This window comes from Pseudophryne corroboree, chromosome 6 (assembly GCF_028390025.1).
Source record: "Pseudophryne corroboree isolate aPseCor3 chromosome 6, aPseCor3.hap2, whole genome shotgun sequence".
NCBI lineage: Eukaryota > Metazoa > Chordata > Amphibia > Anura > Myobatrachidae > Pseudophryne > Pseudophryne corroboree.
Genome location: NC_086449.1, coordinates 814,545,129 through 814,665,717, shown reverse-complemented (window position 1 = coordinate 814,665,717; position 120,589 = coordinate 814,545,129). Strand labels below are relative to the sequence as shown.

At 47.1% G+C, this 120,589-nt stretch overlaps 1 protein-coding gene across 1 annotated transcript; it reads left to right on the top strand.

The window, feature by feature from the left end:
* Window positions 1-15,184: 15,184 nt before the first annotated feature.
* On the top strand, window positions 15,185-68,511 carry LOC134934702 (aldo-keto reductase family 1 member D1-like; the record flags this gene model as incomplete). The annotated part of the gene is made up of 6 exons (XM_063930073.1): window positions 15,185-15,268; window positions 24,350-24,472; window positions 32,195-32,304; window positions 62,931-63,096; window positions 66,314-66,396; window positions 67,143-68,511. Coding segments are annotated over 6 exons (609 nt in total), but the record flags the coding sequence as incomplete, so codon positions are not given.
* Between the last annotated feature and the right edge of the window lie 52,078 nt (window positions 68,512-120,589).

The window sequence follows — 120,589 nt, the reverse complement described above, 5'->3', positions numbered from 1 at the left end:
CCTATTCAATTTCCTTATAGGAATTTCTTTTTAGAAAGGCAGGGAGCCTTTCTCTAGTAAATATAGGTTATACCAAGAGGTGAGACGTACCACATCCCTAAGATAATCTCTTTCGTCCACAGACAGTGTGCACACATAAGGTAGCCATATATCAAAAAATGACTGTGAACGAGATTCTAAATCTAAAGAACAGTCTATCCACTCCATCCTATAAACATATGATAACCTGGGTAGCATAAGAGAAAGAGCAATGGGGGTAGAATGTATCCATTGGGACAAAATAGTTTTTTTGGTTACCGCCGCTACCTTTGCGAGCAAAAGCATTGTGCCTTTAGTATGGTGTGGCGATATGGATTGAGAGTAATGGTTCCAGAATGCCCAAGGCATCGTTACCGTAAATGGAATGTGAAGAACATTGTTAATTTAACTTTGGACAGCGGTCCAAAAGGTTTGAATCATGGGACCATAGACAGTGAAGAATGTCAGCGTCGGGTAAGCGGCATTTAAAGCAATTGGAGTCTGTCGCTACTCCAGTTAATAACCTTAATTTTGGGGTGTAGTAGGCTCGGTGAAGAATTTTGAATTGCATCTCAGTAAACGAGGACGAGAGCAATTGTTTATTTAATTTGGCCGAGGCCGTAACAATAGTTTGCAAGGAGAGGTCAGGGGAGAAGTCACGCCACCTAGCCATACCAGTCGATAAAGTAGTAAGGTCTATGTTTTTTCTAACCTGTTCATATAGTAAAGAGGTGGGAAATTGGGTACCTAACCGAGTTTTTATGAGAATGTCAAATAATCGGGGAAGGTTCGAGTGGGACAATTCAGATAATAATCGATTTACAAAGCTACGTGCCTGAAAATACGCAAACATGGGAATCTGGACACCAGGAAACAGCTCTCTGAGTCTCTCCAGGGTGTGGGTAGCGGAGAGAGTATCATCTATCAAATGACATGCCAATCGGAGTCCATGGAGACGCCAAACCTCAAAAGTCGCGGGAGGGTCACCCTGTTGAAAACTAGTATTATGCAAAAACGGTGAAAATATCGTGCTAGTAAAGGACAGTCCTAATCGCCTGCGAACTATGCGCCAAGCCATACATGGAGAGCCTAGCAATGGGTTGCACTTAATCTCCATAGGGAGTGAAAGTGTGTGTGTGTGTGGGGGGGGGGTGCAAAATGGAGGTCAAGGAGCCCTGGACAAGAAAGCCTCGTTCTATGTCCAAATTAACAAAGGCAGAGGCCTCCCCTATCCAATCCAGAGCATATCTCAAATTGGACCCAGCGCATAATCCTGCACATTTGGTAGGTTGATCCCACCCAAGGACACTGGCTGCTGTAGTCTAAAAAGGGAAATGCGAGGGCGTTTACCCGCCCAAATAAATTTAGATAGGGCTCTATTGATAATTGTAATATCTGTTTTATTCAGTAAGAACGGCAGCATCTGGATTGGATATAGAAATCTAGGAAAAGAAACCATTTTAAACAAATGACATCTTCCAATATAGGACAACGTCAGGTGCCTCCATTTTTCAAAATCAGCCAGCATTTCAGTGACATAATGGGTGTAATTAACCTTGTATAAAGCCGCAGGATCACTTGGAAAACGAAGTCCTAAATATAAAAGATAATCTTGGGCCCAGCGAAAGGGGAAGGAATCACCCAATCCAGTTTTAGCCACGGCATGTAACGCCAAAGCCTCTGTCTTCGAAAAATTAATAGTAAAACCAGAAATCAATTGAATATCTGCCAAAATACGCTGTAAGGAAGGAAGGGCCTGTCGTGGATTACTAAAGTATAAAAGTAGGTCGTCAGCAAAGGCAGACACTTTAATTTCTGAGGTGCCCAATGTAAAACCCTGCCACATACTCTCCCTGCAAAACACACGTGTCAATGGGTCAAGTGCCAAATTAAACAGTAATGGCGAAAGTGGACAGCCTTGGCGTGTGCCCCTATAAAGCGTGAAAGGTGACGAGTTCAGGCCATTAATAGTCAAATATGCCATCGGATTGGAATATAGCATGTTAAAGATACCAATAAAGGTCGGGCCAAATTGTTGAGCATGGAGTATACGTGAAATATGTGACCATGAAACCCTATCAAAAGCCTTGTCAGCGTCACAACTAACAATAATGGCTTCTTTATTGCGCAATTGGTGACAACGGTGCAGTGCTGCCACCAACATACGGACATTGTGGACCGAAGTTCTGCCTTTAACAAAGCCATTTTGAGCAGGCTGCAATATCCTAGGGAGAAAACTCTGCATACGCTGCGCCAATAATTTAGTAAAGAGTTTTAGATCCTGATTTAAAAGAGAAATAGGTCTATAGGATTGAACCTGCGCGGGATCCTTGCCTGGTTTTGGAAAAACTACGATCCTTGCCTCAGTAAAATGTAATGGGGGTTGTTCTCCAGAAAGCAATGAATTAAATAAAGTAACCATGTGGGGCAATATACAATCTAAGAGGAGTTGATAATATTCTGCCCCGAAGCCATCCGGGCCTGGGGATTTACCTTTGGCCAATGATTTAATTAAAAAGGATAATTCTACATTGGTTACAGGCGCAGTCAGGAAATCTCTTTCCTCCTCCGTAAGTGCAGGCAATCCTGCCCTAGTGAGGAATTGATCTCCTTCGCATGGAGAGTCAGGTGGAGAGGCATATAACAGCCGGTAATAATCTCTAAAATGATTAGATATCTCTGACAGATCAGTAACCGTAGATCCATGTGGAGGGTCTATTTGCAAAATACGGGAGGGGGCGTCATGTGAACGCACTAAATTGGCAAGCAGTCTCCCTGATTTATTGCACCCATAATAATATTTACTCCGTTGGATATCATGGGTAAATTGAGCCCGTTCCGAGTTGTTCGCTCGCTGCAAATTTTAGCAGAATTGCTAATAGGCTAAAATCCGGCAGGTCTGCGCATGCGTATGCATCTCAGGGCGCACGCGCTAAGCAAATTTACACAAAACTATGCTATTTTACTCACAGGCGAACAAAGCTTTTCAATCGCTCTGCTGATTGACAGAAAGTGGGAGTTTCTGGGCGGAAACTGTCCGTTTTCAGGGAGTGTGCTAAAAAACGCAGGTGTGCCAGGTAAAAACGCAGGAGTGTCTGGAGAAACGGAGGAGTGGCTGTCGGACGCTGGGCGTGTTTGTGATGTCAAACTAGGAGCTAAACGGACTGAGGTGATCGCAATCTAGGAGTAGGTCTGGAGCTACTCAGAAACTGCAAGGAAATTGCTTTCGTTAGCAATTCTGCTAATATTAGCAGAATTGCTAATATTTCGTTAGCAATTGCTAATTTTTCGTTAGCAATTCTGCTATGCTAAGATACACTCCCAGAGGGCGGCGGCTTTGTGTTTGCATTTCTGCTAAAATGAGGGCCACAATGTATCATAAGAGTGTTTGGCATCTATGTAACTCTGGCGAGAACTTGCTGAGTCTGACTGTAACATGGCATCGTAAGCCGCCGTCAATAACTTACTGTGGTCCTCAATAATTTTGGAAAGTCTCCTCCGTTTCCTGGCCACATATTCCTTCACCTGACCTCTAACCACAGGTTTCGCTGCGGCCCAAAACAACTGAATATTATCCAAGTGACCCGCATTATCTTGTTCATAATTACAAAAGGCAGTTAACAGATGGTTACGAAACTCCGTGGATTTGGCCAGGTAGGCCGGGAACCTCCAATTGTAGGAAGTACGCAGGAGATCTTTAATAGACAGGGTCACCCAAACCGGAGCATGGTCGGAAAGAGCAATGGGGCCTATACCGGTATCCACCACTCTATGGTAAAGAGTATTGGAAAGTAACCAAAAATCAATGCGGGAGGAAGTGTGGTGTGGGTGAGAACAACAAGTATATTCCGGCGAGACTGGATGTTGGCATCTCCATGGATCACACAACTGCAAGGAATCTCTTAAAAAAGACAATGAAGAGACCTCTCCCCCCACCCCCCAACCAGAGGAATGATCCAGTCCCCCGGAAAGAACACAGTTGGAATCACCGCCTATCAGCAATTCTCCCTCCGCCCAGTCTTGTAATTTGGAGTATATAGTAGTAAAAAACGGTTTTGTCGCGCCCGTCAAGCGCCGCCAGAGTCTAGAAGCGACAACTTAATAAAAAGAAAATGACCATCTGGATATGTCCATGTATCAGTGATTGTGTATGGCAGGTGTTTCCTAAATAGTATTAAGACCCCCCTACGTTTTGCGTTAAATGAAGCAGCCTTGAATTCTCCCACCCAGGGTCCCCTGAGAGTATTAGGATATTTAACATCCCAGTGGGTCTCTTGCAAAAATGCGATATCCGGCTTAAGGCGTTTTAAATGTGATAATACTTTTCGTCTCTTAATGGGGGAATTTAAGCCCTCCACATTCCAAGTTACAAACTTCAAGGAGGATTGAGTCCTAATGGAGCTGTCTGTGTGAGTAGACATATTATCCAATACCTACTCTAGGGCACAAATTAATCATAAGTGTAGAAAATAGATGTGTCCTGCCCGTCCCAGCAAGTGGGCGGGAACAATAGTGTGAGTACCTAGAGTGTCGTGCCAAACCTGCGTAGAAACACCACATATCTGAACCAATAAACCGAATAATCCATATCTTAAACAACGTATAACTTTTTTGAACCCAGGAGGGCAATCTATCCGATTGCCAATGTCCAAAACAGGAACAGTAAGAACAGAGGGGAGGGGACGGGGGGAGAGAACACAGCATGAAATAACATATCATTGGTAATCCAACCATAGCAAAAGTAAAATAGTATATTAATATGGGGCCACTGAGACAGTGGAGACAGTATGATGAAACTATAAGAATAAACATGAAGAAGGTGTAATTACAACTCCTAGTTAACCACTGCGTATCAAACATGAAGACGTGAATAGCGAAGGTCAGGAGACCAGCAATAAAACCTGAAAACCTGAACATGAAAAAGGCAATGGGATGTTAAAGTGAGCTATACTACTCATCGTCAGTCCTCGTCCGATCTATGTGCCGCGGATCTGGTGGAGAAGGAGTCCACAAAGTTCTTTGCCGCCTGCGGTGAGTCAAAGAAATGGGGTTTGCCATTATGAAACACACAGAGTTTTGCAGGGTATAACAATGAGAAACGGCATCCCAAATCAAATAATTTCTTGCAGGTCACGGCATATTCACGTCGCTTCATAGCCACCAAATACGAAAAGTCCTGGAATAGTAAGAGTCTTGTACCTTGGTAACGGAGATCAGCATGCTTTCGATAAGCCTCCAGCAGCCTCACTTTATCCGCATAATTTAAGATTCGTAGTAATACAGGAGGAGGGTGATCCCTGGTAGCCGGTCTGTCAGGGCCCACCCAATGTACCCTTTCCACCAGTAAAGATGAGCCGGTTGGAACGCAGCCCAACTCTTGTGGCAGCCATTCAGAAACTAAAGACATCAGATCCGAATACTTGACGGATTCAGGAAGCCCAATAATACAGATATTATTTCTACGATTCCTGTTATCCATGGCGGACAAGCTAGAAGATATGGAAAACACTGATTTCTCATGACTAGAAATAGTGGCTTTAGCCGTAGTGAGCTCATCCTCTAAATCGTATATATGATGCTCCGCTTCAGAAAGACGTTGATCGTGTTTCGTGAGCTGTGTGAGTGCAGCGTCAATAGAATCCTTAAGCGGTGCCAATTTTTGGTCTAGAAGTGATGACAGTAGGACAGTTAATTCTTGAGAGGTGAGAGAACCGGTGACGGCAGTAGGAAGAGCAGTAGAGACTTGTTCTCCAGCAATGTCGCCTCGTCCGGTCCCAGGAGAGACGGGCACCACAACCACAACACCACAACCCTTGCCCGTCTGGCCCCCCTTCGTGCTCCTGGCCTGCCTGGCCATGTATTTATCCTTGATCAGCACCGCTGTGGAAGCCAATGGAGTATAAGAAACAATGCAGTGGAAAGTGTCTCTCCCAGACCTGAGACCTCAGACAGCCTGGCCTGCCAACAGCTGCCAGAGGTGAGGGGAATATGCAGGAGCCCCTATCCACCTACTCCCCTGTCCAGCAATCTCCCCAGTAGTATTTATGGCTGGATCTGTAGCTGTGGGGATATCCTGTGTAATAAGATGTGCTGGGAAGGGCGTCTTGTGAGGTGACTCAGCCGAGAGCCCCTTTATTTGCCAGGTGTGAGCAGCTTATGGGGGCCCCTCCGGGTCCCGGAGCGTTACTGTGCGCCGCCTCGCGCCGTCCGGCGCGCGTGATGACAAGCCCGGCGCCGACCTCCGAAATCCAGGCCGCGGCTTCCACCGGCTAGGTAGGCCGCGTCTCGCGGGAGCCGATGGCTGCGTCCTCCGGCCCCGCGCGACCACCACCGGGCTTCTCGGACCTGGCTGGCCTGAGTGGAATGTGGGCAGGGTGCCGAGGGCCGCTGTGTCTCTGCTCCCAGGGTGTTAAAGGGAGCCGAGGTCCGGAGCACAGCCAAGTAGCTTCATTTTAACGGGAAGTAGCATCATGTTAGGGGAAATTATTCTCATGTTAGGGGATATTTGCATCATGTTAGGGGGAAGTAGCATCATGTTAGGGGAATGTATCATCATGTTTGGGGAAAGTAGCATCATGTTTGGGGGAAGTAGCCTCATGTTAGGGGAAAGTAGCCTCATGTTAGGGGGAAGTAGCCTCATGTTAGGGGGAAGTAGCCTCATGTTAGGGGGAAGTAGCATCATGCTAGGGGGAAGTAGCCTCATGTTAGGGGGACGTAGCATCATGTTAGGGGGAAGTAGCCTCATGTTAGGGGAAAGTAGCCTCATGTTAGGGGAAAGTAGCCTCATGTTAGGGGAAAGTAGCTGTTACGTTCTTGGTACTCTGAACAAAGAGGTATTGCGTAGAAAGTCCAGAGCACAAGAACGTGACGCTGAAATGATGGCAAGATGTAATAATAGCCCCTAGCAGCCTACCTCCGTTGTTTTACCCGCGTGGTCAGTTTACGCCTGCGAGACTATGGTTTCTTGGGCCCACGGCAGCCGCGTTTGAAGGGCGGATTATGTCTGCCCAACTCCGATGCCCCCAGGTCTTAATTGGAGACAAGGCGTAAACCGAGATGGGATGATAACAAGGGGACCTCTAACTAAACCAAACAGAGAGCTAGGGGCTACAAAGAGACCTAAAACTAAAACGTATATGCGGCACAGCCGCCAGGATAAACAACAACAAAGGAAATGCTGTCCACACGCTGACACAATACTGTTGTGTACCGGCGGTGACAGCATATGCAGAACCCTCTGCAAAACACCAGTAACAAGTATAACTAAAGAATACAGCGGCCTAGGCCGACGGACGTGGCAAAGCCGCTACTCACGAAACCGGTACAAATACTGGCAAACGGACAGGAACCCCCAATGTAGCAGACACAGGCTCTCAGAACCGGAGGACAGGCAGAATCCCAAACGACAGACCGGTGGACACCAAGAAGCCAGATACTCGATCAGGCACAGACAAAGCCACAGGACTTCTGGACAGGAACGCTTCAAGGCAGGACACGGGATCAGACACGGGATCAAGGCTGGAAGCTGCTAGACAGAAGCTCAGAAACTGGACAGGAACTATCACCGGCGTCTGTGTAATGCACTGAGCCAGAATATAACAGGGAGCCCTAATTAATTATGTTGTGCAGCTGCCCTGTTGCACGACTCCAAACTGACAAGATGCAATTAACAGACAGGTGAGGCCAAACACATGGAAACAGGCTGCAATTACACAGACTCACCACCGGCAGCAAACAAGAGTCTTCTAAACCAGAGCAAAGGGAAATCCTGGCCTGCAAGAGAACTATAACATAAAATACATAAACGGAAAACAGGAATGAACCACTACCTGTGGTTCATAACAGTACCCTCTCCTTAAGGGTGGACTCCGGACACCCCATGACACCCACGGGGAACAGAAACCGAAGTATAACCTAAAATACATAACCAAAATGCAAAACTGCCGTGGCTCATAACAGTACCCCCCCCCCCCCCCCCCCCCCCAAATTCAGGTTTTCCAAAACAAGGTATACATTAATAAACCTGACACTGGAACAAACAGACAAAGACAACAAACAGAAACGAGTTTTGCAGGGTATAACAATGAGAAACGGCATCCCAAATCAAATAATTTCTTGCAGGTCACGGCATATTCACGTCGCTTCATAGCCACCAAATACGAAAAGTCCTGGAATAGTAAGAGTCTTGTACCTTGGTAACGGAGATCAGCATGCTTTCGATAAGCCTCCAGCAGCCTCACTTTATCCGCATAATTTAAGATTCGTAGTAATACAGGAGGAGGGTGATCCCTGGTAGCCGGTCTGTCAGGGCCCACCCAATGTACCCTTTCCACCAGTAAAGATGAGCCGGTTGGAACGCAGCCCAACTCTTGTGGCAGCCATTCAGAAACTAAAGACATCAGATCCGAATACTTGACGGATTCAGGAAGCCCAATAATACGGATATTATTTCTACGATTCCCCCCCCCCCTCCCCCCCCCCTTGACGGTGGCCACTGGACACAAGACAAGGGGGGGGGGAAGAAAAAAAAACCTTCTTTTTTATATATATATATACACACAACAAGGCAAGAGTCAGCAATATTTCTTTTTCTTCTTCTTCAACTTTTTCCCCTGTGCCTGCTTGAAGACACCAGGAAAGGAAGCCATCTCTGGCTCAAAAAATTCTTCAAAATGTATAGGTCAAGCAGTCAGATGATTCTTCCCTTTCCTACTAGAAATCTCATCAGTTTCAGAATCTGAGAACAGACCATAGATTGGTTCCATTCCCCTAGGTACTGAAACGTTAGGAGAATTCCTGTGGGGAGAAGACAGGAAAGCACATCCAGCAGCAATGGTAATAGGCTGTGATTTTTGTGCTGACTGGCTGGAGTGCTTCACTGTGACCAAGTCATTACAGACCTTCCTCGAGGCTGTGACTTTCTGAACCCCACCCGGGGCAGTGGCCCTCGGAACCCCACCCGGGGCAGTGGCCCTCGGAACCCCACCTGGGGCAGTGGCCCTCGGAACCCCACCCGGGGCAGTGGCCCTCGGAACCCCACTCGGGGCAGTGGCCCTCTGAACCCCACCCGGGGCAGTGGCCCTCGGAAACCCCGCTGGGGCAGTGGCCTTCGGGAACCCCGCTGGGGCAGTGGCCTTCGGGAACCCCGCTGGGGCAGTGGTCTTCGGGAACCCCGCTGGGGGCAGCACCTCGGATTCTTTTACTGGGACCGGGTCGTCAGCCTCCCTCTCTGGGACCGGGCCGTCAGCCTCCCTCTCTGGGACCGGGCCATCAGCCTCCCTCTCTGGGACCGGGCCGTCAGCCTCCCTCTCAGAGTCTATAATTATCGAAACTTCTTCCGGGATAATGACCTCCGGGACTTTTGCTGAAGCTATAACCTTCAGAACCTCCACTAAAGCTATTCCTCTTGAATCCTTTCCTGGGAAAGCTACCCCCTAGACCCTTCTCTGGGGCTGTGTCTCTCGAGACCCCACTTGGGAATATTACTTCAAAGATCCCTTCTGGGGTTTTGCTTCTAGAGTTCCCTTCTAGAACTATGGTTTTAGACACCTTTTCTGGGGTTGCGCTTTTCAAGTCCCTACCTGGGGTAACAGCTTCTGAGACCCCTTCTGGTATTAACACCTGAGCTATTATATCCGATGTCCCTCTATAACCCAGAGCATTGGGTACCGCTCCAGGACTCTGGGCATCGGGTACCGCTCCAGGACTCCGGGCATCGGGCACCGCTCCAGGACCCCGGGCATCGGGCACCGCTCCCGGGGTTTGCAACTCTGATTCAACAGGAAAATCAAGAGAGGAGAGAAACATTCTCCTTTGGTTCCGGAATCTATAATGGGGCTCCCTAGCCCAAGGACCCCAATTATAGGACAGAGTGCTTTTTAGTGTGGGTTGTGTGATAAGTACCTCTGCCACAGTAGAGACAGGAGTAGGTCTTGAATCCTGACTCAACTTGGCCAGAGGGCAGGACTTGTCGCCACACTTTGGCTTGCGCAACTCACAGGTCTGCAGATAGTGGCCTAAACCCCCACAATATAGGCATAAATTTAAGTTTCTGCGACACAGACGCTCCTCTTCTGAGAGCCTGGGCCGCAGAAAACTTTTAAACCCTTTCTCTCCAATTAAACCTGAGGATTCTCTTGTCACCATATTGTGAACAAGAGTCTCTTTTGAGATAGATGAACTCTCAACGACTTCTGGCAAGATAAGCAAAATTTTGGTCAGAAGGTTTTGCAGTTGCTTTAAGGATTGCTGCAAAACTTCCAGCCTCTCAGGTTTCAAAGCACTGAAAGCAGAGTTCAGAGCTGAGAGAGACGCCTGCAGGGCTTGCATAGTAGGCATAGGAGGATTTCAAATTAGACAAGACAAGACTAGACTAGACAAGATTCTAGACAAGATTCTAGATGCTGGACTAGGTTCTAAATACTGGACTGGGTTCTGCACACTGAATTCTAGACAGGACAGGATTCTAAACACCGGACAGGATTCTGCACACTGAATTCTAGACAGGACTGGATTCTAGACACCGGACTGGATTCTGCACACTGAATTCTAGACAGGACTGGATTCTAAACACCGGACTGGATTCTGCACACTGAATTCTAGACAGGACTGGATTCTAGACAGGACACTGGACTGGGCCAAAAAAGAAAAAAAACTACTATTTAGCTTTGTTTCTTTTTTGTTGTATGGCCGGTGATAATGTTACGTTCTTGGTGCTCTGAACAAAGAGGTATTGCGTAGAAAGTCCAGAGCTCAAGAACGTGACGCTGAAATAATGGCAAGATGTAATAATAGCCCCTAGCAGCCTACCTCCGTTGTTTCACCCACATGGTCAGTTTACGCCTGCGAGACTATGGTTTCTTGGACCCAAGGCAGCCGCGGATTATGTCTGCCCAACTCCGATGCCCCCAGGTCTTAATGGGAGACAAGGCGTAAACCGAGACGGGATGATAACAAGGGGACCTCTAACTAAACCAAACAGAGAGCTAGGGGCTACAAAGAGACCTAAAACGTATACGCGGCACAGCCGCCAGGATAAACAACAACAAAGGAAATGCTGTCCACACGCCGACACAATACTGTTGTGTACCGGCGGTGACAGCATATGCAGAACCCTGTGCAAAACACCAGTATCAAGTATAACTAAAGAATACAGCGGCCTAGGCCGACGGACGCGGCAAAGCCGCTACTCACGAAACCGGTACAAATACTGGCAAACGGACAGGAACCCCCAATGTAGCAGACACAGGCTCTCAGAACCGGAGGACAGGCAGAATCCCAAACGACAGGCCGGTGGACACCAAGAAGCCAGATACTCGATCAGGCACAGACAAAGCCACAGGACTTCTGGACAGGAACGCTTCAAGGCAGGACACAGGATCAGACACGGGATCAGACACGGGATCAAGGCTGGAAGCTGCTAGACAGAAGCTCAGAAACTGGACAGGAACTATCACCGGCGTCTGTGTAATGCACTGAGCCAGAATATAACAGGGAGCCCTAATTAATTATGTTGTGCAGCTGCCCTGTTGCACGACTCCAAACTGACAAGATGCAATTAACAGACAGGTGAGGCCAAACACATGGAAACAGGCTGCAATTACACAGACTCACCACCGGCAGCAAACAAGAGTCTTCTAAACCAGAGCAAAGGGAAATCCTGGCCTGCAAGAGAACTATAACATAAAATACATAAACGGAAAACAGGAATGAACCACTACCTGTGGTTCAGAACAGTAGCATCATGTTAGGGGAAAGTAGCATCATGTTTGGGGGAAGTAGCATCATGTTAGGGGAAAGTAACCTCATGTTAGGGGGAAGTAGCATCATGTTAGGGGAAATTAGCCTCATGTTAGGGGAAGTAGCATCATGTTAGGTGAAAGTAGCATCATGTTAGGGGAAATTAGCCTCACGTTAGGGGAAATTAGCCTCATGTTAGGGGAATGTAGCATCATGTTAGGGGAAGTAGCCTCATGTTAGGGGAAATTAGCCTCATGTTAGGGGAAAGTAGCATCATGTTAGGGTAAAGTAGCTCTATTTTAGGGGAAAGTAGCCTCATGTTAGGGGAAGTAGCATCATGTTAGGGGAAAGTAGCTCTATTTTAAGGGAAAGTAGCATCATGTTAGGGGAAAGTAGCCTCATGTTAGGGGGAAGTAGCTCTATTTTAGGGGAAAGTAGCATCATGTTAGGGGAAAGTAGCTCTATTTTAGGGGAAAGTAGCATCATGTTAGGGGAAAGTAGCCTCATGTTAGGGGGAAGTAGCATCATGTTAGGGGAAATTAGCCTCATGTTACGGGAAATTAGCCTCATGTCAGGGGAAGGTAGCATCATGTTAGGGGAAGTAGCCTCATGTTAGGGGAAATTAGCCTCATGTTAGGGGAAAGTAGCTCTATTTTAGGGGAAAGTAGCCTCATGTTAGTGGAAGTAGCATCATGTTACGGGAAAGTAGCTCTATTTTAGGGGAAAGTAGCATCATGTTAGGGGAAAGTAGCCTCATGTTAGGGGGAATTAGCTCTATTTTAGGGGAAAGTAGCATCATGTTAGGGGAAAGTAGGTCTATTTTAGGGGAAAGTAGCATCATGTTAGGGGAAAGTAGCCTCATGTTAGGGGGAAGTAGCATCATGTTAGGGGAAATTAGCCTCATGTTAGGGGAAAGTAGCATCATGTTAGGGGAAAGTAGCTCTATTTTAGGGGAAGTAGCATCATGTTAGGGGAAGTAGCCTCATGTTAGAGGAAAGTAGCATCATGTTAGAGGAAAGTAGCCTTATGTTATGGGGAAGTAGCATCATGTTAGGGGAAATTAGCCTCATGTTAGGGGAAAGTAGCATCATGTTAGGGGAAAGTAGCCTCATGTTAGGGGGAAGTAGCATCATGTTAGGGGAAATTAGCCTCATGTTAGGGGAAAGTAGCATCATGTTAGAGGAAAGTAGCCTCATGTTAGGGGGAAGTAGCATCATGTTAGGGGAAATTAGCCTCATGTTAGGGTAAAGTAGCATCATGTTAGGGGAAAGTAGCCTCATGTTAGGGGGAAGTAGCATCATGTTAGGGGAAATTAGCCTCATGTTAGGGGAAAGTAGCATCATGTTAGGCGAATGTATCATCATGTTTGGGGGAAGTAGCATCATGTTAGGGGAATGTAGCAGCATGTTAGGGCAGAGCCGGCCCTAGCCAATTTGATGCCCTAGGCAAAATTTTGTCTGGTGCCCCCTAGCTCCGCCGCTAGTTCTGCATCTGTACCTGCAACGCTCAGGTAGTGGGGCCCAACGGGGGGTTACCCTGTGGGCCAGTTCAACTCTGCACAATTCCACACAGTAATGACCATAATACATATAATTCCACACAGTAAAGGAACCTTACACATATGCCCCACATTAGTAATGCCCATAATACACATAATGCCACACAGTAATGCACCTTACACATATGCCCCACATTAGTAATGCCCATAATACACATATACTACCACAGATACTGCCACACTTGCTGGTTATACAAAAAGACCAGTATCAAACATGTAGAAACTGTCCATTCTCTTCACTATTCAGTGTGTTTGCTGGTGTCTGTTACTGCATGCCCTTTACTTTATACTGTGGGAGCTAAATGCTCTGCCCTCCAGTCTGATGTGTCCGAAAGTCATGCTGCACTGATGTTTCATATAGAAAAGCACAACGCAACTTACTGACCACGTTACAGTGCTGGGTGGCAGGGGAATTTTACGGCATGGACTGACTAGGAAATAAAGTGTGGGGAGAACATTGCCCATGTTATGTCCCTGCAGACACCTGGGAATTGCACAGGTATAAGGGACACAGGATAGCAGGGTCCCCCTCCCCCATGTGCACAAGCAGTATAGGTGATGTCAGGTTTCTGTGAAGCAGTCTTCCAAAATACACATGTGTTATAGAAGCCATCCAGTAATAACCTTATATAGTCAGTGAAAATGTCACAGGTTCAGGAATTGCATTTACTTGGCTTCTGCTGTCTGTCTGAGGTCTCACAAGTCAGGAGCATTCAAGCATGTCAGAGGAAGTTTAAGGCACAGTGTGCATTTTTTTTTACAAATGTAAACAGCAGTGTATACAAGTACTGATTGAATACATTTGGAAAGTAACAGTTAGTTTGCGGACTGTCCCTCCCAGCATGAGATACTGCAGGGACATGCTTGGATGCCCCTAGACATGCTTGGATGCCCTAGGCAAATGCCTAGCCTGCCTATAGCTAAGGCCGGCTCTGTGTTAGGGGAAAGTAGCATCATGTTAGGGGAAGTAGCCTCATGTTAGGGGAAATTAGCCTCATGTTAGGGGAAAGTAGCATTATGTTAGGGGAAAGTAGCTTTATTTTAGGAGAAAGTAGCCTCATGTTAGGGGAAGTAGCATCATGTTAGGGGAAAGTAGCTCTATTTTAGGGGAAAGTAGCATCATGTTAGGGGAAAGTAGCCATATGTTAGGGGGAAGTAGCATCATGTTAGGGGAAATTAGTCTCATGTTAGGGGAAAGTAGCATCATGTTAGGGGAAAGTAGCATCATCTTAGGGGAAAGTAGCCTCATGTTGGAGGAAAGTAGCCTCATGTTAGGGGAAAGTAGCATCATGTTAGAGGAAAGTAGCATCATGTTAGGGGAAAGTAGCATCATGTTAGGGGGAAGTAGCATCAGAATCAGTTCTCATCGGCGGGTCCCATCTTGCAGTCTAGCAGCAGCGGTGGCAGCACCATCACTTGTTGCAGCACAGGCTGAGCGGTACCAGGCGGGAGCTGTCCTGCCCCATCCCCTATTACCGGGTTTAGCAGGGCTCCTAGGACAGAGCCGATTAACTCTACAGCAACAGGTGCACTGCAGAGCTCAGTTAAAAGAGCAGCGGTCACAATTGGATCCTGCTGAATACCACACAAATGCTGCTGTACATGCAGGTGCCCCTTCAGGGCTTGGTGCCCGGAGGCAGGTGTCTCCATTGCCTCTGGGAGTTATGCACCTGATAACAGTATGAATCTTTAGGGCTGATTCTGAAGTGGGAGCAAAAACAACAAGCAAAGCATAATTGTATCTGGAACAATCCGTGTTGCAATACAAGGGGTGCAGATTAATTTGTTATGCTATTATGTTTGTCACCTTGCACGCCAGTCATTCCAGGCTATAATTGCAACGTCACTACAGTCTGACTTTGTTCTCTCTTGCAGCCGGGGGATGAATTCAACCCGAAAGATGAAAACGGGAAGGGCCTTTATCACAAGACGGATCTCTGCGCTACTTGGGAGGTGAGAGAATGAGGAAAGCTATGTGGACAGTGATGTTAGTAATGCAGTATCGGTGAGTGAATGGTTTAGTACCGCCGTACAGTTTGTCTGGCGGCTGATTTCTGTTGTTAAGTAGAACCCAATTTGGGATATACAGTTGCAAGAAAAAGTATGTGAACCCTTTGGAATTTCCTGGATTTGTGCATAAATTGGTCATAAAATGTGTTCTGATCTTAATCTAAGTCACAACAATAGACAAATACAGTCTGCTGAAACTAATACCACACAAACAACTATATGTTCTCATGTTTTTTTCTCTTACATCCTAGAGGATGCTGGTGTCCACTTCAGTACCATGGGGTATAGACGGGTACACCAGGAGCCATTGGCACTTTAAGAGTTTGAGAGTGTGGGCTGGCTCCTCCCTCTATGCCCCTCCTACCAGACTCAGTTTAGAAAATGTGCCCGGAGGAGCCGGTCACAGCTAGGGGAGCTCCATAGGAGTTTCTCTGTTTTTATTTTATTTAATAGAGTTTAGGCACAGGGAGGCTGCTGGCAACAACCTCCCTGCTTCATTGTACTAAGGGGGGGAGTAGTGTCCGCGCTGCGGGGTCTGAGCCACTATCTCCGCTGACAGGACACTGAGCTCCTGAGGGGAATTAACATTCCCCGCCACAGGGGATCGCTCACCCCAGCAGCATGCCGCCACCCTCTTATAGAGCCAGAAGGCTTCAGTGGCGAGTGAGTCACCAGTCTTGGCAAACGGGGAGCCGATGTGAAGATGGCGGCAACATGGTAGGCAGCGCGGTACTAACTGCGCTCCGGGGCTCAGCGGTACATTGTGCGGCACTGTGAGGGGTGCCCTGAGTCAGTGCCTACACCCTACACTGGTCAGAAACCTGTCAGGGACCCCGGATCACTGCCAGCAGATATTCCTCAGGCCAGTATAAACAACCATTGAGTGGGAAGCAGCGCCATGGAAGGGGGTAGAGCTTCTCAGAGCAGACCCAGCAGCGTTCAGCGCCATTTTTCCTGCCTGCAGAGACGCTGACAGGGAGAGCTGTTCCTCTTCATTACCTCCAGCTATCTTTTACGGTGCCAGGGGGTTGTAGAAGGGTGAGGGAGGCGGTGTATATACTGTGTAACCTATTAAGGTGCACAGTAAGCGCTGGATAGTGGTTTTCCTCTATCTAAAGCGCTGTGTGTGGGTTGGCTTCGATCTCTGTGGCTCTCTTGGCATTCTTGGGGGGAAACTCTGTCTGCTTTTTCCGTGTGTGTGTGTGTGTGTGTGTGTGTGTGTGTGTGTGTGTGTGTGTGTGTGTGTGTGTGTGTGTGTGGAGTGTTTGTTGTCCCCAACTGGCTGGCTATGTCTAGGGACTCTGTGTCATATGCTGCAGAGGATATGTCCTCTCAGGATGATCCCATTCCATGTAATCAGGATTGTACTGTTTTAGCACAGATTCCTGCTAAGGAACCTGAGTGGTTAGCCTCTCTTAAGGGTATTATCTCTCAGATTTCTACTAGGGTAGCACAAACTGAGATAGCAACTCAGGTTTTACAAAACTCTATGGCTGTATGGTCCGGTTCTGTTCCTCCAGGGCCCCCTAGCATACACTCTCAAAAACGTGCTATTTCCCAGATTATGCAAGGTGACACGGATACCGATTTTGACACGCCGGATGGTGAAGGGGATGTGCTGAGGGGAGCGGCATCTCTTGCAAAAGGGGTGCAGTTGATGATTGAAGCCATTAGAGATGTGTTGAATATTACTGACGCAACACCTGAGCAGGTTGAGGAGGCTTACTTCACAGATAAGTAAGCCTCGCTAACCTTCCCTGCGTCTAAAGAATTAAACGCTATATTTGAAAAATCCTGGGAAAACCTGGAGAAAAAATTCCAGATCCCCAGAAAGGTTCTGGTTGCCTTTCCCTTCCCTGAGGAGGATAGAAAGAAATGGGAAAACCCACCCATAGTTGACACATCTGTTTCCAGACTGTCTAAGAAGGTGGTTTTACCTGTCCCGGAATCTACAGCGTTAAAGGAACTGGCTGATCGCAAAATTGACACTGCGCTCAAATCCATATACACGGCTTCAGGGGCGATATTGCGACCTACTATTGCCTGTGCATGGATCTCTACAGCTATAGTAAAGTGTTCAGGCACATTACTTGGGGAATTGGATTCAATGGATAAAAGTGACGTTGAATTGTTTTTACGCAATATACAGGATTCTGCAGGATTTATGGTGGAATCCATGAAAGACCTGAGTTCGATGGCTGCAGGGATATCTTCCATGTCCGTCTCGGCTCGCAGAGGACTCTGGCTACGCCAATGGTCTGCCGACGCGGAATCCAGGAGAGGTGTGGAGAACCTACCCTACACAGGTCAGGCTCTATTTGGGGAAGCGTTGGATGCGAGGATTTCCACAGCAACTGCGGGGAAGTCAACTTTTCTTCCCTCAGCTACACCTGCTACGCAGAAACCTTTTTCTTCATTCCCATCACAGTCCTTTCGGACAGCCAAGCCTTCTAACACCTTCTTTAGAAGAGGTCGTGCAAAATCCAAAAAACCTGCTACTGCAGGTTCCCAAGACCAGAAGCCTGCTTCTCGTACATCAAAATCCATAGAATGACGGTGGACCGCACGGCCTGGAGGAAGGGCCGGTGGGGGCGAGGCTCAGACGGTTCAGCCTCGTGTGGGTGTCGTCCGGCCTGGACCCCTGGGTGCAGGATATTGTGTCACAGGGGTACAGGCTGGAGTTTCAAGAACTCCCACCTCACCGATTCTTCAAATCAGGCTTACCAGCTTTGCTGGCAGACAGGGCTATCCTATAGGACGCCATCCAAAAATTGGAGATGTCAGAGGTCATTTTCCCAGTTCCACCTCAGATGCAAAACAAGGGTTACTATTCGAAACTTTTTGTGGTTCCGAAACTGAATGGCTCGGTCAGGCCAATTTTGAATTTGAAAATGTTGAACCCCTTTCTGAGGGAGTTCAAATTCAAAATGGAGTCTTTGAGAGCGGTGATCGCAGGTCTGGAGGAGGGGGAGTTCCTGGTATCCCTGGATATCAAGGATGCGTAACTCCACATTCCAATTTGGCCGCCGCATCAGGGTTATCTCCGACTCCCACTGTTAGACTGTCACTATCAGTTCCAGGTACTGCCATTAGACCTCTCCACGGCACAGAGGGTGTTCACCAAAGTGATGGCAGAGATGATGGTTCTCCTCCGCAGACATAATTCCATACCTGGACGATCTGCCGATAAAGGCAGTGTCCAGGGAGAAGTTGTTGCAGTACATTACACTCACGACTCGACTGCTCAGGGATCATGGTTGGATCCTGAACCTTCCAAAGTCACACTTGGTACCAACAAGGAGATGGTCTTTCCTGGGAATGATCCTCGACACGAAAGTGCAGAGGGTGTTTCTACCGGTGGAGAAAGCGTTGGTGATACAATCAATGATCCGGGATGTCTTGAAGCCTGCCCTGGTATCGGTTCATCAGTGCATTCGCCTTCTGGGGAAGATGGTTGCCTCCTACGAGGCTCTTCCATACGGACGATTCCATGCTCGATCCTTCCAACTGGATCTCCTAGACCAGTGGTCTCCAACCTTAATTGGGTTGTGAGCTACTTTCGGAAAATAAAACCTCTGAAGGAGCTACCCCCTTCTCCCAATGTGTGTGCGTTCCTGCGAAAGTGGGTGTGGCCTCACAACTACAAGTAATGCCCCCCCCCACGTAGTGCCAGATGCACAAATAATGCCCCTCAGCAGGGCCAGATATTTAAACAATGCCTCACAGCAGTGCCAGATACACAAATAATGCCCCCAGCAGTGCCAGATACACAAATAATGCCCCCCAGCAGTGCCAGATACAATGTCCCCACCAGTGCCAGATACAATTCCCCCCGCAGTGCCATTTAAAATGCCCTCTGCAGCACCAGATAAAATGCCCCCCACCCCCACCCCCGCAGTGTCCGATACAGTGCCTCCAAACAGTGCTAACTCTTGCTGGCTTCTTCTACTGCCGCCGGTGCTGCTCCTCCAGTATGAGGGACGGAAGGCGAGGAAAGCGCTTCGTGCCTCTCCTGTGAAGTCCGGAGAGCGGCTACGGTGAGGGTGACAGAGTCTCCGGCGGCGGCGGGCATTTAAAATATGGTACCGGTAAGTGAGCCAATCAAAACTCGCGATCCGGCAGCCAATCAGGTGCCGCCACTGCCGGTCCACGAGCTCTGATTGGCTGACGGCCAGCATATTAAAAATGAAGGGAGGAGTGCGAGTGACTGCCTAAGCCCGTGTGCTCTGTGAGCTACCGAAAATACTACGGCGAGCTACCGTTAGCTCGCGAGCTACGGGTTAGAGATCACTGTCCTAGACAAATGCCCGGGATCTCATCTGCACATGCACCAGAAGATACGTCTCTCACCGAAGGCAAGGATATTGCTCCTCTGGTGGCTGCAAATGCCTCACCTTCTGGAGGGCCGCAGGTTCGGATTTCAGAACTGGATCCTTCTAACCACGGATGCAAGTCTCAGAGGTTGGGGAGCGGTCACCCAGGGGGAAACCTTCCAAGGAAGATGGTCAAACCTGGAAGCCATTCTTCCAATAAACATTCTGGAACTGAGAGTCGTGTACAACGGTCTTCTCCAAGCGGCACATCTTCTATAAGATCGGGCCATTCAAGTACAGTTGGACAATGTAACGGCGGTGTCCTACATAAACCGACAGGGAGGAACAAAAAGCAGAGCTGCAATGTCAGAGGTGACAAGAATCCTCCTCTGGGCGGAATGGCACGCGTTGGCACTGTCAGCGATCTTCCTTCCAGGAGTGGACAACTGGGAAGCGGACTTCCTCAGCAGACACGATCTCCATCCAGGAGAATGGGGCCTCCATCCGGAAGTATTCACAGAAGTGACCAGTTGTTGGGGCATGCCTCACGCAGACATGATGGCCTCGCGTCTCAACAAGAAACTTCGGAGGTACTGTTCCAGGTCGAGAGACCCACAAGCAGTGGCGGTGGATGCCCTGGTAACTCCGTGGGTATTCAAGTCAGTGCATGTGTTCCCTCCACTTCCACTCATTCCAAGAATTCTAAAACTCATAAAGAGGACAAGGGTTCAGACAATTCTCATTGCTCCGGACTGGCCAAGGCGAGCTTGGTACGCGGATCTTCCGGACTTACTGCTGGAGGATCCGAGGCCCCTTCCTCTTCGCGAGGATCTTTTGCAACAGGGGCCGTTCGCTTATCAAGACTTACCGCGGCTACGTTTGACGGCATGGCGGTTGAACGCCAGATCTTAGCCTGAAAGGGTATTCCGAGCAATGTTATTCCTACTCTGTTACAGGCTAGGAAAGGGGTGACGTCTAAGCATTACCATCGCATTTGGGAAAAATATGTGTCTTGGTGTGAATCCAAGAAATTTCCCACAGTGCAGATTTCAACTTGGACGGTTTCTCCTCTTCCTGCAAGCAGGTGTGGATATGGGCCTGTGTTTGGGATACATGACGGTTAAAATTTCGGCTTTATCCATTTTCTTCCAGAAACAATTGGCTTGCCTCCCTGAGGTTCAGACCCTTTTGAAAGGGGTTCTGCACATCCAGCCTCCCTTTGTGGCATCAACGACACCTTGGGATCTTAACGTGGTGTTGCATTTCCTGCAATCGGATTGGTTTGAGCCTTTACAGGAAGCTGAGGTCAAGTTTCTCACATAGAAGGCTGTCACTTTGTTGGCCTTAGCCTCTGCTCGACGTGTGTCATAATTGGGGGCTTTGTCTTGTAAAAACCCTACTTAATCTTCCATGAAGATAGAGCTGAGCTCAGGACGCATTAGCAGTTCCTTCCAAAGGTTGTGTCGGCTTTCCATATCAACCAACCTATTGTGGTGCCAGTGGCTACTGACTCCTCAGTTCCATCAAAGTCCTTGGATGTTGTGAGGGCTTTGAAGATCTATGTGAAGAGGACGGCTCGTCACATAAAATCGGACTCTCTGTTTGTCCTGTATGACCCCAAGAAAATGGGGTGTCCTGCTTCTAAGCAGACAATTTTTCGCTGGATCAGTTTCACTATCCAGCATGCATATTCTACGGCAGGATTGCTGTGTCCGAAATCAGTTAAGGTCCACTCTACTCGTAAGATAGGTTCTTCCTGGGCAGATGCCCGGGGTGTCTCGGCTTTGCAGCTTTGCCGAGCGGCTACTTGGTCTGGGTCGAACACGTTTGCTAAGTTTTCCAAGTTCGATACTTTGGCCTCTGCGGACCTACAGTTTGGTCAAGCAGTTCTGCAGGAGCCTCCGCGCTCTCCCTCCCGATCTGGGAACTTTGGTACATCCCCATGGTACTGAAGTGGACCCCAGCATCCTCTAGGACGTAAGAGAAAATAGGATTTTAACTACTTACCGGTAAATCTTTTTCTCGTAGTCCGTAGAGGATGCTGGGCGCCCACCCAGCACTTCGTTTTCCTGCAGGGGTTATCTGGTTCAGTACAACTTTGTTCTTAGTTAAGTACTGTATTTGTTACTTGGTAAGTAATGTTTCAGCGGTTGCTGAGTTTCAGGCTAGTTAGCTTGGTTTGCCTTGTATGTGTGAGCTGGTGTGAATCTCACCACTATCTGTGTATCATCCATCTCTCGAAGATGTCCGTCTCCTCGGGCACAGTTTCTAGACTGAGTCTAGTAGGGGGGGCATAGAGGGAGGAGCCAGCCCACACTCTCAAACTCTTAAAGTGCCAATGGCTCCTGGTGGACCCGTCTATACCCCATGGTACTGAAGTGGACCCCAGCATCCTCTACGGACTATGAGAAAAGGATTTACCGGTAGGTAGTTAAAATCCTATTATTGAACACACCATGTGAACATTCACAGTGCAGGGTGGACAAAGTATGTGAACCCCTAGGCTAATTACTTCTCCAAGAGCTAATTTGAGTCAGGAGTCAGCCAACCTGGAGTCCAATCAATGAGACGAGATTGGAGGTGTTGGTTAAAGCTGCCCCGCCCTATAAAAACACACACCAGTTTTGAGTTTGCAATTCTCAAGGAGCATTGCCTGATGTGAACCATGCCTCGCAGAAAAGAGCTCTCAGAAGACCTATGATTAAGAATTGTTGACTTGCATAAAGCTGGAAAGGGTTACAAAAGTATCCCTAAAAGCCATGATTTTCATCAGTCCATGGGAAGACAAATTGTCTATAAATGGAGAAAGTTCAGCACTGTTGCTACTCTCCCTAGGAGTGGGCATCCTGTAAAGATGACTGCAAGAGCACAGCGCAGAATGCTCAATGAGGCGAAGAAGAATCCTAGAGTGTCAGCTAAAGACTTACAGAAATCTCTGGCACATGCTAACATCTCTGTTGACGAATCTACCATACGTAAAACACTGAACAAGAGTGGAGTTCATGGGAGGATACCACTGAGGAAGCCACTGCTGTCCAAAAAAAAACATTGCTGCACGTTTGAAGTTTGCAAAAGAGCACCTGAATGCTCCACAGCACTACTGGCAAATTATTCTGTGGACAGATGAAACCAAAGTTGAGTTGTTTGGAAGCAACACACAACACTATGGGGGTAATTCCAAGTTGATCGCAGCAGAATTTTTTATAGCAATTGGGCAAAACCATGTGCACTGTAGGGGAGGCAGATATAACATGTGCAGAGAGAGTTAGGTTTGGGTGGGTTATATTGTTTCTGTGCAGGGTAAATACTGGCTGCTTTATTTTTACACTGCAATTTAGATTGCAGATTGAACACACCCCATCCAAATCTAACTCTCTCTGCACATGTTATATCTGCCTCCCCTGCAGTGCACATGGTTTTGCCCAATTGCTAACAAAAATCCTGCTGCGATCAACTTGGAATTACCCCCTTAGTGTGGAGAATAAAAGGGACAGCACACCAACATCAAAACCTCATCCCAACTGTGAAGTATGGTGGAGGGGGCATCATGGTTTGGGGCTGCTTTGCTGCCTCAGGGCCTGGAGATTGCTATCATCGACGTAAAAATGAATTCCCAAGTTTATCAAGACATTTTGCAGGAGAACTTAAGGCCATCTGTCCACCAGTTGAAGCTCAACAGAAGATGGGTGATGCAACAGGACAACGACCCAAAGCACAGAAGTAGATCAACAACAGAATGGCTTCAACTGAAGAAAATACGCCTTCTGGAGTGGCCCAGTCAGAGTCCTGACCTCAACCCGATTGAGATGCTGTGGCATGACCTCAAGAGAGCGATTCATACCAGACTACCCAAGAATATTGCTGAACTGAAACAGTTTTGTAAAGAGAAATGGTCCAAAATTTCCCCTGACCGTTGTGCAGGTCTGATATGCAACTATAGGAAACGTTTGGTTGATGTTATTGCTGCCAAAGGAGGATCAACCAGTTGTGGAATCCAAGGGTTCACAGACTTTGTCCACCCTGCACTGTGAATGTTTACATGGTGTGTTCAATAAAAACATGAGAACATATAATTGTTTGTGTGGTATTAGTTTCGGGTGTAGTATGGTATGCCGGCGGTCGGGCTCCCGGCGACCAGCATACCGGCGCCGGGAGCCCGGCCACCAGCATACCGACAGTGTGGCGAGCGCAAATTAGCCCCTTGCGGGCTCGCTGCGCTCGCCACGCTATTTTATTCTCCCTCCAGGGGGGGCGTGGTATACTGTGCGCCGGGATCCCGACAGCCGGCATACTGAAGACCACCCTTAGTTTCAGCAGACTGTGTTTGTCTATTGTTGTGACTTAGATGAAGATCAGAACACATTTTATGACCAATTTATGCACAAATCCAGGAAATTCCAAAGGGTTCACATACTTTTCTTGCAACTTAACCTAGTTTTGCTGCTGGAATATCATTTGATTGGTCAGTCTGATACTCGGCTAAGGCCCGTCCGAAAGTGTGATGACGGCTTTGGAGGTTTTTTCCGCCCTCTGGAATGGCAGGCGTGCCGCAGTCTGTACATTGTAATTAGTCCTGCTTTCACATGACCGGTTTGCTATTGACAGGCCTATGAATAACCATTAGTACATAGACCATGATGTAATGAGTAGCGCAGGGCGGAAACGTTTTGGCCGGTAAGGGTTGGTAAAGACGTGTCTTTCTGAACTGTAGGCTTTGGAGGAATGTAAGGACGCCGGCCTGGTGAAATCTTTGGGGGTCTCCAATTTCAACCGCCGGCAGCTGGAACTGATTCTGAACAAGCCTGGACTGAAACACAAGCCCACCAGCAACCAGGTGAGACCATGGTGAAATCACTATGGGGACCTATATAGTCATTATACCTTACTATGGACACGTTACACAGACAGAAACACTCGTTAAGTAACGGCCTATTCAGTAGTGTTCTTTGTATTCAGCAAACCCGAAAATTTTCTCAGCGTGCTGGAACTGACTCCATCTTCGTATGGCGTTACTTTCCGATGACTCATTTGTACCTATTAGAAGGGGTTTTGGGGTACAAAGAGGGATCCAAACGGATCCCTCCTCCTCCAGCGGCCCTCTCTGAGCGCATGTGTGAACTCGGCACGCACACCTATGCTGCCTATCAGTGTGAGCGATAAGAATCGCGGTACGGCTGCTTTTCGCAGCACATGTGCCGGAACCGGAGCAATACTGAATTACCTGACTAAAATATTCAGCCCTGCAGCATGTGGCAGATAATATACTTAATTAGCAGGGGACTATTATAATAAATATGATCCTATTGTGAGCTAAGGAAAAAAAGGCGTGCCTTGGACAGATCACTGCAAAGGGGGGAAATTCATCTATTTATCTACCTGATGCTGGTTGTAATATGATGTATTTGGCGTGAAAGCGGCTACCTGAAGCCGTGACATCCACTCAACCTCACATAGGAGGCATGGAAAGGTCCAGTAAGAAAATTGGTTGTAATCATTCACAGATTAAGGGGGCAATGTATCAAATGACGGAGAAAGTTAAAATGAAGAGAGATAAGGTACCAAGCAATCAGCTCCTAACTGTCATTTTGGTTTGAGAAAAGACAGAAGCTGATTGGTTGGTACTTTCTCTCTCCACTTTATCTCTCTCCAGGCTTTGATACATTTCCCCCTAAAGCAGCAATTCCACATTGATGTATATTTTTATTTGTTAATTACCAAGTTCAATACCTTTTTCTCTTACGTCCTAGAGGATGCTGGGGACTCCGTAAGGACCATGGGGTATAGACGGGCTCCGCAGGAGACATGGGCACTATAAAGAACTTTTAGTATGGGTGTGCACTGGCTCCTCCCTCTATGCCCCTCCTCCAGACCTCAGTTAGTTCCTGTGCCCAGAGGAGACTGGGTGCATTACAGGGAGCTCTCCTGAGCTTTCTGTTTAAAATAATTTTGTTAGGTTTTTTATTTTCAGGGAGCACTGCTGGCAACAGGCTCCCTGCATCGTGGGACTGAGGAGAGAGAAGCAGACCTACTTAAATGATAGGCCCTGCTTCTTAGGCTACTGGACACCATTAGCTCCAGAGGGAGTCGGTACACAGGTCTCACCCTGGGGTTCGTCCCGGAGCCGCGCCGCCGTCCTCCTCGCAGAGCCGGAAGATAGAAGCCGGGTGAGTATGAGAAGAAAAGAAGACTTCAAGGCGGCAGAAGACTTCAGATCTTCCATTGCTCCCACACAACACACACATGGCACAGATTGGTGCAGGGGGGGGGGGGGGCGCCCTAGGCGGTATCCGTTCACATGGTCGACCATGTTATGGTCGACAGTCATTAGGTCGACCACTATTGGTCGACATAGACATGGTCAACATGGACACATGGTCGACACATGGAAATGGTCGACACATGAAAAGGTCGACATGAGTTTTTTAACTTTTTTCTACCAAGAAAAGTTAAAAAACTCATGTCGACCTTTTCATGTGTCGACCATGTGTCCATGTTGACCATGTCAATGTCGACCAATAGTGGTTGACCTAATGACTGTCGACCATCACATGGTCGACCATTCATACCGGAACCGCCCTGGGCAGCAATAAACCTCATTACTGGCAAAATGATATATATTAGGCTGCGGAGGCAGCAAATAGATGATCCCCCGCCATTTTTTATTAATTGAAGCGAAGCCAGCCGCTGGAGGAGGCGGAGCTTGATACCTCAGCACTAACCAGCGCCATTTTCTCCACAGAAGCTGCAGAGAACGCTGGCTCCCCGGACTCTCCCCTGCTGAACGGGCTCAGAGGGCTGAAAAAAGAGGAGGGGGGCACATTACAGGCGCAGTGAGTGGGAAAATCAGTGTAATTTCATATAAAAGCGCTATCTGGGTTTATTCCAGTGTCAGGTTGGCGCTGGGTGTGTGCTGGCATACTCTCTCTCTGTCTCTCCAAAGGGCCTGGTTGGGGGATTGTCCCCTTATAGTTATATCCCTGTGTGTGGGGTGTCGGTACGTGCGTGTCGGCATGTCTGAAGCGGAAGGCTTATCCAAGGAGGAGGTGGAGCAGATGAGTGGTGTGTCCCCGTCGGTGGTGACGACTCAGGAATGGATGGATATGTGGCATATGTTAAATGCAAGTGTAGCATCATTACATTAGATACTGGACAAAGCAGAGTCCAGGGTGTCGACAGGGGGTCAATCCACGGATTGGACCGACTCACAGGACCCGTCGGGGTCTCAGAAAACGTCCCTTGTCACGAATAGTAGACACAGATACCGACACGGACTCTGATTCCAGTGTCGACTATGATGAAGCGAGATTGCACCCTAGGGTGACAAAAAGTATTCAGTGCATGATTATTGCAATAAAAGATGTTTTGCATATCACTGATGAACCCTCAGTGCCCGACACGAGGGTGCACATGTATAAGGAAAAGAAACAGGTAGTAAACTTTCCTCCATCTCATGAACTTAACGAGTTATGTGAAAAAGCTTGGGAAACTCCAGATAAGAAACTGCAGATTCCCAAAAAGGATTCTTATGGCGTACCCTTTCCCTACACAGGACAGGGTACGTTGGGAATCCTCTCCCACAGTGGACAAGGCTTTAACACGCCTGTCCAAGAAGGTGGCGCTGCCGTCCCCTGACACAGCGGCCCTCAAGGATCCTGCGGACCGCAGGCAGGAGACTACGTAAAAATCTATTTATACACATACTGGTACTTTACTTAGACCGGCAATTGCATCGGCATGGGTATGTAGCGCAGTTGCAGCTTGGACAGACACCCTGTCAGCTGACCTTGATACCCTTGATAGGGATACCATTTTGTTAACATTAGCCCATATTAAGGACGCGGTCTTATATATGAGAGACGCTCAAAGAGACATTGGATTACTGGGTTCAAGAGCCAATGCCATGGCTGTTTCTGCGAGACGATCCTTATGGATCCGCCAATGGACGGGTGATGCGGACTCAAAAAAGCATATGGAGGTCTTACCTTACAAGGGTGATGTGTTGTTTGGGGATGGTCTCGCGGACCTGGTTTCCACAGCTACCGCGGGTAAATCTACCTTTTTGCCCTTTGTTCCCCAACAGCAAAAGGAACCTCCACAGTATCAGATGCAGTCCTTTCGGTCGCATAAGTCCAGAAGAGGTCGGGGCTCCTCTTTCCTCGCCAGAGGTAAGGGTAGAGGTAAGAGAACACCTGCTTCGGCTAGTTCCCAGGAGCAGAAGTCCTCCCCGGCTTCCGCTAAGTCCACCACATGACGCTGGGGCTCCCCTACGGGAGTCCGCACCGGTGGGGGCACGCCTTCGACTCTTCAGCCAAATCTGGGTTCAGTCAGACGTGGACCCTTGGGCGAGGGAAATTGTTTCCCAGGGCTACAAGCTGGAATTCGAGGAGGTGCCCCCGCGCCGGTTTTTCAAGTCTGCCTTACCAGCTTCTTCCTCAGAGAGGGAGGTAGTATTAGCTGCAATTCAAACGCTGTGTCAACCTCAAGTGATTGGCAGGGTTCCCCTGCACCACCAGGTAAAAGGATATTATTTGACTCTGTTTGTGGTCCCGAAGCCGGATGGTTCGGTCAGACCCATTTTAAATCTAAAATCCCTAAACCTGTACTTGAAACGGTTCAAATTCAAGATGGAATCGCTCCGAGCTGTAATATCCAGCCTGAAAGGGGGGGATTTTATGGTGTCGCTAGACATAAAGGATGCTTACCTTCATGTCCCCATATATTCCACTCATCAGCAGTACCTGAGATTCGCTGTATAGGATTGTCATTACCAGTTTCAGACGTTGCTGTTTGGGCTTTCCACGGCCCCGAGGATTTTCACCAAGGTAATGGCGGAAATGATGGTGATCCTGCGAAGGCAGGGTGTCACAATTATCCCATACTTGGACGATCTCCTGATAAAGGCAAGATCAAGAGATCAATTGCTGAAGAACGTGTTGCTCTCCCTGAGGGTGCTCCAACAGCACGGTTGGATTCTCAATCTGCCAAAGTCGCATTTGGTTCCAACGACTCGACTATCGTTCCTAGGCATGATACTGGACACGGAACGAAAGAAGGTTTTTCTCCCGTCGGACAAAGCCCAGGACCTCCAGAACATGGTCAGAGACCTACTAAAGCCAAAAAGTGTGTCAGTTCATCAATGCACTCGAGTTCTGGGAAAAATGGTGGCCTCATACGAGGCCATTCCTTTCGGCAGATTTCATGCAAGGACATTTCAGTGGGACCTTCTGGACCAGTGGTCCGGGTCCCATCTACAGATACATCAGAAAATAACACTGTCCCCCAGGGCCAGGGTGTCTCTGCTATGGTGGCTGCAAAGTGCTCACCTTCTAGAGGGTCGCAGGTTCGGCATTCAAGACTGGGTTCTGGTAACCACGGACGCGAGCCTCCGAGGATGGGGACCGGTCACCCAAGGAAGAAATTTTCAGGGACTATGGTCATACCAGGAGTCCTGTCTGCAAATCAACGTGCTGGAATTAAGGGCCATATACAACGGCCTTCGACAAGCGGAGAGTCTTCTTCGCAACCTACCGGTTCTGATTCAATCAGACAATGTCACAGCCGTGGCACATGTGAACCGCCAAGGCGGGACAAGGAGCAGAGTCGCGATGGCGAAAGCCACCAGGATTCTTCGCTGGGCGGAAAATCACGTAAGCGCTCTGTCAGCTGTCTTCATTCCGGGAGTAGGCAACTGGGAAGCGGACTTCCTCAGCAGACACGATCTCCATCCAGGAGAGTGGGGACTTCATCAAGAAGTCTTTGCAGAGATAACGGGTCTCTGGGGAATTCCTCAAATAGACATGATGGCGTCACGCCTCAACAAAAGCTTTGGAGGTACTGTGCCAGGTCTCGGGACCCTCAGGCAGTAGCAGTAGACGCCCTGGTGACACCATGGGTGTTTCAGTCGGTCTATGTGTTTCCTCCTCTTCCTGTCATCGCAAAGATTTTGAGGATAATAAGACAGAAAAGAGTACAGTCAATACTCATTGTTCCAGACTGGCCTCGAAGGGCCTGGTACTCAGATCTTCAGGAAATGCTCACAGAAGATCCTTGGCCCCTTCCTCTCAGGGAGGACCTGTTGCAGCAGGGGCCCTGCGTATTCCAAGACTTACCGCGGTTGCGTTTGACGGCATGGCGGTTGAACGCCGAATCCTAGCTGAGAAAGGTATTCCGGAGGAGGTCATACCTACTCTGATAAAGGCTAGGAAGGAGGTGACGGCGAAACATTATCACCGTATCTGGCGGAAATATGTCTCTTGGTGTGAAACCAAGAATGCTCCTACGGAAGATTTCCATCTGGGACGTTTTCTCCACTTCCTACAGACAGGAGTGGATATGGGCCTAAAGTTAGGCTCTGTTAAGGTACAGATTTTGGCCCTATCTATATTCTTTCAGAAGGAATTGGCTTCTTTACCAGAAGTCCAGACTTTTGTAAAAGGAGTGCTGCACATCCAGCCTCCTTTTGTGCCACCAGTGGCACCCTGGGACCTTAACGTGGTGTTACGGTTCCTTAAATCTCACTGGTTTGAGCCCCTTCAAACGGTTGAATTAAAATTTGTCACCTGGAAGGTGGTCATGTTATTGGCCTTGGCATCTGCAAGGCGTGTGTCAGAATTGGCGGCCTTGTCTCACAAGAGCCCCTATTTGATTTTTCATGTGGATAGAGCGGAATTGAGGACTCGTCCTCAATTTCTACCTAAGGTGGTGTCTTCATTTCATATGAACCAACCTATCGTGGTGCCTGTGGCTACGAGTGACTTGGAGGACTCCAAGTCCTTGGATGTAGTCAGGGCCTTAAAAATGTATGTAGCCAGAACGGCTAGGGTTAGGAAAACAGAGGCTCTGTTTGTCCTGTATGCAGCCAACAAGATTGGCGCGCCTGCTTCAAAGCAGACTATTGCTCGCTGGATCTGTAACACGATTCAGCAGGCTTATTATATGGCTGGATTGCCGTTACCAAATTCGGTGAAAGCCCATTCCAATAGGAAGGTGGGCTCTTCTTGGGCGGCTGCCCGAGGCGTCTCGGCATTACAGCTTTGCCGAGCAGCTACTTGGTCAGGTTCAAACACTTTTGCAAAATTCTACACGTTTGATACCCTGGCTGACGAGGACCTAGCATTTGCTCAGTCGGTGCTGCAGAATCATCCGCACTCTCCCGCCCGATCTGGAGCTTTGGTATAAACCCCATGGTCCTTACGGAGTCCCCAGCATCCTCTAGGACGTAAGAGAAAATAAGATTTGAAACCTACCGGTAAATCTTTTTCTCCTAGTCCGTAGAGGATGCTGGGCGCCCGTCCCAGTGCGGACTGGATCTGCAAGACTTGTATATAGTTATTGCTTACATAAGGGTTATGTTACAGTTGGAATCGGTCTTTGACTGATACTGTTATTTGTTCATACTGTTAACTGGTTATGTGTATTCCAGGTTATATGGTATGATTGGTGTGGGCTGGTATGAATCTTGCCCTTAGATTAACAAAATCCTTTTCTCGTATTGTCCATCTCCTCTGGGCACAGTTCTCTAACTGAGGTCTGGAGGAGGGGCATAGAGGGAGGAGCCAGTGCACACCCATACTAAAAGTTCTTTATAGTGCACATGTCTCCTGCGGAGCCCGTCTATACCCCATGGTCCTTACGGAGTCCCCAGCATCCTCTACGGACTAGGAGAAAAAGATTTACCAGTAGGTTTAAAATCTTATTTTAACCCCATCATAATACCTTGTTTTTTCAGCATTTTCTGAAAATAATGTTAGCCTTTCAGCTCTGAAGCAGTGGCCTTAATGTACTAAGCCTTAAAAAGTGATAAAGTGGAGACGGATAACGAGTGATAAAGTACCGGACAATCAGCTACTAACTGTCATCTTTGAAAATAGCTTGTGACACAGCAGTTAGGAGCTGATTGGCTGGTCATTTATCACTCTTTATCCATCTCCACTTTATCTCTTGTTAAAGCTTAATACATTTTGGCCGCTGAGTGTGTCTTCTGCAGTGCAGGGTAATATGTGCGAAGGGGCTAAATTTCATTTCCATCATTTGAAAGAGGGGTCTCCACTCCTTATGTTAAATGTAATTATTTACACAGTCGTCAAACACATTCATATTAAAGCCCAGATTTATCAAGCTTTGGATAGAGATAAATAGCACGGTGATAAAGTACCGACTAATCAGCTCCTAATTGTCATTTTTCAAACACAGCCTGTAACATGACACTTAGGAGCTGATTGACTGGTACTTTATCACCGTGCAATTTCTCTCTTTTCAAGGCTTGATAAATCTGGGCCTTAATTTGATACAGAAATCTACAGTTCATTAAATTACTGTATAAGCTGTAAATCTCAGTACTGCTGTTGCTTATTCAGTACTGTACTCAACTTCACTTTTCAGCCATCTTGTGTGCATGAGACTACAGCCAATCATTGCACTAGGAGCCAGTGACATCACTTTGGGCCTCACGACAAGTGAATTTAAATGACAAATATTGGTTTACCCCCCTTACAATAGCTGCAGGAACTGGTCTACTGTAGACTGTACTTCACTTACAATACCTTTGTCGGCGCAGGTGGAATGCCATCCCTATTTCACCCAGCCTAAGTTACTGGAGTTCTGCCGGAAACACGAAATTGTCATCGTGGGCTACAGTCCGATCGGGACCTGTCGCGATGAATCATGGTGAGTAATTATTACCATCCGCTTTCATTCAGATATAGACATGTTACAGACGTCATAGGAGTTTATCAAAAGCATTAACGTGTTACTTATTTGCAAATGTTTTTTTAGTGAATCATTTTAATTGCATTGATGAAGGCTTCACGCAACTGTTTTTCGGTACTTGACAATATATATTTGTAGGACACGGTCGGGGTGAGCTGAAGATAGCGGGGAGGGTGGTGCGACGAAAGTTTTCCCCTTTTGTTGGCAGCTCAGGTCGATGTAAAAATTGTATTTCTTTTGCAGGTCGGAATCATTTAAATGAGAGAGTGGTGGGGGGAGGGGTATCTGCTGTGTAGAAAGGGGGCACAGTCTTTACCTTCCCTCCAAAATGGCTTTATTTGATCAGCACCACTAAGGCGCCTGAGATCGCATTTCGTTCTATACTTCTCTTGAGACGCATTTCGCTCGTTTGGCTGACTTGTACATGAAAGCCTATTACTAGTTCCAAACGTCCCCTCACTCTCACATTTCATTTAAGACCTTATTAAGCTACCTGAGCAGTATTTAAGGAGCAAACCGTAAGAGTTGAAAGTGGTGAATAGGTCCTGGAGATTGGACTTTGAAATTGCATTTCTCGTTTTCCACAGTGTGTGCATCCACAAAGCCACAAAGCTGGGCGCCGATTCAAAGGCCGATGAGTGGGCATACAGCATGACATGGGCTGGGTTTATAAGTAGGAGTGTGATTCTGCATTTCTTGTGATTCTTAAATGAGCGTGTCTGTCATTCTATCCCGGTTATTACAGTAGGTGTGTAACACCCTGCTAAAACCCCTGCGTGGGTAATGTACTGTATAAGTGATCCAATTATTAACTGTGTTTTGTACAGGGAAAGACAGGGAGGGTAAAAAGTTCATATATTTATACATGGGCCCTCACAGAGGGTATTAAAGTATTTCTTATAGTGGCTCTCATAGAGAGAAAGTCTGTTAGTAAGTGTTCCCCTCACTGAGGAGAGTTGGAATGTCCCACGTAGCAGGGGAACAGAGACTGTGGGTACAGTGAGAAAAAGGGACGAATCCATGTCCTTGAAGAGGGGTGTGTCAATGTGAGACTGGGGTGCACGAGCCAGTTCGTGTAGTTAACGGCTGGCGGGACAGATCCGGGCAACTGTGGAAAGTGTATAAAGAGAAGCCTCAAAGGACTTCTTGAGGCTGTTGACGGGGACGCAGTGACGGAGAAAGAAGCTGCGCATGGCGGATTAACCCGAGAGCGAAGTACGTCACACCTGACCGGGCAGCCGGTCCTGAGGAGAGAGACTGACCGAGTTCTCCGGTGGCCCCGGTGAGTGGACGGCAGGACTGGAGTGTGGACCCCGGCGGTGAGCGACGGCAGGAGAGGTCGAGGCGGTTTGGACTGACGCTCGAGGCGGCCGTGGCCGGTGACTTCCGTGAGACCTCCGCAGCATCATTCCGATTCGGAGGCAGCGCCAACCCACAGGACACTACCAGAGGAGGCGGCCGGGAGCGGTGAGTGGCAGTGGGAGGCGGGCCTGAAAGCTTCCATCAGCGGACGGCACGGCTTAAGCCAAGCCCACCTCAGGGAAGAGATAGCGGCCAGAGGACCGGAACGCCTTGTAAGGTATCTCTTATTCAGCATTGCAGGACACTGTTACTCTTCACAAGTTACTATGGGGAGACAGGAATTTGAGATTAGTTTCAAGCACTACTGTTGACGGCTCCGTGAGGCTAATATCTGAGGTAGAAACAGGGGGATATAACTTGACGTCATAATTGGAAGTGACTTTCATCTCACTGGTACCACAGCGTCCCCATCTTATGTGCACTTTCATCTCACTGGTACCACAGCGTCCCCATCTTATGTGCACCAACGAGGTAGTAAGAGTACTCAGACTAGATTATCGGGTGTTAGGGGAACCCCTTCCCTTAAGGTACCATTAACAGAGTATATATGTATTGTTCCAGTTATTGCTATTTGTTGAAAATGTGTTAAGAGCGATATGAAATGTCGTCATAATAACCTTTCGTCTTAGGTTGTTCTACTGACTGTCGTTGAAGAGAGAGGACGAGTTCGAGTTGTTCCAGTGAAATAAAACTCTTTTATTGCAGTTACAATACAAATTTCGTGAATTGTATTTGAAAAAGTTTATTTAATTAGATATGTGATTCACGGTGCGTGCACTCCTGCTGACTGAGGAATAGGTCATTCACAGGCCAAGCCGTGCAGAAGGGAGAAGCCGAGACTTGAGAACAAGAGAAGATCAGGTTTAATCCTAGAGATCCATTACCTATCTGAGCATAAAATACACTGTTACAGGTGTCCTTTGCAAATGGCAGTGCACAGCCCCATCTAGTGGTTGTGAGCGGGCATGGCATTTCACTTGTCAAATTACTAGTGATGAGCGGGTTCGGTTCCTCTGAATCCGAACCCGTCCGAACTTCAGTTTTTTCTTCACGGGTCCGAGCGACTCGGATCTTCCCGCCTTGCTCGGTTAACCCGAGCGCGCCCGAACGTCATCATCCCGCTGTCGGATTCTCGCGAGACTCGGATTCTATATAAGGAGCCGCGCGTCGCCGCCATTTTCACACGTGCATTGAGAGTCATAGGGAGAGGACGTGGCTGGCGTCCTCTCCGTTTAGAGAAGAGAGAGACACAGTAGAGACGAGAGAGACACAGTATTTTGGGGAGCATTATTACTATTAGGAGGAGTACTACTATACTACTATACTACTTGCTGAAGTGATATAGATTAGATAGTGTGACTGTGTATTGTATTAATTATCTGACTTGTGGGGGAGACACTGACAGTGGGGAGCAGTTAGAGTCTGAGAGCAGGACTCAGGAGTACATATAACGTACAGTGCACACTTTTGCTGCCAGAGTCAGTGCCACACTGCCATTGTTGTGACCACACTGACCACCAGTATAATAATATATTTTGTGATTGTCTGCTTAGGACTCGGAGTACTAGTTGCAAGTTGCAACGTGACCTGACCACCAGTTTAATAATCAATCACCACCAGTTTAATATATATATATATATATATATGAGTCCAAATCACGGCACTCCTCGTTCCCAAAATTGCTTGTAAACTCACAGGTAAATGGCCGGTGCCCTCCCTGGTTACAGCCACGGCTGTGTCCAAATGTAAAAGCAGAATCTGGGCGGCACTCACGGCGCAGAAAGAACAGACAAACGAGTCTGAAGGTTTGCGGTCAACGTTTCAATGTCTTTTATAACATTTTCGTCACGACGAATTTATCATCCAGTCTAGACTCTATATTAGCAGCAGACACAGTACGTTAGTCCACGGCTGTAGCTACCTCTGTGTCGGCACTCGGCAGTCCATCCATAATTGTATACCACCTACCCGTGGTTTTTTTTTTTCCTTCTTCTTTGTACATACTACTATAGTATAGTAGCTTACTGTAGCAGTCTGCGGTGCTGCTGAGCTGACAGTGTCCAGCAGGTCCGTCATCAGTCATCATTACCTAATAAATATATTATCTACCTGTCCGGCTGCAGTACTAGTGATATTATATATACATACATATATATATTGATTTCATCTCATTATCAATCATCCAGTCTATATTAGCAGCAGACACAGTACGTTAGTCCACGGCTGTAGCTACCTCTGTGTCGGCACTCGGCAGTCCATCCATAATTGTATACCACCTACCCGTGGTTTTTTTTTCTTCTTTCTTCTTTGTACATACTACTATAGTATAGTAGCTTACTGTAGCAGTCTGCGGTGCTGCTGAGCTGACAGTGTCCAGCAGGTCCGTCATCAGTCATCATTACCTAATAAATATATTATCTACCTGTCCGGCTGCAGTACTAGTGATATTATATATACATACATATATATATTGATTTCATCTCATTATCAATCATCCAGTCTATATTAGCAGCAGACACAGTACGTTAGTCCACGGCTGTAGCTACCTCTGTGTCGGCACTCGGCAGTCCATCCATAATTGTATACCACCTACCCGTGGTTTTTTTTTTTCTTTCTTCTTTGTACATACTACTATAGTATAGTAGCTTACTGTAGCAGTCTGCGGTGCTGCTGAGCTGACAGTGTCCAGCAGGTCCGTCATCAGTCATCATTACCTAATAAATATATTATCTACCTGTCCGGCTGCAGTACTAGTGATATTATATATACATACATATATATATTGATTTCATCTCATTATCAATCATCCAGTCTATATTAGCAGCAGACACAGTACGTTAGTCCACGGCTGTAGCTACCTCTGTGTCGGCACTCGGCAGTCCATCCATAATTGTATACCACCTACCCGTGGTTTTTTTTTTTCTTTCTTCTTTGTACATACTACTATAGTATAGTAGCTTACTGTAGCAGTCTGCGGTGCTGCTGAGCTGACAGTGTCCAGCAGGTCCGTCATCAGTCATCATTACCTAATAAATATATTATCTACCTGTCCGGCTGCAGTACTAGTGATATTATATATACATACATATATATATTGATTTCATCTCATTATCAATCATCCAGTCTATATTAGCAGCAGACACAGTACATTAGTCCACGGCTGTAGCTACCTCTGTGTCGGCACTCGGCAGTCCATCCATAATTGTATACCACCTACCCGTGGTTTTTTTTTCTTCTTTCTTCTTTGTACATACTACTATAGTATAGTAGCTTACTGTAGCAGTCTGCGGTGCTGCTGAGCTGACAGTGTCCAGCAGGTCCGTCATCAGTCATCATTACCTAATAAATATATTATCTACCTGTCCGGCTGCAGTACTAGTGATATTATATATACATACATATATATATTGATTTCATCTCATTATCATCCAGTCTATATTAGCAGCAGACACAGTACGGTAGTCCACGGCTGTAGCTACCTCTGTGTCGGCACTCGGCAGTCCATCCATAATTGTATACCACCTACCCGTGTTTTTTTTTTTTTTTCTTCTTTGTACATACTACTATAGTATAGTAGCTTACTGTAGCAGTCTGCGGTGCTGCTGAGTTGACAGTGTCCAGCAGGTCCGTCATCAGTCATCATTACCTAATAAATATATTATCTACCTGTCCGGCTGCAGTACTAGTGATATTATATATACATACATATATATATTGATTTCATCTCATTATCATCCAGTCTATATTAGCAGCAGACACAGTACGGTAGTCCACGGCTGTAGCTACCTCTGTGTCGGCACTCGGCAGTCCATCCATAATTGTATACCACCTACCCGTGGTTTTTTTTTTCTTTCTTCTTTGTACATACTACTATAGTATAGTAGCTTACTGTAGCAGTCTGCGGTGCTGCTGAGCTGACAGTGTCCAGCAGGTCCGTCATCAGTCATCATTACCTAATAAATATATTATCTACCTGTCCGGCTGCAGTACTAGTGATATTATATATACATACATATATATATTGATTTCATCTCATTATCATCCAGTCTATATTAGCAGCAGACACAGTACGGTAGTCCACGGCTGTAGCTACCTCTGTGTCGGCACTCGGCAGTCCATCCATAAGTATACTAGTATCCATCCATCTCCATTGTTTACCTGAGGTGCCTTTTAGTTGTGCCTATTAAAATATGGAGAACAAAAATGTTGAGGTTCCAAAATTAGGGAAAGATCAAGATCCACTTCCACCTCGTGCTGAAGCTGCTGCCACTAGTCATGGCCGAGACGATGAAATGCCAGCAACGTCGTCTGCCAAGGCCGATGCCCAATGTCATAGTACAGAGCATGTCAAATCCAAAACACCAAATATCAGTAAAAAAAGGACTCCAAAACCTAAAATAAAATTGTCGGAGGAGAAGCGTAAACTTGCCAATATGCCATTTACCACACGGAGTGGCAAGGAACGGCTGAGGCCCTGGCCTATGTTCATGGCTAGTGGTTCAGCTTCACATGAGGATGGAAGCACTCAGCCTCTCGCTAGAAAACTGAAAAGACTCAAGCTGGCAAAAGCACCGCAAAGAACTGTGCGTTCTTCGAAATCCCAAATCCACAAGGAGAGTCCAATTGTGTCGGTTGCAATGCCTGACCTTCCCAACACTGGACGTGAAGAGCATGCGCCTTCCACCATTTGCACGCCCCCTGCAAGTGCTGGAAGGAGCACCCGCAGTCCAGTTCCTGATAGTCAGATTGAAGATGTCAGTGTTGAAGTACACCAGGATGAGGAGGATATGGGTGTTGCTGGCGCTGGGGAGGAAATTGACCAGGAGGATTCTGATGGTGAGGTGGTTTGTTTAAGTCAGGCACCCGGGGAGACACCTGTTGTCCGTGGGAGGAATATGGCCGTTGACATGCCTGGTGAAAATACCAAAAAAATCAGCTCTTCAGTGTGGAGGTATTTCAACAGAAATGCGGACAACAGGTGTCAAGCCGTGTGTTGCCTTTGTCAAGCTGTAATAAGTAGGGGTAAGGACGTTAACCACCTCGGAACATCCTCCCTTATACGTCACCTGCAGCGCATTCATAATAAGTCAGTGACAAGTTCAAAAACTTTGGGTGACAGCGGAAGCAGTCCACTGACCAGTAAATCCCTTGCTCTTGTAACCAAGCTCACGCAAACCACCCCACCAACTCCCTCAGTGTCAATTTCCTCCTTCCCCAGGAATGCCAATAGTCCTGCAGGCCATGTCACTGGCAATTCTGACGAGTCCTCTCCTGCCTGGGATTCCTCCGATGCATCCTTGCGTGTAACGCCTACTGCTGCTGGCGCTGCTGTTGTTGCTGCTGGGAGTCGATGGTCATCCCAGAGGGGAAGTCGGAAGACCACTTGTACTACTTCCAGTAAGCAATTGACTGTCCAACAGTCCTTTGCGAGGAAGATGAAATATCACAGCAGTCATCCTGCTGCAAAGCGGATAACTGAGGCCTTGACAACTATGTTGGTGTTAGACGTGCGTCCGGTATCCGCCGTTAGTTCACAGGGAACTAGACAATTTCTTGAGGTAGTGTGCCCCCGTTACCAAATACCATCTAGGTTCCACTTCTCTAGGCAGGCGATACCGAAAATGTACACAGACCTCAGAAAAAGACTCACCAGTGTCCTAAAAAATGCAGCTGTACCCAATGTCCACTTAACCACGGACATGTGGACAAGTGGAGCAGGGCAGGGTCAGGACTATATGACTGTGACAGCCCACTGGGTAGATGTATGGACTCCCGCCGCAAGAACAGCAGCGGCGGCACCAGTAGCAGCATCTCGCAAACGCCAACTCTTTCCTAGGCAGGCTACGCTTTGTATCACCGCTTTCCAGAATACGCACACAGCTGAAAACCTCTTACGGCAACTGAGGAAGATCATCGCGGAATGGCTTACCCCAATTGGACTCTCCTGTGGATTTGTGGCATCGGACAACGCCAGCAATATTGTGTGTGCATTAAATATGGGCAAATTCCAGCACGTCCCATGTTTTGCACATACCTTGAATTTGGTGGTGCAGAATTTTTAAAAAAACGACAGGGGCGTGCAAGAGATGCTGTCGGTGGCCAGAAGAATTGCGGGACACTTTCGGCGTACAGGCACCACGTACAGAAGACTGGAGCACCACCAAAAACTACTGAACCTGCCCTGCCATCATCTGAAGCAAGAAGTGGTAACGAGGTGGAATTCAACCCTCTATATGCTTCAGAGGTTGGAGGAGCAGCAAAAGGCCATTCAAGCCTATACAATTGAGCACGATATAGGAGGTGGAATGCACCTGTCTCAAGTGCAGTGGAGAATGATTTCAACGTTGTGCAAGGTTCTGATGCCCTTTGAACTTGCCACACGTGAAGTCAGTTCAGACACTGCCAGCCTGAGTCAGGTCATTCCCCTCATCAGGCTTTTGCAGAAGAAGCTGGAGACATTGAAGGAGGAGCTAACACGGAGCGATTCCGCTAGGCATGTGGGACTTGTGGATGGAGCCCTTAATTCGCTTAACAAGGATTCACGGGTGGTCAATCTGTTGAAATCAGAGCACTACATTTTGGCCACCGTGCTCGATCCTAGATTTAAAGCCTACCTTGGATCTCTCTTTCCGGCAGACACAAGTCTGCTGGGGTTGAAAGACCTGCTGGTGAGAAAATTGTCAAGTCAAGCGGAACGCGACCTGTCAACATCTCCTCCTTCACATTCTCCCGCAACTGGGGGTGCGAGGAAAAGGCTCAGAATTCCGAGCCCACCCGCTGGCGGTGATGCAGGGCAGTCTGGAGCGACTGCTGATGCTGACATCTGGTCCGGACTGAAGGACCTGACAACGATTACTGACATGTCGTCTACTGTCACTGCATATGATTCTCTCACCATTGAAAGAATGGTGGAGGATTATATGAGTGACCGCATCCAAGTAGGCACGTCACACAGTCCATACTTATCCTGGCAGGAAAAAGAGGCAATTTGGAGGCCCTTGCACAAACTGGCTTTATTCTACCTAAGTTGCCCTCCCACAAGTGTGTACTCCGAAAGAGTGTTTAGTGCCGCCGCTCACCTTGTCAGCAATCGGCGTACGAGGTTACATCCAGAAAATGTGGAGAAGATGATGTTCATTAAAATGAATTATAATCAATTCCTCCGTGGAGACATTGACCAGCAGCAATTGCCTCCACAAAGTACACAGGGAGCTGAGATGGTGGATTCCAGTGGGGACGAATTGATAATCTGTGAGGAGGGGGATGTACACGGTGATATATCGGAGGATGATGATGAGGTGGACATCTTGCCTCTGTAGAGCCAGTTTGTGCAAGGAGAGATTAATTGCTTCTTTTTTGGTGGGGGTCCAAACCAACCCGTCATTTCAGTCACAGTCGTGTGGCAGACCCTGTCACTGAAATGATGGGTTGGTTAAAGTGTGCATGTCCTGTTTATACAACATAAGGGTGGGTGGGAGGGCCCAAGGACAATTCCATCTTGCACCTCTTTTTTCTTTAATTTTTCTTTGCGTCATGTGCTGTTTGTGGAATGTTTTTTGGAAGGGCCATCCTGCGTGACACTGCAGTGCCACTCCTAGATGGGCCCGGTGTTTGTGTCGGCCACTAGGGTCGCTTATCTTACTCACACAGCTACCTCATTGCGCCTCTTTTTTTCTTTGCGTCATGTGCTGTTTGGGGAGGGTTTTTTGGAAGGGACATCCTGCGTGACACTGCAGTGCCACTCCTAGATGGGCCCGGTGTTTGTGTCGGCCACTAGGGTCGCTTATCTTACTCACACAGCTACCTCATTGCGCCTCTTTTTTTCTTTGCGTCATGTGCTGTTTGGGGAGGGTTTTTTGGAAGGGACATCCTGCGTGACACTGCAGTGCCACTCCTAGATGGGCCCGGCGTTTGTGTCGGCCACTAGGGTTGCTTATCTTACTCACACAGCTACCTCATTGCGCCTCTTTTTTTCTTTGCGTCATGTGCTGTTTGGGGAGGGTTTTTTGGAAGGGACATCCTGCGTGACACTGCAGTGCCACTCCTAGATGGGCCCGGTGTTTGTGTCGGCCACTAGGGTCTCTTATCTTACTCACACAGCTACCTCATTGCGCCTCTTTTTTTCTTTGCGTCATGTGCTGTTTGGGGAGGGTTTTTTGGAAGGGACATCCTGCGTGACACTGCAGTGCCACTCCTAGATGGGCCCGGTGTTTGTGTCGGCCACTAGGGTCGCTTATCTTACTCACACAGCTACCTCATTGCGCCTCTTTTTTTCTTTGCGTCATGTGCTGTTTGGGGAGGGTTTTTTGGAAGGGACATCCTGCGTGACACTGCAGTGCCACTCCTAGATGGGCCCGGTGTTTGTGTCGGCCACTAGGGTCGCTTATCTTACTCACACAGCTACCTCATTGCGCCTCTTTTTTTCTTTGCGTCATATGCTGTTTGGGGAGGGTTTTTTGGAAGGGACATCCTGCGTGACACTGCAGTGCCACTCCTAGATGGGCCCGGTGTTTGTGTCGGCCACTAGGGTCGCTTATCTTACTCACACAGCTACCTCATTGCGCTTCTTTTTTTCTTTGCGTCATGTGCTGTTTGGGGAGGGTTTTTTGGAAGGGACATCCTGCGTGACACTGCAGTGCCACTCCTAGATGGGCCCGGTGTTTGTGTCGGCCACTAGGGTCGCTTATCTTACTCACACAGCTACCTCATTGCGCCTCTTTTTTTCTTTGCGTCATGTGCTGTTTGGGGAGGGTTTTTTGGAAGGGACATCCTGCGTGACACTGCAGTGCCACTCCTAGATGGGCCCGGTGTTTGTGTCGGCCACTAGGGTCGCTTATCTTACTCACACAGCTACCTCATTGCGCCTCTTTTTTTCTTTGCGTCATGTGCTGTTTGGGGAGGGTTTTTTGGAAGGGACATCCTGCGTGACACTGCAGTGCCACTCCTAGATGGGCCCGGTGTTTGTGTCGGCCACTAGGGTCGCTTATCTTACTCACACAGCTACCTCATTGCGCCTCTTTTTTTCTTTGCGTCATGTGCTGTTTGGGGAGGGTTTTTTGGAAGGGACATCCTGCGTGACACTGCAGTGCCACTCCTAGATGGGCCCGGTGTTTGTGTCGGCCACTAGGGTCGCTTAGCTTAGTCATCCAGCGACCTAGGTGCAAATTTTAGGACTAAAAATAATATTGTGAGGTGTGAGGTATTCAGAATAGACTGAAAATGAGTGTAAATTATGGTTTTTGAGGTTAATAATACTTTGGGATCAAAATGACCCCCAAATTCTATGATTTAAGCTGTTTTTTAGGGTTTTTTGAAAAAAACAACCGAATCCAAAACACACCCGAATCCGACAAAAAAAATTCGGTGAGGTTTTGCCAAAACGCGGTCGAACCCAAAACACGGCCGCGGAACCGAACCCAAAACCAAAACACAAAACCCGAAAAATTTCCGGTGCACATCACTACAAATTACATGAAAGCTAATTTTTTCATTACGTTCCAAAGATGCATCACCTGGCAATCCGGATTGGATTTATTTTCTAAGTGAATCCCATACTTTTGTTTTTTCTGCAATTCATTTTCACCAACTAATAATAAAATGATTGTGAAATTGTTAACTTTTTCCTAGAGATGAGCGGGTTCAGATTTAACGCCAGAATTAATGCCAGTTCGGTTTTATCTGGATTTTTCTTATTGGCTATCCAAAACACATGACATACATGAGCCAATAAGATGCAGTTTTGAGATCTGAGTAAAACCGAACCCGCTCATCTCTACTTTTTTCATTGCGGTAGAAAAATAAGTATGCAAAACGTGTTTGTAGCTCATTTACTTGCCATTTGGCATGTATAAGGTGAATCAATAAGGTGCACGCCCACGGGCGTTCAGTCTGAGCGCTGTTCCCTTCAACAGCTCAAAATGAATTATTTTTTTTAAATAAAAGGGTGTTTTTGACCCTGTGGCCGGAGACCCTGGCGGCCACATGGTTAATGGTGGCCACGGCACGTAAGGGGTTAGCCCTTAAGTGCCCAGCGCCATTTTAAGGACATCTGGTGCTAGGCACCATAATTGAAATGTACTTACGACGCTGGGCTCGACAGTTTAAAAACATGTTTAATAATGTGTTTTAACATGTCATATGTAGTGCTCTGTGCACAGTTGTAGGATTGCATGTTTACATGTATTTATATTTAAGATGTGCTCACATGTATTTTAAAGGGAAAAATGCACTTTCCCCTGTCTTCTGGGAATAGGAAATGGCATGCTAATTGCCCTCTCCTATCAGACGTGTGAATGACAAAACCTTTTGATGTTGGACAGTGCACAGCAGGTAATGGCTGGGAGTGAGTTCCTTAGAGAAAGATGATAATCACGGGGAATTTCTTTATCCCATATGTAAAGTGGCATGGATATCCTTTTAAATTTTAATTTATTTATATTTTGTAAGTTATCCTGATTGGATGGAAATGACTCAGGAGAAAACTACCCACTGAGATGCATTGTGGTATAACTGTATAAAAAGAGGAGGCCTGTGAGCTTCAGAGTGTATTCTACCATTTTCATTCTGCTGTAACATCTTTCTGTATTGCTGAGTCTTTTTGAAGGCTGTATTTGACAAATAAACATCATCCGCCTCAAGACGACCGCTTCATCTTGCGACCTGCAGGGCTAGGTGAAACCTGGCTCCGTTTTCCGGTTGTCCGTTTTTCGCTTGACTAGGCAGAGGCCTAGTCAAGCGACTAGTGGGGATTCGACAGCACGACACAGGTGTGGTAATCAGGCGTGTCAACGCATACAGAGCAGAACTGTGGTTCCAAACACCATGGCAGGTTAGGAGTTTGGTGGTGGCAGCGTAGAACCCGCCCACTGCACAGTGGGTGGAGTCAGTAACAGGCAGTTACTGACGGTAAGCGAGAATCCCCCATGTGGCAAGGTCCCGTGTGACCTTAAACTCCATTCTGTGACTGGGGGCGGGACGCAAAAGCAGTGCGGGCTCTCGTACGGGTCAGTCCAGTCACAGAAATTGGTGGCATAGCGGTGGGTTAATCCCAGTCAGTTTTTCGGTCACCAAATCGGAGAAGCCGAGTTACTCAGGATAGGAGTAACTGCAGCGCAGGAGAGCGCACAAGATGGCGGACTTCAGCAGAATGTCCAAGGATGATTTGGCAATCGTGTGTCGGCAGAAGGGTGTGGATATCCCTTTCAACGCGTCCGGAAGCATCATGAAGGTGGTGCTCATGAGCTCGGAGGAGTCAAGTCGGGCGGATGTAAAGAGCGCTGGGGCATCAGCATCGGAGAGGACAGCCCAATAGTGGACCTTCGTATGGACCCAGTAAGACCCACAAGCCCCGCCCCCTCTTGCAGCAGCCATGTTTCCCAGCAATCCCTAGCAGGGCCAGAATCCCAACGTTCCAGGGGTGGGCGGCACGGATAGCCTAGCGGATCGGCTAGCGGAATTGGGGGAAAGGGCAACAGAGCAAGAGCGCTTGATCATCATCCAGATGTGGCATGATGAGCGAGCACCACAGGCCGTGGTACCCTGAGAGCCATTGTACGCTGTTGCATACAGATTTGGACGCATTCAGTTTGCCAAGTTTGCAGGCAGTGATGGGGACATTGATGGACATTTACAAGTTTTTGAAAGGACTTGCAAACTACATGATTTGACCGAGTCGGAGTGGGTGAGACACCTTGTGCCCACTCTGCATGGAGAGGCCTTGGAGGCCTATCGAGGAGTGGCCACTGAGGACTGTGGAAATTACGACGAAGTCGCAAAGGCCCTCCTCCAGTGATTCTTCATCACTCCAGAGTTGTACATGAAGAAATTCCAGGACTTGCCCAAGAATCCTAGTAGCACCCACGAGCAGTTTGCCACCCAGCTGCGGCACTACGTGGTGAAGTGGGTGAAGGATTCTGAAGCCACTACATGGGACGCACTGATTGACCTGATCTGCAGTTCTACCGCAGGTGCACCCCAGAAGTGAAGGAGTGGGTGCTAGACCGGGAGCCACCCAGGTTAAAGATGGCTGCCCAGTTAACCGACAAGTATGTCGCAATTCGGCCACAGGGGCAGAAGCGCCCAACCAGCAGCCATCCCCAAAAGACTGTACCACCAGGGGGACACCCTCTTCAGCTCATCGCCCCCCAAATCAAGCATCTCCCATAACCTGGTGCTTTTGGCCAGCAACCGCCCTGTAGTGCCCCTGCCAGTAATCAGAGGCCACCGGAACCACGCCTGGACAAAAAGTGTTATGGCTGTGGGAAAATCGGACATTTGAGGATGAACTGTCCTGCATCCCAAGCACCCCAGACTTCTGCCCCAAATCCGAGTGCTGGAGCCCGGATTGCTTGCTTAACCCGTGGAGATGAGCCTTCAGAGACTGTACCCCCTCCAGTCAGTCCGATGGAGTGTGGCGAGAAACAGGTGCACTCTGCAGAGAGAGTCACCTGCATGGCCAAACGGCTCCTACACAATATGTGGAGGCATCTGCAGCCTGTCCACGGGGGACCCCTGCAGGGGAAGGCCTAAGAGACTGTGGGGCCTCAATCACTGTGGTGAGCCCCCACCTTATTGATCGTGCTGCAGTATTGCAGGGTCGCACTGCCAAGGTCACCCTGGCAGATGGAATGGAGAAAGAGGTTCCCATTGCAAGAGTCTACCTGTACTGGGGAGCTGGACCAGAGTTGCAAGAAGTTGCCATCATGGATGGTCCCCCAACTTATGTGGTCCTAGGAAATTATCTTGGTGATGGGATCGTCACAACTTTTTCTGGCGCCATTTCCCGGAGTCAAGTTCCACAACCACCGTTGACATCAGCTACTCCAGCACAACCCAGCCCAGAGGAAAAGACTACAGCTGCTAGACAAGTGCCAGCACAGCCAACCACAGCCTAAATCAGCCCAGTGGAAAAGATTACAGTGGCTAGATTGGTACATCAACCCCGCATGCCTTTTGCCTCTGGTATGCCTACGTCCCCTAGCAACGCAGAGGTTGTTGGTTCCAGCTCGTTTGATCCTGTGGGGGTGCCCAATGATGCTCCTGACCCAAGTGGTTTACCAACTCTGGCGTTGATTATGAGAAACAGCACAGACCTTTCCATGACTGACCCCTACCAGACTGACCCTAGTAGTCCCCACCTAGATCCCCCTGTAGAGTGCCCCAATTTAGGAGAGATTGAGGGCCGCAGGCAGGAGTTTAGGGAGGCTCAACTCTTTTCCCCATCCCTGAAAGGCATGAGGCGCCATTCTGGCAGCGGCCTTGACAGGGTTGGGGCAGGAAGTGTGGCCTGGTGGGATCGCTTAAGGTACAGGGTAGACAGGTAAGTGGGAGGGGATAGACCAGATAGGGAATGTGTCCAACTGGTCCCCCCAGGGAATTTTCCTGTGCAACCGTCGTCGGTTGCCAGCGAAACCCCTTTGGACAGTAGCGCGGAGATAGACCGTACCCTGAAGTGCCTGTCACAGAGCTTACCCTGGTCTGGAATGTTGGATGACGCCCAGACTAGCTGTAAGGCTGGTGCCATGCGTTGTCAACTGGGGCACTCCAGAGTTTGTGTTGTCTCTGGGTCTCTGCCCATAGGAGAACCCTTACAGCAAGTTGCTGTGGACATAGCAGGTCCCCTGCCTGTGCACAGTAGATCGGGGAAGACACGCAGCCTCCCTGTAGTGGATGCCACACAGGATCCAGAGGCTGGTGCTCTGGCCACCATCACTGTGGTACAGGTAGCGGACATGGAGGTAAGAGCAGACCTAGGAGACAGGGTAGGTCTCCCGAGTCATAGGTCGACAGAGGAGGATTGGGGGGCATGTCTGACAGTAAGGACAGACAGTTGCCAGATAGGACTGGCAGAGGTGCAGTGCCTGGGGCACCGTGTGAGAGGAGACAGGGGTAGGCCCAAACCAGAGGAGGTAGAGGCGACCAGAGGATGGGGGGCCTACATCACCCAGACAGATATTGACCCTAGAACCTGTAAGGCCATACGGACATGTTGTCACTGACTGTAGTTCTGTAGTGAACCCCCTTACAGAGATGGCTAGAAAGGGAATTCCCAAGTCAGTGGACTTTGCACCCGCTTGTGAGTTGGCATTCCAGTCATTGAAGGAGGCCCTCGAGCCCGCTCCCATGCTGACCTGGACGTTGCGGTACAAACCACTGCGCCACTGCACGGACTGGGAGCAGTACTGAGCCAGGAGGAGCCATATGGGCCGGAGCACCCTGTGGCTTGTTTGAGCAGAGTACTGCTATGGTGGGAGGTGGGGTATGTCACAATTAGGACACCTTGGGTGGTACTTGTGTATACCTTAGACCAGTTTTTACAGTATTTGTGTAACTGGCCCCCCACAGTGGTGACTTACCACCCACCTGTTAGGTGACTGCAACCTCCATTGGGGAAATCTGACAGACTTTTGTGGTGGAGCCTGGAACTTGGACTTCATGTGGACTACGTGAACATTGTTTACCCACGAAGAAAGGCCCACTGCACTATGGATGAACTGTCTAGGCCGGAGCCTACATTCCCCAGGTAGCATCGCTTTCCACTCAAGAGACTGCGGGACCAGGAGCCAAATCGCTGGGACATGACTCGCTGGTTTTCCCGCTTGAATTGGGGGGGAGGAGTGTGGCCGGAGACCCTGGCGGCCACATGGTTAATGGCGGCAATGGCACGTAAGGGGTTAGCCCTTAAGTGCCCAGCGCCATTTTAAGGACAACTGGTGCTAGGCACCGTATTTAAAATGTACTTACGGCGCTGGGCGCGGACTGTTTAAAAATATGTTTAATAATGTGTTTTAATATGTCATATGTAGTGCTCTGTGCACAGTTGTAGGATTGCATGTTTACATGTATTTATATTTAAGATGTGCTCACATGTATTTTAAAGGGAAAAATGCACTTTCCCCTATCTTCTGGGAATAGGAAATGGCATGCTAATTGCCCTCTCCTAGCAGACGTGTAAATGACAAAACCTTTTGATGTTGGACAGTGCACAGCAGGTAATGGCTGGGAGTGAGTTCCTTAGAGAAAGATGTTAATCACGGGGAATTTCCTTATCCCATATGTAAAGTGGTATGGATTGGTATGGGTTTGGAAATCTGTATTTATTTTAGAGATGTGCACCGGAAATTTTTTGGGTTTTGTGTTTTGGTTTTGTGTTCGGTTCCGCGGCCGTGTTTTGGGTTCGAACGCGTTTTGGCAAAACCTCACCGAATTTTTTTTGTCGGATTCGGGTGTGTTTTGGATTCGGGTGTTTTTTTCAAAAAACCCTAAAAAACAGCTTAAATCATTGAATTTGGGGGTCATTTTGATCCCATAGTATTATTAACCTCAATAACCATAATTTACACTCATTTTCAGTCTATTCTGAACACCTCACAATATTATTTTTAGTCCTAAAATTTGCACCGAGGTCGCTGGATGACTAAGCTCAGCGACCCAAGTGGCCGACACAAACACCTGGCCCATCTAGGAGTGGCACTGCAGTGTCACGCAGGATGGCCCTTCCAAAAAGCACTCCCCAAACAGCACATGACGCAAAGAAAAAAAGAGGCGCAATGAGGTAGCTGTGTGACTAAGCTCAGCGACCCAAGTGGCCGACACAAACACCTGGCCCATCTAGGAGTGGCACTGCAGTGTCACGCAGGATGGCCCTTCCAAAAAACACTCCCAAAACAGCACATGACGCAAAGAAAAAAAGAGGCGCAATGAGGTAGCTGTGTGACTAAGCTAAGCGACCCAAGTGGCCGACACAAACACCTGGCCCATCTAGGAGTGGCACTGCAGTGTCACGCAGGATGGCCCTTCCAAAAAACACTCCCCAAACAGCACATGACGCAAAGAAAAAAAGAGGCGCAATGAGGTAGCTGTGTGACTAAGCTCAGCGACCCAAGTGGCCGACACAAACACCTGGCCCATCTAGGAGTGGCACTGCAGTGTCACGCAGGATGGCCCTTCCAAAAAACACTCCCCAAACAGCACATGACTCAAAGAAAAAAAGAGGCGCAATGAGGTAGCTGTGTGACTAAGCTCAGCGACCCAAGTGGCCGACACAAACACCTGGCCCATCTAGGAGTGGCACTGCAGTGTCACGCAGGATGGCCCTTCCAAAAAATACTCCCCAAACAGCACATGATGCAAAGAAAAATTAAAGAAAAAAGAGGTGCAAGATGGAATTGTCCTTGGGCCCTCCCACCCACCCTTATGTTGTATAAACAGGACATGCACACTTTAACCAACCCATCATTTCAGTGACAGGGTCTGCCACACGACTGTGACTGAAATGACGGGTTGGTTTGGACCCCCACCAAAAAAGAAGCAATTAATCTCTCCTTGCACAAACTGGCTCTACAGAGGCAAGATGTCCACCTCATCATCATCCTCCGATTCATCACCGTGTACATCCCCCTCCTCACAGATTATCAATTCGTCCCCACTGAAATCCACCATCACAGCTCCCTGTGTACTTTCTGGAGGCAATTGCTGCTGGTGAATGTCTCCACGGAGGAATTGATTATAATTCATTTTAATGAACATCATCTTCTCCACGTTTTCTGGAAGTAACCTCGTACGCCGATTGCTGACAAGGTGAGCGGTGGCACTAAACACTCTTTCGGAGTACACACTTGTGGGAGGGCAACTTAGGTAGAATAAAGCCAGTTTGTGCAAGGGCCTCCAAATTGCCTCTTTTTCCTGCCAGTATACGTACGGACTGTCTGATGTGCCTACTTGGATGCGGTCACTCATATAATCCTCCACCATTCTTTCAATGGTGAGAGAATCATATGCAGTGACAGTAGACGACATGTCAGTAATCGTTGGCAGGTCCTTCAGTCCGGACCAGATGTCAGCATCAGCATTCGCTCCAGACTGCCCTGCATCACCGCCAGCGGGTGGGCTCGGAATTCGTAGCCTTTTCCTCGCACCCCCAGTTGCGGGAGAATGTGAAGGAGGAGATGTTGACAGGTCGCGTTCCGCTTGACTTGACAATTTTCTCACCAGCATTTCTTTGAACCCCTGCAGACTTGTGTCTGCCGGAAAGAGAGATCCAACGTAGGTTTTAAATCTAGGATCGAGCACGGTGGCCAAAATGTAGTGCTCTGATTTCAACAGATTGACCACCCGTGAATCCTGGTTAAGCGAATGAAGGGCTCCATCCACAAGTCCCACATGCCTAGCGGAATCGCTCTGTCTTAGCTCCTCCTTCAATGTCTCCAGCTTTTTCTGCAAAAGCCTGATGAGGGGAATGACCTGACTCAGGCTGGCAGTGTCTGAACTGACTTCACGTGTGGCAAGTTCAAAAGGTTGCAGAACCTTGCACAACGTTGAAATCATTCTCCACTGCGCTTGAGACAGGTGCATTCCACCTCCTATATCGTGGTCAGATGTATAGGCTTGAATGGCCTTTTGCTGCTCCTCCATCCTCTGAAGCATATAGAGGGTTGAATTCCACCTCGTTATCACTTCTTGCTTCAGATGATGGCAGGGCAGGTTCAGGCGTTTTTGGTGTTGCTCCAGTCTTCTGTACGTGGTGCCTGTACGCCGAAAGTGTCCCGCAATTCTTCTGGCCACCGACAGCATCTCTTGCACGCCCCTGTCATTTTTTAAATAATTCTGCACCACCAAATTCAAGGTATGTGCAAAACATGGGACGTGCTGGAATTTGCCCAGATATAATGCACGCACAATATTGCTGGCATTGTCCGATGCCACAAATCCACAGGAGAGTCCAATTGGGGTAAGCCATTCTGCGATGATCTTCCTCAGTTGCCGTAAGAGGTTTTCAGCTGTGTGTGTATTCTGGAAAGCGGTGATACAAAGCGTAGCCTGCCTAGGAAAGAGTTGGCGTTTGCGAGATGCTGCTACTGGTGCCGCCGCTGCTGTTCTTGCGGCGGGAGTCAATACATCTACCCAGTGGGCTGTCACAGTCATATAGTCCTGAGTCTGCCCTGCTCCACTTGTCCACATGTCCGTGGTTAAGTGGATATTGGGTACAACTGCATTTTTTAGGACACTGGTGAGTCTTTTTCTGAGGTCTGTGTACATTTTCGGTATCGCCTGCCTAGAGAAATGGAACCTAGATGGTATTTGGTACCGGGGACACAGTACCTCAATCAAGTCTATAGTTGGCTCTGAAGTAACGATGGATACCGGAACCACGTTTCTCACCGCCCAGGATGCCAAGGCCTCAGTTATCCGCTTTGCAGCAGGATGACTGCTGTGATATTTCATCTTCCTCGCAAAGGACTGTTGGACAGTCAATTGCTTGGTGGAAGTAGTAAAAGTGGTCTTACGACTTCCCCTCTGGGATGACCATCGACTCCCAGCAGCAACAACAGCAGCGCCAGCAGCAGTAGGCGTTACACGCAAGGATGCATCGGAGGAATCCCAGGCAGGAGAGGACTCGTCAGAATTGCCAGTGACATGGCCTGCAGGACTATTGGCATTCCTGGGGAAGGAGGAAATTGACACTGAGGGAGTTGGTGGGGTGGTTTGCGTGAGCTTGGTTACAAGAGGAAGGGATTTACTGGTCAGTGGACTGCTTCCGCTGTCGCCCAAAGTTTTTGAAGTTGTCACTGACTTATGATGAATGCGCTGCAGGTGACGTATAAGGGAGGATGTTCCGAGGTGGTTAACGTCCTTACCCCTACTTATTACAGCTTGACAAAGGCAACACACGGCTTGACACCTGTTGTCCGCATTTCTGTTGAAATACTTCCACACCGAAGAGCTGATTTTTTTGGTATTTTCACCAGGCATGTCAATGGCCATATTCGTCCCACGGACAACAGGTGTCTCCCCGGGTGCCTGACTTAAACAAACCACCTCACCATCAGAATCCTCCTTGTCAATTTCCTCCCCAGCGCCAGCAACACCCATATCCTCCTCATCCTGGTGTACTTCAACACTGACATCTTCAATCTGACTATCAGGAACTGAACTGCGGGTGCTCCTTCCAGCACTTGCAGGGGGCGTGCAAATGGTGGAAGGCGCATGCTCTTCACGTCCAGTGTTGGGAAGGTCAGGTATCGCAACCGACACAATTGGACTCTCCTTGTGGATTTGTGATTTCGAAGAACGCACAGTTCTTTGCTGTGCTTTTGCCAGCTTAAGTCTTTTCATTTTTCTAGCGAGAGGCTGAGTGCTTCCATCCTCATGTGAAGCTGAACCATTAGCTATGAACATAGGCCAGGGCCTCAGCCGTTCCTTGCCACTCCGTGTGGTAAATGGCATATTGGCAAGTTTACGCTTCTCCTCCGACGATTTTCATTTAGATTTTTGAGTCCTTTTTTTACTGATCTTTTGTGTTTTGGATTTTACATGCTCTGTACTATGACATTGGGCATCGGCCTTGGCAGACGACGTTGATGGAATTGCATCGTCTCGGCCATGACTAGTGGCAGCAGCTTCAGCACGAGGTGGAAGTGGATCTTGATCTTTCCCTATTTTTGGAACCTCAACATTTTTGTTCTCCATATTTTAATAGGCACAACTAAAAGGCACCTCAGGTAAACAATGGAGATGGATGGATACTAGTATACTTATGGATGACGAATGACTGACGACACAGAGGTAGCTACAGCCGTGGACTACCGTACTGCGTCTGCTAGTATAGAGATGATAATTAATGATATAAAAAAAAATATATATAACTACTGTAGGTATATATAATATAATGACGGACCTGGTGGACACTGTCAGCAGACTCCTAAACTACTAGTATGAAGAAGATAGAAAAAAAAAACCCACCACAGGTAGGTATACAATTATGGACGAGTGACGACACAGAGGTAGGTACAGCCGTGGCCTACCGTACTGCGTCTGCTAGTATAGATAATATACTAAATATATTACTACTGTAGGTATATAATATAATGACGGACCTGGTGGACACTGTCAGCAGACTCCTAAACTACTAGTATGAAGATGATAGAAAAAAAAAACCCACCACAGGTAGGTATACAATTATGGACGAGTGACGACACAGAGGTAGGTACAGCCGTGGCCTACCGTACTGCGTCTGCTAGTATAGATAATATACTAAATATATTACTACTGTAGGTATATAATATAATGACGGACCTGGTGGACACTGTCAGCAGACTCCTAAACTACTAGTATGAAGAAGATAGAAAAAAAAAACCACCACAGGTAGGTATACAATTATGGACGAGTGACGACACAGAGGTAGGTACAGCCGTGGCCTACCGTACTGCGTCTGCTAGTATAGATAATATACTAAATATATTACTACTGTAGGTATATAATATAATGACGGACCTGGTGGACACTGTCAGCAGACTCCTAAACTACTAGTATGAAGAAGATAGAAAAAAAACCCCCACCACAGGTAGGTATACAATTATGGACGAGTGACGACACAGAGGTAGGTACAGCCGTGGCCTACCGTACTGCGTCTGCTAGTATAGATAATATACTAAATATATTACTACTGTAGGTATATAATATAATGACGGACCTGGTGGACACTGTCAGCAGACTCCTAAACTACTAGTATGAAGAAGATAGAAAAAAAAAACCCATTACAGGTAGGTATACAATTATGGACGAGTGACGACACAGAGGTAGGTACAGCCGTGGCCTACCGTACTGCGTCTGCTAGTATAGATAATATACTAAATATATTACTACTGTAGGTATATAATATAATGACGGACCTGGTGGACACTGTCAGCAGACTCCTAAACTACTAGTATGAAGAAGATAGAAAAAAAAACCCCACCACAGGTAGGTATACAATTATGGACGAGTGACGACACAGAGGTAGGTACAGCAGTGGCCTACCGTACTGCGTCTGCTAGTATAGATAATATACTAAATATATTACTACTGTAGGTATATAATATAATGACGGACCTTGTGGACACTGTCAGCAGACTCCTAAAATACTAGTATGAAGAAGATAGAAAAAAAAACCCACCACAGGTAGGTATACAATTATGGACGAGTGACGACACAGAGGTAGGTACAGCCGTGGCCTACCGTACTGCGTCTGCTAGTATAGATAATATACTAAATATATTACTACTGTAGGTATATAATATAATGACGGACCTGGTGGACACTGTCAGCAGACTCCTAAACTACTAGTATGAAGAAGATAGAAAAAAAAACCCCACCACAGGTAGGTATACAATTATGGACGAGTGACGACACAGAGGTAGGTACAGCCGTGGCCTACCGTACTGCGTCTGCTAGTATAGATAATATACTAAATATATTACTACTGTAGGTATATAATATAATGACGGACCTGGTGGGCACTGTCAGCAGACTCCTAAACTACTAGTATGAAGAAGATAGAAAAAAAAACCCCACCACAGGTAGGTATACAATTATGGACGAGTGACGACACAGAGGTAGGTACAGCCGTGGCCTACCGTGCTGCGTCTGCTAGTATAGATAATATACTAAATATATTACTACTGTAGGTATATAATATAATGACGGACCTGGTGGACACTGTCAGCAGACTCCTAAACTAGTAGTATGAAGAAGATAGAAAAAAAAAACCACCACAGGTAGGTAGGTATACAATTATGGACAAGCACTGACGACACAGAGATAGCCACAGCCGTGGCCTACCGTACTGCGTCTGCTAGTATAGATAATATACTAAATATATTACTACTGTAGGTATATAATATAATGACGGACCTGGTGGACACTGTCAGCAGACTCCTAAACTACTAGTATGAAGAAGATAGGAAAAAAAAACCCACCACAGGTAGGTTTACAATTATGGACGAGTGACGACACAGAGGTAGGTACAGCCGTGGCCTACCGTACTGCGTCTGCTAGTATAGATAATATACTAAATATATTACTACTGTAGGTATATAATATAATGACGGACCTGGTGGACACTGTCAGCAGACTCCTAAACTACTAGTATGAAGAAGATAGAAAAAAAACCCCACCACAGGTAGGTATACAATTATGGACGAGCACTGACGACACAGAGATAGCCACAGCCGTGGCCTACCGTACTGCGTCTGCTAGTATAGATAATATACTAAATATATTACTACTGTAGGTATATAATATAATGACGGACCTGGTGGACACTGTCAGCAGACTCCTAAACTACTAGTATGAAGAAGATAGAAAAAAAAACCCACCACAGGTAGGTATACAATTATGGACGAGTGACGACACAGAGGTAGGTACAGCCGTGGCCTACCGTACTGCGTCTGCTAGTATAGATAATATACTAAATATATTACTACTGTAGGTATATAATATAATGACGGACCTGGTGGACACTGTCAGCAGACTCCTAAACTACTAGTATGAAGAAGATAGAAAAAAAAACCCACCACAGGTAGGTATACAATTATGGACGAGTGACGACACAGAGGTAGGTACAGCCGTGGCCTACCGTACTGCGTCTGCTAGTATAGATAATATACTAAATATATTACTACTGTAGGTATATAATATAATGACGGACCTGGTGGACACTGTCAGCAGACTCCTAAACTACTAGTATGAAGAAGATAGAAAAAAAAACCCCACCACAGGTAGGTAGGTATACAATTATGGACGAGCACTGACGACACAGAGATAGCCACAGCCGTGGCCTACCGTACTGCGTCTGCTAGTATAGATAATATACTAAATATATTACTACTGTAGGTATATAATATAATGACGGACCTGGTGGACACTGTCAGCAGACTCCTAAACTACTAGTATGAAGAAGATAGAAAAAAAAACCCACCACAGGTAGGTATACAATTATGGACGAGTGACGACACAGAGGTAGGTACAGCCGTGGCCTACCGTACTGCGTCTGCTAGTATAGATAATATACTAAATATATTACTACTGTAGGTATATAATATAATGACGGACCTGGTGGACACTGTCAGCAGACTCCTAAACTACTAGTATGAAGAAGATAGAAAAAAAAAACCCACCACAGGTAGGTATACAATTATGGACGAGTGACGACACAGAGGTAGGTACAGCCGTGGCCTACCGTACTGCGTCTGCTAGTATAGATAATATACTAAATATATTACTACTGTAGGTATATAATATAATGACGGACCTGGTGGACACTGTCAGCAGACTCCTAAACTACTAGTATGAAGAAGATAGAAAAAAAAAACCCATTACAGGTAGGTATACAATTATGGACGAGTGACGACACAGAGGTAGGTACAGCCGTGGCCTACCGTACTGCGTCTGCTAGTATAGATAATATACTAAATATATTACTACTGTAGGTATATAATATAATGACGGACCTGGTGGACACTGTCAGCAGACTCCTAAACTACTAGTATGAAGAAGATAGAAAAAAAAACCCCACCACAGGTAGGTATACAATTATGGACGAGTGACGACACAGAGGTAGGTACAGCAGTGGCCTACCGTACTGCGTCTGCTAGTATAGATAATATACTAAATATATTACTACTGTAGGTATATAATATAATGACGGACCTTGTGGACACTGTCAGCAGACTCCTAAAATACTAGTATGAAGAAGATAGAAAAAAAAAACCACCACAGGTAGGTATACAATTATGGACGAGTGACGACACAGAGGTAGGTACAGCCGTGGCCTACCGTACTGCGTCTGCTAGTATAGATAATATACTAAATATATTACTACTGTAGGTATATAATATAATGACGGACCTGGTGGACACTGTCAGCAGACTCCTAAACTACTAGTATGAAGAAGATAGAAAAAAAAACCCCACCACAGGTAGGTATACAATTATGGACGAGTGACGACACAGAGGTAGGTACAGCCGTGGCCTACCGTACTGCGTCTGCTAGTATAGATAATATACTAAATATATTACTACTGTAGGTATATAATATAATGACGGACCTGGTGGGCACTGTCAGCAGACTCCTAAACTACTAGTATGAAGAAGATAGAAAAAAAAACCCCACCACAGGTAGGTATACAATTATGGACGAGTGACGACACAGAGGTAGGTACAGCCGTGGCCTACCGTGCTGCGTCTGCTAGTATAGATAATATACTAAATATATTACTACTGTAGGTATATAATATAATGACGGACCTGGTGGACACTGTCAGCAGACTCCTAAACTAGTAGTATGAAGAAGATAGAAAAAAAAAACCCACCACAGGTAGGTAGGTATACAATTATGGACAAGCACTGACGACACAGAGATAGCCACAGCCGTGGCCTACCGTACTGCGTCTGCTAGTATAGATAATATACTAAATATATTACTACTGTAGGTATATAATATAATGACGGACCTGGTGGACACTGTCAGCAGACTCCTAAACTACTAGTATGAAGAAGATAGGAAAAAAAAACCCACCACAGGTAGGTATACAATTATGGACGAGTGACGACACAGAGGTAGGTACAGCCGTGGCCTACCGTACTGCGTCTGCTAGTATAGATAATATACTAAATATATTACTACTGTAGGTATATAATATAATGACGGACCTGGTGGACACTGTCAGCAGACTCCTAAACTACTAGTATGAAGAAGATAGAAAAAAAACCCCACCACAGGTAGGTATACAATTATGGACGAGCACTGACGACACAGAGATAGCCACAGCCGTGGCCTACCGTACTGCGTCTGCTAGTATAGATAATATTCTAAATATATTACTACTGTAGGTATATAATATAATGACGGACCTGGTGGACACTGTCAGCAGACTCCTAAACTACTAGTATGAAGAAGATAGAAAAAAAAACCCACCACAGGTAGGTATACAATTATGGACGAGTGACGACACAGAGGTAGGTACAGCCGTGGCCTACCGTACTGCGTCTGCTAGTATAGATAATATACTAAATATATTACTACTGTAGGTATATAATATAATGACGGACCTGGTGGACACTGTCAGCAGACTCCTAAACTACTAGTATGAAGAAGATAGAAAAAAAAACCCACCACAGGTAGGTATACAATTATGGACGAGTGACGACACAGAGGTAGGTACAGCCGTGGCCTACCGTACTGCGTCTGCTAGTATAGATAATATACTAAATATATTACTACTGTAGGTATATAATATAATGACGGACCTGGTGGACACTGTCAGCAGACTCCTAAACTACTAGTATGAAGAAGATAGAAAAAAAAAACCCACCACAGGTAGGTAGGTATACAATTATGGACGAGCACTGACGACACAGAGATAGCCACAGCCGTGGCCTACCGTACTGCGTCTGCTAGTATAGATAATATACTAAATATATTACTACTGTAGGTATATAATATAATGACGGACCTGGTGGACACTGTCAGCAGACTCCTAAACTACTAGTATGAAGAAGATAGAAAAAAAAACCCACCACAGGTAGGTATACAATTATGGACGAGTGACGACACAGAGGTAGGTACAGCCGTGGCCTACCGTACTGCGTCTGCTAGTATAGATAATATACTAAATATATTACTACTGTAGGTATATAATATAATGACGGACCTGGTGGACACTGTCAGCAGACTCCTAAACTACTAGTATGAAGAAGATAGAAAAAAAAAACCCACCACAGGTAGGTATACAATTATGGACGAGTGACGACACAGAGGTAGGTACAGCCGTGGCCTACCGTACTGCGTCTGCTAGTATAGATAATATACTAAATATATTACTACTGTAGGTATATAATATAATGACGGACCTGGTGGGCACTGTCAGCAGACTCCTAAACTACTAGTATGAAGAAGATAGAAAAAAAAAACCCATTACAGGTAGGTATACAATTATGGACGAGTGACGACACAGAGGTAGGTACAGCCGTGGCCTACCGTACTGCGTCTGCTAGTATAGATAATATACTAAATATATTACTACTGTAGGTATATAATATAATGACGGACCTGGTGGACACTGTCAGCAGACTCCTAAACTAGTAGTATGAAGAAGATAGAAAAAAAAAAACCCAGCACAGGTAGGTAGGTATACAATTATGGACGAGCACTGACGACACAGAGATAGCCACAGCCGTGGCCTACCGTACTGCGTCTGCTAGTATAGATAATATACTAAATATATTACTACTGTAGGTATATAATATAATGACGGACCTGGTGGACACTGTCAGCAGACTCCTAAACTACTAGTATGAAGAAGATAGAAAAAAAAACCCCAGCACAGGTAGGTAGGTATACAATTATGGACGAGTGACGACACAGAGGTAGGTACAGCCGTGGCCTACCGTACTGCGTCTACTAGTATAGATAATATACTAAATATATTACTACTGTAGGTATATAATATAATGACGGACCTGGTGGACACTGTCAGCAGACTCCTAAACTACTAGTATGAAGAAGATAGAAAAAAAAAACCCACCACAGGTAGGTAGGTATACAATTATGGACGAGCACTGACGACACAGAGATAGCCACAGCCGTGGACTACCGTACTGCGTCTGCTAGTATAGATAATATACTAAATATATTACTACTGTAGGTATATTATATAATGACGGACCTGGTGGACACTGTCAGCAGACTCCTAAACTACTAGTATGAAGAAGATAGAAAAAAAAAAACCACCACAGGTAGGTAGGTATACAATTATGGACGAGCACTGACGACACAGAGATAGCCACAGCCGTGGACTACCGTACTGCGTCTGCTAGTATAGATAATATAATAAATATATTACTACTGTAGGTATATAATATAATGACGGACCTGGTGGACACTGTCAGCAGACTCCTAAACTACTAGTATGAAGAAGATAGAAAAAAAAAACCCACCACAGGTAGGTAGGTATACAATTATGGACGAGCACTGACGACACAGAGGTAGGTACAGCCGTGGCCTACCGTACTGCGTCTGCTAGTATAGATAATATACTAAATATATATTACTACTGTAGGTATATAATATAATGACGGACCTGGTGGACACTGTCAGCAGACTCCTAAACTACTAGTATGAAGAAGATAGATAAAACCCCCCCACCACAGGTAGGTAGGTATACAATTATGGACGAGCACTGACGACACAGAGATAGCCACAGCCGTGGACTACCGTACTGCGTCTGCTAATATAGAGATGGTAAAGATGATAGAGATGAAAAAAAAAATACAACACTACTGTAGGTAAATATTTATATAATATAATGAATGACGGACCTGCTGGACACTGTCAGCAGAATGCGTTTATAGAATAAATAAAAAAAAACACCACAGGAGTGTTTAACTTTTTCAGGCAGACAATATACTGGTGGTCACTGGCAGCAAAAGTGTGCACTGTACTCCTGCTATAACTGCTCCCCAGTCTCCCCCACAATTAAGCTGTGTGAGCAGTGAGCACTCAGCACAGTCAGATATACATAGATGATATATCATGCAGCACACTGAGGCTGAGCACAGATATGGTATGTATCGTTTTTTTCAGGCAGAGAACGGATTATAATAAAACTGGTGGTCACTATCAGCAAAACTCTGCACTGTACTGAGTACTCCTAACAACTGCTCCCCAAAATTAGTAGTAAATCAAATGTCACTCGTCTCTATCTTCTAATCTAAATGGAGAGGACGCCAGCCACGTCCTCTCCCTATCAATCTCAATGCACGTGTGAAAATGGCGGCGACGCGCGGCTCCTTATATAGAATCCGAGTCTCGCGAGAATCCGACAGCGGGATGATGACGTTCGGGCGCGCTCGGGTTAACCGAGCAAGGCGGAAGGATCCGAGTCTGCTCGGACCCGTGCAAAAAAGGCTGAAGTTCGGGCGGGTTCGGATTCCGAGGAACCGAACCTGCTCATCTCTAATTTATTTATGTAGCTGGTTTAATTGATATACGAATCCTGAATGGTATATGCAGGAAGGATGAGAAACATTTGTATTTTGAAGCTACAGTATGTGCTAAATGTCTCAAAGTGGAAGTGTAAACTACCAGATGGTAGGAATTGGAGTTTAAATGACACCAAACTTTGTGTGTGACAGGAAGGAGGAAATTGCTTCATGCACTTATATCCTTTTAAAATGTCATTTATTTATATTTTGTAAGTTATCCTGATTGGATGGAAAAGACTCAGGGGGAAACTACCCACTGAGATGCATTGTGGTATAACTGTATAAAAAGAGGAGGCCTGTGAGCTTCAGAGCATATTCTACCATTTTCATTCTGCTGTAACATCTTTCTGTATTGCTGAGTCTTTTTGAAGGCTGTATTTGGCAAATAAACATCAAGACGACTGCTTCATCTTGCAACCTGCAGGGCTAGGCGAAACCTAGCTCAGGTTTCCGGCTCTCCAGGGTGTAACCAGCGTCTCCAAGTTCCGCCTTCCGCCAGCTACCAGCAGAGGCCTAGTGAAGCGACTAGTGGGGATTCATCAGCTCCACATAGGTGTGCTAAGGCGGAGTGTCGATGCATACAGAGCAGAACCGTGGTTACAAATGCCACGGCAGGTTAGGAGTTTGGTGGTGACAGCATAGAACCCTCCCACTGCGCAGTGGGTGGAGTCAGTAACAGGCGGTTACTGTCGGTAAGCGAGAATCCCCCATGTGGCCAGGTCCCATGTGACCTTTAACTCCATTCTGTGACGGGACGCAAAAGCGGTGAGAGCTCTCGTACGGGACGGTCCGGTCACAGACCCCTACTATGCTGCCAGGCCTGTTCACGCGGAAACAGACACGGCTTTCCTGAGCGAGAAAAATAGCATTCTCTTTGGGATTGACCTAACTATCGGGAAGATGTACTAAGTCATGGAGAGAGAGATAAAGTACCAGCCAATCAGCATCTAACTGCCATGTTACAGGCTGTTTAAAAAATGGCAGGAGCTGATTGACTGATACTTTATCTCTCTCCGTTTTAGCTCTATCCTAGGGTTAGTACATCTGCCCCTTTGAAACATGACAGTTAGGAGCTGATTGGTTGGTAGTGTATCTCTCTCAACTTTATCACTCTCCAAATCATAATACATATGCCCTCTTATATGCATGTCTTAGAGCTATGAAGGCTTATACACAATTGCGACCGTTATATAGCAGGCAAGCAAATTTTTGTCTCCCAAGAACAATTCAGCAATTCATTGAAATCCTTGTGAAGTTAGAATAGCTGTGATCCTTTTTGATTGGTCAGTATACAATGTTGAAAACTATATGCTCACTAGGTATGCTTCTAAATGGTTTAATAAGGATATACTGTATAATGTATATGGAATTGTAATATACCAGAATATGTAATGAAGGTAATTGTGATTTTCCTTATTTTAGGGTGAATTTGTCCCCCCCACCTCTTCTGGAGGATCCTACCTTGAATGCCATTGGCAAAAAGTATGGCAAGACATCAGCGCAGGTTGCCCTGCGTTTCAACTGCCAGAGAGGGGTTGTGGTCATTCCTAAAAGCTTTAATCCAGAACGGATCAGAGAGAACTTCCAGGTAGGAGAACACAATTTGTAATGAAAGATGAGATGGAAGCAAAACTATTTTGCTCCTGTATGTTGTAGTTGATATTTAATAAATATATAATAAAACTGACTGCTGATAAAAATGATGTCATCACATTAGAATGTAATGACAGTTGGTATGAACTCTGACCCCTCCCACCAGTGTCAGTGGTGCACAGGGGAGAGAGAGTGGGGGCGAGGATAGAGGGAGACAGTAGGGAAGGGAGGAGATGTGGGGAGATAGGCCCTCATTCCGAGTTGTTCACTCGTTAGTTTTTTTCGCATCAGAGCGATTAGTCGCAAACTGCGCATGCGCAATGTTCGCAGTGCGCCTGCGCCAAGTAAATTAGCACAAAAGTTTGGTATTTTACTCACGGCTTAACGAAGATTTTTCATCGTTCTGGTGATCGGAGTGTGATTGACAGGAAGTGGGTGTTTCTGGGCGGAAACTGACCGTTTTCTGGGTGTGTGCGAAAAAACGCAGGCGTTTCGTGAAAAAACGCGGGAGTGGCAGGAGAAACGGGGGAGTGTCTGGACGAACGCTGGGTGTGTTTGTGACGTCAAACCAGGAACGAAAAGGACTGAACTGATCGCAGTGTAGGAGTAAGTCTCGAGCTACTCAGAAACTGCTAAGAAATTTCTATTCGCAATTCTGCAAAGCTAAGATTCACTCCCAGTAGGCGGCGGCTTAGCGTGTGCATTTCTGCAAAAAGTAGCTAGCGAGCGAACAACTCGGAATGAGGGCCATAGTGTTGTGAGGGACAAGAGAAATACAGGTGGTGAGGGAGGAGGTATATGGAGAGAAAGAGAGATGGGATTGGTGGAGAAAGAGAGAAAAACAATATATAAAAGCCAGAAAACACTGGGAAGTACAGCTGGTATACAGTAACATGCACATCCTCACATTACCTCCGTTTTCCGTACTGAAGAAGCGTGACTTGCTCCAGAAGTGGAGGAAACCGGAGCGGCATCAGAATGCATAGCTGGTTTACAACTGATCATTTTAGGTTTATTTTGAAAGGATCAGAGAAATGCTTTTTGGATACAGACTTGCAGGAGGTGAATTGGGGTGGGGGCTAGAACAAGCTTCAGGTAATCAAAGCTGTTAAATATTCGTAGCATAGCATCATAGTATATTTCAGCTCTGCCTATTGTGCATGTTCATAGTAAGCAGGGTTGGGGTGTGAGAGACGGGTGGTCTTTAGTTTGCCGGCTGTCGGGATCCCGGCGCACAGTATACCGGTGCCGGAATCCCGACAGCCGGCGTACCGACACTTTTTCTCCCTCTTGGGGATCCGCGACCCCCCTGGAGGGAGAATAGATGCGCCACCGCGCCCGCAGCGATCCCGCAAGGGGCTCATTTGCGCTCGCCACGCTGTCGGTATGCTGGCGGTCGGGAGCCCGGCCGCCGGCATACCCTACTACAACAGAACATAACACGTAAGGCTTCTGTCAGTCTGGTTCAGACATATATGGGACCTAATTCAGACCTGATTAGTGCGCATACCAGACAGGCAGAGGCGTTCGCTGGGCAGGAGGGGGCGGGCTGGCGGCGTTTGTCCGCCGTTTTAGGGGAGCAGTCCGGGAAACGTAGGCGTTGTGGGGAGCGGTTCGCTGCGGCTGTGTGATGTCACACGCAGCTGCTGTGACCCTCACAGCGACGTATAGCTCCCTGCCAGCGCGCAGGAACTGCGCGGGTGGCGAGCTGCTCTTCAAGTGCAAAAGCATCGCCGCCGTGCAATGTTTTTGTACGTGTGTGACGGGGCAGGGCTTGACATGCGGGGCGGACTAGCCCTGTGCTGGCGTCAGGGAAACTGATCGTAGATGTGCTGAATTTAGCACATCTACGATCAGGTCTGAATTAGGCCCATGGTGTCGGACACATCTCTATATAAAACAAAGTGGGACATTCCGACCCGATCGCACGCTGCAGCGATCGGGTCAGAACTGCGCATGCGCCGGCGTCGCAGTGCGCCGGCGCATGCCGTTACCTAGCGATCGCCTCTGCCTGATTGACAGGCAGAGGCGGTCGCTGGGCGGAAGGAGGCGGCACGGCGGCGTGGTCGGACCATGCGGGGGGCGGGCCGCAGTGGCTGCGTGACGTCACATGCAGCTGCTGCCACCCAGGGCAGCGACGAGTAACTCCCGGCCTGCTGCAGGAGCTGCGCTGGCCGGGAATTACTCTTCAAGTACAAAAGCATCGCCGCTGCTTTTGTACTTGTGCGGAGGGGGGGGGGGGGGTCAAACTGACATGCGGGGCGAACTAGCCCTGTGCTGGGGTTCCCCCCGCATGTCTGGGAAGATGATCATAGCTGTGCTAAATTTAGCACAGCTACGATCAACTCATAATGACCCCCATAGTTCATACATTTAATTTATTTCAAAGGAAATTCACACAACACTTATTTTGTCTTAATTAAAATAGTTATGCAGAGTAATACAGTTTACTAGATTCATTTGGAATAGGATTTTGCCTAAAATTGTTGGTTAAATCCTCAGAAACACACTGTCAGCAAATACATTGTGTATCAGTGGCCTTCTTCTTTGCAAAATAACAATAAACTGGGGATTGCACTGAATGTTTCTGCGATTACAGATCTTGCTAAGGAAGGCCCTTTGGTTCACAGTATATTTGTGAAATTGCAGTCACCGTAGGATTCTGGAGTTTCAACAGGTGATTGCAGGCAGAAGTCCTAATAAACTGTCAGGAGCTATTTCAGAACATTAAAACACAGATCATAGTGTTTTTATTTAGGCAAAACATTTCTGAATGTAGTTACTCTTTATATGCTCTTATACAATGCTTTCTGTTGTCATGCAAAATCACTGTACTGCATAGTGTTGGTTATATATCAGTTACGACTATTGGGGGTCATTCCGAGTTGTTCGCTCGTTGCCGATTTTCGCAACGGAGCGATTAATGCGAAAATGCGCATGCACATGGTACGCAGTCCGCAATTCTGCTAAGCGAAGATACACTCCCAAAGGGCGGCGGATTAGCGTGTGCAATGCTGCTAAAAGCAGCTAGCGAGCGAACAACTCGGAATCACCCCCATTGAGGCATGTGGCTAACATTACTTTTGTGTGTGCTTTATGTCATACTAACTGTTGTGATGGAAGATTGCTTTATTTTCCATTGCAACGGAAGAATTGAACCTCGGAAGTGAATGGGAATCTTTTATCCTTATTTTATTTTTCTGTAAATGTAGATTTTTGACTTTTCTCTGACGGATAAAGAGATGAAGGAGATTGAGGCTTTGAATAAAAACATTCGCTACGTGGAACTGTTGGAGTGAGTATAACAGACCAGCCAGGGGAGGGGGGAACTGCCAACACTCTCTGAATAGATATTGACATACAGTATTATACGCCTCACATTGGGGGTCATTCCGAGTTGATCGCACGCTGCCGATTTTCGCAGCGCAGCGATCAGGTTACTACTGCGCATGCGTATGCCCCGCAATACGCACGCGCGTTGTACGGAAACAAACAGCATTGTTGCTGTGCAATGCTTCTAGTGACGATTCCATTCGCACAGCCGTTTGCAAGGAGATTGACAGAAAGAGGGCGTTTATGGGTGTCAACTGACCGTTTTCTGGGAGTGGTAGGGAAAACGCAGGCGTGTCCAGGCGTTTGCAGGGCGTGTGCCTGACGTCAATTCCGGGACTGAACAGACTGAAGTGATCGCAAGAGCTGAGTAAGTTCAGACCTACTCTGAAACTGGAAAAAACTTTTTCGTCCCGCTTGGCTGCACATGCGATTGCACACTTGCAAAGCGAAAATACACTCCCCCGTGGGCGGCGACTATGCGTTTGCACGGCTGCAAAAAGTAGCTAGCGAGCGATCAACTCGGAATGACCCCCATAATGAATAAATATTATACAAATATGAAGAATTTTATATATTTAATGTGGAGCATAGAAAGCATTAGTGTAATTACCTTTAGAACTCATGGCAATGATAAATACTTAAGATACTTTGCAGCGGTGAAACGCGTAGGGCAGAGCACGAGTCCTGATAATGGTGTCTTTTATTTAGGTGGAGCGACCATCCAGAATATCCCTTCATAGACGAGTACTGAGCGCAGGACAGCATGTTCCACGTCTAGGACATGGCGTGATATTGTTTCTGCAGGAGACCATCCCACCTACATAAAAAAAAAACAAAGACGAATCAGGGAAAGGAATCACCTCTGTTCAGCCAGATTTGTGATCGGCTCTTTCTGCACTGAAGGACTTTGACAGCTGTTTTATATCCGATACGATTGTATTTACAACTGAGCTGTTCTATTTTTTTTTTCATATATCTCTTTTTAATGCAATATTTCTTCCAACCTGTTGTTTTTCGTTTCCTTCTCTCACTTTGTAAAATAACTAGTTTATGCGCGGCCGGAGCTGACTGGTTATATAACTGTAGTGTATCTTATTCTTGTATATGAAAGTATATACAGAATAGTGGTATGAATAGGATAAATGTAGACTTCTATTATCAAATTGGGGACGGGATGTACTTGTTGGCAGAGTGTTCTGGGCTATCTGGTGCAGTGACGTCAGTCCAAACACTAGTGAACACAGGTGACACAGATGTAACACTGATAGCGGTAATCAGGAGCCCATATATCACACAAGGTAACAGCATTAGGTAGTGGTACTTATCAGGAGATATCTGTGGTTGTGAAGCATGGAGGACTGCACAGTCGTGCAGTCTGTCTCTCAGCTGTAAAGAAGATGATGAATGCACTGGAAACGCTGTGAGTCTCTGTAGCTGAGATCTGCTCCCGGTCTCAGCTCTGCACACTTGTACTCCAGGACTCTGTCTCTCTGTGTGTGTCACACTCTCCTCACTCTCTCTGAGATGGAGGAACAGGAACTTACATCCTATAACGCCGCCTCCGAGTGACTCCTGGCACTATAGGTCTAACACTAGGGGATAAACCCATAAACTAATACACAGAAGAAGACAGGTACAGAGTGTACCATATCCTAACACTCCCCCTCGCTCAAGACTGTCTCCGGTCACAAGTTTAACGAACATGACATTTTATCAAACAAATCAATAAAGTCACTCCTGTAACCGAAAACATAACGTGAAGCAAAAACAGTAAGACCAAATCAACATTAACCACATTCTAGTCCACATTCCATCAGGAATGCAAGTAGCAAGTGTGATGACAGTCCTTTTGTCAGCATGTCGGCAATATTTTCTTCACTTGCAACATATTCCACAGTGACGGACTTGTTTTCCACCAACTCACGAATGAAATTATGTCTTATAGCAATGTGCTTAGACCATCCATGATGCTTTGTGCTACAAGAAAGATCAATTGCTCCCTTGTTATCACACTTTATGTTGATGATTTCACTGTGGTAAAGAAGACCTAATTCACATAAAGTCTCTCTTATCCAAAGCGTTCTCTTGAAGTTTCTGTGAGCGCCATGTACTCTCACTCTGTTGTAGAAAGAGTAACTGTGGGTTGTTTCCTACTTGCCCAGCTTACGGCTGCGCCTGCCAGTGCAAACAGGTATCCAGTATAAGAGCGTCTATCATCCTCATCTGATCCCCAGTCGGCGTGAAGGGAATACTTTTAAGCTGGTATCTGATGATCTTGTAAATTTCAGCTTTAGTGAACTTGTACCTTTGAGGTACCTTAGTATTCTCTTTACTGAAATCCAGTGTTGTCTCCCAGGATTATTGCGAACTGGCTTGCCGTACTCACTGCATGTGTGATGTTTGAATGTGTCCAAATGCTTGTATACATCAAACTACCAATGGCATTTCTCTTACGTCCTAGAGGATGCTGGGGACTCCAAAAGGACCATGGGGTATAGACGGGATCCGCAGGAGACATGGGTACACTAAAAGACTTTGACTGGGTGTGAACTGGCTCCTCCCTCTATGCCCCTCCTCCAGACCTCAGTTAGATTCTGTGCCCAGGAGTGACTTGACACACACTAGGGGAGCTCTACTGAGTTTCTCTGGAAAGACTTTATGTTAGGCTTTTTTATTTTCAGGGAAACCTGCTGGCTACAGGCTCCCTGCTTCGTGGGAGTGAGGGGAGAGAAGTCAGACCTACTTCTTCTGAGTTAAGGGCTCTGCTTCTTTGGCTACTGGACACCATTAGCTTTAGAGGGTTCGATCACTTGGTGCGCCTAGCTGCTTGTTCCCGGAGCCGCGCCGTCAGCCCCCTCAAAGAAGCCAGAAGTAAGAAGCCGGTGAGTATTAGAAGAACAGAAGACTTCAGTGATGGCAGAAGACTTCAGTAACGGAGGTACAGCGCAGCGGTCGCGCTGCGCTCCATGCTCCCACACACACACCAACGGCACTCACAGGGTGCGCCCTGGGCAGCAAGTTACTGAGGGCTTTTACTGGCAAAAGAGGCATATTCGGTGCCCGGGCACCGTGTACGATACCCCCGCCAGTATAAAAAATGTCAAATGTTAGCGGGACTACATCGCGCCGGTAAGGGGCGGGGCTTAGCCGCACAGCCTACCAGCGCCATTTTATCTCTTCACAGCCGCTGCAGAGACGCTGGCCCGGACCTCCACTCTCCTTACAATTACTGGGGAGCAAAACGGGGGGTGGGGGGGTGGGCACAAGCAATTTGGTGCTATATATGTATATATAACTACAGCGCAGCCATCATATACTATTTATCTAGTAGTATATGGGCGCTGGGGTGTGAGCTGGCATACTCCCTCTGTGTTCTCTCTACAGGCTTCCCTGTAGGTCTGTCCCCTTTTGGCCGGTGTGAGTGTGGGTGTGTCGGTACTGCATGTCGACATATCTGAGGCTGAGTGTTCCTCCCCGGAGGAAGTTACTGGGAGCGCGGAGAAAGATTTGGGAATGACTCTGTCGGCACAGCCGACTGCTGATTGGGTAAATATGTTGAGTACATTGAATGCAAACGTGGCATTATTGTCTAAGAGGCTGGATAAATCTGATTCTCAGACACAAACATGGAGGAAATCCATGGAGGACGCTTTGCCTCAGGTACAGACCCCCTCAGGGTCACAAAAATGTTGATTTACCCAGATGGCAGATACAGATACCGACACAGACTCTGATTCCAGTGTCGACTTCAATGAGGCCAGTTTACATCCGAAAGTGGTTAAGAGTATTCAGTACATGATTGTGGCTATTAAAGATGTTTTACATATTTCTGAGGAACCTCCTGTTCCAGATACAAGGGTTTGTTTGTTTAAAGGGAAAAAGCCTGAGGTGAAATTTCCCCCCTCTCATGAATTGAACGCTGTTTGTGAAAAGGCTTGGGAGTCGCCTGACAAAAGGTGGCAGATTCCCAAGAGAATTTTTATGGCATATCCTTTCCCCTCTGACGACAGGGAGAAATGGGAGTCGTCACCCAACGTGGACAAGGCTCTGTCACAACTGTCAAAAAAGGTGGCGCTTCCGTCTCCTGACACGGCTGCCCTCAAGGATCCGGCGGATCGCAAGCAGGAGACGACAATGAAGGCCATTTTCGTTACTACTGGTGCATTGCTCAGACCTGCTGTGGCGTCGGTGTGGGTGAGTAGTGCTATTGCTAAGTGGGCTGATGATTTAGCTTCTGACATGGATACCCTTGATAAGGATAACATTCTTTTGACTCTTGGTTATATCAAGGACGCTGCAGATTACCTAAAGGATGCGGCGAGGGATATTGGCCTCTTGGGATCAAGGGCCAATGCCATGGCGGTCTCGGCCAGGAGGGCGCTGTGGATTCATCAATGGAATGCTGATGCCGACTCCAAGAAAGCTATGGAAGCTCTCCCTTTTAAAGGTAGTGTCTAGTTTGGTGACGGCCTTGCTGACCTGGTGTCTACCGCTACTGCGGGTAAGTCATCTTTTCTTCCTTATGTTCCCACACAACAGAAAAAGGCACCCCATTATCCGATGCAGTCCTTTTGACCTAATAAAGACAAAAAAGGAAAGGGCTCGTCCTTCCTCGCTTCAAAGGGTAGAGGAAGGGGAAAGAGGGCGCCTGCTGACACTGCATGACACTGGGGCTCCCCTGCAGGAGTCCTTGCCGGTGGGGGGCCGTCTCCGAATTTTCAGTCAGGTCTAAATCGGCCCTGGATCCCTGGGTCTTAGACATAGTGTCCCAAGGGTACAAACTGGAGTTTCAGGAGATCCCCCCCCCCCCCCGCGCGCCGCTTTTTCAAAGCGGCCTTGCCAGTTTCTCTTCCAGAAAGAGAAATAGTAAACGCTGCGATACAAAAGCTGTGTCAACAGAGGGTCATTGTCCCGGTTCCCCCGTCCCAACGGGGGGAAGGGTTCTATTCGAGCCTCTTTGTCGTGCCGAAGCCGGACGGCTCGGTCAGACCGATTCTGAACCTAAAATCCCTCAATCCATACTTGAAAACTTTCAAGTTCAAGATGGAATCTCTTCGAGCTGTGATCTCCAGCTTAGAAGGGGGGGATTTTATGGCGTCAGTCGACATAAAGGATGCCTACTTACACGTCCCGATATATCCTCCTCATCAGGCATTCCTAAGATTTGCGGTGCAGGATTGTCATTACCAATTTCAGACGTTGCCGTTTGGGCTTTCCACGGCCCCGAGGGTCTTCACCAGGGTGATGGCGGAAATGATGGTACTCATACGTAAGCAGGGTGTCACAATTATCCCGTACTTGGACGATCTCCTGATAAAGGCTAGATCAAAAGAGCAGTTGCTAAGAAGTGTGGAACTCTCCCTGACAGTTCGGCAACATCATGGTTGGATTCTCAATTTGCCAAAGTCTCAGTTAATTCCGACAACGCGGCTGCCCTTCTTGGGCATGATCCTAGACATGGAACTACGGAGAGTGTTTCTTCCGGCGGAAAAAGCTCTGGAAATCCAGACCATGGTCAAGGAGATTATGAAACCGGCAAGAGTGTCGATTCATCAATGCACTCGAGTGCTAGGGAAGATGGTTGCGGCTTACGAAGCCATTCCGTTTGGCAGGTTTCATGCCCGGGTGTTTCAGTGGGATCTGCTGAACAAATGGTCCGGGTCTCACCTGCACATGCACCGGAAAATAAGTCTATCTTCCAGGACCAGAATTTCTCTCTTGTGGTGGCTGCAAAGTTCTCACCTTCTAGAGGGACACAGATTCGGAATCCAGGATTGGGTCCTGCTGACCACAGATGCAAGTCTCCGAGGCTGGGGTGCAGTCACACAAGGAAAAAGTTTCCAGGGAAAATGGTCAAGCCAGGAATCTTGTCTCCACATAAATGTTCTGGAGTTAAGAGCCATTTACAACGGCCTTCTGCAAGCGAGGAACCTTCTTCAAGGTCGACCTGTCCTGATTCAGTCGGACAACATAACAGCGGTTGCGTTCGTAAACCACCAGGGTGGAACAAAGAGCAGGGCGGCAATCGCAGAGGCCACAAGAGTTTTCCGCTGGGCAGAACAGCACGTGAGCGCTCTGTCAGCAGTTTTCCTTCCGGGCGTGGACAACTGGGAAGCAGACTTTCTCAGCAGACACGATCTCCATCCAGGAGAGTGGGTCCTTCATCCAGAGGTGTTTGCAGAAGTGACAAGGCATTGGGGAATTCCTCAAATAGACATGATGGCGTCTCGCCTCAACAAGAAGCTTCTGAGGTATTGTTCCAGGTCAAGGGACCCCCAAGCCAGGGCAGTGGACGCCCTGGTAACTCCGTGGGTATTTCTGTCGGTGTATGTGTTCCCCCCGCTTCCTCTCATTCCAAGAGTGCTGAGAATCATAAGATGAACAAGGGTTCAGGCAATACTCGTCGTTCCAGATTGGCCACGGAGGGCCTGGTATCCGGATCTTCGGGAATTGCTCATAGAAGATCCTTGGCCGCTTCCTCTAAGAGAGGACCTGTTACTGCAGGGGCCATGCGTGGTTCCAGACTTACCGTGGCTGCGTTTGATGGCGTGGAGGTTTAACGCCAAATCCTAGCTCGTAAAGGTATTCCCGGGGAAGTTATACCCACTCTCCTTAAGGCTAGAAAGGAGGTCACGGCAAAACATTATCACCGTATTTTGAGGAAATATGTGTCGTGGTGTGAAACCAAAACAGCTCCTGTGGAGGAATTTCACTTGGGTCGTTTCCTTCATTTTTTGCAGGCATGCGTGGATGTAGGCCTGAAATTGGGTTCCATCAAAGTGCAGATTTCGGCTTTATCTATTTTCTTTCAAAAAGAATTGGCCGCCCTTCCCGAGGTTCAGACTTTCGTGAAGGGAGTGCTGCATATCCATCCTCCATTTGTGGCACGCGTGGCACCGTGGGATCTTGAAGTGGTGTTACAGTTTCTCATGTCTCACTGGTTTGAACCTTTGCGAAAGGTTGAGTTAAAGTTTCTCACTTGGAAAGTGGTCATGCTTTTGGCCTTGGCATGTGCCAGACGAGTGTCCGAATTGGCGGCTTTGTCTCACAAGAGCCCATATTTGATTTTTCATGTGGATAGAGCGGAGTTGAGGACTCGTCAACAATTTCTGCCGAAGGTGGTTTCTTCGTTTCACATAAATCAACCTATTGTGGTACCTGTGTCTATGGAGGCTGTCGCAGTCCCAAAGTCTCTTGATGTCGTAAGAGCTTTGAAAATTTATGTCGCCAGAACGGCTCTTGTTAGGAAAATGGAAACACTGTTTGTCCTGTATGCTTCCAACAAGATTGGAAATCCTGCTTCCAAGCAGACTATTGCACGCTGGATTTGTAATACAATTCAGCTTGCTCATTCTTCGGCTGGGTTGCCGCTGCCGAAGTCAGTAAAGGCCCATTCTACCAGGAAGGTGGTCTCGGCGCTTCAACTTTGCCGAGCAGCTACGTGGTCAGGTTCGAACACTTTTGCTAAGTTCTACAAGTTTGATACCCTGGCTGATGAGGACCTCATGTTTGCTCAATCGGTGCTGCAGAGTCGTCCGCACTCTCCCGCCCGGTCTAGAGCTTTGGTATAGACCCCATGGTCCTTTTGGAGTCCCCAGCATCCTCTAGGATGTAAGAGAAAATAGGATTTTAATACCTACCGGTAAATCGTTTTCTCCTAGTCCGTAGAGGATGCTGGGCGCCCATCCCAATGCGGACTGTTACTTGCAGTTGTATTGATACTTGTGGTTTTCGGTTACACGATGGTTGTGTATTAGTTATATTCAGCTTGTTGCTGTTGTTAGTTCATACTGTTATCTGGTATTCCTGCTAATTCAGTTGTACGGTGTGTTTGTGGTGTGAGCTGGTATGTATCTCGCCCTTAGTTTAACAAAAATCCTTTTCCTCGAAATGTCCGTCTCCCCTGGGCACAGTTCCTATAACTGAGGTCTGGGGGAGGGGCATAGAGGGAGGGGCCACTTCACACCCAGTCAAAGTCTTTTAGTGTGCCCATGTCTCCTGCGGATCCCGTCTATACCCCATGGTCCTTTTGGAGTCACCAGCATCCTCTACGGACTAGGAGAAAAGGATTTACCGGTAGGTATTAAAATCCTATTTTTGATAAGGGATTTCCCTTTTGCTGCTTGGTGACATGGTCTTGACCATCTTTGTACTTTTATCAATGGGAGTACTTACTGGTTTTGCATTTGTCATTCCATACTTGGAAATTATTGCCTCAGTGTATGTTTGTTGGTCAATTGTGACGGTTCCCTCTTGCAGGTTTTGTACAATTTTTTATTTTTTAAATATGTTTATTGGGTTTTTCATAGAAAGATATAAAAAACAATACAGTACAGTACAGAGTAAACGTATGCGAAGTACAGAAATGGCAGCTGAGGGTAAGGCAAGACATCCAAGATTACCATTAACGCGATGGGCGCAAAAAAACAGTAGAGAAAACATTTCCAATATCACAGCATGGCAACAGTATTATACAATATCATGAGGCCGAACCCAGAGCCAAATACCAGCAAAATTGTACATGGTTATATAGAGTTAAATAATACAATAGAAGGAAAGAAAGAGTAGAACAACAAATACATGGATACGAAGCAAGAGGGGGGGGGGGGGGAAGGGGTTTGCAGATGCCAAAAGAAGGATACAACAACGTTATTCAGGCACACACATGAGGGTAAATTCACTAAGATGGGAGTTCTATTTAAGATGGGATGTTGCCCATAGCAACCAATCAGATTCCGGGTATTATCTTCTAGAAGGTGCTAGATAAATGAGAAGTAGAAGCTGATTGGTTGCTATGGGCATTATCCCATCTTAAACAGAACTCCCATCTTAGTAAATTTACCCCATAGTGAGCAAAGGGTTCAATTGCGTCTGGGACAAGGGAATGGGAGTAACATTAATAATAATAAGGATAATAATAGGAATAATAATAAAAATAATAATATCACCAATATCATTAGTATTATCTAGGGATTAAATAATACTCATCACTCAACAGGAATACATAGCTTGCGATAGGAATCCCAGCTAAGGGAGTCAAATCATTTCAACACGTGGAGTTGTTGTGGGGGCGGAAGAGAGTCTATGTACGGACCCCATTTCTTGTAGAAACGTAAAGCGTTACGATCCAGATCAGGGAGTGTGGACTGGCGTTCAAAATACAATGTAGTAGTGAGGAGGGTCTTAAGGTTACCTAGGGAGGTTCTATGTATCCAGTGGTTTAGAATCAACTTCTTCCCTAAGTCAATAATACGTATAAAAATGGAATACGGTGAGTCTGGGAGGGGGGTAAGCACCAGGATGTAGAATCGAGGCCAAGGAGTGCCGCTGGGTCCATAGGGAGAGAAATCTTGAAAGTAAATTTTAAATACCACAACACCTTGTTCCAGAACCTTTTTATCTTCGGGCAATGCCAGAAGTTATGCATAAAAAGAGCATTGGGTGCCTTACATTTAGGACAGTGTCCAGTGTCAGTAGAGACCATATATTTGCGCTGACCCGGGGCAGTATAAGCCTGGTGGAGAAATTTAAAGTGGACTTCCTGAAGCTGAGCAGAATGCAAGGCCTTCAGGACAGAAGGAAGGGGGGAAAGGAAACACTCCACCTATGGGGCCCAGGACCACCCACTAGACCATTTAGATAGCACGGGGGGCCAGAGAGCAGCTGGCTTATAAGGTAGCAAATCCTGGTATAACCAGTTAATTTTATAGGAAAAGGACGGTAACGTTAATAACAGAGGGGACAGAGGATCACTCCTCCGCTCGTGCACGGGAGGGATGGGGAGAGATTGCACAAAGTGACGGACCTGGAGGAACATACAAAAATCAGATGAAAGCACACCGTGTCTCCCGGCTCGATCCGCAAATGACAACATATGGCCATCCAGGTCAAAGACGTCACGGATGAGGGCAATACCCTTAGACTTCCACGTGAGAAATTTGATATTATCAAATGGTGGGGTGAAGCAGGGGTTTCCACACAGGGGAATAAAAGGGGAATATTCTGGGTTACGGCCCAGGGCTGTGTTAATGGCCCACCACGAGCGGTAAACATCCCAAAAAAGAATATTGGAGCGTGCCAAAGTCGGGAGTAGGATTTTTGGGGTATGTAGCAGAGCTCTGAGATTATAAGGGTACACAAGGGCCTGCTCCATCTCATAATTCACATATGAAGAAGTATTGAGTAGCCAGTCTGAGATATACCTAAAATTCGCAGCCCAGAAGAATGCCAAGAGATCAGGGACGGCCAGACCACCCTGGCTGCGAGGGAGTTTAAGTTTAGACAGAGAGATCCGCGACTTCTTGTGGTTCCATAAAAATTTAGAGAACATCCGGTCATAAAGCAATAAATCTTTACCAGGAGGTTGGGTAGGTATCATCTGAAGAAGGTAAGAAATTTTGGGGAACACAATGCTTTTCAAGATGGCCACTCTTCCTAACAAAGATACAGGGAGAGAGGACCAAGTGGACAGCAACTAGGACGCTTTGTTAAAAACAGACGTATAATTAGCTGAATACAGATCCGAGATATTCACCGGAATGTATATGCCTAAATATTTTAGTTTAGAGGTGTTCAATTTGAATTGAGTAAGGATGGGCGAGGAAGGGCGCTTGGAAGCAGTTGGAGTAAGTGGGAAGAGCTCAGACTTGGAGGTATTGATGCGATATCCTGCAAATGAACCAAAATCAGAAATAACTTGCATGATTGGTGGGATAGAGGTCTCAGGCTGTGAAATGAAGAGAAGCATGTCGTCCGCGAACAAACTCACACGCAGCTCATGTTCACGGATCAGCACACCAGAGTAACCAGAAAGGTGACGTAATTTAATAGCAAGAGGTTCTATAGCGATAGCAAACAATAACGGGGAAAGGGGGCATCCCTGTCTGGTCCCTCTGTGAAGGGGAATGGGAGTAGATAAGTAACCATTGCACATAATGCGAGAAGAGGAGGGAGAATACAAATTGCATAGCATGCTGATCAGGTCCACCGGAAACCCAAACATACCCAGCGTTGTGTACAGGTGGTCCCAGCTAACTAGGTCAAAGGCCTTCTCAGCATCTAACGAGAGGACATATTGGGGGTTAGGGTCTCCGTTGGAGTGTGACCAGTTAGCCGCTGCAAGAACCTTATGGATATTATTAGTGGAATGCCGGCCAGATATGAAACCTGTTTGGTCAGGGTGGATAATGGACGGAAGCAGGCACTTCAGTATATCGGCAATGATTTTTGTAAATAGTTTATAATCAACATTAAGGAGAGAAATAGGGCGATATGAACCGGGGAGATGGGGATCCCTCCCAGGTTTGGGAAGAAGACGGACCAGCGCATCATTAAAATTAGAGATGAGCGGGTTCGGTTTCTCTGAATCCGAACCCGCCAGAACTTCATGTTTTTTTTCACGGGTCCGAGCGACTCGGATCTTCCCGCCTTGCTCGGTTAACCCGAGCGCGCCCGAACGTCATCATGACGCTGTCGGATTCTCGCGAGGCTCGGATTCTATCGCGAGACTCGGATTCTATATAAGGAGCCGCGCGTCGCCGCCATTTTCACACGTGCATTGAGATTGATAGGGAGAGGACGTGGCTGGCGTCCTCTCCGTTTAGAATAGATTAGAGAGACACTTGATTTACTAATTTTGGGGAGCATTAGGAGTACTCAGTACAGTGCAGAGTTTTGCTGATAGTGACCACCAGTTTTATTTATAATCCGTTCTCTGCCTGAAAAAAGCGATACACAGCACACAGTGACTCAGTCACATACCATATCTGTGTGCACTGCTCAGGCTCAGGCCAGTGTGCTGCATCATCTATTATCTATATATAATATTATATATATCTGTCTGACTGCTCAGCTCACACAGCTTATAATTGTGGGGGAGACTGGGGAGCACTACTGCAGTGCCAGTTATAGGTTATAGCAGGAGCCAGGAGTACATAATATATTATATAGTGAGTGACCACCAGACACACAGTGCAGTTTATTTAATATATCCGTTCTCTGCCTGAAAAAAGCGATACACACAGTGACTCAGTCAGTCACATACCATATCTGTGTGCACTGCTCAGGCTCAGGCCAGTGTGCTGCATCATCTATATATATTATATATCTGTCTGACTGCTCAGCTCACACAGCTTATAATTGTGGGGGAGACTGGGGAGCACTACTGCAGTGCCAGTTATAGGTTATAGCAGGAGCCAGGAGTACATAATATTATATTAAAATTAAACAGTGCACACTTTTGCTGCAGGAGTGCCACTGCCAGTGTGACTAGTGACCAGTGACCTGACCACCAGTATATATAATATTAGTAGTATACTATCTCTTTATCAACCAGTCTATATTAGCAGCAGACACAGTACAGTGCGGTAGTTCACGGCTGTGGCTACCTCTGTGTCGGCACTCGGCAGCCCGTCCATAATTGTATATACCACCTAACCGTGTTTTTTTTTTCTTTCTTTATACATACATACTAGTTACGAGTATACTATCTCTTTATCAACCAGTCTATATTAGCAGCAGACACAGTACAGTGCGGTAGTTCACGGCTGTGGCTACCTCTGTGTCGGCACTCGGCAGCCCGTCCATAATTGTATATACCACCTAACCGTGGTTTTTTTTTCTTTCTTTATACATACATACTAGTTACGAGTATACTATCTCTTTATCAACCAGTCTATATATTAGCAGCAGACACAGTACAGTGCGGTAGTTCACGGCTGTGGCTACCTCTGTGTCGGCACTCGGCAGCCCGTCCATAATTGTATATACCACCTAACCGTGGTTTTTTTTTCTTTCTTTATACATACATACTAGTTACGAGTATACTATCTCTTTATCAACCAGTCTATATATTAGCAGCAGACACAGTACAGTGCGGTAGTTCACGGCTGTGGCTACCTCTGTGTCGGCACTCGGCAGCCCGTCCATAATTGTATATACCACCTAACCGTGGTTTTTTTTTCTTTCTTTATACATACATACTAGTTACGAGTATACTATCTCTTTATCAACCAGTCTATATTAGCAGCAGACACAGTACAGTGCGGTAGTTCACGGCTGTGGCTACCTCTGTGTCGGCACTCGGCAGCCCGTCCATAATTGTATATACCACCTAACCGTGGTTTTTTTTTCTTTCTTTATACATACATACTAGTTACGAGTATACTATCTCTTTATCAACCAGTCTATATATTAGCAGCAGACACAGTACAGTGCGGTAGTTCACGGCTGTGGCTACCTCTGTGTCGGCACTCGGCAGCCCGTCCATAATTGTATATACCACCTAACCGTGGTTTTTTTTTCTTTCTTTATACATACATACTAGTTACGAGTATACTATCTCTTTATCAACCAGTCTATATATTAGCAGCAGACACAGTACAGTGCGGTAGTTCACGGCTGTGGCTACCTCTGTGTCGGCACTCGGCAGCCCGTCCATAATTGTATATACCACCTAACCGTGGTTTTTTTTTCTTTCTTTATACATACATACTAGTTACGAGTATACTATCTCTTTATCAACCAGTCTATATATTAGCAGCAGACACAGTACAGTGCGGTAGTTCACGGCTGTGGCTACCTCTGTGTCGGCACTCGGCAGCTCGTCCATAATTGTATATACCACCTAACCGTGGTTTTTTTTTCTTTCTTTATACATACATACTAGTTACGAGTATACTATCTCTTTATCAACCAGTCTATATATTAGCAGCAGACACAGTACAGTGCGGTAGTTCACGGCTGTGGCTACCTCTGTGTCGGCACTCGGCAGCCCGTCCATAATTGTATATACCACCTAACCGTGGTTTTTTTTTCTTTCTTTATACATACATACTAGTTACGAGTATACTATCTCTTTATCAACCAGTCTATATATTAGCAGCAGACACAGTACAGTGCGGTAGTTCACGGCTGTGGCTACCTCTGTGTCGGCACTCGGCAGCCCGTCCATAATTGTATATACCACCTAACCGTGGTTTTTTTTTCTTTCTTTATACATACATACTAGTTACGAGTATACTATCTCTTTATCAACCAGTCTATATATTAGCAGCAGACACAGTACAGTGCGGTAGTTCACGGCTGTGGCTACCTCTGTGTCGGCACTCGGCAGCCCGTCCATAATTGTATACTAGTATCCAATCCATCCATCTCCATTGTTTACCTGAGGTGCCTTTTAGTTGTGCCTATTAAAATATGGAGAACAAAAATGTTGAGGTTCCAAAATTAGGGAAAGATCAAGATCCACTTCCACCTCGTGCTGAAGCTGCTGCCACTAGTCATGGCCGAGACGATGAAATGCCAGCAACGTCGTCTGCCAAGGCCGATGCCCAATGTCATAGTACAGAGCATGTCAAATCCAAAACACCAAATATCAGTAAAAAAAGGACTCCAAAACCTAAAATAAAATTGTCGGAGGAGAAGCGTAAACTTGCCAATATGCCATTTACCACACGGAGTGGCAAGGAACGGCTGAGGCCCTGGCCTATGTTCATGGCTAGTGGTTCAGCTTCACATGAGGATGGAAGCACTCAGCCTCTCGCTAGAAAAATGAAAAGACTCAAGCTGGCAAAAGCAGCACAGCAAAGAACTGTGCATTCTTCGAAATCCCAAATCCACAAGGAGAGTCCAATTGTGTCGGTTGCGATGCCTGACCTTCCCAACACTGGACGTGAAGAGCATGCGCCTTCCACCATTTGCACGCCCCCTGCAAGTGCTGGAAGGAGCACCCGCAGTCCAGTTCCTGATAGTCAGATTGAAGATGTCAGTGTTGAAGTACACCAGGATGAGGAGGATATGGGTGTTGCTGGCGCTGGGGAGGAAATTGACCAGGAGGATTCTGATGGTGAGGTGGTTTGTTTAAGTCAGGCACCCGGGGAGACACCTGTTGTCCGTGGGAGGAATATGGCCGTTGACATGCCAGGTGAAAATACCAAAAAAATCAGCTCTTCGGTGTGGAGGTATTTCACCAGAAATGCGGACAACAGGTGTCAAGCCGTGTGTTCCCTTTGTCAAGCTGTAATAAGTAGGGGTAAGGACGTTAACCACCTCGGAACATCCTCCCTTATACGTCACCTGCAGCGCATTCATAATAAGTCAGTGACAAGTTCAAAAACTTTGGGTGACAGCGGAAGCAGTCCACTGACCAGTAAATCCCTTCCTCTTGTAACCAAGCTCACGCAAACCACCCCACCAACTCCCTCAGTGTCAATTTCCTCCTTCCCCAGGAATGCCAATAGTCCTGCAGGCCATGTCACTGGCAATTCTGACGAGTCCTCTCCTGCCTGGGATTCCTCCGATGCATCCTTGCGTGTAACGCCTACTGCTGCTGGCGCTGCTGTTGTTGCCGCTGGGAGTCGATGGTCATCCCAGAGGGGAAGTCGTAAGCCCACTTGTACTACTTCCAGTAAGCAATTGACTGTTCAACAGTCCTTTGCGAGGAAGATGAAATATCACAGCAGTCATCCTACTGCAAAGCGGATAACTGAGTCCTTGACAACTATGTTGGTGTTAGACGTGCGTCCGGTATCCGCCGTTAGTTCACAGGGAACTAGACAATTTATTGAGGCAGTGTGCCCCCGTTACCAAATACCATCTAGGTTCCACTTCTCTAGGCAGGCGATACCGAGAATGTACACGGACGTCAGAAAAAGACTCACCAGTGTCCTAAAAAATGCAGTTGTACCCAATGTCCACTTAACCACGGACATGTGGACAAGTGGAGCAGGGCAGGGTCAGGACTATATGACTGTGACAGCCCACTGGGTAGATGTATGGACTCCCGCCGCAAGAACAGCAGCGGCGGCACCAGTAGCAGCATCTCGCAAACGCCAACTCTTTCCTAGGCAGGCTACGCTTTGTATCACCGCTTTCCAGAATACGCACACAGCTGAAAACCTCTTACGGCAACTGAGGAAGATCATCGCGGAATGGCTTACCCCAATTGGACTCTCCTGTGGATTTGTGGCATCGGACAACGCCAGCAATATTGTGTGTGCATTAAATATGGGCAAATTCCAGCACGTCCCATGTTTTGCACATACCTTGAATTTGGTGGTGCAGAATTTTTTAAAAAACGACAGGGGCGTGCAAGAGATGCTGTCGGTGGCCAGAAAAATTGCGGGACACTTTCGGCGTACAGGCACCACGTACAGAAGACTGGAGCACCACCAAAAACTACTGAACCTGCCCTGCCATCATCTGAAGCAAGAAGTGGTAACGAGGTGGAATTCAATCCTCTATATGCTTCAGAGGTTGGAGGAGCAGCAAAAGGCCATTCAAGCCTATACAATTGAGCACGATATAGTAGGTGGAATGCACCTGTCTCAAGTGCAGTGGAGAATGATTTCAACGTTGTGCAAGGTTCTGATGCCCTTTGAACTTGCCACACGTGAAGTCAGTTCAGACACTGCCAGCCTGAGTCAGGTCATTCCCCTCATCAGGCTTTTGCAGAAGAAGCTGGAGGCATTGAAGAAGGAGCTAAAAGGGAGCGATTCCGCTAGGCATGTGGGACTTGTGGATGCAGCCCTTAATTCGCTTAACAAGGATTCACGGGTGGTCAATCTGTTGAAATCAGAGCACTACATTTTGGCCACCGTGCTCGATCCTAGATTTAAAGCCTACCTTGGATCTCTCTTTCCGGCAGACACAGGTCTGCTGGGGTTGAAAGACCTGCTGGTGACAAAATTGTCAAGTCAAGCGGAACGCGACCTGTCAACATCTCCTCCTTCACATTCTCCCGCAACTGGGGGTGCGAGGAAAAGGCTCAGAATTCCGAGCCCACCCGCTGGCGGTGATGCAGGGCAGTCTGGAGCGACTGCTGATGCTGACATCTGGTCCGGACTGAAGGACCTGACAACGATTACGGACATGTCGTCTACTGTCACTGCATATGATTCTCTCAACATTGATAGAATGGTGGAGGATTATATGAGTGACCGCATCCAAGTAGGCACGTCACACAGTCCGTACTTATACTGGCAGGAAAAAGAGGCAATTTGGAGGCCCTTGCACAAACTGGCTTTATTCTACCTAAGTTGCCCTCCCACAAGTGTGTACTCCGAAAGAGTGTTTAGTGCCGCCGCTCACCTTGTCAGCAATCGGCGTACGAGGTTACATCCAGAAAATGTGGAGAAGATGATGTTCATTAAAATGAATTATAATCAATTCCTCCGCGGAGACATTGACCAGCAGCAATTGCCTCCACAAAGTACACAGGGAGCTGAGATGGTGGATTCCAGTGGGGACGAATTGATAATCTGTGAGGAGGGGGATGTACACGGTGATATATCGGAGGGTGAAGATGAGGTGGACATCTTGCCTCTGTAGAGCCAGTTTGTGCAAGGAGAGATTAATTGCTTCTTTTTTGGGGGGGGTCCAAACCAACCCGTCATATCAGTCACAGTCGTGTGGCAGACCCTGTCACTGAAATGATGGGTTGGTTAAAGTGTGCATGTCCTGTTTTGTTTATACAACATAAGGGTGGGTGGGAGGGCCCAAGGACAATTCCATCTTGCACCTCTTTTTTCTTTTCTTTTTCTTTGCATCATGTGCTGATTGGGGAGGGTTTTTTGTAAGGGACATCCTGTGTGACACTGCAGTGCCACTCCTAGATGGGCCCGGTGTTTGTGTCGGCCACTAGGGTCGCTAATCTTACTCACACAGTCAGCTACCTCATTGCGCCTCTTTTTTTCTTTGCGTCATGTGCTGTTTGGGGAGGGTTTTTTGGAAGGGACATCCTGCGTGACACTGCAGTGCCACTCCTAGATGGGCCCGGTGTTTGTGTCGGCCACTAGGGTCGCTAATCTTACTCACACAGCTACCTCATTGCGCCTCTTTTTTTCTTTGCGTCATGTGCTGTTTGGGGAGGGTTTTTTGGAAGGGACATCCTGCGTGACACTGCAGTGCCACTCCTAGATGGGCCCGGTGTTTGTGTCGGCCACTAGGGTCGCTTATCTTACTCACACAGCGACCTCGGTGCAAATTTTAGGACTAAAAATAATATTGTGAGGTGTGAGGTATTCAGAATAGACTGAAAATGAGTGTAAATTATGGTTTTTGAGGTTAATAATACTTTGGGATCAAAATGACCCCCAAATTCTATGATTTAAGCTGTTTTTTAGTGTTTTTTGAAAAAAACACCCGAATCCAAAACACACCCGAATCCGACAAAAAAAATTCGGTGAGGTTTTGCCAAAACGCGTTCGAACCCAAAACACGGCCGCGGAACCGAACCCAAAACCAAAACACAAAACCCGAAAAATTTCAGGCGCTCATCTCTAATTAAAATACAGAGGGAGAGAATGAGAGGTCAGGATTTCGTTGAATATCCGAGTCAGGGGGTCTACCAATTTAGGTAAAAGCATTCTATTGTATTCTCCAGAAAATCCGTCAGGCCCAGGGGCCTTTAAAGGTTTAAGATGTTTAATAGCATCTTCCACCTCCCGGGCAGTAACCGGGGAGCAGAGGCCCTCAGCCGCAGCCAGCGGCATTTGAGGTAGGGAGACAGAGTCCCAGAAGGATGCCTTAGCATGCATGTCAATAGGGGGTTGAAAGTAGATATCAGTATAAAATTCTGAGAGGAGCTGCGCCATGTCCACAGATTAAGTAGCTAGAGAATTGTCAGCGCGTTTAAGCGTCTGAATCACTGCGGAAGGTACAGAACCTCTCAGAAGGTTGGAGAGGAGATGGCCCGTCTTGTTGCCAAACCTGTAGAAACGGTGATTTTTGTGAAAGGTTTGGCGATCACCCATTATCGCTAATACAGCGTTAAACTGAGACTTACAATCTAGGTATGATTTCTTCGAGGCGGGAGAAGGGTGCTGTTTAAAATATTGATAGGCTTCAGTCAAGCAACGTTGGGCAGTTTTAAATTCAGAAAGAAATTGTTTCTTCCTCGAGGAGACATACTCCACAAGCCTACCACGGATAACCGCCTTCGAGGATTGCCAAAACAACAAAGGGTCGGACTCAAGAGTATCTGCGTTGTCCAGTCTGAACTCCTCCCAGAACACCTCCAACCGATTCCGAAACTGTAAGGAAGAGGTAAAGGAAGTCGGGAAGCGCCAACATTTAAAGGAACCACGGTCTAGCGAGGTAGCAAGGGAAGCCCACACTAAGGCATGGTCCGAAATCGTTTCCATTTGGGCCTCAGTACTTTGAGGGATTAGGGAGTCTAACAGCAACAAAAAATCGATTCTAGACAAAGTGCCATGGGCAGCCGAGAGACACGAGTACTCCCTATCAGTAGGGTGGAAGAACCTCCAGGTTTCAGTCAGTTGTAGTTGTTGGGCAAGAAAGGGAATACCAAGGGCAGGGGGGGAGTGAGCACGAGCGGAGGAGTTCGTGTCCATATAAGCGGAGACAACAACATTGAAGTCCCCGCCCACAATCATCGGGCAGGATACAAACGGGCACAATGCAGTCATAAGATTCCTAAAAAATACCTTAGAATAAGAGTTCAGGGCATAAACAGTACATAATACATACTTAGTGTTATGAAGCAAGATTTTAAGAATAAGAAATCTACCAGCAGGATCACATATAGAGGTGAGGACTTCAATATGCAGGGTACGTTTAGCAAGGATAAGGACACCCCTAGCTTTTGAAGAGTAAGGAGCATCAGAGAGCACCTGTCAGCCCAGGACACCCAGCTTTTGGGCCTCCAAGGAGAGAAGGTGCATCTCCTGAAGAAACACCAAATCCATATGCAGTTGGTTTAAATACAGTAAAATCTTTTTCCGTTTAATGGGGGAATGAATGCCCCCCACATTCCATGTACCTACTTTAATACAAGACATAGAGCATTGGAAAATGGGGTATCATACATAAGAACTTCGTGCAAACCCAGAAATATTGAGTGGGTGCAGGAGACACAAGAGGGGGGAGAAGACAAAAGAGCATTAGAAACAGAAGAGAAATTGAGACCCACTGGGGGGTCCCGTGATAACAATTGAACAACTTCACGAAAAAACAAAATATGTAAAAACTAGAAGAGGCGAGGAGGACATTGCCCCTAGCCAGCAACCACTCTAACGAGCAGCATCGGGAAAGGGAAGGGAGGGAGGGGAAGGGGGAACAGGGAAGGGAGAGATAAAGGTGAACGGCCAATATGATGACAGCCGGCGCCTAAAACAGACATGAGCAAAATGCAAAGTAATTGGCATATATAGAGAGCAATACTGAGCGGGGTAAGTGGAGACACATAGCACGAGGAGAACTTATAATACACTGTAATCATACATCACCCAAGGGAACAGCAGGAATGCAGTGAAAGAAAAAGGTCCAAATAATGCGCAGAGGGGTCCGCATTCCACAAGGTGGGGAGAGGTAAAACAGGCTTTGTAAACAGCAACACAAACGATGCAGGTCAGGAGGTGTCCACAACAAAGTCCAAAAGGCTTAATTATTCCGGCCTCGAGTCAGGCGTTGCGGCCTCTGAGAGAAAAGCAGCGGCATCTTCCGGCATTGTGAAATCCTTGAAGGACGTGCCGTTAGAGATCCTCAGGCGTGCCGGGTAGAGTAATGCAAATTTATGGCTCTCATGGACCAGTTTAGAGCAGATCGGTGAGAAAGCCTTACGGAGTCTGGTGAGTTCCGGGGAAAAGTCCTGGAAAAGTAATAGCCTGGTATCCTCCCAGATGATATCTCGCATATGGTGGAAAGCCGACCATAGAGCCTCTTTATGGAGGAAGTTCAAGCACCGAAACAGCACTGCACGAGGGCGGGATGATGCGGTAGAGGGGTGGGTAGGACCCGTCCTATGAGCACGTTTCACGACCAGGTCTGAGCAGACATCTTGCACTCCGAGAAGATCAGGAAGCATATGGCAGAGGAAATGGTAAAGGGCCTGTCCCTTAATCGACTTGGGAGCCCAATGAGCCGGAGGTTATCCTATGTGACCTATTTTCAAGGTCGTCGAACTTCGACACACCATGGGGTATATTTACTAAGCTCCCGATTTTGACCAAGTTGGTGTTTTTTCATCAAAGTGTCATCTCGGGAATTTACTAAACTCAAATCTCGGCATTGATGAGGGCATTCGTATTTTTTTGGAAGGCAAAGAAAAAAAATACGAATTAATACACTAGCGGTCAAATACGCCTGTTATTTTATACAACTCAGTAATTTACAAAAAAATCGAATTCACTAACACTGCCGGCAAAAGCCAAACACTGCCATGAAAAAATACAAATCGTAAAAAAAAGCAGTTTTAAAATAGACCTGCTTTTTTTTTACCGTGTTCTGATAGGCATGCACGGATCCATGAGATCTGTGCATGTTTATCAGTGGGAAGGGGTGGGAAAGAGTTTAAAATCAGGAAAACAAAATTGCATGGGGTCCCCCCTCCTAAGCATAACCAGCCTCGGGCTCTTTGAGCCGGTCCTGGTTGTAAAAATACGGGGAGAAAATTGACAGGGGTTCCCCCATATTTTAACAACCAGCACCGGGCTCTGCGCCTGGTCCTGGTGCAAAAAATACGGGGGACAAAACACGTAGTAAAGCTGGTGGAGGTGCACCCTGAGAGCAGTGCCGTCGATAGAGGGGGGAAGAGGGTACAAATTACCTGGGCCCAGGTCTAATGGAGGGGCCCAGTGGGGGCCCAGATCTCCTTCACCTACCTGGAAGCAGCTGTAGCTTTTCTTCTCAGCCCAGCACACGCTGCTGTGTGCTGGGCAGCAGTGTGTCCAGGGAGGTGCTTAAAATACAGATTTTTCTGTATTTTTTTTCTAAGGGTGCATGGCCACGCCTCCTGTAATTAGGCCACTCCCCCTGAAAAGTACCATGCTCTGAGAGTGGGTGCTTCTCATGTGCTAGACACTCCCCCAAAGAGGTGTGGCCATGCCGCTAGCATTCTGTGGTCACATCCCCTCGAGGAGGAAGGGAGCAGGAAGTTGTTGTACCGGGGCCCAGGATTTCTCTTGGCAGCCCTGCCTGAGAGTGTTAGGTACCTGAGGTGATGAAGAAAGAAAAGAGGGACTCTCTCTTTTTGAGGCACACGGCCTATGTTAAAATATAAACATTTAATGAGTACAGCTAAAATGCAATTGGAAAGTATTTTCATAACGGTTAAAATACCCACAGAAAAGGAAAACATGTGGGTGTGGGGTTTGTGCTCACAGTGATAATATTCAGTAATAAATCACACCTTAGTAATTCCACCAATAAATGGGCGAGTATAGATTTTTAGAATGTGCGTGTAATACCTGGTTCCGCCCCTTGACAGGTACTGATTTTATGGGCGCTGTGTGTGAAAAACAATAAACTGTCCGACAGTTACAATCTGTTACACACAGGAAGACACAATGTGCCTAATTCAGACCTGATCGCTCGCTAGTGTGTTTTTTGCAGTCCAGCGTTCGCATAGTCGTTCCCCATAAGGGAGTGTATTTTAGCTGTGCAAGTGTGCGATCGCATGTGCAGACGAGCGCTACAAATAAACTTTGTGCAGTTTCTGAGTTGCCCAGAACTTACTCAGCCCTTGCGATCACTTCAGCCTGTCCGGGCCCGGAATTGACATCAGACACCCTCCCTGCAAACACTTGGACATGCCTGCGTTTTCCAACCACTCCCTGAAAACGGTCAGTTGACACCCATAAACGCCTTCCCTTGCGATCGGCTGTGCGAATGGATTCTTCGTAGAACCCATCGCAGAGCAACGATCCGCTTTGTACCCGTGCTACGCACCTGCGCATTGCAGTGCATACGCATGCGCAGTTCTGACCTGATCGCAGCGCTGCAAAAGACGGTAGCGAGCGATCAGGTCTGAATTACCCCCATAGTACACAGTTCTAAACTATCAAGTAGCAGAAAAAAGATCCATTCAATACTTTTCCCTGGTTAGTCAATGCCAGTGCCCTCTTATATCACGTTGGAAGAGATTCCATTCTGCAAACTCTGAAAGAAAAGGATTTTCTGCATCAACGTACAAAGGTACATTCTGTGGAAAGATGTAAGCCCTAGATAAGCTCTATCAATAAGTTGACCGTAGTTACAAGGAAAAACATAGAATGACTGAGTGAGCGTGCCCTAGTGTCATCAATCATCAATCACAGTGGAGAAGGAACAAAAAGCAGAGTTTCTGCTTTCAGACCTATTTCCCCTTGCACAGTCCTTGTGTATTAGACAGCGCAAGACTGAGGGCGGGACATTTTAGTGCTGTGTGCAAGAAATAGCATTGCCGTGCCCCCTCACCCCCGCCTTATACAAATCAGGGTCAATGCGCATGCCAAAAATCCTTAATGGGGAAGGGTCATGGCCTCAGAGCTCCCTTTTACACATTACGTTAGGCAGAGCTCCCTTTTACACAGTACGGCAGGTATAGTCTCCTTTTACACATTACAGCAGCAGAGTTCCCTTTTATACACATTATGGCAGTAGAGTCCCCTTTTTTACACATTACGGCAGCAGAGTCCCCATTTTTTACACATTAGGCAGGCAGAGTCCCCCTTTTCTACACATTTGGCTGGCAGAAACCCCCTTTTTTACACATTATGGCAGTAGAGTCCCCATTTTTACACATTACAGCAGCAGAGTTCCCCTTTATACACATTATGGCAGTAGAGTCCCCTTTTTTTACACATTACGGCAGCAGAGTCCCCCTTTTTTACACATTAGGCAGTAGAGTCCCCCTTTTTTACACATTACTGTAGCAGAGTCCCCCTTTTTACACATTAAGCAAGCAGAGTGCATCTTTTTTTACACATTACATCAGCAGAGTCCCCCTTTTTACAAATTAGGCAGGCAGAGTCCCCCTTTTTTACACATTAGGCTGGCAGAGTCCCCCTTTTTTACACATTATGGCAGTAGAGTCCCCTTTTTTACACATTACAGTAGCAGAGTCCCCCTTTTTACACATTAAGCAAGCAGAATCCCCCTTTTTTACACATTACAGTAACAGAGTCCCCCTTTTTATACATTAAGCAGGCAGAGGTAGAGGAGAGGGTGGTGTATGTGTGTGTGTGTGTGTGTGTGTGTGTGTGTTTGTTTGTTTGTTTGTTTGTACTCACCTGGGGGGAGGCCATGATCCAGCATCCACAGAACGATGACACTCTCCTCGGGTCTGGCAGCTACAGCCACGCTCCGGAGCCCTGTACAGCGGCAGCAGAAGATAGCCGACGGCGCAAGCAGGGCTCAGGGAAAGAGTGGGGAGAGCGGCAATGCTCCGCAGCCCTTACCAGCAGCAGCGGGAGGCAGGCACCAGCGGGACTCAGCCACGGAGTGGGGAGATGACTGCTCTCAGATGGCAGCTGCAGCACACCTCCCAGTCCCTTGCAGACACAGCGGGACTTAGGGATGGCGGCAGGACTCAGGGACGGTGGCAGCGGGACAGGGGGAAGGTGTGTGCTGTCAGATGATGCCTATGACAGTGGAAGTGGGACACAAGCGGCGGCGGCAGGACTTGAAGTAGTGACTGACTGGCGAAAATGCCCACACGTGGGGGAGGGGGGGGGGGTGTGATGCCAGATGGTGCGCCTTCAGTGCATTTGCGCTGTCTGCAAGGCACCATCGGCACACACCTAGTTACGGCCCTGGATAATTCCCACAGTGGACACCGATGAGAACTGGAATCTGCTTAAGGAAGAAAAGATAGAAGGAGGCAGCATCATGCAAACAGAGGGTTCCCTGGTGCCGAAGTAATGCAGGTGCATTAGAGGGGCTTTTTACTCTTTTGCTAGCGCGCTGTCCGTCCTCTATGAAATGAAAGAAAAGTACCTGTGCTCGCTATCAATGCAGTGTTAGAGGGGGAGTCAGCGGACTGTCATCAGTGAAGGGAGCGGGGTAGCCGCTTGTGCACAGCGGTAACCCCACGCTGTTCCAAGGCGTACGCTTCACCAGAGGCTTCATCAGTCGAACAGATGACAAACCGAGAAACTCTGCTTTTTGATTATCACTAAAAACTGGGCTTTAATTAACCCATTTATCATTAATCGCGTATTTGGATCCATGTATACAAAAAATTCCTTCCTACTTATAGTACACCACAGATGTATTGCTCAAAATGGAAGGCACTGAGGGGGATAAATCTACCCTCTTACTATGCAGTGCGGATGTGGTGGGTCTCTACACCTGCATACTGTACCTCATTCAGAAGGTATGCAGGCTGTGAGACAACTTATTACCAACAACGAGACCTATGTTGGCCCCCAGATTGAATTTTTAATGCAATTGTTGGAACTGGTATTGACCAGGAATTATTTCCTGTTCAATGGCCAGTTCTGTCTACAAAGGTCAGGAGTCGCTATGGGATCGAACGTGGCTCCATCATATTCGAATGCCTACATGTACAAGATTGAATCTGAGTTGCTATACAATGATCATGACATTTTGCCACAAATGGTATTATATACCAGGTTCATAGATGATTTACTGATGTTATGGTCAGGGTTGGAGGCAGATTTACAACACATACTGCATCAACATAATAATTCAGAGAGTCCAGTTAAATTCACTTATATATTTAGTTAGTCTAAGGTACATTTCTTAGATGTAAAGATTAGTATAGTTGATGGAAATTTGCATACCAGCCCATATGTGAAGGAAACGGATAGAAACACCATTTTACAAAATTATAGTTTCCACCCATTTCCAATAAGACAGGGACTTCCATTCTCACAAATGCTACGGGCTAAGAGAATCACCAGTGGTCCTCTCCAGTTAAATATAGATTTAGAACATATGGTTACAGCTTTTAACCAAAAGGGTCTACCAACGTCAACATTTGCAGCAGGTAAAAAGTAAAGTGATGCGTATTCCCCGAAAATAAACATTAAAAACTACCCCCAAAGAAATATTAACAACCAATATACCATGGGTGAATAAATACAACATTAATGGGGTATTCAATTGTTTGAAAAGTCAGTTGGGAGTCTCTTTTTTCCTATCTATTAGACAGACACCCAACCGACTTAAACAATTGAATTCCACCCAATGAGTGATCATCTGAATAAAAAAGTAAAAAACTTAAGGCAATTGGTAAATACTGACAAGGACCTTCCAGCCCTTTATGGTACGAAGTTGATGCCTAGTTACACCAGAGGGAACAACTTAAAGGATATGTTGGGTAAATTGGATGTCACAGGTCTAAATAAGGAAGAAAAAACCTAAACATTTCTCATCACGTAAACCAGGTTGTTATAGATGCTTGGGCTGCACTATCTGTAGGTCCATGAGTATAGGGGATACAATAAACCATCCCCGTACTGTGCGTAAATGGGTATAAGACTCTGGGTCGACAGTGTCTAGGTCGACACCCAATAGCTCGACACCTATTGGTCGACAGTGGCTATGTCAACACTAGAGATAGGTTGACACGGCCATTAGGTCGATATGAACAAGGTTGACATGAAAAAAAGTCGACATGAGTTTTTCATGTTTTTCTGGTGTTATTTTCTTCGTAAAGGGACCGGGAACCCCAATTAGTGCACTGTGTCCACTCGCATGCTTCGGGCAAGATGCCTCGCTCTGCTACCGCTGCGCTCGGCACAGGTTAACGTTCCCAGTTGTAGTCCATGTGGATCGTATGAAAAAGCTCAAAAAAATAAAAAATAATAGAAAAAAATCATGTCGACCTTTTTACACGTCGACCTTGTTCACATCGACCTAATATCCATGTCGACCTATTTATAGTGTCGACCTAGCAACTGTTGACTAGTGGGTGTTGACCTAATGAGTGTCAACCTAGGTGGTCCAGATATCCTGTAAATACACCATTAATTTCCCTTTGACCTGCACTTCCAAATGTATAATATACATCTTAATTTGTCCTTGTGGTATGTACTATGGGGGTCATTCTGACCCGTTGGCTCGCTGCTTTTTATCGCAGCCGAGCGAACGGGTCCCTACATGTGCCGGTGCTGCAGTGCGTCGGAACATGCCAGATGGCCGAAGGCCGTAGCAGGGCTGCGATCGCCTCTGCATGATTGACAGGCAGAGGCGATCGCTGGGCAGGAGGGTGCGGAACGGTGGCGTTTGGTCGCCGTTCCGTGGGTGCTGTGTGGCCAACGCAGGCGTGGCTGGACCTAATGGGGGTCGGGTCGCAGCGGCTGCGTGACATCACATGCAGCCGGGGAGCGATGAGTAGCTCCCGGCCAGCACGCTACAGATGCGCTGGTTGGGAGCTACTCTTGACTGTGCGATGCCTTTGCACTTCTGCGGAGGGGAGGGGGGGGGTCGACACTGACATGCGGGGAGGACTAGCCCTGTGCTGGGCGTCCCCCCGCATGTCAGGGAAGCTACGATCAACTCAGAATGACCCCCTATGTCGGGAGAACCGAAAGGCAGTTTTAAAAGTGTATGGCACTCTACCGAACCGCTATTAGAGCGGCATTAGAAACTGGACAGAGTGATCAACCCCTGGCTCGTCACTGTGCAGCTTTTGGACATGGCGTAGCCTCTATTAGATGTAAAATGATAGACTATGTTCCTTGGTCTATTCGTGGTGGCAATAGGGGCATGAAATTGCTCCAACTGGAAAGTAGATGGATTTTCATATTGGACATTCTGGCCCCAAAAGGGTTAAATGAAACATTGGGATTCCGATGCTATTGATGAGTTATTAGTAATATGCTTGTGATCCACATGAAATAATATATATCTGCTAGATAATGTATCATGACACCCCTTAGTGTCACGTTTTTAATAAAAGAGACTTTGATTATATAAATATTTTTGAACATGTATTATACCGATTGATCACCCTTAATAGTGGAGGTCTTTAAATACATGGTCATATACTGTATTACACGAATCGTGCTTAGAGTCCATTTTAATATTTGTGTGTATTTGTTTATGTTCTTTATTCATTGCGGTTTTTTGCATCCTTTATCATCTTTGCTGAAACTATGGGGGTCATTCCAAATTGTTGTTCGCTCGTTATTTTTTTCTCGCAACGGAGCGAATAGTCGCTAATGCGAATGCGCAATGTCCGCAGTGCGACTGCGCCAAGTAAATTTGCTATGCAGTTAGGAATTTTACTCACAGCAGTACGAGGTTTTTTCTTCGTTCTGGTGATCGTAATGTGATTGACAGGAAGTGGGTGTTTTTTGGGCGGAAACTGGCCGTTTTATGGGAGTGTGCGAAAAAACGCTGCCGTTTCTGGGAAAAATGCGGGAGTGGCTGGAGAAACGGGGGAGTGTCTGGGCGAACGCTGGGTGTGTTTGTGACGTCAAACCAGGAACGACAAGCACTGAACTGATCGCAGATGCCGAGTAAGTCTGGAGCTACTCAGAAACTGCTAAGAAGTGTCTATTCGCAATTCTGCTAATCTTTCGTTCGCAATTTTACTATACTAAGATTCACTCCCAGTAGGCGGCGGCTTAGCGTGTGCAATGCTGCTAAAAGCAGCTAGCGAGCGAACAACTCAGAATGACCACCTATGATGGGTAGTTTAACCTTTGTTTAATAACATCGTACTTTGGGTCTAATTCAGACCTGATCAGACCTGATCATAGATGTGCTAAATTTAGCACATCTACGATCAGTCACACAGACATGCGGGGGGACACCCAGCACAGGGCTAGTCCACCCGCATGTCTGGCCCGATTCCCCCGCACAAGTACAAAAGCATGGTACAATGGCGATGCTTTTGTACTTCAGGAGTAGCTCCCTACCAGTGCAGCTCTTGCACACTGGCTGGGAGCTACTCGTCGCTGTGAGGGTCGCAGCGGCTGCGTGTGACGTCATGCAGTGGCCGCGGCCCACCCCCACATGGTCCGGGCACGCCTGCAATGCCCGGACCGCGCCCCTAAAATGGCGGCCAAATGCCGCCGGACCGCCCCCTTTCGCCCAGCGCCCGCCTCTGCCTGTCAATCAGGCAGAGGCGGTCGCAGGGCTGAGATGGCACACCACCGATCAGGTCTGAATTAGGCCCTTTGTGTTACCTAGGTAACATTGTGCATACTGCTATTGGCTAACACTGTCGGCACTGCCCGATGACGTCACACGCCCAGCTTCGTTACGCTGCGGAAGTCTCATGTGCGCTGACGGCAGCGCCAGGCAGGTGAGCTCAATTCCAATTATTTTATCAATAATTGTGATGTTGGTAGGATATATATCTTTACATGCACTGGCCCGAAACGTGCATTGAATATAACGCAAATAAAGTATGATTCACCTTGATTAAAACGTCTCCTGAGTGCCACCTCACAACCTGCACTATATATGTGGTGAAGCACCTGAGTGCCACCTCACAACCTGCACTATATATGTGGTGAAGCACCTGAGTGCCACCTCACAACCTGCACTATATATGTGGTGAAGCACCTGAGTGCCACCTCACAACCTGCACTATATATGTGGTGAAGCACCTGAGTGCCACCTCACAACCTGCACTATATATGTGGTGAAGCACCTGAGTGTCACCTCACAACCTGCACTATATATGTGGTGAAGCACCTGAGTGTCACCTCACAACCTGCACTATATATGTGGTGAAGCACCTGAGTGCCACCTCACAACCTGCACTATATATGTGGTGAAGCACCTGAGTGTCACCTCACAACCTGCACTATATATGTGGTGAAGCACCTGAGTGTCACCTCACAACCTGCACTATATATGTGGTGAAGCACCTGAGTGCCACCTCACAACCTGCACTATATATGTGGTGAAGCACCTGAGTGTCACCTCACAACCTGCACTATATATGTGGTGAAGCACCTGAGTGCCACCTCACAACCTGCACTATATATGTGGTGAAGCACCTGAGTGCCACCTCACAACCTGCACTATATATGTGGTGAAGCACCTGAGTGCCACCTCACAACCTGCACTATATATGTGGTGAAGCACCTGAGTGCCACCTCACAACCTGCACTATATATGTGGTGAAGCACCTGAGTGCCACCTCACAACCTGCACTATATATGTGGTGAAGCACCTGAGTGCCACCTCACAACCTGCACTATATATGTGGTGAAGCACCTGAGTGTCACCTCACAACCTGCACTATATATGTGGTGAAGCACCTGAGTGTCACCTCACAACCTGCACTATATATGTGGTGAAGCACCTGAGTGCCACCTCACAACCTGCACTATATATGTGGTGAAGCACCTGAGTGCCACCTCACAACCTGCACTATATATGTGGTGAAGCACCTGAGTGCCACCTCACAACCTGCACTATATATGTGGTGAAGCACCTGAGTGCCACCTCACAACCTGCACTATATATGTGGTGAAGCACCTGAGTGCCACCTCACAACCTGCACTATATATGTGGTGAAGCACCTGAGTGCCACCTCACAACCTGCACTATATATGTGGTGAAGCACCTGAGTGCCACCTCACAACCTGCACTATATATGTGGTGAAGCACCTGAGTGTCACCTCACAACCTGCACTATATATGTGGTGAAGCACCTGAGTGCCACCTCACAACCTGCACTATATATGTGGTGAAGCACCTGAGTGTCACCTCACAACCTGCACTATATATGTGGTGAAGCACCTGAGTGCCACCTCACAACCTGCACTATATATGTGGTGAAGCACCTGAGTGCCACCTCACAACCTGCACTATATATGTGGTGAAGCACCTGAGTGCCACCTCACAACCTGCACTATATATGTGGTGAAGCACCTGAGTGTCACCTCACAACCTGCACTATATATGTGGTGAAGCACCTGAGTGTCACCTCACAACCTGCACTATATATGTGGTGAAGCACCTGAGTGCCACCTCACAACCTGCACTATATATGTGGTGAAGCACCTGAGTGCCACCTCACAACCTGCACTATATATGTGGTGAAGCACCTGAGTGTCACCTCACAACCTGCACTATATATGTGGTGAAGCACCTGAGTGCCACCTCACAACCTGCACTATATATGTGGTGAAGCACCTGAGTGCCACCTCACAACCTGCACTATATATGTGGTGAAGCACCTGAGTGCCACCTCACAACCTGCACTATATATGTGGTGAAGCACCTGAGTGCCACCTCACAACCTGCACTATATATGTGGTGAAGCACCTGAGTGCCACCTCACAACCTGCACTATATATGTGGTGAAGCACCTGAGTGCCACCTCACAACCTGCACTATATATGTGGTGAAGCACCTGAGTGCCACCTCACAACCTGCACTATATATGTGGTGAAGCACCTGAGTGCCACCTCACAACCTGCACTATATATGTGGTGAAGCACCTGAGTGCCACCTCACAACCTGCACTATATATGTGGTGAAGCACCTGAGTGCCACCTCACAACCTGCACTATATATGTGGTGAAGCACCTGAGTGCCACCTCACAACCTGCACTATATATGTGGTGAAGCACCTGAGTGCCACCTCACAACCTGCACTATATATGTGGTGAAGCACCTGAGTGCCACCTCACAACCTGCACTATATATGTGGTGAAGCACCTGAGTGTCACCTCACAACCTGCACTTTATATGTGGTGAAGCACCTGAGTGCCACCTCACAACCTGCACTATATATGTGGTGAAGCACCTGAGTGCCACCTCACAACCTGCACTATATATGTGGTGAAGCACCTGAGTGTCACCTCACAACCTGCACTATATATGTGGTGAAGCACCTGAGTGCCACCTCACAACCTGCACTATATATGTGGTGAAGCACCTGAGTGCCACCTCACAACCTGCACTATATATGTGGTGAAGCACCTGAGTGCCACCTCACAACCTGCACTATATATGTGGTGAAGCACCTGAGTGTCACCTCACAACCTGCACTTTATATGTGGTGAAGCACCTGAGTGCCACCTCACAACCTGCACTATATATGTGGTGAAGCACCTGAGTGCCACCTCACAACCTGCACTATATATGTGGTGAAGCACCTGAGTGCCACCTCACAACCTGCACTATATATGTGGTGAAGCACCTGAGTGCCACCTCACAACCTGCACTATATATGTGGTGAAGCACCTGAGTGCCACCTCACAACCTGCACTATATATGTGGTGAAGCACCTGAGTGCCACCTCACAACCTGCACTATATATGTGGTGAAGCACCTGAGTGTCACCTCACAACCTGCACTATATATGTGGTGAAGCACCTGAGTGCCACCTCACAACCTGCACTATATATGTGGTGAAGCACCTGAGTGTCACCTCACAACCTGCACTTTATATGTGGTGAAGCACCTGAGTGTCAATACACCGGGTAATGATGAACTTTGAGATAATTTGCAGCCGGATTAGCAGAGGAGGGGTGAGGTGAATGTTGGAATAGACTTGTCACCTGCGTGTTCCTACGCCCACAAATGTACGCACTCTACATGAATCAGAGACACATGCAGCCCTTATCAATGTGATGCTGTATTTGTGGATCACAGGCAGCTGTGTGGTAGATTAAAAAACCAAACAACTATTATACTCTTGATTACAAAGCGATTTATATTGCAAACAAGAGCGCCTGTCCCTGATAACAAGTGCGATCACACATATATTTTGCTTTGCGCTCCTTATCATCGCACCCATAGAGTAATAACCATGAGACAGTGAGGTATGGTGGCGGTGTGTCTCATATTAAATATATAACTATATGAAACTTAGGGGGACATTTACTAAGCAGTGATAAAAGTGGAGAAGTGAGCCAGTGGAGAAGTTGCCCATGGCAACCAATCAGCACTGAAGTAACATCTATAATTTGCATACTATAAAATGATACAGAGCTGCTGATTGGTTGATGGAGCAACTTCTCCACTGGGTCACTTCTCCGCTCTTATCACTGCTTAGTAAATGTCTCCCTAAATGAGATGCTCACAGGGGTCCCTGCTGTGTTGTTTGAGCTCTTACGCAGTTTTACAGGACAACGATTGTTGAATTATTGGCCCTCATTCCGAGTTGGTCGGTCGCAAGGCGAATTTAGCAGAGTTGCTCACGCTAAGCCGCCGCCTACTGGGAGTGAATCTTAGCTTCTTAAAATTGCGAACGATGTATTCGCAATATTGCGATTACAAACTACTTAGCAGTTTCAGAGTAGCTTCAGACTTACTCGGCATCTGCGATCAGTTCAGTGCTTGTCGTTCCTGGTTGACGTCACAAACACACCCAGCGTTCGCCCAGGCACTCCCACCGTTTCCCCGGCCACTCCTGCGTTTTTTCCCGGAAACGGTAGCGTTTTCAGCCACACGCCCCTGAAACGCCGTGTTTCCGCCCAGTAACACCCATTTCCTGTCAATCACATTACGATCGCCGGAGCGAAGAAAAAGCCGTGAGTAAAAATACTTTCTTCATAGTAAAGTTACTTGGCGCAGTCGCAGTGCGAACTTTGCGCATGCGTACTAAGCGGATTTTCACTGCGATGCGATGAAAAAGAACGAGCGAACAACTCGGAATGAGGGCCATTGTTCTTACGGGTTATGAAGAATGAATACTGTCATTTACTTTGTTAGTTATAAATAATTACAATTCTGCCACCCTGTTTTTGAAATTCCATCGTCTTATCGGGATGTAGTCATGTGACCGGCAGTCACAATACCGACCGCTACATCCCGAACCCTGAAAATCCCCAGTCGGCATGTCGACTAACAGGGACTATTCCCACTCGCTGGTGTCCACGACACCCATAGAACCCGTGCCGCCCCCACTGCTGGCAGAATGCTGACCTCCGGGATCCCCGACGCCGGTAATACGGCCCCAACCCGTCTTATCATATATCAGACACTCTGGAATAATGATGCTGCCCCCATATTCATTATTATGTTCACACAGCCTAAATCTTGCTGCACGCCCCAAATATGGAGACTACGTAAGGACGGCTTAAAGTGGTCCTAGAGAGATGGTGGAACCCCCTCCCCCGGTGCCTATGTAATAACAAGACTGCGCTGTGCATCACAAAAAGGGGAGTGGTCTCAGAGGGGTGTGGTCTCAAAAAGAAAGAGGCATGGTCACGCAATAGTATCCCCAAATCAATTTAGGGTAGTGCCCCTTATGTAGTGCCCACAGTGGTAGTGCTCCTTATGTCCCCAGGAGTGAAGCCCCTTATGCAGTTCCCCCTATGCAATGCCCTCATTAGTAGTGCCCCCCTGTGGTAGTGCCCCCATTAGTAATGCCCCTGTGTACTATTGCCCCCATGTAATATTGCCTCCTGTAGTTATGCCCCCTGTAGTAATGCCCCAGTGGTAATGCCCCCGTGTAGCACTACCCCCAGTAATTATGCCTCTGTAGTAGTGCTGCTTACACACACACAAAACCCCTGCCTAAAAAACACAATACTTACCATAAGCACCGCTCCTGCGTCCGATCGCTGCTGTCCATCTGGGCGCCCACTCCTCAGAAACTATGGGAGAGCCGGACCTCAGGAGTGAGTTGCTGCCTGCCACTGTGGGGAAAAATCTCAGCGGGTACCAGGCATCTATCTCCCTGCGGCTCCGGCTGACTTCTTGGGTTACGTTGGCCGGAGGAGGCGGAACTGGTTCCGTCTCAAATCTGACTGAATGCATTTACAGCATCTACAAATATATAAGGGGTCAATACACAGAGCTTGGGAGGTATCTGTTTTCTATAAGATCAGCACAGAGGACACGTGGTCACTCGCTTAGGTTAGAGGAGAGGAGTTTCCGCACATTGAGGTGAAAAGGTTTCTTCACAGTAAGGACAATACGTGTTTGGAATTCCCTGCCTGAGAGAGTAGTAACAGCGGACTCAGTCAACACCTTTAAGCATGGGTTAGATAAATTCCTATTGGATAAAGATATTCAGGGTTATGGTGCGTAGGCACGCATTATAGTTAATATAACTAGTCCTAACATAAAAATAACTAGTCCTATAATAAGACTGCATAGGAGATCACACATAGGTTGAACTCGATGGACAATTGTCTTTTTTCAACCTAAGTTACTGTGTTAGTATGTTACTAAGGGGGTCATTCCGAGTTGTTCGCTCGTTGACGATTTTCGCTATGCTGCGATTTGTTGCAAATTGCGCATGCGCAAGGGACGCAGGGCGCATGCGCTTAGTTATTTTACACAAAACTTAGCAGTTTTGCTGTGGCATCTGCGGCGCTTTTCAGTCGCACTGCTGTTCGGTAAATGATTGACAGGAAAAAGGGGCGTTTCTAGGCGGCAACTCAGCGTTTTCCTGCAGCGTTTTCCTGGGCATGTCAGAGAAAAACGCCTGCGTTTGTCTGGAGAAACGGGGGAGTGGCTGGCCGAACGCAGGGCGTGTTTGTGACGTCAAACCAGGAACAAAACGGGCTGAGCTGATCGCAATCTGTGAGTAGGTCTGGAGCTACTCAGAAACTGCAAAGAATTATTTAGTAGCAATTCTGCTAATCTTTCGTTCGCTACTCTGCTAAGCTAAGATACACTCCCAGAGGGCGACGGCCTAGCGTGTGCAATGCTGCTAAAAGTAGCTAGCGAGCGAACAACTCGGAATGAGGGCCTATGTTACATTTCTGCCTCATTCCGGCTCACTTTTAACCGCTGAACACATCTCTACTCCTTGTGCTTTATTTCTGGAAACTTCCCTCCTTACTTACACCACTAATTAGAGTGTAAAGTATAACAATAACTCAGTATTATTACACATCATAATATTCTGATTAAGAACCATCTGCTGATAAAGGCGCCGATGACCTCTCTGCACTGCAGTTGAGCTTGCACAATGCTATGCTTTCTCAGCAGATATATTTATGCATTATTCTGTGTCATAAGGGCATCTACTATCTGCATTGGGTGTTCCAGCCACCATTCATAACACCCCTGTTCTGGCCTGATTCCTACTCTATCTCAATATGGAAACAGCACAAATCACATGTTATTTCTCAATTGCTCAATGTATGCTATTATTCTCTAATGTGGGTCCACATTTATCTTGACTTCTTTGCTGTGCCTAGGCACAACATGGTTTATTAACATAAACCCTTCATCTATTGTTCTCAGCTGCAATACAATACAGAGAACAATACAGCAGGGGATTAAGTCATTACAGCAGGGGATTAAGTCTGACTGACCTGGCTCAATTAATCCTATTAAAAGTCAAGATAAACATGTACCCATCTGTATACGTCACTTTCGACACATTTTCTATACTTCTTGCCCTCCAATGGGGGTAATCAATTGTAAGTGTGGGCAGCCAGCAGACGGGGTGGTGAGCTAAAATGCGCTAAAAGTGACTGTTTGAGAGCTCAAACAGGACTTTTCGCGTCACACCCAGTAGTTTGGTCGGGTTTAGCCGCTTTACACAGCTAAACCAGACCTCTCTGCGCAAAAGAATCCAAAAATGTAATTGCGTCCATCGATCTTGTAGTGCGCATACAAAGCCCCTCACCAACGCCGAAGAGAGAAGGATAATTGTATCTGCACATTTACACACTCTGTCTCACCAGCATTCGTCACTGGAATAATACACCTTTTTTCTTACTCTCTCATCAGTCCTCTTCACTGTGGACTGACAGCAGATGCAGACTTGTGTTCCAGGGCATGTGTTCCCGATGCTCTCATTGACCATTCACTATCAGGGTGATAGAATGGCTGAAAAGTAAATCATGAAGAACAGTTATTCTTCACACTTTAGCACATCTGTGTCTAGAAAAAAACTGTTTTGATACTGAAATTGTATGTACAATAAATAGGCGTTGTGTTTTCTTATTGCAGTCATCTACTGCTATAGGTACAGATGCTTTCTAATATTTCACTGTATGAATTTATATATGTTCTTACTGCTGCTTTTTGGTTCACAAGATAACTCTGAAAGGGTTCATCTGTACTCTAATTCAATCAGGGTGGTTCCCCTTCTTTGAATCATCAGGGGTCAACACAGCAGATGCGCATATAGTTGCATACATAAAAGACGCTCTCATTGACTCCGTCCAATGTCCTTTCACGGCAGATTGGGATTGATGTGTCGACGTTAGGGATATTGGTGGTCAGAATACCAACCGCCAGCATCCTGATGGTTAGAATCCTGACAGGGTCAAGGTAAGCATACTTACCTTACCCCAATGACCCTCTAACCCTAACCCACCCTCCCTGCAGGCTAACCATAACCCTCCTTGGTGGTGCCTAAACCTAACCCCCACTTCCCGCAGTTTATACCTAACCCACCCTTTCCCCAAAGACTAAACCTAACCCTTCCTAAGGGTACCTAAACCTAACCTCCCCTCCCTGCAGGCTAAGCCTATCCCCTCATGGCTCCCTTTCCGGACACAACAGACAATAGCAGTAGCCAAGTATCTGATCACAGGCCCAGTATCTGATCACAGGCCATGTATCTGATCACAGGCCCAGTATCTGATCACAGGCCCAAGATCTGATCACAGGCCCAGTATCTGATCACAGGGCCAGGATCTGATCACAGGCCCAGGATCTGATCACAGGCCCAGGATCTGGTCATAGGCCCAGTATCTGATCACAGGCCCAGTATCTGATCACAGGCCGAGTATCTGATCACAGGCCCAGTATCTGATCACAGGCCGAGTATCTGATCACAGGCCGAGTATCTGATCACAGGCCCAGGATCTGATCACAGGCCCAGGATCTGATCACAGGCCCAGAATCTGATCACAGGGCCAGGATCTGATCACAGGCCCAGGATCTGATCACAGGGCCAGGATCTGATCACAGGCCCAGGATCTGATCACAGGCCCAGGATCTGGTCACAGGCCCAGTATCTGATCACAGGCCCAGTATCTGATCACAGGCCGAGTATCTGATCACAGGCCCAGTATCTGATCACAGGCCGAGTATCTGATCACAGGCCCAGGATCTGATCACAGGCCCAGGATCTGATCACAGGCCGAGTATCTGATCACAGGCCCAGGATCTGATCACAGGCCCAGGATCTGATCACAGGCCCAGTATCTGATCACAGGCCCAGGATCTGATCACAGGCCCAGGATCTGGTCACAGGCCCAGTATCTGATCACAGGCCCAGTATCTGATCACAGGCCGAGTATCTGATCACAGGCCCAGGATCTGATCACAGGCCCAGGATCTGATCACAGGCCCAGGATCTGATCACAGGCCCAGGATCTGATCACAGGCCCAGTATCTGATCACAGGCCCAGGATCTGATCACAGGCCCAGGATCTGATCACAGGCCCAGGATCTGATCACAGGGCCAGTATCTGATCACAGGCCCAGGATCTGATCACAGGCCCAGTGTCTGATCACAGGCCCAGGATCTGATCACAGGGCCAGTATCTGATCACAGGCCCAGGATCTGATCACAGGCCCAGTATCTGATCACAGAGCCAGTATCTGATCACAGGCCCAGGATCTGGTCACAGGCCCAGGACCTGATCACAGGCCCAGTGTCTGATCACAGGTGTGAATTCCTTCCTACTTTTTGTACAAACTGCCTTGTTTTTGTATTATTTTGATTTCATCTTATCTGTGTATATTATATGTGCTATTTATCCTGTTCCATATATTGGGATATGTGACACTACATAGTACCACTTCTCCTGTCCTGTATAAAGGGATGTGTTACAAGTGCGTAGTATCATCTCTCCTGATCTGCATGCTGGGATATGTTGCAGGTGCATAGTATCACCTCTCCTGTTCTGCATGCTGGGATGTTACAGGTGCATAGTATCACCTCTCCTGTTCTGCATACTGGGATGTTACAAGTGCCTAGTACCATGTCTCCTGATGCACATACTGGTATGTTACAGGTGCATAGCATCACCTCTCCTGTTCTGCATGCTGGGATGTTACAGATGCATAGTATCACCTTTCCTGATCTGCATGCTGGGATGTTACAGGTGCATAGTATCACCTCTCCTGTTCTGCATGCTGGGATGTTACAGGTGCATAGTATCACCTCTCCTGTTCTGCATGCTGGGATGTTACAGGTGCATAGTATCACCTCTCCTCATGGCTCCCTTTCCGGACACAACAGACAATAGCAGTAGCCAAGTATCTGATCACAGGCCCAGTATCTGATCACAGGCCATGTATCTGATCACAGGCCGAGTATCTGATCACAGGCCCAAGATCTGATCACAGGCCCGGGATCTGATCACAGGCCCAGGATCTGATCACAGGCCCAGGATCTGGTCACAGGCCCAGTATCTGATCACAGGCCCAGTATCTGATCACAGGCCGAGTATCTGATCACAGGCCCAGGATCTGATCACAGGCCCAGGATCTGATCACAGGCCCAGGATCTGATCACAGGCCGAGTATCTGATCACAGGCCCAGGATCTGATCACAGGCCCAGGATCTGATCACAGGCCCAGGATCTGATCACAGGCCCAGGATCTGATCACAGGCCCAGTATCTGATCACAGGCCCAGGATCTGATCACAGGCCCAGGATCTGATCACAGGCCCAGTATCTGATCACAGGCCCAGGATCTGATCACAGGGCCAGTATCTGATCACAGGCCCAGGATCTGATCACAGGCCCAGTGTCTGATCACAGGCCCAGGATCTGATCACAGGGCCAGTATCTGATCACAGGCCCAGGATCTGATCACAGGCCCAGTATCTGATCACAGAGCCAGTATCTGATCACAGGCCCAGGATCTGGTCACAGGCCCAGGACCTGATCACAGGCCCAGTGTCTGATCACAGGTGTGAATTCCTTCCTACTTTTTGTACAAACTGCCTTGTTTTTGTATTATTTTGATTTCATCTTATCTGTGTATATTATATGTGCTATTTATCCTGTTCCATATATTGGGATATGTGACACTACATAGTACCACTTCTCCTGTCCTGTATAAAGGGATGTGTTACAAGTGCGTAGTATCATCTCTCCTGATCTGCATGCTGGGATATGTTGCAGGTGCATAGTATCACCTCTCCTGTTCTGCATGCTGGGATGTTACAGGTGCATAGTATCACCTCTCCTGTTCTGCATACTGGGATGTTACAAGTGCCTAGTACCATGTCTCCTGATGCACATACTGGTATGTTACAGGTGCATAGCATCACCTCTCCTGTTCTGCATGCTGGGATGTTACAGGTGCATAGTATCACCTCTACTGGTCTGCATGCTGGGATGTTACAGATGCATAGTATCACCTTTCCTGATCTGCATGCTGGGATGTTACAGGTGCATAGTATCACCTCTCCTGTTCTGCATGCTGGGATGTTACAGGTGCATAGTATCACCTCTCCTGTTCTGCATGCTGGGATGTTACAGGTGCTTAGTATCACCTCTCCTCATGGCTCCCTTTCCGGACACAACAGACAATAGCAGTAGCCAAGTATCTGATCACAGGCCCAGTATCTGATCACAGGCCATGTATCTGATCACAGGCCGAGTATCTGATCACAGGCCCAAGATCTGATCACAGGCCCAGTATCTGATCACAGGCCCAGGATCTGATCACAAGCCCAGGATCTGATCACAGGCCCATTATCTGATCACAGGGCCAGGATCTGATCACAGGCCCAGGATCTGATCACAGGGCCAGGATCTGATCACAGGCCCAGGATCTGATCACAGGCCCAGGATCTGGTCACAGGCCCAGTATCTGATCACAGGCCCAGTATCTGATCACAGGCCGAGTATCTGATCACAGGCCCAGTATCTGATCACAGGCCCAGGATCTGATCACAGGCCCAGGATCTGATCACAGGCCCAGGATCTGATCACAGGCCGAGTATCTGATCACAGGCCCAGGATCTGATCACAGGCCCAGGATCTGATCACAGGCCCAGTATCTGATCACAGGCCCAGGATCTGATCACAGGGGCCCAGTATCTGATCACAGGCCCAGGATCTGATCACAGGCCCAGGATCTGATCACAGGCCCAGGATCTGAACACAGGCTCAGGATCTGATCACAGGCCCAGGATCTGATCACAGGCCCAGTATCTGATCACAGGCCCAGGATCTGATCACAGGCCCAGGATCTGATCACAGGCCCAGTATCTGATCACAGGCCCAGGATCTGATCACAGGGCCAGTATCTGATCACAGGCCCAGGATCTGATCACAGGCCGAGTATCTGATCACAGGCCCAGTATCTGATCACAGGCCGAGTATCTGATCACAGGCCGAGTATCTGATCACAGGCCCAGTATCTGATCACAGAGCCAGTATCTGATCACAGGCCCAGGATCTGGTCACAGGCCCAGGACCTGATCACAGGCCCAGTGTCTGATCACAGGTGTGAATTCCTTCCTACTTTTTGAACAAACTGCCTTGTTTTTGTATTATTTTGATTTTATCTTATCTGTGTATATTATATGTGCTATTTATCCTGTTCCATATATTGGGATATGTGACACTACATAGTACCACTTCTCCTGTCCTGTATAAAGGGATGTGTTACAAGTGCGTAGTATCATCTCTCCTGATCTGCATGCTGGGATATGTTGCAGGTGCATAGTATCACCTCTCCTGTTCTGCATGCTGGGATGTTACAGGTGCATAGTATCACCTCTCCTGTTCTGCATACTGGGATATTACAAGTGCCTAGTACCATGTCTCCTGATGCACATACTGGGATGTTACAGGTGCATAGCATCACCTCTCCTGTTCTGCATGCTGGGATGTTACAGGTGCATAGTATCACCTCTACTGTTCTGCATGCTGGGATGTTACAGGTGAATAGTATCACCTCTCCTGATCTGCATGCTGGGATGTTACAGGTGCATAGTATCACCTCTCCTGTTCTGCATGTTGGGATGTTACAGGTGCATAGTATCACCTCTCCTGTTCTGCATGCTGGGATGTTACAGGTGCATAGTATCACCTCTCCTGTTCTGCATGCTGGGATGTTACAGGAGCAAAGTATCACCTCTCCTGATCTGCATGCTGGGATGTTACAGGTGCATAGTATCACCTCTCCTGATCTGCATGCTGGGATGTTACAGGTGCATAGTATCACCTCTCCTGTTCTGCATGCTGGGATGTTACAGGTGCATAGTATCACCTCTCCTGTTCTGCATGCTGGGATGTTACAGGAGCATAGTATCACCTCTCCTGATCTGCATGCTGGGATGTTACAGGTGCATAGTATCACCTCTACTGTTCTGCATGCTGGGATGTTACATGTGCATAGTATCACCTCTCCCGTTCTGCATGCTGAGATGTTACAGGTGCATAGTATCACCTCTCCTGATCTGCATGCTGGGATATTACATGTGCATAGAATCACCTCTCCTGTTCTGCATGCTGGGATGTTACAGGTGCATAGTACCACCTCTCCTGTTCTGCATGCTGGGATGTTAGAGGAGCAAAGTATCACCTCTCCTGATCTGCATGCTGGGATGTTACAGGTGCATAGTATCACCTCTCCTGTTCTGCATGCTGGGATGTTACAGGTGCATAGTATCACCTCTCCTGTTCTGCATGCTGGAAAGTTACATGTGCATAGTATCACCTGTCCTGATCTGCATGCTGGGATGTTACAGGTGCATAGTACCACCTCTCCTGTTCTGCACGCTGGAAAGTTACATGTGCATAGTATCACCTGTCCTGATCTGCATGCTGGGATGTTACAGGTGCATAGTACCACCTCTCCTGTTCTGCATGCTGGGATGTTACAGGTGCATAGTATCACCTCTCCTGTTCTGCATGCTGGGATGTTACAGGTGCATAGTATCACCTCTCCCGTTCTGCATGCTGGGATGTTACAGGTGCATAGTATCACCTCTCCTGATCTGCATGCTGGGATGTTACAGGTGCATAGTACCACCTCTCCTGATCTGCATGCTGGGATGTTACAGGTGCATAGTATCACCTGTCCTGATCTGCATGCTGGGATGTTACAGGTGCACAGTATCACCTCTCCCGTTCTGCATGCTGGGATGTTACAGGTGCATAGTACCACCTCTCCTGTTCTGCATGCTGGGATGTTACAGGTGCATAGTATCACCTCTCCTGTTCTGCATGCTGGGATGTTACAGGTGCATAGTATCACCTCTCCTGTTCTGCATGCTGGGATGTTACAGGTGCATAGTATCACCTCTCCTGTTCTGCACGCTGGAAAGTTACATGTGCATAGTATCACCTCTCCTGTTCTGCATGCTGGGATGTTACAGGTGCATAGTACCACCTCTCCTGTTCTGCATGCTGGGATGTTACAGGTGCATAGTATCACCTCTCCTGTTCTGCATGCTGGGATGTTACAGGTGCATAGTATCACCTCTCCCGTTCTGCATGCTGGGATGTTACAGGTGCATAGTATCACCTCTCCTGATCTGCATGCTGGGATGTTACAGGTGCATAGTACCACCTCTCCTGATCTGCATGCTGGGATGTTACAGGTGCATAGTATCGCCTGTCCTGATCTGCATGCTGGGATGTTACAGGTGCACAGTATCACCTCTCCCGTTCTGCATGCTGGGATGTTACAGGTGCATAGTACCACCTCTCCTGTTCTGCATGCTGGGATGTTACAGGTGCATAGTATCACCTCTCCTGTTCTGCATGCTGGGATGTTACAGGTGCATAGTATCACCTCTCCTGTTCTGCATGCTGGGATGTTACAGGTGCATAGTACCACCTCTCCTGTTCTGCATGCTGGGATGTTACAGGTGCATAGTACCACCTCTCCTGTTCTGCACCCTGGAAAGTTACATGTGCATAGTATCACATCTCCTGTTCTGCATGCTGGGATGTTACAGGTGCATAGTACCACCTCTCCTGTTCTGCATGCTGGGATGTTACAGGTGCATAGTATCACCTCTCCTGTTCTGCATGCTGGGATGTTACAGGTGCATAGTACCACCTCTCCTGTTCTGCATGCTGGGATGTTACAGGTGCATAGTACCACCTCTCCTGTTCTGCATGCTGGGATGTTACAGGTGCATAGTATCACCTCTCCTGTTCTGCATATAGACCATAGATGTGACACACTGTATCTATGTATGTATCTCTGTACAGGGGGCACAGTATATACAGTATATGTATGTATGTCTGTTCAGGGGGCACAGCATATACAGTATATGTATGTATTTCTGTACAGGTGCACAGTATCACCTCTCCCATTCTGCATGCTGGGATGTTACAGGTGCATAGTATCACCTCTCCTGTTCTGCATGCTGGGATGTTACAGGTGCATAGTATCACCTCTCCTGTTCTGCATGCTGGGATGTTACAGGTGCATAGTATCACCTCTCCCGTTCTGCATGCTGGGATGTTACAGGTGCATAGTATCACCTCTCCTGATCTGCATGCTGGGATGTTACAGGTGCATAGTACCACCTCTCCTGATCTGCATGCTGGGATGTTACAGGTGCATAGTATCACCTGTCCTGATCTGCATGCTGGGATGTTACAGGTGCACAGTATCACCTCTCCCGTTCTGCATGCTGGGATGTTACAGGTGCATAGTACCACCTCTCCTGTTCTGCATGCTGGGATGTTACAGGTGCATAGTATCACCTCTCCTGTTCTGCATGCTGGGATGTTACAGGTGCATAGTATCACCTCTCCTGTTCTGCATGCTGGGATGTTACAGGTGCATAGTATCACCTCTCCTGTTCTGCACGCTGGAAAGTTACATGTGCATAGTATCACCTCTCCTGTTCTGCATGCTGGGATGTTACAGGTGCATAGTATCACCTCTCCTGTTCTGCATGCTGGGATGTTACAGGTGCATAGTATCACCTCTCCCGTTCTGCATGCTGGGATGTTACAGGTGCATAGTATCACCTCTCCTGATCTGCATGCTGGGATGTTACAGGTGCATAGTACCACCTCTCCTGATCTGCATGCTGGGATGTTACAGGTGCATAGTATCGCCTGTCCTGATCTGCATGCTGGGATGTTACAGGTGCACAGTATCACCTCTCCCGTTCTGCATGCTGGGATGTTACAGGTGCATAGTACCACCTCTCCTGTTCTGCACGCTGGAAAGTTACATGTGCATAGTATCACCCCTCCTGTTCTGCATGCTGGGATGTTACAGGTGCATAGTACCACCTCTCCTGTTCTGCACGCTGGAAAGTTACATGTGCATAGTATCACATCTCCTGTTCTGCATGCTGGGATGTTACAGGTGCATAGTACCACCTCTCCTGTTCTGCATGCTGGGATGTTACAGGTGCATAGTATCACCTCTCCTGTTCTGCATGCTGGGATGTTACAGGTGCATAGTACCACCTCTCCTGTTCTGCATGCTGGGATGTTACAGGTGCATAGTATCACCTCTCCTGTTCTGCATGCTGGGATGTTACAGGTGCACAGTATCACCTCTCCCATTCTGCATGCTGGGATGTTACAGGTGCATAGTACCACCTCTCCGGTTCTGCATGCTGGGATGTTACATGTGCATAGTACCACCTCTCCTGATCTGCATGCTGGGATGTTACAGGTGCATAGTATCATCTCTCCTGTTCTGCATGCTGGGATGTTACAGGTGCATAGTATCACCTCTCCTGTTCTGCATGCTGAGATGTTACAGGTGCATAGTATCACCTCTCCTGATCTGCATGCTGGGATGTTACATGTGCAAAGTATCACCTCTCCCGTTCTGCATGCTGGGATGTTACAGGTGCATAGTACCACGTCTCCCGTTCTGCATGCTGGGATGTTACAGGTGCATAGTATCACCTCTCCTGTTCTGCATGCTGGGATGTTACAGGTGCATAGTATCACCTCTCCTGTTCTGCATGCTGGGATGTTACAGGTGCACAGTATCACCTCTCCCATTCTGCATGCTGGGATGTTACAGGTGCATAGTATCACCTCTCCTGTTCTGCATGCTGGGATGTTACAGGTGCATAGTATCACCTCTCCTGTTCTGCATGCTGGGATGTTACAGGTGCACAGTATCACCTCTCCCATTCTGCATGCTGGGATGTTACAGGTGCATAGTACCACCTCTCCTGTTCTGCATGCTGGGATGTTACAGGTGCATAGTACCACCTCTCCTGTTCTGCATGCTGGGATGTTACAGGTGAATAGTATCACCTCTCCTGTTCTGCATATAGACCATAGATGTGACACACTGTATCTATGTATGTATCTCTGTACAGGGGGCACAGTATATACAGTATATGTATGTATCTCTGTACGGGGGGCGGCACGGTATATACAGTATATGTATGTATGTCTGTTCAGGGGGCACAGCATATACAGTAGAGATGAGCGCCTGAAATTTTTCGGGTTTTGTGTTTTGGTTTTGGGTTCGGTTCCGCGGCCGTGTTTTGGGTTCGAACGCGTTTTGGCAAAACCTCACCGAATTTTTTTTGTCGGATTCGGGTGTGTTTTGGATTCGGGTGTTTTTTTCAAAAAACACAAAAAAACAGCTTAAATCATAGAATTTGGGGGTCATTTTGATCCCAAAGTATTATTAACCTCAAAAACCATAATTTACACTCATTTTCAGTCTATTCTGAATACCTCACACCTCACAATATTATTTTTAGTCCTAAAATTTGCACCGAGGTCGCTGTGTGAGTAAGATAAGCGACCCTAGTGGCCGACACAAACACCGGGCCCATCTAGGAGTGGCACTGCAGTGTCACGCAGGATGTCCCTTCCAAAAAACCCTCCCCAAACAGCACATGATGCAAAGAAAAAAAGAGGCGCAATGAGGTAGCTGTGTGAGTAAGATTAGCGACCCTAGTGGCCGACACAAACACCGGGCCCATCTAGGAGTGGCACTGCAGTGTCACGCAGGATGGCCCTTCCAAAAAACCCTCCCCAAACAGCACATGACGCAAAGAAAAAAAGAGGCGCAATGAGGTAGCTGTGTGAGTAAGATTAGCGACCCTAGTGGCCGACACAAACACCGGGCCCATCTAGGAGTGGCACTGCAGTGTCACGCAGGATGTCCCTTCCAAAAAACCCTCCCCAAACAGCACATGACGCAAAGAAAAAAAGAGGCGCAATGAGGTAGCTGTGTGAGTAAGATTAGCGACCCTAGTGGCCGACACAAACACCGGGCCCATCTAGGAGTGGCACTGCAGTGTCACGCAGGATGTCCCTTCCAAAAAACCCTCCCCAAACAGCACATGACGCAAAGAAAAAAAGAGGCGCAATGAGGTAGCTGACTGTGTGAGTAAGATTAGCGACCCTAGTGGCCGACACAAACACCGGGCCCATCTAGGAGTGGCACTGCAGTGTCACGCAGGATGTCCCTTCCAAAAAACCCTCCCCAATCAGCACATGATGCAAAGAAAAAGAAAAGAAAAAAGAGGTGCAAGATGGAATTGTCCTTGGGCCCTCCCACCCACCCTTATGTTGTATAAAGAAAACAGGACATGCACACTTTAACCAACCCATCATTTCAGTGACAGGGTCTGCCACACGACTGTGACTGATATGACGGGTTGGTTTGGACCCCCCCCAAAAAAGAAGCAATTAATCTCTCCTTGCACAAACTGGCTCTACAGAGGCAAGATGTCCACCTCATCTTCACCCTCCGATATATCACCGTGTACATCCCCCTCCTCACAGATTATCAATTCGTCCCCACTGGAATCCACCATCTCAGCTCCCTGTGTACTTTGTGGAGGCAATTGCTGCTGGTCAATGTCTCCGCGGAGGAATTGATTATAATTCATTTTAATGAACATCATCTTCTCCACATTTTCTGGATGTAACCTCGTACGCCGATTGCTGACAAGGTGAGCGGCGGCACTAAACACTCTTTCGGAGTACACACTTGTGGGAGGGCAACTTAGGTAGAATAAAGCCAGTTTGTGCAAGGGCCTCCAAATTGCCTCTTTTTCCTGCCAGTATAAGTACGGACTGTGTGACGTGCCTACTTGGATGCGGTCACTCATATAATCCTCCACCATTCTATCAATGTTGAGAGAATCATATGCAGTGACAGTAGACGACATGTCCGTAATCGTTGTCAGGTCCTTCAGTCCGGACCAGATGTCAGCATCAGCAGTCGCTCCAGACTGCCCTGCATCACCGCCAGCGGGTGGGCTCGGAATTCTGAGCCTTTTCCTCGCACCCCCAGTTGCGGGAGAATGTGAAGGAGGAGATGTTGACAGGTCGCGTTCCGCTTGACTTGACAATTTTGTCACCAGCAGGTCTTTCAACCCCAGCAGACCTGTGTCTGCCGGAAAGAGAGATCCAAGGTAGGCTTTAAATCTAGGATCGAGCACGGTGGCCAAAATGTAGTGCTCTGATTTCAACAGATTGACCACCCGTGAATCCTTGTTAAGCGAATTAAGGGCTGCATCCACAAGTCCCACATGCCTAGCGGAATCGCTCCGTGTTAGCTCCTTCTTCAATGCCTCCAGCTTCTTCTGCAAAAGCCTGATGAGGGGAATGACCTGACTCAGGCTGGCAGTGTCTGAACTGACTTCACGTGTGGCAAGTTCAAAGGGCATCAGAACCTTGCACAACGTTGAAATCATTCTCCACTGCACTTGAGACAGGTGCATTCCATCTCCTATATCGTGCTCAATTGTATAGGCTTGAATGGCCTTTTGCTGCTCCTCCAACCTCTGAAGCATATAGAGGGTTGAATTCCACCTCGTTACCACTTCTTGCTTCAGATGATGGCAGGGCAGGTTCAGTAGTTTTTGGTGGTGCTCCAGTCTTCTGTACGTGGTGCCTGTACGCCGAAAGTGTCCCGCAATTTTTCTGGCCACCGACAGCATCTCTTGCACGCCCCTGTCGTTTTTTAAAAAATTCTGCACCACCAAATTCAAGGTATGTGCAAAACATGGGACGTGCTGGAATTTGCCCATATTTAATGCACACACAATATTGCTGGCGTTGTCCGATGCCACAAATCCACAGGAGAGTCCAATTGGGGTAAGCCATTCCGCGATGATCTTCCTCAGTTGCCGTAAGAGGTTTTCAGCTGTGTGCGTATTCTGGAAAGCGGTGATACAAAGCGTAGCCTGCCTAGGAAAGAGTTGGCGTTTGCGAGATGCTGCTACTGGTGCCGCCGCTGCTGTTCTTGCGGCGGGAGTCCATACATCTACCCAGTGGGCTGTCACAGTCATATAGTCCTGACCCTGCCCTGCTCCACTTGTCCACATGTCCGTGGTTAAGTGGACATTGGGTACAACTGCATTTTTTAGGACACTGGTGAGTATTTTTCTGACGTCCGTGTACATTCTCGGTATCGCCTGCCTAGAGAAGTGGAACCTAGATGGTATTTGGTAACGGGGGCACACTGCCTCAATAAATTGTCTAGTTCCCTGTGAACTAACGGCGGATACCGGACGCACGTCTAACACCAACATAGTTGTCAAGGACTCAGTTATCCGCTTTGCAGTAGGATGACTGCTGTGATATTTCATCTTCCTCGCAAAGGACTGTTGAACAGTCAATTGCTTACTGGAAGTAGTACAAGTGGGCTTACGACTTCCCCTCTGGGATGACCATCGACTCCCAGCGGCAACAACAGCAGCGCCAGCAGCAGTAGGCGTTACACGCAAGGATGCATCGGAGGAATCCCAGGCAGGAGAGGACTCGTCAGAATTGCCAGTGACATGGCCTGCAGGACTATTGGCATTCCTGGGGAAGGAGGAAATTGACACTGAGGGAGTTGGTGGGGTGGTTTGCGTGAGCTTGGTTACAAGAGGAAGGGATTTACTGGTCAGTGGACTGCTTCCGCTGTCACCCAAAGTTTTTGAACTTGTCACTGACTTATTATGAATGCGCTGCAAGTGACGTATTAGGGAGGATGTTCCGAGGTGGTTAACGTCCTTACCCCTACTTATTACAGCTTGACAAAGGGAACACACGGCTTGACACCTGTTGTCCGCATTTCTGGTGAAATACCTCCACACCGAAGAGCTGATTTTTTTGGTATTTTCACCTGGCATGTCAACGGCCATATTCCTCCCACGGACAACAGGTGTCTCCCCGGGTGCCTGACTTAAACAAACCACCTCACCATCAGAATCCTCCTGGTCAATTTCCTCCCCAGCGCCAGCAACACCCATATCCTCCTCATCCTGGTGTACTTCAACACTGACATCTTCAATCTGACTATCAGGAACTGGACTGCGGGTGCTCCTTCCAGCACTTGCAGGGGGCGTGCAAATGGTGGAAGGCGCATGCTCTTCACGTCCAGTGTTGGGAAGGTCAGGCATCGCAACCGACACAATTGGACTCTCCTTGTGGATTTGGGATTTCGAAGAATGCACAGTTCTTTGCTGTGCTGCTTTTGCCAGCTTGAGTCTTTTCATTTTTCTAGCGAGAGGCTGAGTGCTTCCATCCTCATGTGAAGCTGAACCACTAGCCATGAACATAGGCCAGGGCCTCAGCCGTTCCTTGCCACTCCGTGTGGTAAATGGCATATTGGCAAGTTTACGCTTCTCCTCCGACAATTTTATTTTAGGTTTTGGAGTCCTTTTTTTACTGATATTTGGTGTTTTGGATTTGACATGCTCTGTACTATGACATTGGGCATCGGCCTTGGCAGACGACGTTGCTGGCATTTCATCGTCTCGGCCATGACTAGTGGCAGCAGCTTCAGCACGAGGTGGAAGTGGATCTTGATCTTTCCCTAATTTTGGAACCTCAACATTTTTGTTCTCCATATTTTAATAGGCACAACTAAAAGGCACCTCAGGTAAACAATGGAGATGGATGGATTGGATACTAGTATACAATTATGGACGGGCTGCCGAGTGCCGACACAGAGGTAGCCACAGCCGTGAACTACCGCACTGTACTGTGTCTGCTGCTAATATATAGACTGGTTGATAAAGAGATAGTATACTCGTAACTAGTATGTATGTATAAAGAAAGAAAAAAAAACCACGGTTAGGTGGTATATACAATTATGGACGGGCTGCCGAGTGCCGACACAGAGGTAGCCACAGCCGTGAACTACCGCACTGTACTGTGTCTGCTGCTAATATATAGACTGGTTGATAAAGAGATAGTATACTCGTAACTAGTATGTATGTATAAAGAAAGAAAAAAAAACCACGGTTAGGTGGTATATACAATTATGGACGGGCTGCCGAGTGCCGACACAGAGGTAGCCACAGCCGTGAACTACCGCACTGTACTGTGTCTGCTGCTAATATAGACTGGTTGATAAAGAGATAGTATACTACTAATATTATATATACTGGTGGTCAGGTCACTGGTCACTAGTCACACTGGCAGTGGCACTCCTGCAGCAAAAGTGTGCACTGTTTAATTTTAATATAATATTATGTACTCCTGGCTCCTGCTATAACCTATAACTGGCACTGCAGTAGTGCTCCCCAGTCTCCCCCACAATTATAAGCTGTGTGAGCTGAGCAGTCAGACAGATATATAATATATATAGATGATGCAGCACACTGGCCTGAGCCTGAGCAGTGCACACAGATATGGTATGTGACTGACTGAGTCACTGTGTGTATCGCTTTTTTCAGGCAGAGAACGGATATATTAAATAAACTGCACTGTGTGTCTGGTGGTCACTCACTATATAATATATTATGTACTCCTGGCTCCTGCTATAACCTATAACTGGCACTGCAGTAGTGCTCCCCAGTCTCCCCCACAATTATAAGCTGTGTGAGCTGAGCAGTCAGACAGATATATATAATATTATATATAGATAATAGATGATGCAGCACACTGGCCTGAGCCTGAGCAGTGCACACAGATATGGTATGTGACTGAGTCACTGTGTGCTGTGTATCGCTTTTTTCAGGCAGAGAACGGATTATAAATAAAACTGGTGGTCACTGGTCACTATCAGCAAAACTCTGCACTGTACTGAGTACTCCTAATGCTCCCCAAAATTAGTAAATCAAGTGTCTCTCTAATCTATTCTAAACGGAGAGGACGCCAGCCACGTCCTCTCCCTATCAATCTCAATGCACGTGTGAAAATGGCGGCGACGCGCGGCTCCTTATATAGAATCCGAGTCTCGCGATAGAATCCGAGCCTCGCGAGAATCCGACAGCGTCATGATGACGTTCGGGCGCGCTCGGGTTAACCGAGCAAGGCGGGAAGATCCGAGTCGCTCGGACCCGTGAAAAAAAACATGAAGTTCTGGCGGGTTCGGATTCAGAGAAACCGAACCCGCTCATCTCTAATATACAGTATATGTATGTATTTCTGTACAGGGGGCACAGTATATACAGTATATGTACGTATCTCTGTACAGGGGGCACAGTATATACAGTATATGTATGTATGTCTGTTCAGGGGGCACAGCATATACAGTATATGTATGTATCTCTGTACAGGGGGCATAGTATATACAGTATATGTATGTATCTCTGTACAGGGGGCACAGTATATATACAGTATATGTATCTCTGTACAGGGGGCACAGTATATACAGTATAGGTATGTATGTCTGTTCAGGGGGCACAGTATATACAGTATATGTATCTCTGCACAAGGGGCACAGTATATACAGTATATGTATGTATGTCTGTACAGGGAGCACAGTATATACAGTTTATGTATGTATCTCTGTACAGGGGGCACAGTATATACAGAATATGTATGTATCTCTGTACAGGGGGCACAGTATATATACAGTATATGTATCTCTGTACAGGGGGCACAGTATATACAGTATAGGTATGTATGTCTGTTCAGGGGCACAGCATATACAGTATATGTATGTATCTCTGTACAGGGGGCACAGTATATACAGTATATGTATGTATCTCTGTACAGGGGGCACAGTATATATACAGTATATGTATCTCTGTAAAGGGGGCACAGTATATACAGTATAGGTATGTATCTCTGTACAGGGGGCACAGTATATACAGTATATGTATCTCTGTACAGGGGGCACAGTATATATACAGTATATGTATGTATCTCTGTACAGGGGGCACAGTATATACAGTATATGTATCTCTGTACAGGGAGCACAGTATATATATATATATATATATATATATATATGTACAGGAGGCACAGTATATACAGTATATGTATCTGCACAGGGGACACAGTATATATAGTATATGTATCTCTATACAGGGGGCAGAGTATATACAGTATATGTATCTTTGTACAGGGGGCACAGTATATACAGTATATGTATCTCTGTACAGGGGTCACAGTATATAAAGTATATGTATCTCTGTACAGGGGTCACAGTATATAAAGTATATGTATCTCTGTACAGGGGGCAGAGTATATACAGTATATGTATCTCTGTACAGGGGGCACAGTATATACAGTATATGTATCTCTGTACAGGGGCACAGTATATACAGTATATGTATCTGTACAGGGGGCACAGTATATACAGTATATGTATCTCTGTACAGGGGGCACAGTATATACAGTATATGTATGTATCTCTGTACAGGGGGCACAGTATATACAGTATATGTATCTCTGTACAGGGGGCACAGCATATACAGTATATGTCTCTGTATAGGGGCACAGTATATGTATCTGTGCAGGGGGCACAGTATATACAGTATATGTATGTATCTCTGTACAGGGGGCACAGTATATACAGTATATGTATCTGTACAGGGGGCACAGTATATACAGTATATGTATCTGTGCAGGGGGCACAGTATATACAGTATATGTATGTATATGTACAGGGGGCACAGTATATGTATCTGTACAGGGGGCACAGTATATACAGTATATGTATGTATCTGTACAGGGGGCACAGTATATACAGTATATGTATGTATCTCTGTACAGGGGGCACAGTATATACAGTATATGTATCTGTACAGGGGCACAGTATATACAGTATATGTATGTATCTGTACAGGGGGCACAGTATATGTATCTGTACAGGGGGCACAGTATATACAGTATATGTATCTCTGTACAGGGGGCACAGTATATACAGTATATGTATCTCTGTACAGGTGGCACAGTATATACAGTATATATATGTATCTGTACAGGGGGCACAGTATATACAGTATATGTATCTCTGTATAGGGGGCACAGTATATACAGTACATCTATCTATCTATCTATCTATCTATCTATCTATCTATCTGTACAGGGGGCACAGTATATACAGTATAAGTATCTCTGTATAGGGGGCAGAGTATATACATCTATCTATCTATCTATCTATCTATCTATCTATCTATCTATCTATCTATCTATCTATCTATCTGTACAGGGGGCACAGTATATACAGTATATGTATGTATCTCTGTACAGGGGGCACAGTATATACAGTATATAAATGTATCTGTACAGGAGGCACAGTATATGCAGTATATGTAGCTCTGTACAGGTGGCACAGTATATACAGTATATACAGTATATATATGTATCTGTACAGGGGGCACAGTATATACAGTATATGTATCTCTGTATAGGGGGCACAGTATATACAGTACATCTATCTATCTCTCTATCTATCTATCTGTATAGG